This window comes from Stenella coeruleoalba (genome assembly GCF_951394435.1).
Source record: "Stenella coeruleoalba genome assembly, chromosome: 7".
NCBI classification, from domain to species: Eukaryota; Metazoa; Chordata; class Mammalia; order Artiodactyla; family Delphinidae; genus Stenella; species Stenella coeruleoalba.
The window spans coordinates 33744878-33885892 of NC_137153.1; the positions used below are offsets into that span (position 1 = coordinate 33744878).

Sequence of the window (141015 nt, forward strand, 5' to 3'; positions counted from 1 at the left end):
ACCAGCAAAATAGATGAACGCTTAGACTAAGAAAAAACAGAAAGAAAAATCATATTACTAAAATCAGAAATGAAAGAGGGGATATTACTGCCAATCTTAGAGAAGTAAAAAAGATTATAAAGGCATACTATGAACAATTGTACACCAACACATTGGATAACCTGGAAGAGATGGACCAATTCCTAGAAAGACACCAAACTGACTCAAGGAGAAATAGGAAATCTGAATAGACCCCTGACAAATAGAGAGATTGAATCAGTAATCAAACCCATCCACGTAGAAAAGCCCTGGACCTAATGGTTTCACTGGTGACTTCTACCAAAAATTTAAAGAATTAACACTAATTCCTCACAAACCCTTCAAAAATTAGAACATGAGGGAACAATTCCCATTTCATTCTGTGAGGCCAGAATTACTCTGATACCAAAACCAGAAAAAACTATCACAAGAAAACAGAACTACAGACCAACATCTCTTATGAATATACAGTCATCCTTCAGTATCCTTGGGGTATTAGTTCTAGGACACACTCCCTCCAGCCCCCCCACCCCCATGGATACCAAAATCTGAGGATGCTTCAGTCCTGTATATAAAATGGTATAGTATTTGTATATAACTTACACACATCCTTCTGTACACTTTAAATCATCTCTAGATTACTTATAATACCTTATACAGTGTAAAGGCTATGTAAATAGTTGCTGGTGCAGCAAATTCAAGTTTTGCTTTTCAGAATTTTCTGGAATTTTTTTCAAATATTTCCCATCCTCGTTTGTTTGAATCCACTGATTCAAACCCTAAGATATGGTGGGCCAACTATAGATTCAAAAAATCCTCAGTAAAAAACCTCATAAACAGAATCCAGCAGCACATTTAAAGGATTCTACACCATGACCAAGTTAGACCTATCATAGGAATGCAGGTTGGTTTAATATACAAAAATCAATCAATATACAGTCAATCCTCATTATTCATGGATGCCATATTTGCATATCCACTTGCTTGTTAAAATTTATGTGTAACTCCAAAATCAACACTTGCTGTGCTTTTGTGGTCATTCACAGAAATGTGCCGAGCAGCTGACATCTGAGTGGCCAACACAAATGTTCCCAGCTGAGGTCAAACAAGGGGACACTTTTCCTTCTTATTTCAGCTCTCATACTGTAAACTCCTTTTCGATGTCTATTTAATGCCACATTTTAAGCATTTTTGTGCTTTTTGTTGGTGATTTTACTGTTTAAAGTGGCCCCCAGAGTAGTGCTGAAGGGCTGACTGGTGTTTCTAAGTGCAAAAACACTACGATGTGTCTTGGGGAGAAAATATGTGTGTTATACGAACTTCATTCAGGCATGAGCTATGTTCTGGTGACTGAGAATTCATGAACGAATCAACAGTATAAATTAAATCAGGTGTCTTTAAACAAAAATACATATAAAAAAGACTATGTATGGATTGGTTGATGGAAAAGTGTCATATGAGACTAGTGGGATCCTAACCCTATATTTCTCTTAGGAACAGCAGTTCCGTATTTGCTGATTCGGTGTTTGAGTTGACTTTGTAGAACATAACCAACTGTAAGTAAGCAGAATTTTATGTCTTAGTTTATTCAGGCTGGTATGCAAAATACCATAGACTGGGTGGCTTCTAAAGAACAGATATTTGGAAATTTCTTATAGTTCTGGAGGCTGGGAAGTCCAAGATGAAGGCACAAGCAGATGTGGTGTCTGGTGAGGGCCTATTTCCTGCTTCAGAGACAGCTATCTTTCACTGTAACCTAACCTGGAGGAAGGGATGAGGAAGCTCTCTAGAGTATCTTGTATAAGAGCACTAATCCCATGAGGACACAGCCCTCATGACCTAATCACCTTCCAAAGGCCTCACCTCCAAGTACCATCATACTGGTTTCAACATATGAATTTCAGTCTACGGCATTTCAGTCTGAGGCATTTAGATGGGAAAGGAAGAAGTGAAACCATCTCTATTTGCAGATGATGTGGTTTTGTATGTAGAAAATTCTGAGAAGCCTACAGAAAATCTTTTAGAACCAATAAACACTATGTTTTTTGGGTTTTGTTTTTTTTTTACTGGAGTATAATTGCTTTACAATATTGTGTTAGTTTCTACTGTACAATGAAGTGAATCAGCTATATGTATACCTATATCCCCTCCATCTTCACCCCCCCTCCCACCCCCCCATCCCACCCATCTAGGTTGTCACAGAGCACTGAGTTGAGCTCCCTGTGCTATACAGCAAGTTCCCACTAGCTATCTATTTTACACATCATAGTATGTTTATGTCAAACCTAATCTCCCAATTCGTCCCACCCTCTCCTTCCACCCCTGTGTCCACATGTCCATTTTCTACATCTACATCTCTATTCCTGCCTTGCAAATATGTTCGTCTGTACCATTTTTCTAGATTCCACATATATGCATTAATATACAATATTTGTTTTTCTCTTTCTGGCTTACTTTACTCTGTATGACAGACTCTAGGTCCATTCACATCTCTACAAATGACCCAATTTTGTTCCTTTTTATGACTGAGTAATATTCCATTGTATATATGTACCACATCTTCTTTATCTATTTATCTGTTGTTGGACATTTAGGTTGTTTCCAGAATTAGAACTAAAGATTTTACAATTTGTATGGAAACTCAAAAGACCATGAATAGCCAAAACAATCTTGAGAAAGAAAAACGGAGCTGGAGGAATCAGACTCCATGACTTCAAACTATACTACAAAGCTACAGTAATCAACACAGTATAGTACTGGCACAGAGATAGAAATATAGATCAATGGAACAGGATAGAAAGCCCAGAGATAAACCCACACATATGGTCACCTAATTTATGACAAAGGAGGCAAGAACATACAATGGGGAAAGGACAGCCTCTTCAATAAGTGGTGCTGTGAAAATTGGACAGCTACATGTAAAAGAATGAAATAAGAACACTCCCTAACACCATACATAAAAATAAACTCAAAATGGATTAAAAACCTAAATATAAGACCGGACACTATAAAACTCTTAGAGGAAAACATAGGAAAAACACTCTTTGACATAAATCACAGCAAGATCTTTTTTGACCCACCTCCTAGAGTAATGAAAATAAAAATAAACAAATGGGACCTAATGAAACTTAAAAGCTTTTACGCAGCAAAGGAAACCATAAACAAGATGAAAAGGCAACCCTCAGAATGGGAGAAAATATTTGCAAATGAAACAACGGATAAAGGATTAATCTCCAAAATATACAAACAACTCATGCAGCTCAATATCAAAACAACAAACAACCCAATTAAAAAATGGGTAGAAAACCTAAACAGACATTTCACCAAAGAAGACATACAGATGGCCAAGAGGCACATGAAAAGATGCTCAACGTCACTAATTATTAGAGAAATGCAAATCAAAACACCATGGTTTTTTTAAATAAATTTATTTATTTTATTTATTTATTTTTGGCTTCATTGGGTCTTCGTTGCTGCATGCAGGCTTTCTCTAGTTTCGGTGAGTGGGGGCTACTTTTCGTTGCGGTGCGCGGGCTTCTCATTGCGGCGGCTGCTCTTGTTGCGGAGCACGGGCTTTAGGCACACGGGCTTCAATAGTTGTGGCACGTGGGCTCTAGAACGCAGGCTCAGCAGTTGTGGCGCATGGGCTTAGTTGCTCCACGGCATGTGGGATCTTCCTGGACCAGGGCTCGAACCCGTGTCCCCTGCATTGGCAGGCGGATTCTTAACCACTGCGCAACCAGGGAAGCCCTCACCATGGGTTTTTATACGTCCTTTTCAAAAAACAAGCTTGGTAAGATCCAGTCTTCAGAATGTCCAATGCCCTTACTCTTCTAGACTTTCCAGATATTTCTACAACTTAGAATTTATAGGTGTTCTAAAGGGAAGTTGACTGGGGGTCCCTGGGCCTTTAAGCTTGGGGTTAACCTTAGGACCTGCGGTGCTAAGGCCTTGGTTCTGTGATCCTATAGGGGATTGTGAGAGCATAGTCCCATTTGGGGGCGAACAGTCCCAACCAGGTGGAGTTAAATGCTAGGTCTGGGCACTTCATTAAAATCTGTGTTCAGAGAATTTTCACTTTTTGAAAAGGTAACATGACTCACACAGATATGAAGTGAGCACATACCAAAGATCTGATCTGAGAATCACAAAGACACTCCAGCCCTCTAGCTCAGGCACCGCCCCACCCTCCACTCCCCTGAAATTTCCCAATGGAAATGGTTCAGCAGCATATGTTTAGGCAGTAAGGGGAGCCCAAGTGAATGTACAGATAAGTGCAAAGCCATTTGTCCACGGGGCAAAAATCCATTGCCTTCCACCTGCAAGGTTCATTTTTATTTCTATGGAAAAGGATCGTTTGAATTATTATTAGTTGTCTCCTACATTCACAGTTTTCTACAGTCTTTCCATAGATTTTCCTCACACTTCATCAAAAAGATGAAATAGCATAGATTCTGAAGAAAAATTGTTTGGGGGCAGGAGGGATATTCATTATCCCAGCCCTTTTTGGCCATCTTTGTGACATTTTCAACATAAACGTGGTGTTGAACTGTGGGTTTGCATTTGGATTTTCCCCCTATTCTATGTTAAATCTAAAAACTTTATACAGACTTTGCCATGATTTAGATTATTTATAATGTTGCATCACAATTATGTATACCCTGATCAGCTGGTGCTAAGACATTTTATTCAGATGTGTTTACTATTGAAGAGGTGCTGCAGGGGTAGAGCTTTGCTGCTGTTGATTTTCACTGAGAAATCTCAGGGGTGCAGGGTTGGGGGTGCCTGAGCTGAAGGGCAGGGATGTCCTGCCCTTGGCACACGTTGGCAGGCTAGACCAGTGGCTGGCTGCTGTAGTTACAAATGGCCCTAGTTCATCTGTTTCACCAATCTTTCCTGGCTTGGCTATTGTTAAAAACAAACAAACAACAACAACAAAAACATTTAAAATAATTCAACAGGTATGAAATGAAGAGGAGGTGTGTATGAATTAAATGATTCTAGAGACCTCTTAAGAGTTCTGAGATCATTCATTCCACAAATTTTTTTTTAGACATATTCATGTTTATTTTGCTAAGCATTAATAAACATATCATAGCTTAGTATATACAATGAATGAGTCTGCGGGTGTACCTTGCATCTATCATCGTAGGATTTGGTTTTTGAGACAAGTACAAAGCACTTTAGAATAGATAACATCTATCTGATTCCTCCAAAGGGTTGGGTTAAGGAATTGGATTAATATTGATTTTTTTTTTTTTAAAGAAGATGTTGGTGGTAGGAGTTTATTAATTAATTAATTAATTTATGCTGTGTTGGGTCTTTGTTTCTGTGCGAGGGCTTTCTCTAGTTGTGGCAAGTGGGGGCCACTCTTCATCGCGGTGCGCGGGCCTCTCACTATCGCGGCCTCTCCCGTTGCGGAGCACAGGCTCCAGACGCGCAGGCTCAGTAGCTGTGGCTCACGGGCCTAGTTGCTCCGCGGCATGTGGGATCCTCCCAGACCAGGGCTCGAACCTGTGTCGCCTGAATTAGCAGGCAGATTCTCAACCACTGCGCCACCAGGGAAGCCCCAATATTGACTTTTTTTTTTTTTTTTTTTTTTTTGGTACGCGGGCCTCTCACTGTTGTGGCCTCTCCCGTTGCGGAGCGCAGGCTCTGGACGCGCAGGCTCAGTGTCCATGGCTCACGGGCCCAGCCGCTCCGCGGCATGTGGGATCTTCCCGGACCGGGGCACGAACCCGTGTGCCCTGCATCGGCAGGCGGACTCTCAACCACTGCGCCACCAGGGAAGCCCTGATTTTTTATATTAATAGACTTTACAAATTTTTGAGTGGCTGCTCTGAGCTCAGTGCTGTTCCGGACCCACTCTCCCCCAGAGAGCCTGTGGAAGCTTTGTAAACAGGCTCCAGGGTCACTCAGAAAAGCAGCCTTACCTCCTTGGGGGTGGGTTTTGTGCAGTTTCTGAGTTTCTGACAACCGAAAATTGGAGTGTTTTCACTTCGGGTTTACTCCTAGATGTATCTGAATGCGAGCTTAGTAATGTTAGGAGTGATGTGATGTGAGGCCACATACTTGCTCCAGGGTGCCTAGGATGTGCTGTGGTCTATTTAAATTCACTTCCAGGTTCAAAGGGGTTGTGATGGTGGCCTGGGGAGATGTTGTTAGGTGCCGTCCAGACAGTCCCAAGGACACCAGCTCCAAGGAGAGATGATATCGTTGTGGCACCAATAAGAGGCACTGTACTAAACCTTTGCCTGTGCTGCCTCTTTTAATCCTTCCAGTAACCAAAAGAGGTTGGTTCTTTTATTGTTCTTATGATATAGATGAGGAAATGGAGGTTCAGAGAGGGTAAGTATCTTGCCCAAGGACACACAGTCCCTAAGCGCTCCATCTTCCTGCCTCTCTAGATGAGATGTGGGCACAAAGAACAGTCAAGAGATAGTCACTGCTGTTGGGCATCCACCAGGGTGCCCCAGGGCTCAGACAACAAGGAGTCTTATCCAACATGTGGGTGGTGGGGCAGGAGGGTGTCCCTGAGGACAGGCCTCTGAGCTGGATGGGTGTGAAGGGTCGAGGAGACAAGGTGTGGCCCTCGACCTTACTTTAACTAGAACAGCTTTCCTCCTAAAGGCCGAACTAAATGCCCTGTTACTAGAAAAAAGAAAATGTGTTTCTGGTCCCAGAGAAGGCTGGAGCCATACTGAGGAGCCTTGAATGCCAGGACTTAAAGAAAAGTTGAAACACTACTACTGAGTTCCCAAGTACACTTCACCCATCTCCCCCTAATATAGACTCTTAATGACCATAGTACAATGATCAAAACAAGCAGATTTACCATAGAATGATATTATCAACCAAATGCCAGAACTTTTCTGAATGTTGCCAAACTGCTCACTGACATTTTTTCTTATTTTGGGATCCCACACTACATTCGTTATTTCTCCTGAATCTCCCCCAGGTTGTCATGATACCTGGGGCTTTCCTTGCCTTTCTGATCTGGATTAAAGATTAAACCGATCTCTGTTTTTACAGAATGTCCCTCAGTTTGAGCTTGTCCTCCATTTTCTCATGGTTGGAGTGAGATTATGCATTTTGGCAAAATATCACAGTCACGATGTTGTGTCCTTCTCAGTGCATCCTTTTAGGCTGTGTTCACACAGCCAACCCCAGTCCTCTCACTGGGATCTGACCTCCGAAGCCCGAGCCTCAGCTCCCAGCCCTCACCCACCCCCGGGCGGTGAGCAGACAAGCCTCTCAGGCTGGTGAGGTGAGTGCCGGTCGGCACCGATCCTCCGTGCGGGAATCACTCAGCTTTGCCCTCTCTGCAGCCCAGTTGCTGCGCTGTCCTCCGTGGCTCTGAAGCTTCCCCCCTCCTCCACCCGCAGTCTCCGCCCGCGAAGGGGCTTCTAGTGTGTGGAAACCTTTCCTCCTTCACAGCTCCCTCCCACTGGTGCAGGTCCCGTCCCTATTCTTTTGTCTCTGTTTTTTCTTTTTTCTTTTGCCCTACCCAGGTACATGGGGATTTTCTTGCCTTTTGGGAAGTCTGAGGTCTTCTCCCAGCATTCAGTAGGTGTTCTGTAGGAACTGTTCCACATGTAGATGTATTTTTGATGTATTTATGGGGAGGAAGGTGATCTCCATGTCTTACTCCTCTGCCATCTTGAAGGTCCCTTAGTGCATCCTATTAGGGCATCTGTGACTCAGCATATCCCTGGTTACATTAGCTTGATCACTTCGTTAAGTTGGTTAAATTTCTCTGCTGTAATGTTCCTCCCTTGCCTTCGTAGTTGATGAGTATATTGGGGGAGACGGTGCACATCCTGTTTCTCTTCACATTTTCCCCATTGCCTTTTGCCTCCACTGGGACATTTTGTCTACAGCATTTGTTCCTAGTGTTTGCCTGATGGAGATTCTCGTGTCCCTCTTCCCATCTCCATTTGTTGCTTGAAATTCTAGAAGGAAGATCTGTCTCTTCTCCTCAGTTTTTAGTATCAGTACAGATTCATGGATATTTATTTTATTCTGGGGGTTGAAATCTGACACCGTCATTAATTTTGTTGCTCGAATTATTCCAGCTTTGGCAAGTAGGAGCTCCTCCAGGTCAAGTCCTGAATTCTATTGACAAGCCCCATCTTGTTTGTTTGTTTGAGCTCAGGTGGTCTGCACTGGGCTGAGATGCACTGGGCTGCAGGGTGAAAGGCTGGCAGCTGGAGGCCAGGTGGGATTGGCTGCCCTCAGGTTCAAGCCCCCAGCCCCCCTGCAGGTACACATGGAATCTGAAGCTTGGGGACATCAGGGAAGGGTCTAAATGGGCTTCTTTGTCCACTGGTGCTCTTCTTGGCTAAGTGAAGGAAGTGTCCAAAATCGAGATTTGGAATATGCTGTTTTTTCCAAGGAAGAGTTGGTCCGGGTTTTAAACACTATATTCTTAGAGCATTAAACTTCCGTGGCTGAAGTTGCACTTGCCATTGTTTAAGTTCATGGTGAAAACATGTCAGCGGTGGTGGCAGAGGACCCCCAGCCCGGAGCAAACTCTGTGTGTTTCAGCAGCACAGACAGTAATGAGAGGATCAGAGACCTGGGACGCATCACCCAAGAGCTCGGAGCTGAGGCCAGAGCTGGGAAGGGAGCAGGAGGGCCTGGGGCAGCGAAGCACAGACCTGAACTTCAAAACTCCTGTGAAGGTGTGCATGTCGTTCCCACTGAGGCACTGTCTGGAGCAACGCAGAGTGTCCGTCTTTCCCATGTTATGGATGAGGCCTTAGCAAACATAACAGGCTTCCCTCATCTGGGCTGTGGTGGCCACCTCCATCCATCCATCCATCCTCAGGCCGCAGCACCGTGCTCCAGGGACCACTGTCACCAGATGGAATGTAAGGGCATCAAGGGGAGGGGGTCCAGGCTACCAGGTGTGGGGGCACTCCTGAAGTCACCTGGGGAAGGGCTTCTTACTTAGAGACCCTGGTGTCCCCAGGCTGATGGGTTGAGCAGCTGGGCCTGGGCCTCCCTGGGAGAGAGGGGCTCACCAGGTCCTGCCCACTGGGGACTGGCCAGCCTTAAGTCGTGTGGCCCAGGGCAGGAGGGGAGCCAGGCGCTGGCCTCCGGCAGCCGTGCTAGGAGGCTGGCTTCACATCAGGGCTGTTAGGATCAGATGGCACAGGACGTGTCTGTCCTGCTGCTTCTAGGTTTCCTGCGTCAGTTTGGCTTACCGCTTCCTTCCGAGCCTAAAACAGGCCTGGCGCAGTTTGTCTCCTAGTTTCGTAGTTACCATCCTTTAGAGAAGTCTGGGTTTGTTGTGGTGGAACCGAGAGATTGAGGAGAGCGCTATGGCACGTGGGGTGGGAGCACACATGTGCGTGTGTGTGGGTGTGTACATGTGTGTGGGTGTGCTTGTGGCTCCTGCTCACCTGCTGTCAGGGTAGGACCCAGGTGGGCCAGCCTTGGTGCCCCCGCCGAGGTTGGTGAGACCAGGAACTCAGGAAGGAGGGCTGAACTGTTGAGTCAGGAGGCGCTTACCGCTATCTCACCCAGAACTGCTCTTCCTGAGGCATTTTACACGCTTTGCCACGTCTTCATCTGTGAATGGAATTAATCATGCCCACCTCTCTGGGGGCAAATGATGATATCCTCATGTGAGGGCCTGACACGCACCAAGTGTTCAAAACGACTTATTCATTACGTATTCAGTATGTAAATATTTAGTAAACAGTTTTTATTTAATTTATATTTGATATACAGTAATAGTTTATTCAGAGTTCCTGTGTGTCTGGGTGGTTGATTCAGCATGTCCAAGCGAGGCTGATTTCTGGGCTGTCGGCCCGGCAGGTCTGACACACACCCGATGCTGAAGGTGTGCGTTATGCTAGCTCATCCCACTAGCACAGGAGTTTGGAATGCACTGGTGCCACCACCTGTTCTTTCTCCTCCAGGATCAGACCCATGGGGTGGGGGCTGGCAGGAGTGGGTACGAGACTGAGTCTGCTGAGTGATAGGAAGCTTTGATTTGTGCTTCTATGAAATGTCAAAAGCTTACAGGCAAACGCTGCAAAGAAAAGAAAGCATGTCAAGGGAAAATGCTTTCTGGGGACAAAGCATTTCTGCCCTTTATTCTCCTGGTTAGCAAAGGAGAAACATTCCATTGACGGGACAGCTGCTTGGATATTTTTAAACCCAGCAGATAAATGCTTGGAATTATGGTATTTCTGCCATTTTTTCTACATGCCACAGGAAAATCACACTGCTCAAACCTTACATAAAAGACACCATTTTTTGCTGAAGTTTTTTTTAACAAAAAAGTCAACCATGTGTCCAGGCCCCTTGGGAATGAGTTATCGGACGACATCTGGACGGGCTTGCATGAGGTCGGCCCTTCTTGGTGGGGTGGGGGGTTCCTCCCAGGGAAAGACTTGGGGTTGAACCCCAGAAATGTTGCAGGGCTGGCCCCCTTTGATATTTTAGATTGCAAAGAAGCCCTTCTCTGAGAGACATCTGGGTGCTAGCTTTGGGTGAAAAGACCTGGATTTGTATGATTAAATGAAGCCACCTGTGGAAAGCACGTCAAACATAATTCCTGCTCAGGAAACAGAGGAAATTCCCTTCTTTCCTGGTTTTTGTTTATTACGTAGTTTTCATCACAACAGCATGAGAAAAAAGACCATTTTTGTACAATCCACTGTTGCTTCGTCCCCTCCTCATTTGCAAAAGTTGGTTTTACAAAGTGGTAATTCAGTTTCTATGACTCTGCCTTTTTTCCCATACTGCTACACAACCCTCCTAATTATTTTAATGGCTACACAATTGTGCATCAGCACTTCAGGAGCAAATGAGCATTTAGTGAGACAATGGCATTTTTCCTAGCTCACAAGTCTGTGTTTTTATTTGTGGATATTCCGGGCACAGTAAAGACCACATTGGGACATTTGGAGCTGTCTCCAGGGGATGAGACAAGAAGAGCCGTGTTACCTCCTGTCCCTGACACTGCATGCATGTCACTCACATGTGAGCACACGTGTGTGTGCATGTCCCTCACTGACAGTGACAGTGGCCCCAGGAGGCTGGCATTCTGGGTCACAGGCATCATGGAATTGGAGCGAAGAATGCCTGCCACGCTGCCTGTCCTTTTCCAACATGAGAACTGAGAGCACACCAGAAACGTGGGACTGCAGGGAAGCCCAACCTGACAGACTTAGACTGTGGGCGTGTGATGAACCATGAGATCCAGAGGGTTTTAGGCCTCCATAGTCTGGACAGCAAGTGTTATCCTGACTTCAGAGTAATCTCTCCATCCATGTGAGCATGTAAAATGGGTCATTGTTCGTGGTGTTATGAAAGCAATTAAGGCTGGGTGCGTTCTGTGGTTCAGGGCTAGGGGAGAGAGAGGTGCCCATCAGAGAAGGAGAAATTGCTTGATTGCTAGTTTCCACCCATTTCCACCCTGTGTCGGGCTGAAGGGGCAGAGGGTGGAGAAGCAGCAGGAGAGAAGCTCTCCATCGCTCTCCACCAACTCAGCCCAGGGGAAGCAGCGCTGGCTGGGGCAGAAAGAATCACATGGCTATAGGAGAGTATTTACAAATAGGGGTACGTTTGCAATATACTGTGGGGTGAGGGAACCACTTTCTAAAACAAGATATTGTAGATTCTGGTTGGAAAATAAAAAAACACACGTAAACGCTGGCATGCTGGCATTAACTGGGTAATTGCTGTGAGCTGGGCCCTGCACTGAAGTGTGATGCATCAGCACCCCATGGAATCCTCCGGCAACTCTGGAGTGCGCCCCACTAGCAAGATCTCCGCTTTACAGATGAGAAGATGGGGTCACTGGTCAGACAAGGGGCGAGCTGAGACTTGAACCTGGGTTTCATCTGCACTCAGGGCATCTTTTTCCTTTAAAAGGTTTTCTCTTCATTGCACTTATTTATAATTTCATAAGTAACATATTAGCACATTCTCTTTGCAAGGCGTTGTAATGCTACTGCATGTGTATATGTATAGATAAATTCACAGGGTGAGAAGTGAAGACTTTGGGGTTTCAGACCCTCTGTGTCCTGCCAGGTCCCTCGCCAAGGGGACCTCAGTGGGCATTTGAAGGCCTTGGACATTGAATTACGAAGATATTTAGTGAGATCACAGGCATGGGGGGTGAAGGACAGACCTGGTGGGAAGCTGAGGCACAGCTGCTCAAGGCTTCAGGTACCAGGCCAGGAACGATGGCTGGCCTGGGCCGGGCTGCCTACTTCACGCCCACGCCCTATGTCTGCTCAGTGCTTGCTGGTCGTGGTTTCGGCACTTACAACAGTGTGTGACGTGGCCATTCAGTCCAGGCTTGTCACTTACAGAGGGAATGACCTCAGGGGGGCACTTATCTCCTTGGCTTCCTTGGCAGAAAACTCCGTGATAACAGTACTCATCTTACAGGTTTGCGACAGGAAATAAACAAGTCTGTGTCACATTCACAGACAGGGCTCAGGGGAGCTGACATGCCCTAAGGATCAAAGTTTCAGTTAGCTTCCCCCAAACTGACGGGTGCAGGCAAGTGTGAGGGTAAAATGTGAGGGTGGAGGTAAGCCTGAGTGTGGGACACACACACACACACACACACACACACACACACCCCCATGGTCTCCAAAGAACTCTTTAAGCAGATGCATATTCCCTGTATGCTTACCTAGGCATGTATTAAGTGTCCACACACTACAAAAGGGGGTTCATTGTGGTGATGAAACATTTTAAATGCCCTGTTGCCTCAGAACTTTCTAAAAAGTCTGCAAGAGGGAGGGTGGTGGTTCAGAACAAGAAACAAGGCTCCTCCCAACCTGCTGGGGCTCCCTCCTTAGCCCATGACTGTATGGACTCCCTGGCCCTACAGGTCCCACTAGCCTGTCGCCCACCCCCCCACACACCCTTCCTTGTTGCCATGGTGACAGTGGGCATCCCAGGCTGCGGGCTGCGGGCTGCACTCCCCTCACCCCTCCTGCTGGCTCTGGAGGAGCAGGCGGGCTTTGTCAGGGCTCAGCGTCTCCCTGCAGCTGCAAGACGGAGAAGAAAAGAGGCTGCCGTGGGTGCCACTGAGGCCCCTTGAGGGCCGAAACCGGCAGGCAGGGCCACTCCAGACCACCAGCCCCGAGTTTGTGGGGTCCCTGCCAGCCTCACCCTGGACTGACTGCCCACAGCACAGCGTGCCCAGAGGGAGGAGGCCAGCCCCACCCCAGTGTGGGAACCTGGGGCGGTGTCCTGCTTCTTGGTGATCTGCCTGGGGTCCCCTCCTGCAAGCTGTCCCAGGCAGGAGTGGCTGATGGCGCTGCACAGGCCTGTGGAGAACCCCTGGCTCTGCTTGTTTCCGTATTTCTTGGTTTTCCTCCTCAAGGGAAGGTGGTGAGTAGACGGGTGTCTGAAAAGGGGAGACTTTTTCTCGTTTCGGGTGGTGAAGTCCTAGGTGGGTCACTTCTCTGGGTTCCTTGGGTGCTCCTTCTTCTCCAGGGCTGTAGGGCTGGGGGATGGAACACTGCTGCCGCGTGACTTGAGGAGGGGGTCCCCCTGCATCTCAGCACACTGGGTCTAGGCTGATGACCCGGGCTGGCTTTGCTGAAGGGTCCCTGGCTCTTGAATGGAATTGTCCAGAATATTTGTTAAACAAATGCAGGATGTTGGATTCTGTAATGGGACGTGGTCTAATTCTGGATTTCCCTCAGTCTTCTCCTTTCTTTTTAAATGGATGGGAAAGGAATAGAGTGTGTGCTTTAGAAATACCACTTCCTGAGGTTGCCATGATAACAGGGACCCCATTTCAGATGTCAGGATTGTCTTTTAAAAAAACATAGATTTTATTTTTTTTAAGAGTTGTTTTATGTTCACAGCAAAATTGAGGGGAAGGTACAGAGATTTCTGATATACTCCCCTGCCCCTGCTCCCTGCCTCCCCCATTATCGTCATCCCCCACCAGAGTGGTGTATTTGTTACAACTGATGAACCTACACTGACACATCATAATCACCCAGAGTCCACAGTTTACATTAGGGTTCACTCTTGGTGTGTACATTCTATGGGCTTGGACAGATGTATCATAGCAGGTATCCACCTTTATAATATTGTACAGAGTAGTTTCACTGCTCTAAAAATCCTTTGTATTCCACTTATTCATCCCTCCTGCCTTAACCCCTGGCAAGTCCTGAACACCAGTAGTTTTTCTGAAATGTCACACAGTTGGAATCATACAGCATGTAGCCTTTTCAGATTGGCTTCTGTCACCTAGTAATATGCATTTTAGGTTCCACGGTTGTCTTCTTTTTATTTCTTACTTACTTACTTTCTTTTACATGAGGAAAACCAGCCGTTCAGATAAATGTGGGCAAGGGGACTTTTTCTTTAAAGAGGCTGTAAGGTGCTCATTCCCGGGTCCTTGGTGACCCCAGGCTGTCCCTGGCTCTTTGGTGATGTGTTTCCTGCTCTATATCTGTGAATCGGGACAGTGAGAACTTCTTTACTGTTGTTGTGGATTTCTAGGGTGACTGGGTTGAATCAGCTTGCTTGAATCAGCTTGAAGTGAAAAGAATGCTTATGTGTATTGTGTCTGTGCACACATGTACACAGACTCAATTCAAATGACAGCACACCCCAGCTCCAGATAGGTTGTTTACGAGAGGTTACATTGTGCAGAAAAGTTAAACATGTCTTGGCAGGCGTGACTTTTCCTTCCAGGCCCCTATGTCTAGCCAGTTGGTCAGCTGAAGGCCAGCTGGCTTTGGACGCAGGGTCTGCTCTGTGTAGGCAAGGGTCCAAGCCTAGTCGGATTGGGCTGGATCCTGACAGAGACCCCATGAAGAAGAGCTTGGGCTGGGCCTCAGTTTCCTCATCTGCACTTCAGGGGGTCTTGACAGCTGGTCCTCAGGCCCTTAGTGGCTCACTTGGTGACCTCAGCTGGGGCTGTGGGGGGCCTGGCCCTGCTCTAGGCACTGGGAACAGACCAGCTCACACAGGTCTGGGGGGCTCAGAGCAGGACACGTCTGCCTGCCAAGCGAGTTGGTGGGGGGGCACACAACCAGGTGATGGTGGCCCCTGCCACCGCATGACCTTAGGCTAGTGCTTCAGTTCCCCCAGCTGTCCAGTGGGGCTTGCTGTGTGTAGAAGGAGCTGAGGGGTACAATCTACGGCAGGTGGAGTCTGTCTGACTGAAGTACCTGCCAGGGCTGAGGGGACACCCAACCCAAGCTCCTGGGCTCCAGTTCTGCTTCAGTCCAGTAGCTTCGGGCCAGCTTTGGGGGTATCCACCTTCTCCAGGACACCCAGAGGAGGGGTTCCCCAGAACCAGGTTTGTAGTTCGGCCATAGCTGTCTACTCCCAGCCCACCCAGGGCCGCCAGATGTCTGCGTGGGCCAACTGTGTCCAGTGAGCGGTGAGGCACCAGTGTTTGCAGCAATCTTCCCGGGAAGAACCGAGAAGCCATCCCTTCTGAGCCAGCACCCTCCTCGTGTGCACTGCTGTGCCCTCGCCCTCTGTGTGCTGCCAAGGGGTGTGGTCCCCCCTGCCCTCCCTCTACTCTCCCTGAGAGGCTCTCAGCCATCCTCTGTCCCAGAGCCACAGGCAAGATCCCTGTTAGGGTTTGACTAACTGACCAACCAGCTACTACCCAACCACTAACCAGCTAGCTGACCTCCCTCCTTCTCATTTCTTTCCCTTTTCCTCCCTTCTTTCCCTCCCTCTTTCCCTCCCTCTCCCCCTCTTCCTCCCTCTCTCTCGTCCTCCCTTTCTCCCTTCCTTCCTTCCCATCTTGTTCCAGAAAGGATTTGGTTTAGCCTAAAGTATTCAGGATAAAGAGAAGCAGGTCCCTGCGGGGCTTCCCTGGTGGTGCAGTGGTTGAGAGTCCACCTGCCGATGCAGGGGACACGGGTTCGTGCCCTGGTCCGGGAAGATCCCACATGCCGCAGAGCGGCTGGGTCCGTGGGCCATGGCCGCTGAGCCTGCGCATCTGGAGCCTGTGCTCCGCAACGGCAGAGGCCACAACAGTGAGAGGCCCGCGTACTGAAAAAAAAAAAAAAGAGAGAGAGAAGCAGGTGAATACAGTGTAAAAGCTGGTTGTATTTGCAGACAGAACTTGTGTGTGTGGGGAGGGGGGCGGGCGCGTGAAGCCCCATGACCGAGTTCTGTGGGAGTTCTGGACTTGAGCCTAGCCATCTGAGAGCCCGGGTGTTGGAAGAAGGCAGGGGAGAGAGAAGGCTCTGTACCTGTGAGTTCAGTGTTGGCCAGTTTACTCCGAGCCTCCTCCCCACTTCCAGGTCAGGCCCTTGTGAGCTATCAGAGCTTGTGAACATTCTTCAGTCTAAAGAATGGAACCCAGAAACAGACCCAAGGAGCCCACTCAGAGGGGGTCTGAGGAGTGGGAGACCCTAAATGACCATCCTCCTGGCTGTCCCTCCCAGCACTCTGTCCCCTGTCCCCTGCAGGAACAAGGGAGAGGGGACACCGTGGGGGTGGACGACTCGCTCCCCCTTGGCCTGGCTGGGAGATAAAGGCTACGTTGAGCGTGTTTAGAGGGAATTCCAACTGGCTTTCTAGAGATCCACCTGGGGCTTTTAAAATGAAAAGTTACTAGTGATATATGCTTGAATGGATAAGTGAGGAAGGCCTGTGTTCTCCTAGTACATAATTTTGCATCTCAGAATATTTCACGTGGACTAAGCTGGATGAGGCTAGAATTTTTTGCTGAATGCATCTTACACTGAACTTATAGCATCCTAAAAGAAACTGCTGTCCCATGCAGATGTGGGGTTATATCTGTCGACTCCCATGTTCTTAACATCGTGTCTAAAGGACCCCTCATAGCTGGTGCTCAGGCTGCAAATTGGATAAAACCGCTGACCTCTGAGATGTAAGCTTCCTGGTCAACAGGCTGTGACTTTTCAGCGGCCTGTGCTGTTTCTCCGGCGTGGGTCCAGGAGAGTGTGGCTGTCGCTTTTTTGTCCTAGGTGATTGGTCAGGGAACCCTGGTGTAGGGGGGAGCCTGGCCTGTGTCCAACTGTGCATGTGCAGCGTTTGCAGGGAGTGTCTGCAGGAAACCATTGAAATGGTAACCTTGCTAAGGTCAGGAGCTGCTGCAGAGAAGGTCCCTCCTCCCTTCCCCATTCCCCACGTGTACGGGAGTCTAAGATCTTCCATGGCAAAGGGGGCATCTGTTCTCTATTCTCTCCATGATCCTTTGTCTTAAACCAAGTTCCAAAAAATTTTGTCTGCAAAATAAACTATGCTGCTTAAGAAATAATCAATTGCAGGGGGCTGGGCAGATGCTCCCAGCCTGCTATCGCTTCCTGACACTATCCCTCAGCTTTAGACCTCTGTTAAGGGACACTCAGGTCCTCTCCCCTTCCCCTCCCTTTCCCTCTCCCCATTCTCCCCTCCCTTCCCTCCTTTCTTACTAGGACAGTGGTGCTGTGAGTAGATTCCAGTTCTCTCTAGTTACCTTCTCCCAGAGTCTCCAGCACAGCAGTGCCCTGAAACAAAGCCCTCTAAATAAGCAGAGCTGTTGATTTCTGAATTGCCTTTGGTTAATCAGGAGCGGAGACTAAGGAGCTGAACAAGAAAGGAAGGGTCCAAGTGACTGTGCAAATGCCACCTGGCTAACTCTAATGTGGGTTGATCTTGAGCACACAGGGGAGACCCTGCACCTCTCTGGGCTCGGCCATGCTCTGGTTGAGGCTGTGCAGTTGCCAGAACAATGTTGGAATCACCCTGTATCCAGACACCTAGACCTGAAGAGTGGGGCAAAGCCACTCTTATTGTCTTACTCCTTCATATAGCTCTCTGTTTACACAGTGATATTTTTTTCTTACAGGATTAAAAAAAAAAATGTACTCTGGACACAGCACTTTCCTTTCAGTGTAGATCATCAGAGCTCTTTGTTAAAGATAAGAGGTTGCTTCCACTTCAGGCTTGAATGTCATTGCAGCCCACACCAGGGCCTCTCTGTAATTATCCTGTGCTGTCTGGAAAGCTCTTAAATGCCACTTCATCCAAGGGTTTGAGGCTGAGATTGCTTCTCCAGTGCAATGCCAAAGGCTCCTCTTGGCTGAGATGGCTAAGTTTCGTCTCAAATATTTTTAGAGCAGTTCTTTTTTTTTTTTAATAAGAAAGTAAAGCGAATGATGATTAATCAGCTCCTCACTGCCCACCCCGTAGCCCTGTGTTGGTGTGAAGGGGCTCTCCCACTGTCACCTGCCCAGGATGTGGCCTCACAGACTCCAGGTGCTGGTCTGTTCACCCTCCTAGCTGCCTGACTGCTGGTGAAGGTGGGTGACGTTCAAGGCAGTGCCCAATGTAGGAAATATTTTAGGCCTTTGAACAAAACACACTTTCAGTTTAGAGCAACATAGAAAACTTTTTGTAAAAACGTGTTTTCAGAAAGCAGAATTACACTCAGAGTCCCTTCTTTTGGGGTTTCTTGACCGCATTTTTCCTAAGAGAGATTTAGGACAGCTAAGTAGAAATTAAAATTTCCATACGTAAACAGACGTGGAGACAGCTGGCTCTGACTATGTAATAGCTGGAGGTTTGGAATATCAAAACAGCAATGGAGAAGCCTTTATTCTCTTATTTTTAAATAGGTTGGCTTTTCTCCCAATTGCAAATACAATGAATGTACTTCGTAGAAATTTAGATATTACCGAGAAGCATTAAGAGGAGAATGAAAATTCCCAGAAGCTCACCACCCAAAGATGGCGAGGTTTTTGTGGGTCTGGAAAGATTCCCATTTTCCTTTCCTGGGTCTTGTCTATTGATAAGTAGAATATTCATTAGGATTTGTCTTGGGGCCTGAAAGCTAAGTTGCCTCCCCATCCAAAACCTGTTGGAGTCTCATCCCAGCCTCCCGCCTGGCGAGTTTATCATTTCTGTGGCTCTCGCCTGCCTTGTGGAAAGGAGAATGACAGTACTGGACACTTTGTCCTATCCTTGGAGTCTGACAGGTGCCCCCAGTTCCTGCTGCATGTGTGCCCCATGTGACCAGTGAGTGGAAGGGGTACGGGCACAGGACTCACTTGTGCAAGTGTTTGTCTTTCTCTGTCCAAATGATTTCACATAGCATAATACCTTCAAAGTCCAACCATGTTATTGAAAATGGCAAGATTTCACCTTTTTTTATGGCTGAGTAACATTCCATTGTGTGTGTGTGTGCGTGTGTGTATGAAACATCTTCTTTATCCATTCATCTATCAATGGACACTTAGGTTGCTTCCATATCTTGGCTATTGTAGATAACACTGCAATAAACATAGGGGTGTTCAAATTAGTGTTTTTGTTTTCCTCAGAAAAATACTCAGAAGTAGAATTGCTGTACAATATGGTAGTTCTATATTTAATTTTTTGAGGGACCTCCATACTGTTTTCCACAGTGGCTGCACCAATTTATATTCTCACCAGCAGAGCATGAGGGTTCCCTTTTCTCCACATCCTCGCCAACACTTGTTGTTTGTTGTCTTTTTGATAACAGCCATTCTAACAGATGTGAGGTAATATCTCTTTGTGGTTTTGACTTGCATTTCCCTGATGATTAGTAATGTTGAGCATCTTTTCATGTGTCTGTTGACCATCTGTATGTCTTCTTTGGAAAAAATGTCTATTCGGGTCTTGTGCCCATTTTTTTTTTTTTAACATCTTTATTAAAGTATAATTGCTTTACAGTGTTGTGTTAGTTTCTTCTGCACAACAAAGTGAATCAGCTATATGCATACGTATATCCCCATATCCCCTCCCTCTTGCGTCTCCCTCCCACCCTCCTTATCCCACCCCTCTAGGTGGTCACAAAGCATGGAGCTAATCTCCCTGTGCCATGCAGCTGCTTCCCACTAGCTAGCTATTTTACATTTGGTAGTGTATATATATCACTGCTACTCTCTTACTTCGTCCCAGCTTACCTTTCCCCCTCCCCATGTCCTCAAGTCCATTCTCTACATCTGTGTCTTTATTCTTTTCCTGCTCCTAGGTTCATCAGAACCTTTTTTTTTTTTTTTTTAGATTCCATATATATGTGTTAGCGTACGGTATTTGTTGTCAGAATGACCATCATCAAAAAATCTACAAACAATAAATGCTGGAGAGGGTGTGGAGAAAAGGGAACCCTCTTGCACTGTTGCTGGGAATGTAAATTGGTACAGCCACTATGGAGAACAGTATGGAGGTTCCTTAAAAAACTAAAAATAGAACTACCATATGACCCAGCAATCCCACTACTGGGCATATACCCTGAGAAAACCATAATTCAAAAAGAGTCATGTATCACAATGTTCATTGCAGCACTATTTACAATAGCTAAGACATGGAAGCAACCTCAGTGTCTGCCTGTTTTTTAATTGGGTCGATGTTGAGTTGTATGAATTTTTTGTATATTTTGGATATTAACCCCTTATCAGATATATTGTTTGCAAATATCTTCTCTCATTCAGTAGGAGGCCTTTTCATTCTATTGATAGTTTCCTTCACTGTGCAAAAGTTTTTAATTTAATGCAGCTCCTTTTACTTATTTTTGCTTTTGTTTCTCTTGCTTGAGGAGATATATCCAATAAATATTGCTAAGACTGATGTCAAAGACGGTACAGTCTATGTTTTCTTCTAGGAATTTTATGGTTTCAGGTCTTACATTTAAGTCTTTAAACCATTTTGAGTTTATTTTAGTATATGGTGTGACATAGTTCAGTTTGATTCTTTTGCATGTATCTGTCCAGTTTTCCCAACACCATTCATTGAAGAGGCTATCTTTTCCCCATTGTATATTCTTACCTCCTTTGTCATAGATTAACTGATCATTTAATTGTGGGTTCATTTCTGGGCCCTCTATTCTGTTTCATTGATCTATGTGTCTGTTTTGGTGCCTGTAACATACTGTTTTGATTACTGTAGCTAGGTAGTGTAGTTTGAAGTCAGGGAGCTTGATAACTACAGCTCTGTTCTTCTTTCTCAAGGTTGTTTTGGCTATTCAGGGTATTTTGTGTTTCCATACAAACTTTAGAATTATTTGTTCTCATTCTGTGAAAAATGCCATTGGTATTTCGATAGGGATTGCAGTGAAAGTGTAGATTGCCTTGGGTAGAATGGTTATTTTAACAATATTAATTCTTCTAATCCATGAGCACAGTATACCTTTCCATTTGTTTGTGTTGTATTCAATTTCTTTCATCAATGTCTAGAGTTTTTTGAGTACAGGTCTTTTACCTCCTTGTTTAGATTTATTCTTAGATATTTTTATTCTTTTTAATGCAATTGTAAATGGAATTGTTTTCTTAATTTCTTTTTCTGATAGTTCATTGTGAATGTATAGAAATGCAACAGATTTCCATATATTAATTTTGTATCCAGCAAATTTACTGAATTCATTCATTAGTTCCCATAGGTTTTTGGTTGCATCTTTAGGATTTTTTATACAGTAAGTCCCCAACATGAAAACAAGTTCCATTCCAAGAATGCATTCATAACTCCAATTTGTTCGTAAGTCCAACAAAGTTAGCCTAGGTAACCAACTAACACAATCGGCTATATAGTACTGTACTTTGATAGGTTTATAATACTTTCCACACAAATAATACATAAAAAGCAAACAAAAAAAAACAAAGAGAACACTTTTTAATCATACAGTAACTGAAAAGTACAGTACAACAGCTGGCATACAGGGGCTGGCATCAAGTAAACAGGCAAGAAGAGTTACTGACTGGAGGAGGGAGAGGAGGTAGGAGATAGTAGAACTGAAAGACCATCAGCAATAGGAGAAAAAGAGCAAGCTGCAATTTCACTCACACCTAACATTGGTGGAATGCATGTTCTCATCTTTGAAAGTTCCCATCTTGAAGGTTCATATGTAGGGGACTTACTGTATATATCATGTTATCTGCAAACAGTGACATTTTTATGTCTTCCTTTCCAATTTGGATTCCTTTTGTTTCTTTTTCTTGTCTGATTGCTGTGGCTAGGACTTCCAATACTATGTTGAATAAAAGTGGTGAGAGTGGGCATCCTTGTCTTGTTCCTGATCTTAGAGTAAATGGTTTCAGTTTTTCACCAGTGAGTATGATGTAGATTCTTGGAATTTTCTTTGTAGACAATCATGTCATCTGTAAATATGGATGTTTTTATTCCTTCCATCCTGTTCTGTATGCATTTTAGTTCCTTGCCTTGCCTTATTGCACTGGCTAGAGAATCCACTACTCTGATGAATAAGAATGGTGAAAGCAGACATCCTTGCCTTGTTCTCATTCTTAAGGGAGGTTATGGGCTGTATTGTGTCCTGCAAAATTTATATGTTGAAATCCTAATCCTCAACACCTCAGAAAGTGACTATATTAGGAGATTGAGCCTTGAAAGAGGTAATTAAATTAAAATGAGGTCTTGCAGGTAGACCTTAATCCAATATGACTGGTGTCTTTATAAGAAGAAGAGATTAGGACATAGACACACACAGACAGAAGGAAGACCATGTAAGGACACAGAGAGAAGACTGTCATCTCCAAGCCATGGAGAAAAGCTTCAGGAGAAACCAGCCCTGCTGACACATGAATCTCAGACTTTAGCCTCTAGAATTTTGAGATAATAAATTTTTGTTGTTGTTTCTATGGAATTTTGTTATGGCAGTTCAAGCAAACTAATACCCACCCTCACCACAGAGCCCCAGATAAACCACACTTCAACTTCATAGACGAGTTCTACCTGTTCTTGAACTTCATCTAAATTAGTCTTTTGTGCTTGGCTTCTTTTGTGATGCATCCATATCACTGGTATATCAGTAATTCATTCCTTTTAATTCCATATTATGGCTATACCACACTTCACTTATTCATTCTCCAGTTGGTGGCCATTTGGGTTTTTTCCAGTTATGAATTATTATGAATAGGGCTGCTATAAACATTTGTGACCAGGTCTTTGTGTGGACAGATGTTTTCTTTTCTCTTGGGTAGACTCCCCTAGGAGTGGAATTGTTGGGTCACAGGGCAAATGTATGTTTAACTTCATAAGAAAATGCCAAGCAGTTTTCCAAAGCAGTTGTACAATTTTCTGCTTCCCCCAGCACTGTGTGAGTTTTGTTTGCTCAGCATTCTTGTCAACACTTAGTATTGTCAGTATTTTTCATTGTAGCCATTCTGGTAGGGCATGGTGATATCTCATTGTGAATTTAATTTGCATTTCCCTGATAAAGGTGATGCTGAGCACCTTCCCATGTGCTTTTTGCCCATTTAGATAACTTTTCTTAGTCAAGTGCTTCGTTAAGTCTTTTCCTCAAATTTATTTTTTTGTTAGATCATTTGTCTTTTTTCTTATTGATTTGTAGGGATTCTTTATATATTCTGGACACAAGTCCTTTGTCAGGTAGATGTATTACAAATATTTGCTTTCAGTCTGTGGCATGCATTTTCATTTTCTTAATGGGCACAGGTTTTTGATGAGCACAGGTTTTTCATGTTGATGAAGTTCAGTTCGTCAAGTTTTTCTTACATGGCTAGTGCCTTTTATAGCCTAAGAAATCTTTGCTTACCTTGAATGCATGAATGTTTTCAACTATTTATTTTTAGAACCTTTTTAGTTTTATTGTTCACAGTTAAGACTGTGATTCATTTCCAGTTATTTTTATGTGTGTGGTGTGAGTGGAGGGTCAAGGTTCATTTTTCCATGTAGATAACCACTTATTCCAGCTTGTTGAGAGGGTTTTCCTTTCCCATTGACAAGTGTTGGCACTTTCACTGAAAATCAACTTGATCATGTGAATGTGAGTCTATTTCTGGACTCTATTCTGTTCCATTGATCTATTTCTCTATCCCTATGCTAATATCACACTGTCTTGATTTTTTATTTAATTTAATCTTATTATTATAGTAATGATTTTACTTAATAAATTAAATCATTTTATATTTTATAGTAAGACTTGTGCTGTGGTAATCTATTGAACTGGTTCTCTATTGTTGGACATCCAGAACACCTCCAATTTTCCCCTATTACAAATATGACTGTACTGCATGTCCTTGCTCATCTGTGTGAACATGAAGGATTGACACCTGGAGCGGGCAGAGCTGTGTGGAAGGGGGTGACCTGTGTATTGTCATCCTTGTTTTGGTCGAGGCTCCAGACTGCCTCCCACAAGGTGGTGGGGGGTGGGGGAGTGGTGCACCTCAGGCACTACTCTGACCCTTTCCAAGCCAACCTCCAGTGTTTGGTGCCTGTGGAGTGCTATCTCATGTCTTGGCTCTGTGCTTTGTCATAGAGACAGCCATGAGAGGAAGTAGAATCTTTTTGTTTGTTTTAATTATCTTAGTCTTACAAAATGATTAAAATAAAATTAGGTTATATGGTTATATGGCTAAAAAAACAAAAAGCTACAAGAGAAGTCTCACTCCTACCCCTATCTTCATTCACCTCTTTCCTCTTGTTCTCTATAGATAACCATTTTAAACTGTTTTTAAACATTTTCAAACTTACAGAAAAATTGTAAGAATTGATTCACCAAGTGTCAATATTTCCCCATATTTGCTGTCTCTCTCTGTATACATAGGCAGACTTTTTTTGGTCAGAACCATTTGAAAAAAAAACCTTTCATAGCTCACGGATGGAACGTTTTGTGGCTAGGTACTTCCCATTGTGTCACTCAGGCTCTGGTCATCTCATTTTAGTGACTAGCTGCATCATCCTTTGAGGTCGCTTTGCCAGATCCCCCCATTGTGTAAATTTCCCTCTGCAGTTAGCAGGTGGCCATGTGATTTATTAGCAAGTCCTCTCTAGGTGGGTCTTTGTTGTTTCCAGACTTGCTCTTACCAGCCCCGATGCAGGGAACCACCTGGCACACTGTTGTTGTGTACCTGGGCAACACTGTGTGCCTGCAGAACTGATTTCCGGAGAGTTGAATTCAGGGCATATGTGTCCTTTCACCCTCCCATCCACCATGTGGAAGGAGCCTCTTCCCACAGCCTCACCTCCCCCCTCCTCCAGTCTTTGCCAATCTGACGGGGAGAAAATGTATCTCAGTGTGGCTGTAATCTGTAGTTCTCTCATTATGTGTGAGGCGTTTAAGAACCACTCACATTTCCTTTTCTATGATTATCTATTCCTGCCCTTTGCCCAGAGTTACTGGCTTCTGGATCATTCCACAGTTCCACTCACCACCCCCCACCCCCAACACCCTTATTTGGACTAAATGATGGAGAATGACTCATCTGATGGCAGATCAGCCATCTGAATCTTAAAAAAAAAAAACAGAAAAAAAAACTGAACCATTTTGGAATAAAACCAAATTTAGGTTTTGTCAGATTAACTCATCTAACTCCACATGTATAAGTCTGATAAACAGCAAACAAATTACTTTACATCTGGTAGCTGGTTTTATCATCCTTTTGTCCCTCATGCTGCCTCACTGATTGACACATGAGCCAGGAAGTTATTTAGAATGTGAAATGCCATAAGAGACAAGATTTTGTGAGAAAGCCTAACTTGCTCATGGCCTCGCAACAGGACTGTTCCATCTCATTAAAATATCCAGTACTGAATTTATAATCTCTTTATTATGGAGTAATTTTAGATATACAGACAAGCTGCAAAGATAATACAAGTTCCTATACCCTTCACCCAGCTTGCTCCAGCACGGGCATTTACAAAACCAGGTTCCATTTGTCAAGAAATTGGCATTGGTAGAATACCATAAACTGCAGTCTGTAGTCAGGTTTCACAGCATCCAATCTGGGGTACCATATTATATTTAGTGTATTGTATTTAAAAAAATTTTTTTTTAAGCTTTTATTTTTTAAGAGTAGTTTTTCTTTCACAGCAACGTTAAGAGGGAAAAGGGATATTCCCATATACCCCTTGTCCCTACACATACATAGCCTTCTCATTAACAACCCCCGCACCTCCCCCAGAGTGGTACCTTTGTTGCAATTGACTAACCTACATTGACAGGTCATAATCATGCAAAGTCCATAGTTTACATTAGGTTTCACTCTTGGAGTATATTGGATTTTAATGTTATACATGCCCAGAGTTCTACTAAATGATAGAAGAGAGAATTAGGTTCTCTTTGTATAAGTTTTTATACAAGGAAATAAAACACCTTGTCTTAATGTTTCTAATGTCTTGTCACGGCATATTGAATAAATGTTGGTTTTACCATTTTTCATCTTTCTATATTTATAGCAACAGTGAGAGATTTTCAATGTTCTGAAAAACATTTTTAAAGGTCCTGGAAAATGGCAGTTTTCCCCTTTGGTCAGGACCACTTTGCAGGCCATTTTCTTGGTTCCATACTGCTGTGCCGTGAGGACTGCCTGCTGCCTGGCCGGTGAGGAGGGATTTGTTGATGCCTGCTCTGGGTCATTGTGTTGGCACAGGATACGCCATCAGAGACACTGAAGTGGTGTTGGCGTGTGGTTTTTGCCTGATCCCCAAGGACACAGAGAGGACCGTGGGGCAGGGAGTGCATGCAGGGGCCAGCAGCAGTGCTGAGGGGCTCTGATGGGAGACCAGTGGGCTGACAGCTCTTGGAGGACCCAGAAGAGTGGCTGCTCCGTGTGTCTCCCAAGTTGCCCAGTACTGAAGCAGCAATTGCCCAACACCCTTGGTCCAGAGTGTCCACCTGATGGTTCACAAGAGTGTCCTGGGAGAGGTCGCTGGCACCTACAGTACTGAAGGACAGCAAGAGCTAGGTCATCTCAGATCAGCACAGGCAAGAAGACAGGGCTACCCCCAGCCCTGCCACTTCCTGGTGACAAGGAGACGGGAGGCTCTGTTCTCTGCTCTGCTTAGAGGATTTGATGGGATCTCTGAGCGTCCACTCAGAATGTACACAGGTGGGTTAGGCACCCCCTTTTCTAACAGGGGCTTTTCCATTGCTGGCGGCTATGAGTAAACTCTGAATTTGTCCCCATGGGAAAGAGTCTTAAACATCAGAGTCTCATACGGGGCTTAGATATGATCGCAAAGCTCAATGACACATACAGTATAGGTGAGAGGTAACTTTTGCCCAGAGCTAGTGCCTTTGCTGTCCCCTGGCCTCTGTGTCTGCAGGAAAACCTCAGTGAGGCCTGGCCACACATTTGATCCTGCACATTCTGGGGCCATCTGATGTCCACAGCCAGGGACACCCTTGCATGACCGGAGGATGCACCCTGGTGGTTGATCTTATTCTGAGCAGCATTTGGGGTGGGCCTGTGGGTGCCAAGTTACCCCACAAATCCAGCCCAGGCAGAGTCTTGCTCAGGCATGTGCTTACTAAATACCAGCCGGGAAAGAAGGGTCCTACCAGCAGACCAGAACCATGAAGGGGGACTGGTGGAGATACTCGAGGAAGGCTGTGACCCTGCTTCTGGGGCTGGGTTGATGGTGGTTGTTGGGAGATGCGGAGTGGGACAGAGAGAGAGAGGAATGGGGATGAGCTGGAACCTGCTAGCACTCCTGTTTGGGTCTCTCTCATCTAATCACAATGACTTCCAGAAAGGGAGGCACCGTTTCACTTTCATCTCCCCGATCATGGGCAAATTTCCCTTGTGACCAGCCCTAACTCAGGTCCCCAGGGAGAATGGGTTCTGGGGGACAAAGGTCCAGCTTAGCTCATCGACAGTCTGGGGTCCAGTCCTCTCCATCTGGTGGCTCCTGGCCTGACTTCCATGCATTTGCCTGGCAGATGGGGAAGAGGGAGCTGGAAGATTGCGTGGGCATTTTTTGAGAGGCCAGGCCTGAAGGGGGCATGTCGTTCCCATTGTCCAGTGTTGACAACATGGCCCACCATCAGCCGGGGAGGTCGGGAGTGATAAGATGTGGTCACTTCACTCTCCAGAAGAAAGTGGAGGCGGTACTGTCCTGTACTCCTCACACTCAAGGAAGTGCAAATAAGAAACAACCAGATGTGGCCATTTCATGTTCAATATTTTATACTATAAAAATACTCATTTTCGGGCTTCCCTGGTGGCGCAGTGGTTGGGAGTCCGCCTGCCGATGCAGGGGAGGTGGGTTCGTGCCCCGATCGGGAAGATCCCACATGCTGCGGAGCGGCTAGACCCCGTGAGCCATGGGCGCGGAGCCTGCGCATCCGGAGCCTGTGCTCCGCAACGGGAGAGGCCACAACAGTGAGAGGCCCGCGTACCACACACACACAAAAAATACTCATTTTGGATGACCTCTGTTCCTCAAGCTGGGACACAGCACTCTCGGAGTGAATGGAGAACCAGGGAGTTCAGGGTTGGGCAGGAAATTAATGTACAGATGTACAGAGAGACAAACAAATTTATAGAGACTCCATAAACCCTGGATTTAACCCCCAAGGCCTCTTTCTTCACGCTTTCCACTGTTCTTCGTACAGACCTGTTTGTTGAAGGGCACAACAGTAAAGTCAGGTAAGAATCACGGGATTGGAGATACATGAAACGTAGCTAACATTCAATTCACGAATCACTCGGTTTATTGCACACAATCAACACACAACAGAGCTTAGTCAAAGTAGGGAGAAAACAGGAAAGGGGGTAATGAACCACTCCAGGGACAAGTCCCGGAAGGAGGCATCTCAGCACCAGCAGCAGCTGGTGTCTTGACAACTGTGAGTGGAAAGTCGCTTCTGCTCCAACAGAGCCTCCGGCAGGTCCGTCTGGAACAGCTCTCAGCAGCGTGCAGGCGGGTCCTCCAGCAAAGAGCCTTTAAGTCATTTGGTTCAGTGGTCTCAACTTTTAAGAAGTCAGTAAGGTGTCATGGTTACACCCCAGGGAGTTTTGTCTCTATTAGTCACCCCTCTGTTCCCGAAATCTTTCCAAGGATGTTGCCAAACAAGCTCCTTATCTATATTGCACTCTCAGTGTATCACGCTCACAGTCCTGTATTGGACGTTTCAAAACAACCAGTATGGAAACTCACGTTCACCACTGTGACTCCATCTTGAATTACTTAATGTAGCTTAAATCTTATGCGTTTCACACAAGATGAGTAGGGATCATAACACAAAATAAATCGTATCACAAGACCTTCCTGGGTTCCGCGCCAGCCTGTCCCTTATTCCAGGAGACTGCCCCATACTCTCCTCTGTGAGGGCTGAGAGCTAGGCAGCAGCCCCACCTCGGGATGTGGGCTCTGCCCCATTCAATGTCCCCAAGACCAGTTTCTTATGGCTGGCCTGAGGCACTCTCCCTTTGGATCACCTCTTGAGTGAAATGAGTGAACATTCCCCCTGGTAGAAAGGTCTCTGCTCACCCGTTCTCTCCAGCCTTTGGTTCCACACAAGTCCCTTTCGGTGACTGCTTTCAGGGTTCTTCTGCCTGCCTCAGACCTAGGGCCGCCCCCAGGTCCTTGCCAGCTGTCCTGGTAGGTGGGCCTGGGGGTTTCTGGGGCAGAGCAGGGGCTGTAGGGGGAGCCCTCCTGATCAGTGTTGCCCCCTGTGCAGTGAGCTGCTTGGGGGAGGAGTGAGCATCCCCTTTGGAGGATGGACGGGCAGAGGGATGACGGTTTGGGGCACTTGGCCTTCCCCTGAAGAGCCTCTGATTTGTGAAGCTATTCAGGGCCATCGAGAGTGAATGACAGAATCTTCACCATTGTTACCAGGGAACCCTTCAAGGTTGAGGAAACAATTTGGACCATTGGGTCACTGATGAAATAATTGGATAGAGAAATAGGAATGTGTACCATTAATACCCTGTAGTCACCTCTTCACTTTGGGCTGATGCCCCCTGACCTTAAGGTGATGCCCATTTCCTGATGACCATATTATATCATTGCATAACAGATCTATCTATTATTGCATAACAAAATGCCCAAAACCTTAGTGGCTTAAAAAGACTGTAAACACTTACCAACTCAGTTTTGGTGGGTCAGCAATTTGGATACAGTTTATCTCTGGCTTGGGGTCTCTTGTGAGTCTGCAGTCTTACCCAGAGACTTGACTCTGGGTAATTCACTCCCTCATGGCAAGTTGGTGCTGGCTGTTGGCTGGGGGCCCAGCTCCTCCACACATGGGGCTCTCCTCAGAGATGCTTGAGCACTATCATGACATGGCAGCTGGCTCCCCCAGGGCAACTGACCCAGGAGAGAAAGGCAGAAGCTGCAATGTGATGGGTGACCTGGCCTCAGAAGTCACCCTCGATATTTCTGCAGTGTCCTATTGGCTGCATTACTGTGTCAACCCTATTCAAAGGGGGCGTGGCTGCAGAAGAGTGGGATCACCAGGAACCATCTTGGGAGCCGACTGCCACAAGCACACTTCTTGTTGGATGGTGTCACCTCCCAGTGGAGACCCCCATCTCAGGGTGAGAGGGTACTTCACCCCAGTTCTGCTTTTTGGCCAAGCCCCGCCACCACATGACCTTTGGGTCATTATACCTGGTCTGCTGCTGTGCTGCCAGGGTTCATCTCTGCTTTCTTAGGTCAGTTCTGTACAGCAGAGTCTGGGCTTGGGTCTCCATGTCCTGACGGAGTCCCCCTGCCACTCTCTTGTCTGAGGGATGTCAACAAGGGGAAGGGCTGTGCTGGAGGATGGTGGCAGGCACTGTCCTTCCCAGCCTGGGCTGGAAGCATTCCAGTGGTCAATCTGCCACAGGCCAGGCTCTCGTTCCTCACAAAAACTCCAACCACGCATCCTGTATTATCTCCATTTTATGAGAAGAATTGGAGCTCCGAGGGGCTCAGTGACGTGTGGAGGTCACACAACCTGTGAGCCAGGATGTGAAGCCAGGTGCCCCTGAAACACAGGCCACCCTGTCTTCTGTCACCTGCTGGCCAGGCTACTCTGAGTCCTCAGCAATGGCTGGGGGCCAGATGGAACTCATCCTCACCTTGGTCTTCAGATTCCTGGAGGGAGATGCACCTATGTATCCTAGAGCTGGGCCTGGGTCCAGGGTGGCCATACTCCTAGGGTCTGGCGCATGGTGGCTTTCACTGCAATTATTCATGGAGGTGAGTAAGAGCTCATCAGTGTCCTAGCTGTACAATTCTTCAGATCTTTGGTTGAAAGGAAGACTATCTGGAGGTGAAAGTGGGTAGCATGTCTCAGCCTACCCCCTCCCAAACAACGGGTAAATATTTAGTAGAACTGAGGGCGGAAGCATGTCCCTTCTCCAGCTGGTGTGGGCATCACTTAGGAACTCGTGGAGAAACATGGCTGTGTGCCCTGCCAAGGGAGGTCAGAGTGGGCTGGAGAAATTATCTCATTAACTGGCCCTTTCGATGGTTTCATTCGTTACACTCAACGTGATCCCTGTGTGTTAGGTACTGCCTCTGAGGGGGGCTCTATGGTGACACCCCTGCAACAGCAAGGAAACTAAGGCCCAGAGAAATTGCTTTGTTTTTTAAAAAGCATGTAAGCCTGGATGAAGAATCCATCAATTAAATTAAGTCAGAATTCGTGGTCTAAGTCTTGTAGGAATCCTGGAACTTTATATATTTACTTTCACCCTAGAAGTCATGGAGCCCTTCCTGTGGGTGCTGGTGGTGGGGGGGGGAACTGGATTGGGCTGGAGTATCCGTTGTGGAACAGGTCTCCTCAGGAAGTGGCGGGGGACTGGCTTCACCCCGGGAGCATCTTGAAATAATCTGTTTTCAGTGGGACCTCTCAATTTTCCCACCGTCTGTGGCCATTTTCACCGTTCCCACCAAAGAAGACCTGAAGAAGCCTCTGGGGGCCCATTGGGCCCTTTCTTTGATCTAGGGGCCACTGCCTGCGTGGTCTGGGGCCAGCCCCACCGCTCAGGCACTGAACCCACTGACGACCCCTCTCTGAGGGTCTGAACGACAGGTGCCTGGAGGTCTGCTTAGAAAAACCCACAGAGGCAGAGGCAGAATGGCTGCAGCCTCCACGCCCAGAACAACTCAGGGACACCCAAGCAGCCTCTTAAACTTTAAACCAACACAGGCCAGGATGGCCTGGGCCTTGGACAGCGTTCCAGCCGGTTTGGGCTGTATTTTTGCAAATAAGGCAGGGGGAGAACCAGTGAGCTTGGATGTGTGATAGTGCGGAAATGCAAATGCACTGTCGTTTAGTGACCCATATTGCGAAAACCAGCAAAAGGAAGTTGTGTTTTGCTGCTGTCTGAAGTCAGTCCTGGAGAGAAGTGTGTGTGCCGCAGAAGACAGGTGAGTGGTGCTGGCTTTGGGGTCTTCGCCAGCCCTGAGAGCCTGTGCTGGTCCCGTAAGGGGTACTTTCAGGGTCAGGGGAAGTTCAGAGCAGGACCCATTCGGGGTCGGATGTTTTCAAGGCAGGAAGCTGCCGTGGTGGCGCTGAGTGATGTCTTGTGTCCCTTTGTTTTCCTGTGGTGCCTCTGGCATGATTTGTAACAAGTCAGGTTATTGTGGGCATCATCGAACAGCAAACAAGCACACTTGCCAGGACAGTGTTGGGTGTCATCTGCAGTGGCTTAGACTCTAGCAAAGATGAACCTGAGGCCAGGGTCCCTGAGTAGGCTGGGCCTACGGAGGACAGATGAATGGTCCCAAACACGGTCCCTAGGGGGCTAGGCCTTTCCACATGGTGGGGCTCCAGAAGATTCCTCTGCAATCTGCATTTTAGGTACTGACAGACAGGGCCTGTCCATGATAGTGCTACTAGGAAGGAAGGCCAAGCCCATGAGGGCCTCCTCAGAATCCCACACTGTGCCCAGACAGTGCAGGGTGGTGGGCGGACCACCTGTGAGAGGCTCGCAGACTGGGGGAGGCTCATGGGCAGCCATGGGGTACCAGAGGCAGCTGTGTTTGTGCCCGTTGTACAGAGCGGACATGTTCTAGGGCGCGACTGCACCCAGAGCACTTGGCTCCCAGGATCCTCTGGGGTTTGTAGTGTGGGAGTCCCTGTGGTTGCTGACCACCAGCCCATTTACAGCTTCTTGCAGTCGGTGAGGTGCTGTGGGGTCCCCTTGGGAGGTGGCAAGTTGGGCCTGGGGTTCTCTGAGACCCCACTGGAGAGGGGAAACTGAGCATGGGGCAGCAGGTGGCTGGTGCCCTGCTGGTGTTCGTGGCCAACTGGGACGTTTGGCTTGCAGCCCCTCCCCCAGCTTGTGACTTTGGGCAGATGCTTCGACCAGTTAGCTTTCCTGTATGTGAACTGGGGTCTGAGTGGTGCCGGGCTCTGGAGGTGAGCACAGCCCCCTGGAGGCTGGATGTGCTTGGGGCAGCTCTGCTATTATTTGGATTAGTCCTCAGACAAAGCCCAGGGTGACCTCGCTCCGCCGTTCTTTCAGGAGAGGAAGCTGAAGGTCACAGAGAAACTGAGGCCCACCGTTTGCCCTAGACCATGGACTGCAAGACGCCAAGCCGGGCAAACTCAAACCTTTGGAGCCTGACAGCTTGACTGGCAAGTGGCCCTGGGGCTGGGTGGGGCCGGGTGCGGAGGGGGAGGAAGTGGTTTGTCTCCAGCTGGTTGGGTGCAGGAGGCCAGAGGCCCTGGTTCCGCTCCTCGGGCTGATGTCTGTCTCCGCACAAAAACCAGCACCTCCAAATATGCAGTGCCTCGCAAAGCTGGACAAGACTGTGTGCTCTGCACACACAGAAGCCTGGACTGTGGTAGGTCTGTTGGGGTTAAAGCTGAGATGTGGTAGTGAGGCCCCAGAGGAAGGGTGAGACTTTGCTGCCCGGAGTCCCTTGAGAACCTAGGGTGACGGGTGTCCCTGGACCCAGAACAGTGACCATGGAAGAGTTGCTGATCCAGTGCCAGGAGCACCTGCCTTGCTGCCTCATTGCCACCTTCTGCAGATGGGCTCTGATGACCCCACTGACAGATGAGGAAACAGGTCCATGAAAAAGTGGGTGAACATAGGGGTAAAAATGTAACCTTGGGGCAGTATTAACCATAGCCGAGATGTGAAATCCAAACCTGGATGGGGTGTCACTCACTTGCATGACCCCCTGGCTACCCACAGCTATGAGATCCATCCTGGCTCCAACAACCAGGTCCCATCCCCTCCCTTTCTGGGCTCACCCACCTAGGCACACTGTCAGCTCTTCAGATGGCCTGGCTGACTCTTATTTGCGTTGTGCTCTTCCCTCTGTCTGATGGTATCTGATGCTGTTCCCTCTGTCTGGGACACTGGTCTCTCTGCCTCAGATACTGTTCTTTCTGTCTGAGATAATGTTCCCTCTGCCTGAGATGCTGTTGCCTCTTCCTGGGACACTGTTCCCTCTGTCTGAGACTCTATTCCCTCTGTCTGGGATGCTGTTTCCCCTGTTGGGACATTGTTTCCTCTGTCTGAGATGCTGTTCCCTCTGTCTGCAATGCTGTTCCCTCTGTCTGAGGCTCTGTTCCCTCTGCCTGAGAGGCTGTTTCCTCTGCCTAGGATGCTGTTTCCTCTGTCTGTAATGCTGTTCCGTCTGTCTGGGATACTGTCCCCTCTGTCTGAGCCCCCATGTGTGATGACTGGTCACCTAGGTCCCCAGTGAAGTGGATGGTGGCTGTCCTTACACATCAGCTCTGGGGGTTTTGGTGGGGCCCACTTGGAGCCCCTCGGTGCCCAGGACACAGAGCTCTTGCTGGTGCAGGTGTGTGGCTTTAGGAAGGTGAATCCATTGTCTGGGTGTCCCTTTCGCTGTAATTACCTAACAGGGTCACTGTGAAGTTAGATGAGACGACTGTGGGGCTGTCGAGTGATGGACTGTAGGAGGTGGGATTTGACCTTCTGTAATATTGATTTGCATTTTATATTTTCAAAATTTGGACTCAGCCAGAGGACATTTTTGTATGGTTATGTAAACGTACATATTAGAAGGGAAATAAGACTGCTTGCGATGCCGATTCAAATTCATCTATTCACTTCCTCACCGAACATGCTTACTGAGTCCTGCTGTTTGCCAGGTGGGGCCATGTGAAGGAGGTGAGATTTCCATCTGTGTGGGCTGCAGCCAGTGGGGAGTGGAGGTGGGAGGTGTGGGTGAGCCTGGAGGAGTAGCGGGGATGGAGGAGGGGCGGCCTCATCTGGGGAAGGCCTGTCACAGAGCAGGGAGTGAGTTCAGGGAGCTGCGCCAGGCTGTTCCTCTAGAGGGAGCACCTTGCAAAGGCCCCTGAGGTGGCTCAGTGTGGAAGGAGCGGCAGAGTTACATCTGTGCTCAAGGATTTCAGTGTCAATCGGAAGCTGTTGGAAAGTTCTTATCTGTTTTGTTTTATTACTTTTTTAAATAAAAATTTCAAACATAATCAAAAGTAGAGAGAAGTATGTAGTGAGCCCAGGGTGCCCAATGGAGGAGGTCAGAATGGAACAAGGAGCCCCCCTTGCCCCACCCCAAGTGTGGGCCTGGAGGTCTTGGGTACTGCAGAGATCAACTTTTTTCCCCCAAAGCTTTATTACAAAACATTTCAAACATACAGCAAAGCTCCAAGAATTTTACAATGTCCCCTCCTGAGATTCTATTTGCTTTATCACACATCTACCTGCCTATGCAAGGAAGGATTTATTTTTTATTTCAAAGGTTGTGACTTTATTTTTATAGTTGCTTTTAATGTATGGTAATGTACAGTGTCTGTAGTGTTTATATTTATACTCCTTCTAGATGAAAGTAAAAACAGAAACAAAATATGAAACAGAAATAAGTATAGAAAATTTAAAAATAGGAAATAAGAAAAATATTAAGTAAATACATATGTAAAAAGATTAAGTAGAAACACTGCAGGGACTTCCCTGGTAGTCCAGGGGTTAAGACTCCATGCTGCTAACGCAGGCAGTATGGGTTGGATCCCTGGTCAGGGAACTAAGATTCCACATGCTACGCAGCGTAGCCAAAAAAAAAAAAGAAAGAAACAGTGCAGTGGTCTGTTTCCCAGGCACAACCAATCTGCGCACAATGCAGCCCTGCATGTAACCCCTCTTGTCATAGCTCCTTACACTGCACCCAGTGCGTTCCCTGAGTTTCTGTCCATCCAGCTCGGGGCACACGTCATCACTACTGGGCTCATTGTGTGATTTCACACAACTCCTACGGCAGCTGAGCAGGCCCTGTGACAGGGGACCTGGGAGCTTCAGGCGATGCTAATGGCTGAAGGCCATCACCCTGGTGAGGTGTCCTGCCCATGTTTGTCATTTAGGGCCACTAAAAATGTATGACATGGCCAGTTGAGGGTAGAGTGTTGTGCACTGCCTCAAGCTTTAAGAACCTTTGCAGGACTGTTGTTGGGTCCAATTTTACAGACAAGGAAACTGAGGTTTGGGGAAGTTGAGCTTATCTCTGGTTACCGGGTCAATAAGTGGTAGAAACTGATCACTCTGGATGCAGGGCCTCAGGCCCACTGTGCTGCTGCCTCCCTGGATCCACGCAGGAGGGCCAAAGATGCATCGTGCAATCCATGGGGGCTGTCATGCCCCCACAGGCCCAAGAAGATGGCCTGGGGTCAGAGCAGGGAGGAGTCCAGGCAGGGCCTCCATAGCTGGAGTTGGCTGACCCTCCCTGGTGGGCAGGGGGCTCTAGCCCTCCCACCTCCCTCCCAGTGAGGCACCTGTGGTCTCAGGAGTGTAATCAACTGGGAAATCATCCTGCATTTTCCCCACAATCATGTATTGAGCCTCTAATAATGATACCCATGTTCTGTGCTGGGCCATGAGCCGTCTCTGAGCCTCACCTTGTCAGGTGGGGGACCAAAAGACGGTCTGGAGGCCGAGGTCAGAGCCGGAGCCACGCAGAGCGTGGGCCACAGTCCAACCATCCAACCACCCCCCAGGTCTGTTCGAGGCCCTGCCCTGGGGGCCATGTTTCCTGAGGAGTAGCGTGGGCAGTACAGGGTGACGATGCATCAGCAGCGGGGTGAGAGGTTTACAGGCAGCTCTTGCTCAGGGCCAGGCCTCGCCACAACCGCACGTCACTGTGGGCCTCGAGGCTTCCGGGTGGGTGAGTGGAGAAAAAGCCTGGGTTTGAGGCCCAGGATGACAGGAATGCAGGGCAGGGAGTAAGTTTTCAGTGCTTTTGAATCACTGTCACTTTGACCCTAATTTACAGAACTTTCTATGCAAACCTTTCTGAAATGCATTCCTTTTTTTAAAAGCTTTTTTATTTTTTACTGTGGTAAAATACACATAACATAAAATTTACTATTTTAACCACTTTTAGGTGTACAGTCCAGTGGCATTAAGTACATTCACGTTGTTATGCACCATTGTCACCATGCATCTCCAGAACTTTTTTATCATTCAAAAATGAAAATCTATTCCATTCAATACTAACTCCCCATTCCCAGTCTCAGCTCCACCATTCTACTTTCTGTCTCTATGATTTGCCCCCTCCAGGTACCTCACACAAGCGGAATCTTAATATTTATCCTTTTGTGTCTGGGTTGTTTCACTCAGCACTTCCTCGAGGTTCATTCATGTTGAAGTAGGCTTCCACCTTTTGGCCACTGTGAAAAATGCTGCTCTGAACCTTTGTTCACATGTGAACAGGGGGCAAACATCTGTTCGAGTCTCTGCTTTCAGTTCTTCTGGGAGAAATGCGTTCTTGAGGACATAAGGGATTCATGTTGGAATTTGGTGTTGAAACAAATGCAGCTTCTCTAAGAAAAGCTGCAGCACACCTAGGAGCGTTAGGACCCCCACCTACCTCACACCCCTGCTGTCCAGCCCGCAGGCCCCTGCCCACTCACCAGTATCCCAGTACTAGAACGGACAGGTAACTTTTGCTTCTTTTTTGTTTTTCCATAATATCTAGGTTTTCTTTAAAAAAAAAAAATGACCCATCACTCATGAGGTTTAAAAAAATAACAGTAACTTTTTAAAGTGATGGTGTGAACTGTTTGGGGAACATCTGATCAGGGCGTCCCAGCAAGCTGGGATGGTGCTGTGCTGATCCGTTTCCTTTCCTCCCCACTCTGCTGGCCCTATCCCGCCCCGAGGTCCCATTGACCCCAGCGAATTTTGAAGCATGTGGCACCCCACAGTACCTGTGTCCATCTCTGTGTTCTCAGCACACAGGATGGAGAACGCAGACTGTACCAGCTGCAGCCAGAGCGCTTCCAGGGCTGAGGCCCCAAGGCAAGTATTGCGCTTCTGGATCCTGACACTGGAGTGCAGGCACCCCTGGGTCCCTGGGCAGCTTTGCTGACATGTCATTGATTGTTACATTTGGCATGGCCAGCGCAGCCAGACCTTTGTCACTGCTAATACAGCCTTGTGGGTTTCTGCAGCCTTGTCTCCCAGCCTGCAACCTGTGTGCAGGTGTGTGCAGCACAGCAGTTTCTGGTATTGCCCTATGGTGCTTCCAGTATTGTTTGAATTCCCTCCTTCACGTAACCAACCACCTGGACATGGTAGGGTAAAGAGCAACCCCACCAAGGATTGTCATCTCTCATGATTCTGGGGCTCGTGGGGTGCATTCCCATGGCTCTCACTCAGGGTTTCTCTGGGACTGTCGCCAGTGAGGGCTGGAACTGTTTCAAAGTCTTCTTCTCAGGCTCACACATCTGATGGCTGCTGCCAGCTGTCAGCTGGGGCCCCACGTGCCGGGGCCACTAAGCCATGTCAGTGACAAGACAGCCGAGGTCTCTGCCCACGTGGGGCCTCCAGGGTACCAGGTGACAGGCAGCAAGTGAGATGGGCATAATGGTGGTTTTAGTGGGGGTTCCTATACTGTTTCCAAGGTGGGGACGTCCAGCGGCAGGTGAAGCGGACTTGTGGCCCATCGGTAAGACTATCCCTGCCCATCTCAGGCAGCTACCAAGTGGCTCAGAGACTCTAGGGCAGACACCACTGCATTCATGCCACCCCATCCAACTGGCTACTGTGGATGGAGTCACTTAACGGGCCACAATGCACTGGAGAGTGGGGCACATTTAATTTCTCTGTACTTCTCCAGTCCCCACACCTCCCCCAGTCCCAGGTTTGGGGCCTTTGATGCTAGGTGGTGGCAGCCTCGGGTGTCAGGGGCCCTGGGTCCTGAGTTCGGCAGCAGGCTCAACTCACCTAGGGTGGGCTCCCTCAGCTCAGGGCTTCTAAAGGGAGAGCTGAGTGGCTGGGAAGACAGAAATGACAAATGCTCCTTGGCTCCTCCGTGATTACACGTCCCTGGCCTTGGGCATGTCAGAATGAGCCCGGATCCCAGTCCAGGGGGTTCAGAGCAGCATGTCTGGGGGACCCAGCTCCTGGGTGCTGATTACCCCAGGCCAGCATGGCCAGGGTCAGCCTTGGCGTCCTTGTCTGAAACATGGAATGTCACCCACCTTGGTGATTGTGACTGAGCAAGGGTACAAAAGCATTCAGCACATCTCCTGGCACATGGGGTGTGTGGGTGTGTATGTATAATTGGATATATGTTTATATGTATTTGTGTATGTGTGCATGTGCATATGTGTATACACGTGTGGAGGCATGTGTGTGTTTATATGTGTGTATGTTGGGCACCTTTGAACATGTGTTTCCTTTCCCCCAACCCTACCTTAGCCCCCGGCTCCTCTGAGCAGTGTGGAAGGGAGGCTGGAACTGGACTGGCCTGCCCTGCACTCACGTTGGCCTTGGACAGGCAGCAGGGAGACCAGTCCTGAGGTAAGCGAGGCTGTGGGCTGTATCCTGTGGCTTCCCAAATCAGATCAGAGGGTCATCTGATCTTTAGGAAGGTTGCTCTGCAACGAGGACCTTCCTCCACCACGTACTCTGCTCCCTGGAGGATGTCTTTATGCTGAGCCCTGGGCTTCCCAGTCTGGCCGAGCATGGTTCAGCTGCCCTTGCACTAAAACCCTTGGAAGATAAGATGGTCATGGCTAAAGGGCCTCCAGAGGAAAGGCACACTTCCTCCCTTTGAAGGGCATCCAGGCAGGCCAGTCTCCCCAGCCTCTGGGCCTGCCACACCCCTCACCACCCTCCTCTACATGATTCATTGTCCCTTCTGTAACAAGGAAAATGACACTTGGTGAGTGTCAGCAACTCACCAAGTTTGCACAGCTCAGAGGTATCACCTTCCACAGGGTATAATCAACATACAATTAACTGCATATGTTTAAAATGTACAATTTGACGTTTCAACATACACATATACACCTGTGAAAGTGTCGCCACTGCCAAGATGATGAGCATAGCTGTCACCCCTTGAAGGCTTCTCTGTGTTCCGTTGCAACCCCCACACCACACCTACCCCTCCTTCCAGGCAACATCCCTGTCTGCTTTCTGGCAGCACCTGTTAGTGTACATTTCCTAGAATTCTATGTAAATGAGAAAAAAGTAGGTGCCTTTTCTTTTGTCTGTCTTCTTTCACCTGGCAACGATTATTTCTGGATTCATCCATGTTGTTCAGAAGTATTCTCTTTTCCCCTCAATGGTTGAAAGATTTGTGTAGAATTGGTATCAATTTTGGTCATTATTTTTCTCAAATATTTTTCAAGCTCACTCTTTTTTTGAGACTCCACATATATATTCTGGTTACACAGATATTATGCTGCTTAAAGTTTTTCCACATCTCACAATTCATTCTCGCTCTTTCATTTTAGATAGCTTCTATTGTCTCTCTAAACTCACTAATTTTTCTTCTACAATATCTAATCTGCCATCAATCCCTTCCAGTGGGTCTGATCACACACTGTGTGGTTTTCATCTCTGCAAGTTAGATTTGCATCTTTTTTTTATTCTTCATGTTTCTACTGACCTTTTAAATATAATGCGGGTAACTGCTGCTGCCTTAATGACCTTGTCTTGTCTGGTAATTCTAACATCTGTAACATATGTGGTTCAATTTCAACTCACTGCCTTTTTCTCCTCACTCTGGGTTGTGTATTCCTGCCCTCTGTGTCTGGTAATTTTTGGTTGGATGCCAGACACTATAAATCTCACCTTACTGGATGCTGAATATGTTTGTGCTCTTATAATTGTCCTTAGGCATTGTTTAGGGAGGCAGTTAAGTCATTTGTAAACAGATGGACTTTCCTGTTAAAATTCATCAGTATTTGTTAGGTGGGACCTGAGCAGAGCTCACCATGGGGCTAATTATGCCCCACACTGAGGCAAGACCCTTCCAAGTTCTCTAACTCCCTGTGGATCTTGGGGTTTCCAGTCTAGCTGGTGGAAACAGGCATATTCCCTGCCCTGTGTGAGCACCAGGTAATGTTCCCTCTGACCCTCTCAAGTAGATCTTTCTCCAGCATTGCAGTTTCCTCACACATGCACTGAGCCATCTCCGAGGGCCCTTGTCAGCTCTCTGCGCTCTCTCTGTGCAGCTCTCTCTCTAGTGCTCTATCCTCTGACCTCCAGCTGCCTTCGTATTCCTGGACTCCCAGCTCTGTCTCCTTACTCAGGGGTCTACCTGAGATCCCCTTCTCTGGGCAGGAAGCTGGGGTGAGAGAGGGATCACTGCACTTGTGCCCACCTCTCAGGAGCACCGCGCTTTGCTGCCTGGTGTAAGGTGTCTGTCAACTGTTGTTTCGTATGTTTTATCCATGATTTGGTTGTTTCCAGTGAGAGAGTATCTCCAGTTTCTGTTATTCCATCTTGACCAGAAGCAGGAATCCCTGAGGTGTGATTGCAGCAGGCTCCACCTGGCACCAGATGACTGCACTGGACACACCAAAGCTGAGCGTGGCCTGCATTCCATCTGGCGTATTTTGACTGCTGTGTCATGTCTGATTTCCAGAAACTGGAGTTTATCACCTGTGCTATGAGAAAAATGTAGCAAAACATGCATTTTCTGTTTAGAAATCTTGATATTTCTCCCCATTAAGCTCTTTAAGAATGTGGCAGTAGCCAATACTAAATGTGCGCCCCGCACTTGTTTTGGTGTCACTTAAAGAAAGGTCCAGGGCTTCCCTGGTGGTGCAGTGGTTGAGAGTCCGCCTGCCGATGCAGGGGACGCGGGTTCGTGCCCCAGTCCGGGAAGATCCCACATGCCGCGGAGCGGCTGGGCCCGTGAGCCATGGCCGCTGAGCATACGCATCTGGAGCCTGTGCTCCGCAACGGGAGAGGCCACAGCAGTGAGAGGCCCGCGTACCACAAAAAAAAAAAAGGTCCACTCAGAAGAAATCTGACTGCACTGGAAGGCAAGAGCGTAGGAGACTATCACAGAGGCTGGAGTTGGTGCTTGACTCCTGGGGCCTCGCCAGCCCTCAAGGCCACGCACGCACAGAGGTGGTTCACGCTTCTCTTCTGAGCACACTCTGACCAGAGGCCCTTCTGCTGCATGGGTGGCCGAGGGTCAGGCTTCAGGACACCTTTTTGGTTGTGTGTGTTGCAGGGAGGGGAAACTGCACCTCCACTGATGGTTCTTTATTTTGTTTAGCAAGGGAGGAAGGGAATGTGTGAAGAAGCCACTGGCAGCAGAGCTGAGTGAGTGCCTGTGTCTGGGAGGGCACGTGTAGATGCCAGCCAGCTCTCCTCAGACACAGTGGGCACTGCACACTCAAGGGGACCCTTTCTCCCTGAGTCACTGCATGACTGGGGACAAGCTCAGTTCTGGTCCCAGTTTTAAGCCAGGGCCTAGAAGCTGCTGCACGGGGGCCAGGGACTCAGCCATGCTCCATCCACCCGCAGACCTCTATGACCTGCCCGGGGGTCTCCTGCACTGGGTGGTGGCATGAAGATGCCCTTCCATGTTCTCCCTTGAGCACTGGGTCTGTCATCCATGCTGCTCCAAGTGCCAGCGGAGAAGGTGGTTTTCATTCTCCTTTCACGTTTTTTTTTAGAACCTCTTGAACTGCTCCACTTCAAAACTGCTGGGCAAGAAAAAGATTTTCAGCAAATCCCCCCAGCCCTCCAACCCTGTGCAAGGCCTGGGCTGGCCCACACAAAGGACCCGGAACACAGCCAGCAGGGAGCCTGGCACCCACCCTTCCACCTCAGTGTCCTTGCGGAGTCTGACAGCCTCAGGTAACCCACCTATTGCCCAGGAATAAGTGACTGCCGCTCCTGGTCCCTGACCTCCTCTGCAGCTCCACTGGGGGTTCAAGTGGAAGATTTGGGGGAACGTCAATCTCCTCCCAGTCTAGTCTCACCTTTGACCCTCTCTGCACCCAGACTGACACTTGAAGGTGCCTTTCCTCCACGAAGGTTTCCAGAAGAGGCACCATGTGAGGGCATGAAGTAGCTCCAGTGCTTAGCAGGAAGAGGAATTGGGAACCAAGATCCAGCCTCCTCAGCCTCCAGGTCTCTGGAAAATGACAGGTCACCTGTCAGACAGAATATCGACAGTAATATTGAGGGAGGGTCTCGATGGGGATCCTGCCTCACCTCAGAGCTACGTGGTAGGATAGAGTGCCACGGATGCCCAAGCACAGTACAGACCAGATTCACTGTGCTCACGGTGGTTATTGCTGTTCGTTTACACACATATTCTGAATTCACTGAGGGGCAGGTAGCTTCACGCTACAGAATTCATTCCTCCCTCTCCTTTTTTTCTTTCACTCTCTCTTTTTTCTTTCCTTCCTTCTTTCCTCCCTTCTTTCCTTCCTTCCTTCCTTCTTTCTCTCTTTCTTTCTTTCTCTCTCTCTTTCTTTCTCACTCTTTCCCTCCCTCCTTCCCTCTCTCTCTTCCTTCTTTTTTTAATGAAGAAATTTATTTTTAGAATAAAATGCTTTCCACTTGCCATTGCCCCAAAGCCTGCCTAGTCAGGACCCAGCTGAGGCTGACCAGGGTGTTCACTTCACACTCAGCCCCAGCCCCCCTCCTCCATGTTGATTTTCTCCAGAGGGCCCCACCTGGGGGCTAGTCCATGGCCCAGCTGGCATTGACTATGCTCATTTCTCCCTGACAGGAAGACCCCGGCCAGCGCCTCACAGAGCTCAGAGAACTCAACTTTGAGGATGGAGCCAGGAGGGGTGTCCTCAATGCCCCCAGCCCCCATTGCCACCCGGGGGGAGCCAGATGCTGGGCCTAGCAGCTCCTCCCTGGAGCATCCAAGCACAGACCCGGGGAAGCTCCGAGCGCTCCCTGTTGGGCCTGGAGCCCACTGTGGTGACCCTGCCTCCGGGAGCCCTGGCAGCCAGGCCTCTGCGGGGGACGTGGGCTCTGTGAGTGAGCCCAGCAGCGGCACTAAGATCCCTAACCGGGACAGCGGGATAGACAGCCCCTCCTGCAGCGTGGTCGGCGAGCACTTCTCCTGCGAGGACGGCAGCGAGGCGGGCCCAGGCCCCACCATCAAAGGGCTGCACCTGGAGACAGCCCCAGGTGGCAAGGCCCCACGGGAGGAGGCCGATAGCGATATGGGCGAGGGCAGCAGTGAGGAGCCAGAACCCGAGAATAGCCCCTTGAGGGCTGACGCGGATCCAGCCAAGGTAGGCCACCTTCCCGTCCCAGGCGTCAGGGGCTGCAGAGCTCTCCTCTGAGGGTATTTGAGGTTTACAGTGCCATCACCCAGGCCTGGTGCCAGTAGCAGGGTGTACATTCAGACACCATGCTCAGAGAAGCCCCTGCTATGGGTTGATGGGCAGGCTCTGGGGAAGGACCACACAGGCAGGGATCTCCCTGACATATCAGACAATGATCTCACTCCCAAGCCTTAGTTCTATGGCCCCACGGTGGCACAGGGACCCCACCCCAGGGTGGCTGTGGCGGTCCAACTTAGCGGAAACAGTGCTGCCACCACTTTTTGCCAGTGCTTGCTGCCTGCCTTGCAGAGCCCCCGTGAGGAAGACAGCATGCTTGTCACCTTATTTTATGAATGGGGAAACCCCAGGGTTTCCCATGGTGTGTGGCAGAGGCAGGAAGGGAGCCCAGGCACGCGAGGGGAGCCCCGTGCAGATGGCTCCGGGAAGCAGGTGTGCCCGCCCGTGGGGGCTCGGCCTTGCAAGAAAGCTCATCTGTGTCCCTTTAGCATTTTGGGCTCTGGGCTCTACACTGGGACTTGTGGGGACATGGAAGTAAAGCCGACAGCCCCGGCTTAGAGAGACCACCTGTGCATGGGAGGAGAACAGCGTAGGTAAGCTGCGAGTGACTGGGTCCCAAGACAAGCACAAGTGGCATTTGGCCAGGGTCGGACCTGCTGGCTCCTGGTAGAGATGGTATGGACTAACATGGCCGCATCAAGAGGCAGGCTTCGTGGGCAAAGGGCAGCCACAGGCCTGCACTGTCGAAAGCCAAATTCTCAGCGAGTGGGCTGGGGGCATGTTTTAAGCTAAGTTTTATTATTATTCAGGAATGGTGAAGCCCACAAATCAGGAGATGACTGCCATTTAAAGACAGTTTATTACTCATAGTTCCCGAGAGGAGGGGGCACACCACACCATGGGGAACCAGAGGGAAAAGCACCAGGGTAGGGCAGGAGGCAGAGGGAGTGGAAATTGTGAGCAAGAGTCTTTTTTTAATCATGTAATGATTTTATTCTTTTAATTGAAGTATAGTTGATGTACAAATACTATATAAGTTACAGTAGAGTCTTTATTGTGGTTTCTGAGGAAAGGGATGGGTGAGACAGGGTAAGCAGGCTTAAGATTGGCCAGTTTGAATAATTTCAGTGGGTTCTGTGCACAGGGGCTGTCCCTGGATAGCTCGCGTAATTAGGGCAGGGGAATAGGGGAAAGCAAGTATAAAGAAGGTGGTTGGGTGTGGGCTCTGGATGGGCTGGTTTGCACTTGAAAGACATTCTTGCCAGCGAATCCTTTACATCTCTAGGAATCCGCGAACCCCTGGGAGGGAGAGTCCCTCCAGGGTCAACAAGGCCCCAAAGTTTTGGTATCAGGATAATGCTGGTCTCATGGAATGAGTTAGGAAGTGTTCCTTATTCTTTAATTTTCTGGGAAAAATTTGAGAACAATTGGTATTAATTTCCCAGTGAAGCTATCTGTTTCTGGGCTTTTCTTTGTTGGGAAGACTTTTATTGCTTATTGAACCTCCTTACTTGTTATCGGTCTGTGCAAATTTTCTATTTCTTCGCGACTCAGTCTTGGTAGGTTGTGTGTTTCTAGGAATTTATCTATTTCTTTTAGCTTATCCAATTGTTGGCATTTAATTGTTCAGAGCCGTCTCTTCTGATCCCTTGTATTCAACTGTAGTATCAGTTGTAATATTTCCTCTTTCATTTTATTTATTTGAGTTCTCTCTCATTTTTTTGGTAAGTCTAGCTAAAGGTTTGTTAATTTTGTTTATCTTTTCAAAAAACAACTTAGTTTTGTTGGTTTTTTCCCATTGTTTTTCTACCCTCTGTTTCATTTACCTCTGTTCTAATCTCTATTATTGACTCCTGTTTAAGTGCGTATTGTCTAATTTCTACAAATCTGTGGATTTTCCAGTTTTCTCTGTGCTGTTGATTTCTAGTTTCATTCTGTTGTGATTGGAAAAGATATTTTATATGATTTCAGTCTTCTTGAATTTGTTAATACTTGTTTTGTGGCCTAACACGTGGTTTGACCTGGAGAACGCTCTGTGTGCACTTGAGAAGAATGTATGTTCTGCCGTTGTTATATGGAGTGTTCTGCATATGTTTGTTAGGTTCATTTGTTCTACAGTATTATTCAAATCCCCTGCTTCCTTATTGATGTTTTGCATGTCCTATCCAGTATTGAAAGTAGAGTACTGACATCTCCTACTATTCTTCTGTTGTTATCTGTTTCTTGCTTCAATTCTGCCAAAGTTTGCTTCATATATTTAGGAGCTCTGAGGTTTGATGAATAAATATTTATAACTGTTATATCTTCTTGGTGAATTGGTCCTTTTAACATTATATAATGTCTTTCTTTGTATTGTGTAATGGTTTTTTTATTTAAAGTTCATTTGTCTGGGGCTTCCCTGGTGGCGCAGTGGTTGACAGTCCGCCTGCCGATGCAGGGGACACGGGTTCGTGCCCCGGTCCGAGAAGATCCCACATGCACGGAGCGGCTAGGCCTGTGAGTCATGGCTGCTGAGCCTGTGCGTCTGGAGCCTGTGCTCTGCAATGGGAGAGGCCACAACAGTGAGAGGCCCGCGTACCGCAAAAAAAAAAAAAAAAACGGTCATAAAGTCCATTTGTCTGATGTAAATATGGCCACTCATGATCTCTTTTGTTTACCATTTTCATGAAATATCTTTTTCCATCTTTCACTTTCAGCCTATGTATGTCCTTAAATCTAAAGTGAGTTTCTTGTGGGTAGCATATAATTGGATTTTATTTTTAACCTGTTCAATCAATCCATGTCTTTTGATTGGGGAGTTTAATTCATTTACATTTAAAGTAATTACTGGTAGGGAAGGACTTACTATTGCCTTTTTCATTGTTTTCTGTATGTTTTGTAGCTTTTTTGTCCCTCTCTTACTGCTTTCCTTTTTTAAGTTTAATTGATTTTTTTGTAATAATATGTTTTGCGTCCCTTCTCATTGCCTCTTGTGTATATTCTATATATTTTTTCTATTGCAATTACATAAAATAGTTATAGTATTTTATTTTTTTAAAGATCTTCCATCTGCTTTTTATTTTTTATTGGGGTATAATTGCTTTACAATGTTATGTTGGTTTCTGCTGTACAACAAAGTAAATTAGCTATATGTATACATATATCCCCTCCCTCTTGCACCTCTCTCCCACCCACCCCCATCCCACGCATCTAGGTCATCACAGAGCACTGAGCAGAGCTCCCTGTGCTATACCACATGTTTCCACTAGCTATCTATTTTATACATGGTAGTGTATTTATGTCAAACCTAATCTCCCAATTCATCCCACCCTCCCCTTCCCCTCCCCCATGTCCACACGTCCATTCTCTACACCTGTATCTCTATTCCTGCCCTGCAAATAGGTTCATCTGTACCATTTTTCTAGATTCCACGTATATGCGGTAATATTTGATATTAGTTTTTCTCTTTCTGACTTACTCCACTATGTATGACAGACTCTAGGTCCATCCACATCTCTACAAATGACCCAATTTGTTCTTTTTTATGGCTAATATTCCATTGTATAAATATGCCACATCTTCTTTATCCATTCTTCTGTCGAAGGACATTTAGGCTGTTTCCATGTCCTGGCTATTGTAAATAGTGCCGCAATGAACATTGGGGTACATGTGTCTTTTTGAACTATGGTTTTCTCAGGGTATAAGCCCAGTAGTGGGATTGCTGGGTCATACGGTAATTCTATTTTTAGTTTTCTAAGGACACTCCATTCTATTCCCCACAGTGGAGGTATCAATTTACATTCCCACCAACAGGGCAAGAGGGCTCCCTTTTCTCCACACCCTCTCCAGCATTTAGTTTTTGTGACTTTTTGCTGATGGCCATTCTGACTGGTGTGAGGTAATACCTCATTGTAGTTTTGATTTGCATTTTTCTAATAATTAGTGATGTTGAGCATCTTTTCATCTGTATAACATTTTATTTTAAGCTGAACAAGACTTAATTTCAATGATACACAAAAACTGTACTCCTTTACAGCTCCCCCTCCCAGACACTCTATGTTATTGATGTCACAAATTATGTATTTATATATATAGTATGCACTTTCACATAGATTTATAGTTTTTAAATGTTTTTGTCAAAATTATGATAGTACAGGTTACTATATTTGTTCATGCATTTACCTTTATTGAAGAACCTTATATTTTTATACAGCTTCATGTTGCTATCTACCAAAATTATGATAGTACAGGTTACTGTACTGCCAAAATTATGATAGTACAGGTTACTATATTTGTTCATGCATTTACCTTTATTGAAGAACCTTATATTTTTGTACAGCTTCATGTTGCTATCTACCATCTTTTCACAACTTGAAGGACTTACTTTAGCATTTCTTGTATGGCAGGTCTAGTGGTAATGAACTCTTTATCTTCTGTTTATTTGGGGAAGTCTTAATTTCTTCTTCATTTAAAAATTTTTTATTATTTTTTATTTTATTTTATGAATTGGAGTATAGTTGCTTTACAACATTGTGTTAGTTTATGCTGTACAGCAAAGTGAATCAGCTATATAGATACATATATCCCCTCTTTTTTGGATTTCCTTCTCATTTAGGTCACCACAGAGCACTGAGTAGAGTTCCTTGAGCTATACAGTAGGTTCTCATTAGTTATCTATTTTATACATAATATCAATAGTGTTTATATGTTAATCACAGTCTCCCAGTTCATCCCATCCCCTCCTTCCCCCTTGGAATCCATACGTTTGTTCTGTACATCTGTGTCTCTATTTCTGCTTTGTAAATAAGATCGTCTATACCAATTTTTTCAGATTCCACATACATGCATTAATATACGATACTTGTTTTTCTCTTTCTGACTTACTTCGCTCCGTATGACAGTCCCTAGGTCCATCCATGTCTCTACAAATGACCCAATTTTGCTCCTTTTTATGGCTGAGTAATATTCCATTGCACCACATCTTCTTTATCCATTCATCTGTCCATGGACATTTAGGTTGCTTCCATGTCCTGGCTATTGTAAATAGTGCTGCAATGAACATTGGGGAGCATGTATCTTTTTGAATTATGGTTTTCTCTGGGTATGTGCCCAGTAGTGGGATTGCTAGGTCATATGGTAGTTCTATTTTTAGTTTTTAAAGGAATCTCCATACTGTTCTCCATACTGGCTGCATCAATTTACATTGCCACCAACAGTGCAAGAGGGTTCCCTTTTCTCCACACCCTCTCCAGCATTTATTGTCTGTAGTTTTTTTATTCTTCTTCTTTTTGGCTGCTTTGGATCTTCGTTGCTGTGCACAGGCTTTCTCTAGTTGCGGCAAGCAGGGGCTACTCTTCATTGAGGTGTGTGGGCTTCTCACTGTGGTGGCTTCTCTTGCTGTGGAGCATGGACTCTAAGTGCACAGGCTTCAGTAGTTGTGGCTCACGGGCTCTAGAGTGCAGGTTCAGTAGTTGTGGTGCACGGGCTTAGTTGCTCTGTGGCACATGGGATCTTCCTGGACCGGGGCTCGAACCCATGTCCCCTGCATTGGCAGGTGGATTCTTAACCACTGCCCTACCAAGGAAGTCCTATTATTTGTAGATTTTTTGATGATAGCCATTCTGAGCAGTGTGAGGTGATACCTCATTGTACTTTTGACTTGCATTTTTCTAATAATTAGTGATGTTGAGCATCCTTTCATGTGTTTGTTGGCCATCTGTATATCTTCTTTGGAGAAATGTCTATTTAGATCTTCCACCCGTTTTTGGACTGGGTTGTTTGCTTTTTTGATATTGAGCTGCATGAGCTGCTTGTATATTTTGGAGATCCATCCTTTGTCAGTTGCTTCATTTGCAGATATTTTCTCCCATTCTGAGGGTTGTCTTTTCGTCTTGTTTATGGTTTCCTTTGCTGTGCAAAAGGTTTAAGTTTCATTAGGTCCCATTTGTCTATTTTTGTTTTTGTTCTCATTACTCTAGGACATGGGTCAAAAAAGGTCTTGCTGCAATTTATGTCAAAGAGTGTTCTTCTTATGTTTTCCTCCAAGAGTTTTATACAGTCTGGCCTTACATTTAGGTCTTTAATCCATTTTGAGTTTATTTTTGTGTATGTTAGGGAGTGTTCTAATTTCATTCTTTTACATGTAGCTGTCCAGTTTTCCCAGCATCACTTATTGAAGAGGCTATCTTTGCTCCATTGTATATTCTGGCCCCCTTTGTCATAGATTAGGTGACCATAGGTGCATGGGTTTATCTCTGGGCTTTTGACCCTGTTCCATTGATCTATATTTCTGTTTTTGTGCCAGTACCATCTGTTTTGATTACTGTAGCTTTGTAGTATAGTCTGAAGTCAGGGAGCCTGATTCCTTCAGCTCCAATTTTGTTTCTCAAGATTGCTTTTTCTATTTGAGGTCTTTTGGGTTTCCAAACAAATTGTAAAATTTGTGAAAAATGCCCTTGGTAATTTGATAGGGATTGCATTGAATCTGTAGATTGCTTTGGGTAGTATAGTCATTTTCACAGTGTGGATTCTTTCAATCCGAGAACATGGTATATCTCTCCATCTTTTTGTGTCATCTTTGATTTCTTTCACCAGTATCTTATCGTTTTCTATGTACAGGTCTTTTACCTCCTTAGGTAGGTTTTTTCCTAGGTATTTTATTCTTTTTGTTGCAATGATAAATGGGATTGTTTCCTTAGTTTCTCTTTCTGATCTTTCATTGTTAGTGTATAGGAATGCAAGAGATTTCTGTGAATTAATTTTGTATCCTGCAACTTTATCAAATTCATTGATTAGGTCTAGTAATTTTCTGGTGGCATCTTTAAGATTTTCTGTGTATAGTATCATGTCATCTGCAAACAGTGACAGTTTTACTTCTTCTTTACCAATTGGGATTCCTTTTATTTCTTTTTCTTCTCTGATTGCCATGGCTAGGACTTCCAAAACTATGTTAAATAATAGTAGTGAGAGTGCACAACCTTGTCTTGTTCCTGATTTTTGAGGAAATGGTTTCAGTTTTTCACCATTGAGAATGATGTTGGTTGTAGGTTTGTCATATATGGCCTTTTTTATGTTGAGGTAGGTTCCCTCTATGCCCACTTTCTGGAGAGTTTTTCTCATAAATGGGTGTTGAATTTTGTCAAAAGCTTTTTCTGCATCTGTTGAGGTGATCATATGGTTTTTATTCTTCAATTTGTTAATATGTATATCACATTAATTGATTTGTGTATATTGAAGAATCCTTGCATCCCTGGGATAAATCCCATTTGATCATGGTGTATGATCTTTTTAATGTGTTGTTAGATTCGGTTTGCTAGTATTTAGTTGAGGATTTTTGCATGTATGTTTGTCAGTGATATTGGCCTGTAATTTTCTTTTTTTTGTGATATGTTTATTTGGTTTTGGTATCATCTTCTTCATTTTTGAAAGATGGCTTTGCTGGATACATATTCTTGGTTGACAGTTTTATTTTTCTTTCAGCACTTTAAATATATCATCCCATTCTTCCCACCCCACCCCCCTTTTTTTTTATTATAATGTGTCCCAGTGTGGTTCTTTGGATTTATCCCATTTGGAGTTATGTGAGCTTCTTGAATTCATATATCCATTTCTTTCCTCATATTTGGGACATTTTCAGCCACTAATTCTTCAAGTATGCTGTACTTGACTCCCAAAATGCATATATTGGTCCCTTGGGTAGTATCCCATAAGTTTCTTAGGCTCTCTTTGCTTTCTTCATTGTTTTTTCTTTTTGCTTCTCTGATTTATGATTTCAAATGACCTAGCTTGAACTTTTCAGTCTAGTTATTGCAATTTTCAGTTCTAGAGTTTCTGTTTGGCTCTTTTTTTTTAAATAGTTTGTATCTCTTTATTGATATTCTGTTCATGCATCACTTTCCTGATTTCACTTAGTTGTCTGTGTTCTTTTTTAGTTCATTGAGCATCTATATGACAGGTATTTAATATTTTTTACAGGCAGCTCATAGGGCTATGTTTCTTTAGGTTTGGTTTCTGGAATTTTATTTTATTCCTTTAATCACACTGTGTTTCCCTGTTTCTTTGTAATTTTTTGCTGGAATTTGGGCATCTGAAAAACAACCATCTCTCCAGTCTTTGCATGCTGGCTTTGTGCAGGGAAAACCTTAGCCAATCAGGCTGGAATTTCTAAGACCTATTAAAATTTTTCTGATCTCTTGCTCCCCTGGCATCTGCCTGCAGAACATCAGCTCTAACATGCTGCTTGCCTGTTTTCAAACTCTGGCGCTGGTCATGACAGCATTACAAATCAGGCAAGACAGAAACCAGTCCCTCAGGCAGCTTCCAGATGAGCCAAAATTTTGGATGCACAGTTCACTCCTTTGTTTCCATCCTGAGGGAGGAGCCCTAGTTGGGGGGAGGGGCGGTTCTTCCCAGTTGTGCTGTGCTATGCTGCATGGGGGAGGAACACAAAAGGGTGTTCCAAACATGCCAATTTTCATTCTCTATTTGATAGAATCTCTTCTTAGTTTTACAATGCCTTGGAAACTGTAGCTTCTCAGCTGGTCTCTAAAGTTTCCACAGAGGTATTCTTGTTTGTATATTGTTAACTCATGTGTGGGGGAAGGAGGGCCTATAACTTTCTTTTTTTTTTTTTAATATATTTTCTTGAAGTATAGTTTATTTACAATGCTGTGTTAATTTCTACTGCACAGCAAAGTGATTCAGTTATATATATACATATATATATTTTTTAAAATATTCTTTTCCATTATGGTTTATCACAAGATATTGAATATAGTTCCCTGTGCTATACACTAGGACCTTGTTGTTTATCCATTCTATATATAGTAGTTTGCATTTGCTTATCCCAAACTCCCAATTCATCCCTTCCCCCTCCTTTGGCAACCACAGGTCTGTTCTCTATGTCTGTGAGTCTGTTTCTGTTTCATAGATAAGTTCATTTGTGTCATATTTTAGATTCCACATATAAGTGATATCATATGGTCTTTCTCTGTCTGGCTTACTTCACTTAGTGTGATAATCTCTAGCCCATGTTGCTACAAATGGCATTATTTCATTCTTTTTAATGGCTGAGTAATATTCCATTGTATATATGTACCGCATCTTCATTATCCATTAATCTTTTGATGGACATTTAGGTTGTTTCCATGTCTTGGCTATTGTAAATAGTGCTGCAATGAACATTGGGGTGCATGTATCTTTTTGAATTATAGTTTTGTCTGAACGTATGCCCAGGAGTGGGATTGCAAAATCATATAGCAACTCTATTTTTAGTTTTTTGAGGGACCTCCATAGTGGCTGCACAAATTTACATTCCCAGTGTAGAAGGTTTCCCTTTTCTCCACACCCTCTCTAGCATTTCTTATTTGTAGACTTTCTAATGATGGCCATTCTGACCAGTGTGAGGTGGTACCTCATTATAGTTTTGATTTGTATTTCTCTAATAATTAGCAATGTGGAGCATCTTTTCATGTGCCTGTTGGGAGGGCCTGTAGCTTTCTAATCTGCCACCTTGCTGATGTCACTCCACGATATATTTTGATGTGGCTATTGCAGCTCCTTTGTAGTTAAAGCCCTGGGAAGATAGAGTTCTCTCTGGGCTGCAGAAGGTTTGGGGGGGGGTTGGTAGAAACTATTATGTCTTCCCCAGAAACCTCCCTGGAAATTCCATCTGCGAGAACTGAGCCCCACATCCCAGTCCCAGCAGCCTCCCCTGGTCATCCCTGGCATACAGCGGGTAGCCTTTGTCATATCATGCCTCCCCAAAACTCATCTTCCCTAGGTGAGCTATGGCTCTTCTCTTCACAGTGCGCTGAGCCCCAGAAGCTGCTCCACATTGCCCAGGAGCTGCTGCATACTGAGGAGACCTACGTGAAGCGTCTACACCTGCTAGACCAGGTAGCCCTCCTGGCTTGGGCCTGCCTTTGTCCACTTCCAGAGTTTCAGTGGACAGTTTCAGAGGCAAACTTTCTCTCTTAGCATTGGCTAGGGCTTGCAGTTGGAGTATGACTGACATGAATACTAAAACTTGGACAAATTTAAGTCTCCTCCAGAAAGTCTTAGTTTTTGCTTTCAGAACTTGTGGCTTTGGGGCAATTGTCTCATCCAGTCACTTTGGGGTTTTTTTCTTCTTGGCAGTTAAATTATCTGAGCATGTAAATGGCCTCTGGACATCTTTCTGCATAAATAGTTGGGAAAGTGGGTGGCACTCTCCCTGTCCACCTGGCAACGTAGGGTTTATGAGCACAGGAAGTAAAACTGCAACAGAAACTGGGTTTTGACAGGTGCTTCTTCTGTTTGTAGCTCACAAAGCAAAGAAAGGAAATCAGGACCATCCACTTCCCTTGATGGGCAGATGGAAGAAAGATGGCCTGTCCCCATCTAGAGGGGACTGTCCCTGCCTCACCCCCAATTCTTAGCCATAAGTAAGCTTGCTTTAAGACCATAAGGTTCTTTGAGCCAGTTTGATGAAGTGGAAGGTTCACTAAGAAAACATAAGGCAATGGCAGCCTCTCTTGAGCTCCCATACCTGCAGCAGAAGCATGATCGTAACCATCTGCAGTGACCCACACTCAGCGACCACTGCATGGGCTTCTCCGTGCCCAGGTTTTCTGCACCCGACTGATGGAAGCAGGGATCCCTTCGGAAGTCACCACAGGCATCTTCTCTAACATCTCCTCCATCTATTGCTTCCACGGGAAGTTCCTCCTTCCTGAGCTGCAGACACGGATCACGAATGAGTGGTAAGTGCAGCTCATGGTGCCTGGGAAGTGTAGGGGCTGGCATCTCCCAGGGAGTTTGGCTCCAATGCCCTTGGTGGTTGAGGGTCATGGTGACACTATTGCAGTGGTTTTGTTGAATACTCTCTGCCAAGCAGCCTCTAAATCTGGGGTTTGTATGCCCAAAAGCCAGGAGATACCTGGGGAGCCTGTCTCATAGCGCCCTGGGCTCTCTTTCGGTAGGGTCCTGGGCCAACCCTGACCCCAAGCCCTCTCAGTGTCTTAGCTTCTTCATCTGCAAATTAAAAGGACTTTAATACCTGCTCAGGGCTTTGTGGAATTTAAATGAGGTTTGCCATCTGCAAACACCAGTGAATAGACAGTGCTTATTGGTTTATTTTCCCTCCTAGTGTATATTGCACCTCTGCTTTAAAAAATGAGATGTTTTTCTTCCTCAGCAGTGTCTCCAGAGGGCTGTCCCTCTGTCCCTCTGCCGCTTCTGTTCATTTGTAGCAGAGGGACTGCCCAACTGTAAGAAATGATAATAAAACATTACAGGCATGGCCCCCAGCTTGCCATTCTCCATATTATGTGCTTCCCCCTCTGTTCCGGGTGCTGCTGCAGCTTTGCTTTGGGGTCTCTGCTGTCTCCCCTCTTCACTGGCCTGGCTTGAGCCAGTGTGTGGTTCTGTGGTAAGAGAAGAGGCCATTTCCAAGCTGCAGCCAGGCCAGGGAGAACACAGAGGCCAGGGGGCTTGATTGGGGGTTGTCCCTGCACCTGCAAGGCTCAGCAGGGGTCCAGGGCAATTCGTAAATATTTAGAAAGACATGCTCCACCTGAAGAGCAGGTTATACTGTGTCCAAGGCCATGAGGTTAAAGCTCAGGGCTAGATTGGCTTTCTGGCTGATGCAGTGCACACCTGCTAGATATAAGTTTTCTCCTCAAGGCCCTGGAGAGACTGTCAGCACACAGACACCCCTTGTATAATAAGGGTGCGAGAGTCCAGCAGCTTGCCCATCCGTCTTCACAGGTGGTGGGCCTTTGAGTGCATGTTCCTAGTAATGCTGCAGAGGATGACTTTATGCATATGCCTTTTTTTCTTCTTTTTGATTATTTCTTTAGGATAAATCCCCCACAGTTCTAAGGTCAAAGGTTATTAATATATTTTCTGCTCCTTGAAATTTATTTCCAAATCCCTGTCCGAACCATTCATTATTACACAGTGCTGCTTTCCCATGACATTGCCAGAGTTAGATTGCCCCATTTCATTGTTCCTAATCTTCGCTCATATAGAAGAAGTATAATGGGGTTTCCTTGATTCTTTTTGATAACTGTGGCTCATCATTAAAGAGATTCCATTATTACTAACAACTCCTGGTTTTGAGCAATCGTTCTATGACTGCATGGTTGAAGTACTTTACATGATCCTCTAGGTAACACACTATTTTCCATCCCATGTGATACAGGGAAGGAAAATAAGGCTTAGGGAAGGTGACCAGTTTGCCCACCATCACACAGAGCTGGGAGTCAGGCCATTGTCCCATAGCTCCCTGGTGAAGTCCCTGTCTCACCCTGGCACTTCAGTGGGGCTGTTTGCCTGACGATCTCACTCACTCTCCCACAAAGGGACACAAACCCCCGGCTTGGAGACATCCTGCAGAAGCTGGCCCCATTCCTCAAGATGTATGGTGAATATGTCAAGAACTTTGACCGGGCCGTGGAGCTGGTGAGCACCTGGACCCAGCGCTCACCGGTATTTAAGGACATTGTCCAAGGCATTCAGGTAGGGCGGTCCCACCTCTGCTTCACGGGCACAGTGCTGGCTTTGTGTTTCAACATGGAGAAAATCAGTAAAATTGTGGGATGTGTCCAGATGCTCTATTGATGCTTTGATCCTTAAAATAACTTCCAGGGACAAATCATCATTCTCATTTCATGGGTGAGGAAATCGTGGCTCAAAAAGTTTGTGCGGGGCTTCCCTGGTGGTGCAGTGGTTGAGAGTCCGCCTGCCGATTCAGGGGACACGGGTTCGTGCCCCGGTCAGGGAAGATCCCACATGCCGCGGAGCGGCTAGGCCCGTGAGCCATGGCCGCTGAGCCTGCGCGTCTGGAGCCTGTGCTCCGCAACAGGAGAGACCACAACAGTGAGAGGCTCACGTACCGCAAAAAAAAAAAAAAAAAGTTTGTGTGATCTATGTCATCAGAAACTATTATTCAATAGGACCTGGATCCAAACATGCTGGTCTCCCTCCACAGCATCTCTCAATGGCTAGTGGAAGCACTTAGGAAAATGTTGCATTGATCTTTTCTTTCTCTTTTTCTGCAAACAGCCTGTTCACACCTCTAGTTGCTGTTGTCTACTGCCATGTTGGTCTTTTTCTTACTGATTCATGAGGTTTTTATATGTTAAGAATGTCAGCTGTTAACTGTCAAATGTGTTGCAAATTATTTTTCTCCATTGATGTTTTATTTTTTAACTTTATGTATGATTTTGTTTTCCATACAAAATTTTGGGGTTTTAATTAGCCACATTCACCAATTTTAAATAAAGTAATTCTTTAAAAAATATTTCAAGTATGTGCCACATGCACATACATGCATACATGTGCACACGTAATACATAGGCACATGTGCACATGTGTACATACATGTGTTCACACATGCATACGTGCACCTACATTCCTCACTGTACCCTGAAGGGTTAATGGGCACAGAGTCCCTCTGTGCTGAGGGTTTGGAGGCCAGGCTCGGATTTGGGGTGGCCCCTTGATAACTTTCTGTGTTTTCCCCAGATCCCACTGTAATCAGGTCACCCATGATTTCTCAGCGTAGGGTCCTAGATCCCCCTGCATGTCTCAGCATCCCTGTCCCTCCCCAGAGAGGATAGCTCTGATACTATCAGAGTGTTTCCTTCTCCCCTTTTGCCTGCACTCCTTGCACGCTCACCCCTCCCAGCTGTTCCCACAGAACAGCCTCCAATGAGGATGTGTATAGAAAGGCCAGCGCTGGGTCTAGAGCAGGCCTGCCTGGGGTCCAGCTCCTTACTCCATCCTTCAACCTCTCCAAACTTCAGTTTCCTCTGCTGTAAGATGTGGTCTGCAGTCAGTTGGGTACAGTACTCCAGGCAGCCTCCTAGGGGATCCACATGTGTGTCCATGGGTGCCCCACACTGCCTCTATCTCCCCCACAGAAGCAGGAGATGTGCGGAAACCTGACGCTGCAGCACCATATGCTGGAGCCCGTGCAGAGGGTCCCCCGCTATGAGCTGCTGCTCAAGGACTATCTGAAGAGGCTCCCAGAGGATGCCCCAGACTGGAAGGATGCAGAGAGTGAGCCAAGCCGGCCACAGGCTGAGGGGCTCCTGGGCAGTGGGAGCTGGGGCCCCTGCTGAAAACCCACATTGAGAGAGACAGAGAGTCAGGGACAGAAAGAGAGAGACAAAGAGATAGAGAGAGACAGAGACAGAGAGACGGAGAGAGCTCCAAGTGACCCCTAAACAAGGAGGTGACTGAGAGTCTGAGTGTAAGGGAAAACCGCCCCTGCCCCCATTGCAGTGCGAGGGGTGGATGATGGTTCTGTGGAGGGGGCTGCTAAGTGTTGGCAGAGCTTAGCCCTCACGGAGGACCTTATGAGGCTGGCAAGGCTGCTCCTGGTGCATGGGGAGCAGCTGGCAGGCAGCATGGGGCAAGGTCTGCACAGGGGAGTGGCATGCCAGCCCCAGCGGACCCCCAGCAAATGGGATGCATCTGCAGGGTCACACCTCCACACCCAGGGCCAGGTCTCATGAGCAGCCTGGTACAACCGTGAGAAAGGGCAGGAGCAGGGCAGAACCTGACACTAAGCCTCGTGGGGCGAGGAGCCACCAGGCGCCCTGCAGCTTGACTCTGTCTTCTTCCTGCAGGGTCCTTGGAGCTCATCTCCACAGCTGCCAACCACTCCAACGCTGCCATTCGGAAAATGGTGAGTGTGGGCGACCCTGGAAGATGCCCAAGGGACCAGTAGTTTGGGGCAGGGAGGGCACAGGGTGGGCCAGGTACTGTCAGCATGCATACTCACCCACCTGTCCCCCAGGAAGACAGAGACTCCACTGAGAGCCAGACAGGCCTGTCCCTTACTAGCTTGGTGATTGCTGGTAAGTTATATAGCGCTCCATGCCTCAGTTTCCCCATCTGTAAAATGAGGTCACTGACAGAATCTGTCTCATTGGGCTGTTGTGGGGATTAAATCACTCTACGTGAAGTGCTCAGAACAGGACCTGGCATAACTTAGTGTTAGCTCTTGGCGTTAGCATCATTCATTTGTTCGTTCATTCACTCACTGAAGCTCTGTCAGCTGGGGCTGCTCTAACAAAGTATTGTAGACTGGACAGCTTAAACAGCAGACATTCACTCTCACCGTTCCGGAGGCTGGAAGTTCAAGACCAAGGTGCTGGCGGATTTGGTTCCTGGCTTGTAGACAGCCACCTTCTCGCTGTGCCCTCACATGGCAAAAAAAGAGAGCAAGCTCTCTGGTGTCTCTCTTAATAGGGCTCTAATCTCATCATGCCCCACCCCTCCCCCACCCCATGACCATGACCTCATCTAAACTTAATCACCTACCAAAGGCCCCACCTCCAAATACAGCCTGAAGGTGGAGGAGATGGTGTCCTCTTGTTGATCTAACGCCCCCAAGTAATAGGCTCTGCCGATGGGGAGGCCTCCTAGCCCATACCAATGCCTTTTGACCCAGTGGGCCCTGTCTTCAGAGGCCCTTGTTTGGCCTGCACACTGCCTGGACATGGTGTAAGAATTTCTAAATCCTTGCCCAGAATTAGAGATCAGGTCATTTCACAGGAGAATCCAAATTCCTGGCTTTACTGGAAAACTCTGAAAACCCCAGGCCCACACTAAAACCTGGGACGAGGCGAGGTGCCCCCTAAGTGGGCCGGCTCTCCAGGCCGCCACAGTCCCTACCCAGCCCTGGTTGCCTCAGTCCTGAGACCTATTCACTTTCACATGGGCACTGCTGTTGTTTGAGAGGAAAAAGAAAGTGAAATATTTCTTTGACCCCACATCTCTCAAAAAGGAGAAATGAGAGACGGGCCGCCTGTTTTGGGGCAGCTCTTGCTATGTGTGGTCCACGTCCTGTGTCCTCATTACCTGCCTGTCCCCGGGATTGGGTCTGGAGCCCCCAGACCAGATGCGCCTGAGGTCAGGCCCACAGTGGGGCACCCATGGCAACCTAAACAGGTGACATTTCACTCTAGATACTTTTTATCTAATCTCCCCTTTTCTTCCTCCCCAAGACTAAATCTAATGGAGGAGAAAGAGCTGCTTCATGGAACTCTGTGGTCATGAGCTCACACAGAGCCCATGGAGGAGCCCCCACGGGCCTACATCTCTGAGGGGCTTGGGGTGGACTCCTGTCCCACAATAGCATGTCCACTGTGTGGCAGTTCTCGCTCCAAGTCTGGTGAGGCCTCTGTGACCGGCAGGGGGCTCTGGTCAGGTGTGGGGGAAGGCTTATCAATGTGGGCTCATGGGACCCTCTTCATGCTTCCACCTGTCCATCCCTAATCCCCTCAACCTGGACCAACCCCCCAACCTCCCCACCTCCAATCTCCCTGGTCTCCGGTCCGTACTTCTCTACTAAGAGCTTTCTATGGGTTGCTTATTTTGTCACTCCCTGTCCAGAAGCCTCCTGGCCTGCCACTGCCTCACAGGTACACACATTAGCTCTCCTACATGTCCACTGCACGCCCAGCCCCCAGTACACACAAGGCCCTTTGGCCCTGCCTAGCCTGCTCTTCCTCACTCTCCGTGCTGGCTCCCCCTCCTGCTCCCATGCCCACATCTACCACCTGTTTCCATACCAGAGGCAGAAGAGCTACCAAACCAGCCTGCTTCCAGGGAGTGCAGGCTAAGATTGGTCAGGTCCAAGGGCAGTGGTGCTGTAGCATGGTGGATCCATGCTCCTTGTTGCTGGGTTAAGGTTCCTGTGGGCTCAGCTCTGCCTTTTGCTGAGTTCACTCCTTCACTCTTGGCTCAAGCCCCTGGTCAGGGCCTATGGCCTCTTGGCCCAGAGCTGGAGCAATGAGCTGCCTACCCTCTCCCCTCACACCACAAGGGTGGGGGTTGGCCATATGACCACACAACCAGTCTCGAGAACAGAGGGCGATGACCTGCGGGTAGGCAGAGGTCTGGTCTCATCATGGCCCTGGGCCATCTGAGGGTGGAGCAGGAAACCAGGTAAGGCTACCACAAGAAGGGATGACTGTCCAGGGCAAAAGCTGCAGCTGCCCAACGTATCTCCTCTGACCCAATGCCCTTCACTGTGGAGGCTAAGAGAGCCAGTCCCAGTTCTCTAGCTGAAACATCTCCAGCAACTCACTTGATTTTTCTGTGCCTCAGTTTCTCTGTCTATAGATTGAGGATAGTAATGGCATCTGCCTCTTAAGGCCGGTGCTAGAATTAAATTAATTAATACCCACATTGTGTTTAGAACAGGGTGTGGCACATAGCAGTGGTGCTAACTGTTGTTATTATTTATTACTCTCTGCAAGTTGAACCTCTGTTCTACAAGGCCCGTGTTTTCCCTCCCACCGTTGTCAGCAGGATCGTGGTCCCTCCTTGGTTCTGGACCACACTTGCAGGGCAGGGTTCCACACACCTCTGGGTCCCCAGCCCTGGCAGGCCTCCAATCCCTGTGGTTGTGCAGCTGCCTGAGCCCCGTGTCTCTCTCAGGAGAAAATGCACAAGCTCTTGGAGGTATACGAGAGACTAGGTGGGGAGGAGGACATCGTCAACCCTGCGAACGAGCTGATCAAGGAGGGCCACATCCAGAAGCTATCAGCCAAGAATGGCACGACCCAGGACCGCCACCTCTTCCTGGTGAGCCCCCAACCGGTCACACCCAGCCCTGCCCAGTCCTGCCCAGCCCAGCTGCAGAACCACGCCCCTGCCACGCCACACCCAGCCCAGCGGCAGAGCCTGGGCCTACCCAGCCACTCAGCCACACCCTCACCCAACCCAGGCCCAATCAGTTGCAGAGCCCCGCCCCACCACTAAGCCGCTCCCCCAGTCCAACCCCCAGCATGCCCTCACCACTCCCACATTCAGCCCAGCCCCGCCTAGCCCTGCCCACTCTTGCCAGAGCCACGCCCCACCTCCTCCTTGGGGTGCTCCTCTGTGGAGTCAAACGCCCCTCACCCCATACGTGCCCGTCACTATCGCAGTTCAACAGCATGATCCTTTACTGCGTGCCCAAACTGCGGCTCATGGGCCAGAAGTTCAGTGTCCGGGAGAAGATGGACATTTCCGACCTCCAGGTGGGTGAGCCCCTCCCACCGATCTGTTCCCCTGAGAAAGCACAGAGCAGGTGTAGGGACACAGCGCTTTAGCCACCAAAGTACTCACTGCTGTGCAACTGGTTGCCTGACTACTTCTCTGAGCCTTACTTCTATCCTGACCCAGGTATGGGGGAACATCTCTGAGGGCGCCTTGGCCTAGCATCCTGGGCTGAATGGGCAGGATCCCCTGTCCCTCCACTTGGGTACCGGCCAGTGCGCTGCCGGCTTCATGTTGGCAGGATGAAGGGCAATGCCAGGACCTGGGCCATCTCCTGTCCCCTGTGAAGTTAGCCCTAAGGGCCCCACTTACAGACTCTAAGGGAAACTTGGGGTGAATGCAGATGGGGTGCCCATCCTGCCTGTTCCCTGGTCCTTGGTCCATGCTCTCTCCACTCCTGCACCAATTTGGAGCCCAGATGAGGTTCTGCAGGCACTTGTACCCAAGGTCCAGATGACCTGTTGTCCCTGCTGTCCCTATTCCTTGCGTCCATTGATGTCTCGTGCTGTGGGGCTGCTGGAGCTGGAGTCAGTCCCCCTCTTCTGTGGGAGAGTGCTTTGAATTAACGGGAACTCCAAAAATACTGGCTAAATCAAAGTATTTCTTTATTCTAAAAAGTGAAGGGTTGCATTAGTGATGCAAAAAAAATCCCTTCTGACAGTGGCCAGCCTGTGGGCCACATCTACTCCCAAGGGCTGTGGGAGTAGAGTGTTGAGGGGATGAGGGAAGGCTCCCTGTTGCAGACACCTGCAGATAGAAGGTACCTGCCCATGGGGCCTCAGAAACCCCGGCAGAGTAGTGGAGATCCTCCTGGCTCTTCTCCTAAGATTCCCATCCCTGTGTCGGGAGTGCCTGTGGGTACCTTTGTGGGGAAAGGCACTGGGGCTGACTTCCTGGGAAGCCCTGAGAGCAGGCAGATTTGGCCGGCACAGTTCCAAGAACAGTGAATGAGTGGTCCCAGCCCTGCCTGAGCAGGTCGGTGGTCCACCCTCCACGATGGACTGACTCACGGAGTGGCCCGCAGCAACCATGACCCTAAGCTGAGCACTCCCCTGCAGACTCACTGGGTCACCTCTGCCCCCCCTTCTCAGGGAAAGACCTCCAAGTCTGAGAGTGTGAGTCCACAGTTCAGGACCCGCTAAAAGTGACCTACTGTTTTTGTTTTGTCCTTTGTTGTATGCCTTCAGGTGCAGGATGTCGTCAAGTCAAATGCAGCCTACACATTCATCATAACTGGAAAGAAAAGGTCCCTGGAGCTACAAACTCGGTAGGTTTCAGCTGCCTTGGTGTCTGCTGCTGTGTGAATATGTTTGACCTGAAATTTTAGCAGATGGCTTCCTTTTCTAAACTGCATAAACTTTCGATGTGTTTGTGTTCATTTTACTCGCTTATCTGTGGTTTAAAATGTAACAGTACTAAGGGGAAGTCAATGAAAATTAAGCCTCTGCCCACCCCCTGTTCCCCACCCCCAGCAGACATTCTTAACCATCTCTGAAGTATCCTTCCGGAATTTCTGTCCCCATACATATGTATCTATTTTTAATTTTATTTATTTATTTTTAAAAATAAATTTATTTATTTATTTTTGGCTGTGCTGGGTCTTTGTTGCTGTGCGCAGGCTTTCTCTAGTTGCAGCGAGCAAGGGCTACTCTTCGTTGTGGTGCGCAGGCTTCTCATTGCGGTGGCTTCTCTTGTTGCAGAGCACGGGCTCTAGGGCGCATGGGCTTCAGTAGTTGTGGCACGCGGGCTCTAGAATGCAGGCTCAGTAGTTGTGGCGCGTGGGCTTAGCTGCTCCACGGCATGTGGGATCTTCCCAGACCAGGGCTCGAACCCTTGTCTCCTGCATTGGCAGGTGGATTGTTAACCACTGTGCCACCAGGGAAGCCCTGTATCTATTTTTTAAAGCACAGATGACCATTTTCTATCTAGTCTGTTCTGCATCTTGCTTTTTTCATTTAATTTATCAGAAATCATCCCATATATGAGCACCATTTTCTAAAGCAGCATAATTTTCCAGTATGATCGTTGGCTGGTTCCCATTGACGGGCACCTAGGTCCTCTGGGGTCTTGCTGTCGCAAATGGTGCTGCAAGCAGTGTCCATGAACCAAGTTTTGTACATATGTGTCGTTACGTCCATCTGGTAGATTCCTGAAGTAAAATTGCTGGCCAAAGGGTAGCATGTCCACTTTACATTTTGGTGGCTGTTGTCACACTACCCTGTAAGATGGTGCATGACTTGTGGCGGGGCTTGGGAGAGCCCATCTCTCACTTCCGCCAATGACGTGAGATCTTTGCAATGACCCATTGTGGCCCACCGAAGTGTTGGTTTACATCCACTGCAGAGGGCTCTGCATACCAAGCTTACCACATCTAGCCACATCTGACTTCATCTGGCCACACCTGACCCTACCTGCACCCACAAGGCCACACTTAACTCCACCTGGCCACAATTGACCTCGCCTGACTGCACCTGGTGATACTGGCCACAGTGTTCCAGAGCCTTTGGGGCCACTCTCCCAAGCCGTGAGTTGCACTTCCAGGCAGTGAGCAGCACAGGCATGTACTTCAGGGCTGAGAGGAATCAGGTGGTTTAGAGTCAGTATCCAAGACTAAATGAATAAAATACTCTTTTGGCTTTTATAGGACAGAAGAGGAAAAGAAAGAATGGATTCAGGTGAAGCTCCTAAAGTTTTAAAGTAACCCAATGACCAAATTCTTGAGTGGTATGGCCATTTCATGTTGGAGCAAGGGATGGGATGGCCCCGTGTCCCCCCCAGGTAGTACCCACCCATCTATCCACCTTGAAGTGATGGGGTGACCAAGTTTATAAGCACCTTCAGACTCCACAAACCTTTGAATCCATTCTCTTATTTGGGGCTCCCCAGTAAACAAATAAACATAAAGGCCTGGAGGTGGACATGCAGGGAGGTGCCCTCACCCTGGGGAGGATCTCCACTGTCTGGCAGCTCCAAGGTAGGTCCGTGTTGTCCTTTCTCTCCGTGGCTGGCAGGAGAGGTGGGTCTTGCAGGACGAGCAGCTTGACTTCCAGAACGGAGCCTGTGCTTCCAAAGACAGGCCAGGCAGTGTCCTGGGGCAGCCAGAGCAGGCTCAGCTCAGAACCAGCCATGGTAGGGACACAGGTCAGGAGGGCCACGTCAGAGCGGAGGCCAAGGCAGTGACTGGGGTTGGCAGACCACCACCAGGCCAAACGCTAACCATTAGTGATGGTTAGCCACCATTCGTGGCTCCCAAAATTCATAAGACAGAAATCTGAGTGAGAAGAGAAAAAGGAAATTCAAACAGATATTAGATGGGAATGCTGTTGCAGGAATGGAAACGTGGCCTCGAATCCATATAAACTGTTCCAAGAGCATCTGCCCTTGGCTTGAAGAACTGCATGTGGGGTGGCACTGGGAGCCATGGAGATTGGAGTGGGGACCCGGTCAGTCACTGATCACATCCCTGAGCCTTGTTTCCTCATCTCAGAGGACATGTGAGGCTGTTGGTCAGGGGAGAACGCAATGACCACGGGACCCTTGTCCTCACCCTCCTGGAATGCTCTCTGAGGGCCCTTGTTCTCTGTGGTTTTGTTTCAGGTCATTGAGGCCACCATTGAGAAGCACAAGCAGAACAGCCAGACTTTCAAGGCCTTCAGTGGCTCCTTCGGCCAGGATGAGGATTCCTCTCTCACTCCAGACCCGCCTGTGAGTGCCAGTGTCCCTGGGGCAACCCAGGCCCTTTGCACAAGGACTGGTGCTTGGGGGGGAAGCTGGTCCCCATGCTCTCCTCATGCCCACCTTTATTGGGCATCCATGTGGGGACGCCTGTACCTTATAGCTGGGATGGTCAGTGCTTGGACAGGAGGGAGGGAAGGACAGGCCTGGATACAGCTGCTACATGAGGCATTGTCCTATCACATGCACCTAGGGGCTGTGATCTTGTCAGCAGGGGTAGCTTGCTCCCCATGCGAAGCTGTCCCCAGGCCTGGGGGGAGCCAGGAAGCAGGATCCCCCCCCAGGGCCAGATGGGTCCACCCTAGGCCTTGGCCATCCCCTCTGTCTAGGTACAACCAAACATGACTTCACAGTGAGGGTCCCTCACTCCATGCCTCAGGGACATCCCTGAAGCTAAGAGATACCCAGCCCAGCCTGGTTGAGCAGCCCTGAGTCCCAGACACCAGGCCGGGGTGGCCCTCCCTGTGGTCTCACTGGTCTGTGGGCCACAGGCCACCTCATTATCCATTTAATATTTCCATCAAATCTCCATTTTGTCTGCTTTCTGGACTATTTTAGAAGAAAACTTTGTGCTGTCCCCGGGCAGGGAAAGTACTGTCCCCTACCTTGAAAAGAGGTGACCTGGAAACAGAACCCCCCACCCCACCCCATACCTGCCGTTAAAGTTGGTGCAGAGACAGAGCCTGACCGTGGAAGGCAGGGCACCGAGCTCTCCACAGATGCCTGAGGACAGCTAGAGGCCAGGGCCACCTCACATGGTGTGATGCAGCTGGTTAGGCCTGGTGGGCCTCAAGGAGGTTCATACCTGCCCACCGCCCTCCACCCCAGCTGGGAAATGATAACTCTTCTGAGATGCCTTCAGGCCAGGGAGGACAGATTCCCAAAGTCATAGCAAACACCAGGCCCCGACAGTCTTCCTCCTGACCCTGTGACCAGACAGAAGGAATGGTGGCATTCCAGCACTGCCTTGGATGTCAGCCTGTGGCCACAGACCTCTGCTCATGCCAGCTGTCTTGTCCCCTCCAGATGGTGAGCGCCAACCCAGAGGTGCCTGCAGCGGTAGCCACTGGTGGAGGGGGTGCTGCAGGGGTGAGTGACCCCCCCCAGCTTTGACAGGGGCGGGAGGTGGAAGTTGGGGTCAGACCAGGGTGACCTGAGGGTGAGGGTTTAGCCTCCCCCTTCCATGTGACCTGGGTCCTCACAGTGATGGCCTCTGGGGCCTGTTGGTGGAGGGCTGGGGCAAGCCCGCTGGGACCCAAATGTCCATTTCCTTGGGTGGGTGAAGGTTACACAGCTGAGTTCTTCTGAAGACTTGTGCTCTTTACCACAGGTAAAGTATGCCTGGATGAAATGTGGATCAAGGCGGTACCTGGCCCTCAGGAGGCTCAGTCAATGTGGGCGGAGAAGGCGTGGTCCAGGGTCAGATAGCCTGTGTGCATGTCCCCACCCCGACAGGGCCAGGCCCCGGGACTATGCCGGAGTCCCTCCTGCTCTGTCAGTTTGGGAGATTAGTAACAGGGTAAATATGTGCGCCTCGCATGCAGTGAGTATCCAGTACAGGGAAGCATCATTATTAACCACTGGGCCTAATAGTCGTGAAGTCTGATGACAGTTATAAGCCTAGACTACCAAGGAGGTGCTGTACCCTGCATCCTGAGAGGGGATTCTCCTGGGCATCTTCGCTTTGCCCTATCCCTCAGTTTTCCGGGCTCAGAAGGAATGAGTGGAGGCCTGAGCCCCAGCCTGACCCCTAACAGGGGCTTTGCTCCTAAAGCGGAACTTCTTCCATGGGTAGGTTGGTCCAGCCCCCACATTCTCTCCACTGGGCCTGCCTCTCCTTCCCTCCCCCTGACTTCTCTTTCTCACGTCCCTCATCTGGGCCAGCACTCCCTTGGTGGCAGGTGCTCCCCAGTTGGACAGCAAAGTCTGCCTGAATTTCGCACCAACTTGCAGAGCTCCTTCTTTTCTGGCTACGAGGGCCACCCTGCTGGTCATCACAGCCATTCTGGGTTGGCACCTGTTAGGGTCAACCCATTTTAGGAACAGGAAACGGGCTTGATAGGTGAGGAGACCTGGCCTTTGCCTCAAAGGCCTTGTGGTGGGACTTGACTTTCCTGGGACAGCAGCAGAGGGAGGGACGGATGTCTAGCTCCTCACGGGGAGTAAATGTCCCTGTACTGGCTTAGATTTTTAGTAAGAAAACTAGTCCCCTCCTCCCACACAATCCATGCTGCTGGGTAGCATTGGGCCCCAGCTGAGGCCCCAGAACAGGTGTGCCCAGATGCTCCAGTCCCCTGCTCTGTTACAAGAGCAGAAGCTTTGCCAGGTCACCACACGACCCCTGACCCGATGTGTCTCTGACTGCCAGGCACTGGGAAAACCTTGAGGAGTTTTTGGGCTCCCATGGAGGGATGGAGCATTTCTAGGGCATGATGGGCTTCAGGGACCAAGTGAGAGGAGGGAACCCCCTTATTTGAGTGCTACTGCTGCCACAGGGTGGCACTGCGAGAGCCAGAGGGAGCCTGTGCTAATTTGTTTGAACTCAGTCAGGAAATCTGAAAGCAGCATTACCAGCAGGGGAGAGATGGTCTTGTCACAGCCCCTCAAACTCCCTGAGGGGCTTCCTGCATTGTGGCTCTGTCTGGCCCTGCCTTCCTTTCAGCCCACCCTCCCCCACCATGCCCTGGCCTACCTCACCTGGCCATGTCCCAGGGCCTTTGCACCTGCTATCCCCTCTGTGCAGAATGCCTCAATTATGCCTGCTGTGCCCCAAGGCCTCATCTGTGAAGCCCTCGCAGCTGACCCCAGAGTCACTGACAAGTGTTTCTCACATGAAGCAACCCACCATCAGCTTTCTGAATCACCAAACTGTGCGTGTGAGGCTGGCAGTGTGCTATTGGGCTCCTTTCTGGAACGTCTAGGAACATCATGAAAAGCAGCTTGCACACTCAAGCTTCATCTGTGTAACTAACTGCCCAGAGAAGAATGACACATGGGGCCTCTTCAGCTTTCCAATCAGCTCCAGGGTCCCTTGGCCAGGGTCTCTGACAACCTCCATGATGGCCCTTTGCATGAAGCACTGCTTCTCCCTGTCTCTGCAGGGGAGCTGAGCTGGACCCCCTGCAGGGCCCTCTGCTATCCGACCCTTGGCCTGGGGCATGCCGGAAGGCATCAAGGTTGCCGTGAGCAACCCCCACTCTTTGTAGGGTGAGTCCACGGGCAGGCCTTAGTCCGTGGATGCGGGGTAAAGTAGAAGTGGCTGTGGGCTGTGTGGTCAGGGAGACAGGGCTGAGGAAGATCCAGTGCCCAGGCAGAGACAGAGGAGCAGGAGGTGGGGCTGGCACACACGACGGGCAGTGCCCATCGGAGAATGTTCTAGCTGGAAGGGACCTGAAGGTCCCATGTTTAATGTTTTAACACGTGGAGTGGGTCCTGACATGAGGCCTTGGGCAACTCCTCCCCCTCTGCCCTCACCTTCCCTTGGGTGGGGAGAAGAGAGAGAGGAGCTGTGTCAGGTGTCTGTTGGCCACTCGGGTGCCCCTCCGATTAGTTGCCCAACTCCTTTGACAGGTGAAAAGGTAGCTGAGAGCCCCTGAGGCTCAGGGCCTCAGCGCGGTCCAGGGGTCTGCCCAGGCCAGGCTGCAGACTTGCTGCGCATCGATGGCGACGCCCAGCCAGTGGATATGCGGGCCACCCCACCTTCTTCTACACAGGGGCTCAGCCTTCCAAGGGCTCTGCAGCACCATTGACTTGCCAAATGCTTGGGATCACAATTCAAGTTCAGGTCTCCTTGTCCCAGTCCCTTTATCCACCCCAAGCCAGGCCCAGGCCCTACAACAGACAAACGCTCGTCAGCAACAGACTTGCAGCTCCGGCCCCAGCACACATGGCCCGGCCATGGTTTTTCTCATTTGTGTTTCTGATGAGCACAGGTTTTGGTGGACCCAGGAGGGCAGCTCCGTGAAGCTCCTGCCATACAGGGCGAGTCCGAGATGTGCTCAGTGGATATTTGTGGAAAGTACCCCAAAGTGGGTTTTAATTCTGGCACTAGAAAGAGTGATCTTTGCTACAACATGCCAGATGTAAGCTTTTGGAGAGGAAATGTAAACTCACTCTTGGTGTGCTCATTTGATTTCCTGGTGTTGTCCTCAGACACACAGTTCCCACTAGGCCCTCTTTCCTAAGAAAAGCTAAACCCAAACCAGGAAGTTTTGCAAGGGAGTCTTGCAGAATACAAAGACTTCCCCATTCTGCAAAAGTTGCGTCTCTCTTCACGGAAGCACAGAACTGTCAAGGCCTCCCTGGGCTCCAGAGCCACCATGGCAACATATGGACCCTTCCACGATGTCGTGAAAGGCCCCATCCCTGCCACCCGTCATTCAGCATGCACAAACTTAGTGCCGCCCTTCCACCCCAAGCCCAGGACAGGGCTGCCTGTGAAGGGCAGAGGGCCTGGGCTGCACCCACCACAGGGCCAGGCCTAAGACCCAGGCCTATGTCCACACCCTTTAGGACTGATGATAACTGTGGCTCCATCTTCTGAGGCTGGTTGGCAGGGCCACTGTTTGGGACCCAATTCTTCCCTGAATTTTCCTCCTGCTTCCCTGCTTTGTAAGTGAATCTGCTGAAGAGAAGACGTTGAGTAAAACAGGCCCTCGGCACAGACCTCCCACGCCCACACTTGCGCATTTGGAGCGCTTTGGGTGAAGTCGCTTGGCTGTTACTAGGGAAGCCACGGTGCCACACCTCCCTGGTTAGACTTGGCCCAGGCCTTTCCAATGTCTCCACATCCAAAAAGAAAATCTGAGCCCCTCCCTTTGGTTGACTTATTCTATAGCCTCATCCAAAAAGGAAGTATGGTTGGCCAGGAAGACCTGTCCTCAACGATGCAGGTGGGCTCACCTCAGCCACCTGGTCACCAGCCCTTGGTGTCGGGAACTGCCTGGGGGAGCCGCATCAAGCATGGGCCATGGTGGCTTACGGTCTTCAGCACCGAGGAAGCTGGTACCCAGCCAAGAAAGCTGGTAGTCAGACCCTGTCTGATCACCGAACTGCAGCCTAAAAAAAGGAAGCCAGGATGGGTCGCTCTTCCAAGCCCCAGCCCCAAGATGCCCGGCTCTAGGAACTGTCCTCTGGTCCCTCTGGCCAGGACGGGGTCCCTGCTGACCTTCAGCACCTGAGCTCTTGGCCACATACCCCTGACCCGCTACAGCCTCTCCTCCATCTTGTGGGCAGCCCTGACCCTCAGGGATGCCCCAGTAGCCCCCATGGCCTCCCTGTGTTCTCAGCAGTTGTGCAGCGCTGTTCGCAGGGTCTGGAGAGCCCAGGTTCTGCAGCACATGTAAGTGCTTGAAGGCAAGACGCAGATCCAGCCACCTGCCACTGACCACTCCCACCTCCAGTGCCCTTGGTGTCCTCACCTGGAAACAGGCATGGCAGGGTCACCATGAAGGTTGGTAGAGGGCTGAGGCTCCTGGGCCACAGCAGACCCAGGGATGGCCCCTCCTCTCTCTTCTCATGTCTGAACCCCAGCAGTCCTGAGAGATGGTCTCAAGGGAAGGAGCCCTGAGTGGGGCAGACAGATGTGCCTCAGGGCTAGAGTGTGGCTGGCAGCCAAGGCCGGGTGACAGGGGTGGCCTCCAGTAAGGCATGTGGCTGTGGGGAGCGTCAGTATTGCTTGTCGGGTCTGTGCCACCCATTTTCCACCCACAGGGCTCTGTGGTCCTGAGCTGCATGGAATAAACTGAGAGGGGGCCCAAGGTTTTCTTACACCCAGTGTCCATGGGGTCAGGGGTCATGAGATGGAGGAGGAGGGTGATGGGGTCTTGGGCAGAGCAAGCGTCCCTATCACCCTCAGAGGCACCAGCTGGTCCCAGGGCTCCTCGTACCAGGGGTCCAGCACTGGCCTCACAGTGGTGGGGCCCGCAGTGGGGTCTATGAGCAGAGGCAGCAGAGCTTGGAAGCATAGGCCAGAATTAGCGTGCTCAGGCTACTTAACAAAGTGCCACAGACACTTATTCTCTAACAGTTCTGAAGGCTGGAAGTCCAGGATCAAGGTGTTGGTAGGGCTGGTTTCTCCTGAGGCCTGTCAACTTAAAGAAAAACACTCAACTTAGAGTTGGATTTAAGTTTTACTCAGGATCTTACTGAGGACTATAGCCTGGGAGACAGCTCTGAGGAACTGCTTGTAAGAGGGAGGGGAGGAGCCAGTATATGTACGAATTTTTTGGCTAGGAAATACATGTAGTCAAGCATACATTTTGGTAAAAGATTCCTGCTATATCACAAAGAACAGATATCTTAAGTTAATACTTTTAAGTGATTTTCTCTGCATGGGAAGATGCAAGAATCTGGGGTCACTGAAATTCTTTCTGAGATGTGCCTCTCTATCTTGGGGCCTGTTTCTCCAACACACAGAATGCCTCATCTTGTTTTTTTCATCCTGAATTCCCTCCCGGGTGCACTGTCGTGGGTGACTGCAGTGGGTGCATCTTAACCCTTATATAACTGGATGATGAGTGGCACTCTTTGTTCTTTTTTTGTTCACAGACCTCTCTCCTTGGCATGTAGATAGCCATCTTCTCCCTGTGTCCTCACATAGTCTTGCCTCTGTGTGTGACCATGTCCTAATCTCCTCTTCTTATAAGGACACCAGTTATATTGGATTAAGCCCCACCCTAGTGACCTCATTTTACCTTAATCACCTCTTTAAAGGCCCTCTCTCCAAATACAGTCACCGTCTGAGGTGCTGGGGGTTAGAACTGCAAGCTATGACTTTTGGGGGACACAATTCAGCCCGTAACAGCCTCCAATGCCCAAGCCCCTCCCTCTGTCTCCCTCACCCCCAACCAGTGCATCTCTTTCTCCTTAAACTTGCAGAGTTTATATTAAACATATTTTTAGCTTATTTTGTTCAAATTTTTATTAGGGAAGCTTTGGACACACACAAGTAGAACTAACAGACAGCGAGACCCCCACACCAGCCTGGAGCAACTTCAGCTTTGTGCTGTTCCTGTTTTATCTGTCTTTCCACCCCTATCCTCACCCCACCCCCACATACTCTTCCTTCTTCTGGAATATTTTAAAACAAATCTCAGACGTCATTTTATTCTGCTCAGAAACACTAATGTTAAACTTATTTTAAGTGTTTCTCTTTTAAACAGAAAAAGTGTCTCTGGGCCTCAGTTTCCCCATCTGTGCAAGGGAGAGGTTGAGACAAGCACTTCCAGTAGCCATTCTAGTTCTGACATCCTGGGGAATTTGATACATATCTGTGACATTTCTTAAAATCTTAAGTTTGTGGTGAATTGACTGTGTTTTCTGCTGGGACCCCAGCGCCCCCTACCCACACAGAGAGGAAATGCTAAGGGGCTGGGACGGGGCATTTCCTGAGAGCCATGGTAACATAAGGGCGATCAGCAAAACCAGTCAGGATTCTTGTGCTGTGACGGGGTTCAGGGCCAGGGGCGGTTCCTCACCCCACTTTACAGATGAGGAAACCAAGCTTGGAGAGGAGAAGTGACTCGTGCAGGGTCTCATGGCTGATGAGGGGCAGGGCAAGGGCCTGGGAGCTGTCCCCCAAATTGCACCACTCCTAATCATATGGGGAAACCTAATCAGACAGCGCTACTGAGCCCCCACGCCAGCCTCACCCTGCATGGTCGGTGCCCACTCCCACCTTCACTCCCTCCTGCCTCCTGCTCACCTCCCAAGCCCTTGCATCTGGTGGGGCTGGGGTCCTGGACACGACTGATGTCACTATGGCCAGGGGTAGGCAGTCAGAGTGGACCACATAGGTTCCCTCACTCAGCTCTCAAACCGCTGTCCACAGTGCAGAGGGAACACAGTCCTCAATGGGAATGTGAGGCAGGAGGTGGGGGGGTTAGGGGGGCTGGTCAGTGAGTGGCTGGTTTGCTTTTCTACGTGTCTATTGGTTTTCTTCCTCTTTCACAAGCTGTTCTCGGTGAACACTTGAGAAAATCCAGATAAGAGAGTCAGATAAGAGTTACTCTACCCCAAACAGCCAATAAGATCATCAGGTGTGCTTCCTTCCAGTCTTTTTTTCATGCACGTACTCTTTTTGGTATAAACATTATACGCTACTGTACATTATTTTGCAACTTGCTTGTTTCCCTTAGCAATATAACTTGACACCTTTAAACAGTCTTCCAACATGTCGCCTTGACATCTACCTCCCGTGTATGATTTATATACCTGTTCCTTAGTTTTAGACTGCATTAGATTTTTTAAAATTTGTAAATATGTTTAACTAAAAAAGGAATAAATACTTTTTTAAAAAAAAAGTGAAGTGATAGAATAAAATGAAAACCTCTCTCCCACCGCTGCCTGCCACTCTCCAATTCCTCTTTGCTCCAAGGAGTTTGATGTGGTTCTTGTAAAACTTTTTGAGAAATCTTACACAAAACAGCTTGTTTAAACGTAAAAGAAAACAAACAAACAAACAAAAAAGAAGTAAAAGCATTTTATAGTGTGTTCTTGTGACTAGTCTTAAAGATCTTCTAACCTCTCTGAACACACACCATGTTTCATGACTTCCCGTTGTCTTGCTGAAAGGACTCATCACTGCCCTCTTTTGTGGGAAATTCAGGCAGCATCGGAGGAGATAGAGAAGGGAGTCCAGCCCCTGACCCTGCTCCCACCCCTGGAGAGTGCTCTCACACGTGTTGGGCGGGCAACTGCACACCTCTGAGTGCCTGGCATGGAGCAGGGACCATGCTCTGGGGTCCAATAAAGGGCAGAGCATGGAAGCAAGGGCCACCTGGCTGGATGCTGGGTGCAGACACCCCAGTCCTTGGCGTCTGGGCTCCTGTGCAGAGCAGCCACCGTTTCCCCCAGTGTGGGTTCCGGTGGTTATCTTTGCAGACACGCAAAGTCACTGACCTCCGTGGTGGGACAAGTCATTCCAAGCATAGAGTTCCTGTTCCCCTTGGGATCTCACCCCGTGTGACAGCAGGGCAGCTTCTGGGGAGTGAGGCTGGGCAGGGGGCCATGGCCAGTGTGGCTCCTGCTTAATTCCCTTCTGCACGTCTGGCTTTCTTGCCCTGCATGTGCGTTGCCTGTGTATCGCACAGCTGCCACTCCACATGCGCTGGGAAGCTGACTGCAGCCGTTTGCCTCCCACAGCTTGAGCCCAGGAGAGGGTCCTCTAAGATCAGACGTGACAAGGAGAAGCAGGGCTGCAGCAGCTGCGGCGAGACCTTCAACTCCATCACCAAAAGGAAGCGCCACTGCAAGCTGTGTGGGGCGGTGAGTCCAGGTGGAAGGAGGCCAGCTGCTGGGACCTCCATGTGCTTAGTTCCTCCTCCAAATCTTCTTTCCATGCACACAGACCCCTGGATCCTGGAACTTCTGAGCAAGAAGGCAGGCTCTGGAGGCCCAGCAGGGGCCAGACTTGGGGTCTCTGCCCTGTGGACAAGGCTCCCGACTCCCATGTCTCACAGACAAGCCCTTCCCCTCCACATGCCGTTACACCTCTCCTTCCAGCCTCCTTCTGGATAGTCTTCTGTCCCTGGGCATTGGGGTCACAGGTGCCCTTGTCTTGCAGGTCATCTGTGGGAAGTGCTCCGAGTTCAAGGCTGAGAACGGCAGGCAGAGCCGTGTCTGCGGAGAGTGTTTCCTGACCCAGCCGGTGGCCCCCTCGAGCCCCAGCCTCGAGGAGCCCTTGGAGCCCAAGCAGAGCACAGAGGTGGGTGGGCTGGGTGAGCCTTCCAGACACAAGACCCCAGAAGCCTTGACAGACTGTGCTCCTAGTGCTGTCGCCTTCCCTGGGACCAGGACTGGTAGGGCTCAGTTGGGTCCATAGGCCACTGAGAGCAGCTAGCAGCTGAATGCCAAATATCACGTGTGTGCGTGTTGGGCTCTTAGGATCCAGTCATGGCCGAGAGCTTGGGAACCGTTTGCACTCAGGAGTTAGATGGTGCATTAGTCAGCTCAGGCTGTATAACAAATACCACAGGATGGACAGCTTAAACAACAGAAACTTATTTCTTCCTAGTCCTGGAGGATGTGAATGTGTGTGGTGTGTGTGATGTTACGTGTGAGAGGTGTGTGTGTGTACAGGGAAATCATCAACAGCCGCCACATTCTGGTTCCCTGCTGTTCCATTTTTTCCTACCTTATCTTTATTTCTGTCCTGACCCTTCTTGTGGTCTCACTGCCTAGAAAGTCCAGCCCAATCCCAAGTGGCCTTGCAGTGACCCTGGGGAAGCTCAGGCTGGCCCAGGCCTTGTCCAGTCTGTCTCCCCCTCCTCTCTCCCCCCAGAGCTTCAGCCTTGGTGCTTCCTGGGGAGTGGCTCTTACAAGGGAGACTCCACCTGACTTGTCCTCTGTGTCCCCAGAAGCCAGCCACTGTGGACCCCCCGCCCAGCCTGCTCTGTGGCCCCCTGCTGGTGTCGGATGGCGGCACAGCCTGGAGCAAGGTGTGGGCTGCCATCTCTGAGTCGGACTCCCTGGAGTTGGTGCTGCACCTTCGAGGAGGCAGCCAGGTGTGTCCTCTGTCCGCTGGGCCACACTGGGGGTGGGGGTCCACCCTGCTCTGGCAGCCCACAGCCTCAAGCCCGCGGCGCCCAGATAGGCCTGGGCCATGCAGCCTGGGCCCAACCCCACGTGGTGGGTGGCTCATGTGACCCTAGGGTCTCAGTTTCCCCGGCTGTCCAGAATCACCCTTCTGCTGCCCACTTGTGGGAGATGGTATTTAGTGATGCCAGGACTCCAGAGGCCGGGGTGCTGACGCTCCTCTCCTTTCCTGCAGGATGGCCAGCTGCTGCATGCCATCCCCCTCTCTGGCTGCAGGGTGAGTGTGCCAGAGCCCACAGAGAGGCTGGATGCTGGACACATGTGGCAGCTGCAGCAGGCCCAGCAGTCTTTGTACCTGAGTGCCCCGTCCGCCGAGCTGCAGCAGCAGTGGTTGGAGGCCCTGAGCTCAGCAGCCCACGGGCACCCGGCCCAGGCCAGCCCAGGGGCCCAGCAGCCCCAGGCCCCAGCTGCCCCATGAGCTGAGTCTCTGCCGTGTCTCCTAGCTGTACAGCCACCGTGGCAGGGCCTGTACTCATCTGAGAGGTGGCATCAGGCCACATGCAGGCATGAAGGGAGCCTGGATTGCTGAGGGACCAACAGGCCACATAGCACTTGGCCCTGGAGGGTTCCTCCACGTCAGAGAGGAGAAAAATGAGGCCCAAACTGGGGCAGCCAATTGCCCAGGGTCACCCAGCCCGTCCCTCAAAGACCTGGGCCTCTGCCTGCAGGCCCAGCAGTGTGGCCCAGAGCGGGGCGTGGGGTGACTGTCAAGAAAACTCCATCTGAGTGGGCAGTGAGGGGTCATCTGCGCCAGAAGACAGAAGGAGCTCATGGGTGGTGCCCAGGACACCTGGTGGATGTCTGCAGTCATGCCACCCCTCCTGATGGTTGCCCACCCATCTATACCATCTACATCCGTGTGAGCTGAACCATACTGGCCCCCCGGACTCCACCTCTCTCCTCTTTCCTCTCCCGGGGACTGGGCACACCCTGTGCCACCTCGTAGCTCGCCACCCCATTTGGAGATGCCCAAGGGAGCGAGTGGTGGGTTCCTGAATAGCCATGCTGCGAAACTACAGGGGGACCACACAGGCGTCGTGATCTGTGGCCTGAGATTTGTGCCTGCCTCCCCTGGTCGGTGGTGGACAGTGCTTATCTACATAAATAAATGCTGGCAGCCAACAGGTGGACACAGCCTTGGGGCAGGGTCTCCCCACAGTGGGCCTGGTTGGCTGGAGAATGAGGGTAACAGATGGGCACAGCCGGTAATGACGCCCTGGACCCCAATCCAGGCCTGCAGGGTGCAAGTAACACCCCTGTGGTTGCCCCAGGATGCAGCGGCATTAGACAGCGGGGCCTCAGACAAGGTACCATGCCTGGAGACCTGCTCTGTGTCCCTGGTCATGCTAGTGAGGTAGACAGGGCCATTTGCCCCGGTAGCAAGTGGAGCCAGACTTAGATACAGGATCGTGGGAGTGCTGGCTACTCACAAAGATGTCGGGAAGGTCTATTTGCACCAGAGCCCCGAGGGCCTTGAAGGAGAGCAGAGGGACCTAGGAACTGATGACTGAGGGGTGTCCAGTCCCTTGGGACCCCCATCCCTCTAACGTCCGCAAGGCACCCTGCGGGGATGCCTGTCACTGCCCAGCCATGGGCAGACTTGCAGGGCACATACCTGTGGGCTGAGAGGGTCATTGTGGGAGCCAGAAATGGATGACTGGTCATGGGTGAGGCAGGGGTGGGGCCCAGGCAAGGAGTGACAGGGCACAGGGGAGGTGCTCAGGGCACAGGTGAGCTGGGACCCAGGTGAAGTGGGCAGGGCCCAGGTGAGGTGGTCAGGGTCCAGGTGAAGTAGGACAGGACACGGGTAAAGTAGAGACCCAGGTGAGGTGGGCAGGGCACAGGTGAGCTTAGGTGTGAGTCAGCGCTGTCTCCCACATACCCACCCTGCTATGCTTGGATGCTGCTGCAGCTGTATACCTGCTGCATACCTGGGCCTCAATGCTGCACCTGTGAGAGCTCACCACCTGCAGTGGGTGTTCTGAAGCTGCTTGATACCGGCAACTTGCCCACTGGGAAGGGGAGGCCAGGCCCTTCCAACTGTGCTCTTACTCAAGAAAATACAGCAAAGTCCCTGCCCATGGAGCCAAGGCAGGGACAGCAGATGTCAGAGGCGTTGAAGGGACCTGGATCCCAGCCGGCCTCTTCCCGCTGGTCCTGCCCCTTCTCCCTCGGAGCTCTGCTCTCTGCCTCATGCACTGACTGAGCATGGGCCTAGTGGGGCTCCTTCTCAGGGTCAACTCTGTAATACTCCAGTCTCACCTAAACCCCAGGATGTTCCCACTTGACAGTTGAGGAAACAGTCACAGAAAGGATGCCCCCAAGAGTCCCACAGTTCCAGACCTAGTGGGCAGCTGGAATTGACCTGCTGGACATGGTGCCACTCTGCTGGGGTCTGAGGGGGCAAGACTGGGCCCCCCATCCAGGGTCCTCACCCGCAGCCCCCACTGTGGGTTCCCGCCCAGGGTCCCCGTGGCCGGTTCCCAGTGAGCTCTCTGTGCCCCAGGGCAGACCTGAGCCCTATCCTCTCCCAGCCAACAGCATGGGGGGCCCGGCACGCAAGCTTCCACAGTAATTTCAGGAGGGTCCTGTCCTCAGTCAGCACATCGGAAGGCTGGCGAGGTGGGCATTCTGTCCCTAGCAGCTCGGGGTACACCAGGACATTATATTCCATCACAGTCCATATGTCCTGGGGCCAGCTACAAGGGTGAAAACAGGAGGCGTCCCAAAGGCTGTGGCTGCAGCAGGACCCGGAAAAATGTCCTCGCTGTCCATTTTGGACAGTGCTGGGCCCTGAGAACACAGAGGAAAGGAAATCCCTCTGTTTGGAGTGGCTATTCCCACTGAGACATTGAGAAGGTGTGCAGCCACAGGGGAGGAACAGAAGCAGGGAAGGGGAGTGGGCATGGCAGGGGGTGTGGCAGGAGTTCCCTAGGAGCCCCACTCCCAGCCAGGACACCCTGGGGGAGGGGTTGCAGGAAGGGTGCCTAAGTTGAGTGCAGGGCCACCAAGGCCTGGAGGAGCCAGTGACACACAGCAAGGAGCAGAGGGAGCATGGGGGAGACAAGGCCTGGTCATGGGGTCTCCACGGGGTCTCATTTGGTGATGCTCCAGGAGGCAAGAGCCACGGGGCAGGCTTGGGGGTCTTAACAGATCCAGTTGGCTGCGATGGGGGCAACCAGGGCAGAGCTGGAGACAGGGCCTTGTGTCTCCAGCAAGTCTCAACACAGACCCCCATGACGGGCATGCTGGAGGCCAGCAGGCATGGTGATATAGGGGAGCCTCTGCCAGCTGTCCCCACGCAGGCATGGACCTGTGTGGCCAGAGCTTCCAGCTTTTCAGGAGATGAAAGAAACTCAGGTGTTCGTGTGAAATATCCTGATAAATGTTAATAACTATTGTGGAGTCTGAAGTCATGGGGTGGGTGGCCGGTGCATGGCCCCAGAAGGCAGGTCTGTCCCCAGGGACCCTTCCGGCTGGGGCATCTGGCCTGGTCCTCTGGATGCCCCAGTAAGGACTTGAGAAGCAGGCTGCCTGCCTGGAGTCTCCACACCATGTGTTTGGGTGACCCTTGGGCCTGGGCTTCTTCCTACCTGCACATTGCCCACCTCTGTCTACCTTCATCTTGCTCCCATAGCCTGAGGCCTGGGCACTCTGCACTGCCCACACACAGAGGGTGGAGGCTGGACACACACTGGCTTTCAGCCTCTCCACTGACCTTCCTTTTCTGTCCCTCCTCCTCCTCCTCCCCAAGTCCAGCCCCCAACCCTGCAGGACAGGAGGCCATCCCTTGAACAGAGGGAGAAGGGAGGCCAGTGGGCGGAGCAGGAGGTGGGCCCTGGGGCCTCTGGGGTCCTAAAGAATGCCAGACGGGGCAGGAAAAGGGTCTGAAGTACCCAACTGTCACAGGAGTCAAAGGCCTGAGCTGAGGGTCTTCTGTGCCCCCAGGGGCTGCTCCTCTTCAGCCTGGGGAACACACATTCCCCACTAGGCCCAGGGGGGATGCTGGCCGTGTCCCTCACAGTCCTGGGAAGAGGAAGGAGCCAACATACACAAGGGTTTGCTGCAGCCAGGCACCCAGCCCAGCCATTCGCTGAAAATAATGACAACTCAGGGTGTCTTAGTAGCAGTGAAACTAAGCCCCAGGGAGGGAAATACACTTGCCCAAGGTCACACAGTGAGTTAGGGACCCAGCCAGGAGTCACTCATTCACTCTTTGTCCATTTCTTCATGCAGCAGGCACTGCTGGCATACCTCCTGTGTGCCGGCCACTTGGATTTCTGGGACTCAGGGGTTGGACTCAGGCCCTGTAGCCTCTGGCCCTGTCACACTTCCAGCCTCATTTTCTCCTGTCCGGCGCCCCCGCACTGCTCCTTTCGCACCCCAGGTCACCAGGCTCCAGCCACTGGACCTTCAGAACACACCAGTCTCCTTCCCATCTCAGGGACTTTGCACATGCTGTTCTGTCTGTCTGGGGTTTCTTCCTGCAGGACTTTGCAAGAGTCTGCTCCGTGAACCTCAACAAAGAGCCCTTGCCCCAGTCTTTCTACTTTTTGTTGGGGTATTTGCTCTCTTGTTTAACCTTTGTCTCCTCATCTAGAACAGAAGTTCTGAGAGCAGAATGAAGTACCTACAATAGTGCCTGGCACAGAGTATGTGCTCAGTTAATATTTGCCAACAGCTTGGGTGAAAGCTCAGAGACTTTGTTCTTGCCATGCAGCCCCAGAGCACTTTGGGTCTGGAATCTTCTTTTAACAGATGGGGAAATCGAGGCTCAGAGAGAGACAGAGGCTGTCTGAGATCATAAAGGCCCAGTGCTCTCCTGCCTCCTCTGAGGTCCCCAGGTCTCCAGGACATACAGCCAATTCCTCCTCAGATGTCTGGTCCCGTTGCAGAAACCAGCACACAAGACCCAAAGGGGCTGCCATGCCCCAGGAAATCAGCAGAGGGGCATTTGGACCCAGGTGGGTCCGCCGTACACCTGTGCCCATCCGTCACCACCCTCCAAGGGGACAGCGGACCACTGTGCACATGGAAGGGGCAGGATCAGCCCCTGAAGTCCCTGCTTACCCTAAACCTCAGAGCCCAGGCCTTGGGGGGCTCTAGCCCTCATACCCCAGATGCTCAAAGGGCCTCCCCACCTCCTGGGGTCTGACAGGGCCCTAGAATCCAAGCCCCTGTGAGCAGCTAGTCCAGGTGCTTGGCATCTAGGAAAGAGGGTGGGCTCGCCTCCCCAAGAGCCACTGCAATGTTTCTACAGACGAGCTCTCTCTGAATGATCCTTCTGGGAGGCCCAGCTGGCAACAGAGGGTGGCTGCACTATGGACCCCCCACCGCCCATTCCTTTCAGTCACCTCCCCCTCCTCGCGGGGTCTCCAAGGGGCTCTTCGTGGTCCCAGAGGGCTCCAGGTGGTCACAAGGTGTTCCAGGTGGTCTTGAGGGCCCCAGGTGGTCCTGAGGGGTTCCAGGTGTTTCTAAGGGCCCCAGGGATCCTTAAAGGTCTCCGGTTTGTCTCAGGGGGCCCCGGATGGTCGCCAGGGGCTCCAGATGGTCCTTGTGAGGCTCCAGGTGTCCCCTGGGGGCTCCAGGTATTCCTAAGTCCTCCAAGTGATCTGAGGAGCTCCAGATGGTCCCAAGGCAACCAGCTGTGACAAGAGGCCAGGCTGCTCCCTGGTCACATACCCTCCCACACCCACCACTGCCCCCCATTTACAAGAGAGAAAACAGAGAGAAAAAGGGCCAGAGAAATAACTGGGGCTAGGGCAGGCCATGGGGGAGCAGCCAGGTTCCCACCCTACATTCTGCACATTCCGTCCTAGAAAGCTGGCCTCCCCCGCCCTCCTGGCCACAAGGCCCACCAGGCCTGGTCTTGCTGACCCAACAAATTTCTGGGCTTGGTGCCCTGCTCACAGGTGCAAAGCTCTGATGGAGGTCCTTGCAGCCCCAGGAAGCCATTGTCCCATGGCACCCGCACCATCTCCCTCAAAGCCCAGGTGTGCTCAAGCCGCTGTCTGCTGGGCCTCAGTGGCCCCCCCACTGATGGGAGCATACCAGGGATCCCTGAGGATAGTGGCACACCCACATTGCTCTCTCAGCCTTGTCTTACCTTCCTGATGGCCCCTCTGTGCTGTCCCCAAACTGGACTTGGTCCTCTCTGACCAGCAGGATGGCAAATACCAGGTAGTGCCTAGGGAATTTCCTGCCAAGGAGAAGAGCTGGTGGCTTGGGTGGGCCATCTGGCCCCAAGATCCTAGAAAGTGAAGGTTACAGGGGAAGGATTCCAGCTAGCCCTCCTGTGGCACAGGCTCACTGACCAGCTCTCCCGCTCCCTCTGCTGGGGTTGGTCCAAGATGGCCATGTGACCTAAGATAGTCCCCCGCTTGAGGGTGGAGGGGGCCATCCTGGAATGGGATGGAAGGGCCTCCCGGGGAGCCCAAACCAGGATGGGAGAACAGAGGCAGGAAGAAACCCACCTCTGACTTCACCTGAAGCAGCCATGAGAGAATACAGTTCTTTTGGAGTCTGATTTCTTCTATGGCCCTGCCCCACCCCGCAGACCCCATCTGCAGGGACCAGCCTGCACCCTCCAAAAAGTCCTGCCTTGACCCTCTCTCCCCAGCAGAATCCAGGCTGGCAGTATCCCTGAGAGGGACAAAAATCTTCCATTTCCTGCCAGGGCCAGGCCTGCCCCGGGAGCCTGGTCCTAAGCACTCCAGTTCTGCCCGCTCACAATGCACATGCCACCATCCCATGAATCTCCATCTTGGAGAGGGAGCTCCACTTCCTTGTGCTCTATCAGAACTCAGAAAGCACATTATAGCCCCCCAGAACGACATCTGCCCCCAAGGGGCACTGGAAAACTGACAAAAGAGTAGCCCATCCACTGCAAGGAAAAATATTGGGGTCATTCCCAAAGCACCCCGCTTCCCAGAAGTAGGGAGTGGCCATTCCCTGTGTGTGGTCCTAAACCCAGAGCCCTACGGCATTCTCTCCTCTGTGCTCCCGAAACCTCAGAGGAAAGGGCCATTATCTTCACTCCACTCACAGAGGGGGACATTGTAGCTCAGCACCAGGAGTTATGTCTTAAATGGGTTGCCAGTAGCTCACAGGGTGGGGGCGGGCATGTCTTAGGTGGGTCCCCATTGGCTCACAGCAGGGGGCCCTGTGTCTTCGGTAGTTTTTTCCCAGTAGCAGATCCTGCTACACGGATTGAATGCAAGGAGTTTATTTGGGAGGCAACACAGGAAGAATAGGAGGGGAATGGAGAATAAGCAGAGAAGGGAAAAAGCCCACACAAGTTGGCGTCCTGGGTTGAATGGTATCCCCCACCCTAAATCTATGTCCACCTGGACCCTCAGACTGTGATTTTATTTGCAAATAAGTTCTTTGCCGATGTAGTTAGTTAAGATGAGAATAGAGTGGGCTCTAAGTCCTATGACTGGTGTCCTTATAAGAAGAGGAGGGGACACACGGGGAAGGCCTTGTGATGATGGAGGCAGAGATGGGCACGCTGCAGCTATGAACCAAGGAACACCTAAGTTCACCCAGAGTGGCCAGCAGCTGGAAGACGCATGGAAGGATCCTTTCCTAGAGCTTCCGGAGGGTGCACAGCCCTGACAACATCTTGATTTCAGGGCCCTGGCCTCCAAAACTTTGAAAGGATAAATTTCTGTTGTTTTAACCCACTAAATTTGGAAATGTGTACAACAGCTCTAGAAAACTAACACAGATTTTGTACCAGGAAGGGAGATGCTTCTATAACAGATACCTAAAAATGTGGCTGTGGAATTGGGTAATGTATACATGCTGGAAGAGTTTTGAGGCACATGATAGAAAATGCCTAGATTTCCTTGAAGAGATTGTTGGTAGAAATATGGACAATAAAGGCAATTCTGGGGAGACAGAGGTTAAAATGAAGTGAGGACTCCTGGGCATATAGCTGGAGAAAACCATAATTTGAAAAGATACATGCACCTCAATGTTCATTGCAGCACTATTTACAATAGCCAAGACATGGAAGCAACCTACATGCCCATCGACAGATGAATGGATAAAGAAGATGTGATCTATACACACACACACACACACACACACACACACACACACAATGGAATATTAGTCAGCCATAAAAAAGAACGAAATAATGCCATTTGCAGCAACATGAATGGACCTAGAGATTGTCATACTGAGTGAAATAAGTCAGACAGAGAAAGACAAATATCATATGTTAATGCTTATATGTGGAATCTAGAAAAAATGATACAAATGAACCTATATACAAAACAGAAATAGACCTACAGACATAGAAAACAAATTTATGGTTACCAAAGGGGAAAGTGGGAGAGAGGGATAAATGAGGAGTTTGGGGTTAACATATACACACTACTATATATAAAATAGATAAACAAAAAGGACCTACTGTATAGCACAGGGAATTATACTCAATATTTTGTAGTAACCTATAAGGGAAAATAATCTGAAAAAAATAGATATATACGTATGTATAATTGAATCACTTTGCTGTATACCTGAAACTAATGCAACATTGTAAATCAACTATACGTCAATTAAAAAAAAAAAAAGAACCTCCAAAAAAGAAAAGAAAGAAGTGAGGAGAATGTAGAGAAAGTTTCTATTGTCTCAGAGAATACATGTATGGTCATGAACATAATGTTGGTATTAAGTATGAACATGAAAGGTGCTTCTGGTGAGGTCTCAGATGGAAATGAAGAGTCAATTATTGGAAACCGGAGGACAGGCCATAAAGCAGCAGAAACTTGGTTGAATTGTATTCTAGGGTTGAGTGGAAAGTAGAAATTGTAAGGAATGAACTTGGATATTTAGCTGAGGAAATTTCTAAGCAAAATATGAATGATATGGCCTGGTTTCTCCTTGCTGCTTGTAGTAAAATCTGAGAGGAAAGATATAAATTGCAGAAGGAACTGTTAAGCAAAAGGAACCAGCACTTGATGATTTGGGAAGTCCTCAGCCTGTTAAAATTAGGAAATTCACTGTTCAGAAAGTGTGGTCTAAAGACAGCACCAAAGATGTTGTGGGAGAACCTAGTGTTGAAGAGATTACATCTGTGACTTGCGGGTATACTCCACCATCCCAGCGGAATGCAGGAAGAGAGATGGGGCTATTCAGGAAAGATCTGTGGAGCCTCTTACCTGATGGTGTAGCTCCCTGTGAATTACGCAGAAGACCAACAAGGCTTTTGAGACTGTTACATTAGTGGAAACTCTGCCAGTCTAGATTGAGAGGCCCAGAGATGAAATGAAGTGAAGAAAGAATGGCTTGGAGGGCAGAGCCATGAATGCAGAGGCAGAGACCAGAGAAGGTGGGATGCGGCTGCTGCCAAAGCGCCAGAGAGCAGGGCCACCTTCATGCACCCAAAGGACAGAGCATCAAGCCACAAAGTATTATTTGCCGGCCTTGAAATCTACTGGAATGTGCATGCTGGGCTTCAGACTTGCTTTGGACCAGTGACTCCTTCGTTCCTTCCTTTTTCTCCCTTTAGGAATGGGTTAAGACTTTGGGAGATGTTGGGATGGGGTGGATATATTTTGAAAGTGGGACCAAAGTGACTTTTGAGGGGGTCAAAGGGTAGATTATGATGGGTTAAATGGTGTCCCCCACCAAAATTCATGTTGACCTGGAATGTCAGAATGTGACCAAGACAGAAGGTCTTTGCAGATGTAATTAGTTAAGATGAGGTCCTACTGCATTAGGGTGGTCCCTAAATCCAATCACTGGTGTCCTTATAAGAAGAGGGAAAGACTTGCTAAATATTTCTCTATTATTTTGGAGGTATAATATTTCCAGATTATTTTTTCAAGACAGAAGCAGGAAAATTGCAAAATAATTTAATGATTTACTTAACTGATTTATTGGTGTATAATTAATGCACAATAAACTACATATATTTAAGGTGTGTACTATAAAAAAAGAAAAAGAAAAAAAAGAAGAGGAAAAGGACACACAGAAATGTGATGGTGGAGGCGGAATTGCAGTGGTGCAGCTACAAGCGAAGGAAGGCCAAAGATTCCTTCGTTGTTTTAAGCTTCCTGATTTGTGATACTTTGTTGTAGTGGCCCCAGGACACTGATACACAGAGTGTGGCATCAAGCAACTTAGGTCTGGAGGCAACTGAAGTTTGGTTGTAGGGGAAGCCTGTGTGCCACTCACCCTGTCCCAGCAGAGACCCCAGGATGACGCCAGGGTCGTTTAGACCTGCCGTGATGAGGTGAGGTGAAACACTTGCCACGCGAAATCGTAAGGCATCTCAGTGCAATGGTGTTAGGGAGGACTTGAGTAGGGTTGGGGCTCATGTAAGGCAATTTTGAAGAGGTTCAGAGAAGCAGAGCTGGACTGGATGCTGTTAGGAAGTGGGGCTTGTTCTATGTTTGAGTATCAATAAGTTTTATTAGAAAGCATAAGGAATGAAGGGAAGCACGAGTTGTAACTGGTAACAAAGCAGCAGCCACTTATATCACCAGGATAGGTACAGTTGATTGTTTCTTTGTCTCAGAGTGACCTTGTCTGATGTTGATGTTCTGTGACCGTTTATGTTCAACAGGAGAGCCCCAGGGCCCGGCTTTCTCACTGTATAGAACCAGTGCCTCAGAGCTAACCTGCCTGAGGGGCCAGGGGGCTGGGAGCACACTGCACCATGTAGGGCCACACAGGGAAGCACCAGGTTTGCTCAGGAGGCAGAGGGAGAGGGGGACATGTGGTGAGAGCCTTTACTGTGGTTTCCATAGGAAGGAACGAGTGAGCAACGTGAGCAGGCTTAGGATTGGCCAGTTTGAATCATTTTAGTGGACCAGGGCACAGAGGCTAGCTGTCTGGTACCTGGCCCTGGGGTGACTAGGGCGGGTGGACACTGGTCTGGAGTGTGAGGTGCTTGTGGCGTTGGCTCTGGATGTGTTGGTTTGCATATGAAAGATGTGCTCATGGCAACTGCTTTACTCTCTCTAGGACTCGGAGGCCATCCCTCCAGGGTCAGCCTGGCCTGTGTCAAAGCATCAGAACATAGAAAATAAAAGACATGACTAACACAAGACCCCAGAGGGAGACTCAGGCAGCTGGGAGTTGGGCCTAGGGCCCTGAGTGAGCTTAGCAGAGGAGACATGGTGGGCACAGGCAGCATCTGTCACAGACGACCTGCCCAAAGTCACCACAGCAGTGCCAGGGTTTGAGCTTAAGGTCACTGATGCCAAATTCCACAATCTGATCCGCAGCTCAGTTTGGTGAGTGGAGAGAAAGGAACAGCAGGAGTTTGCCCAAGGTGTCACCAACATTTTCTACCTGGACCATCTCTCGTTCTCAGATTCCTCAAACAGTTAGTGACACCTGCCCTGTGCTCAGCCTGTGCTGGGCTCTGGGGCCAAGGAGATGAACAAGGTGTGGTTCCTGCACTCCAGGTACAATCTCTCTATTGGGTGGGAGAGAAGGAGTCGCAAGCCTATGGTCTGCCTCAAGCCAGCCTGGGTAGGCAAGGAGTCCTTCCTGGAAGCAGTGGCACCTGAGTGAATTGTGGAAGCACGAGGAGAGCCACAGGGCTGGGTAGACTGCAAGGAAAGTCAGCTTAACTGAGGGCTTTATTCCTGGGCCCTGTGGACCCAAGAGATCACAGAGGTCAGCAGCATGGGGCACAGAGCGAGGCAGGAGCAGGTATTTGATGACTGGATGGAATAAGAGAGGGAGTCAAGGAAGAGCTGGGCAGGGACCTTTTAACCTAATCACCTTTTGAGTCTGGTTTTAAGAGGTGGTGGCCATCAGCAAGGGAAGGCAGGACCTCTGCACTCACAGTCCTCTGAAGGCTGAAGGGGCATGTTCCCCACAGAGGGTCACAGTGTTCAGTTGACAGACTGTCTGCTGCACAGGGGCCCCGGTGAGCGCAGAGATACAAAGAGATCCAGCCCGTGCAGCACCCTCAGCGTCTTGGCCTTCACCAGATGGGCTAGCCTTGGCCTCCCCCGGCACTCCTTGAGCCTCTCAAAGGAGCTGAGAACAAGGTGGTCTCCAGGAGGACCGGGACCATGGGGGTACAGAGGACAGGGGAGAAAAGAGTACAGCAATATCCAAGATCTACATGAGCTTGGAACCACCTGGGCCGAGCTGGGTCTCGATGGGAAGGAAGACTCCTGGGCACAATAATCAGGACTCCACACGTGGGTACATGAGAGATGACCTTGTCTCTGGTTATAGGCTCTGACCGCCTGCCCTCAGATAGCATCGTTACAGCCCAAGGCCAGACGAATAGAGTGTACATTCCTCTGAACAGTTCAGAAAATGTGGACAATCATCAAAAACACACACATTACTTGTATCCCCTGTCAGCACTTAACACCATGCACTAGTGTCCTCCAGTCCTCCTGTGTTTGCATCTGCTTGTGCGTGTTTTATCAGAACTCAGTAAGGTCACACCTGCTTTTGGGGTCTGAATCTGATCTAAGCTCTCTAATTTGGAATGGCCTGCTAGTGTGCAGGTGCACATCAGACACCCAAGAAGAGTCTGGCCTAGTGCTTGTGGCCCTCAAATTTGCTGAGGATCCTCTCTATGAAAGGTGAGGTCTGTCTCTACTCGTTGGACCTGAGCTCCATGGCTGCTTGATGAATAGAATCCGATAGAAGTGACATTCCAGGCCAAGGCCTGGATAAACAGGCAGTTTCCACTCCCTGTCTTAAGGAATGCTTGCTCCTAGAAGACAGCATCATGCCATGAGGAAGCTACAGCAGCCCTGTGGAGAGGTGCCAATGCTCTGGGATGCCTTTCCAGTAGAGTCTCACCGTGGATCAGAGCCAAGGTGCTGAGCCCTGCCTGGACTGCAGATTCATGAGCAGAAATGACTGTTGCTGTTGTAAACGGTATCTGTGGTTATGCAGCCACAGGTTCCTGGAACCCTGGCTCATCGAGTGCCTCTGCCTGGCACAGCGATTGGTCCAGGGATGAACCCATGGTCCAGTGCATCTCTGGGACGAGGTGTTGGGATGCTGAAAGAGTTGCTCCCCTGTTCTGGGATCCTGAGCTTCAAGGACTTCCCTCTGAACTCTGAAGCTGCCAGCAGCCATCTCCTCTGGGTTGACGCTGGGTTTCTATCCTTTGCAGCTGACTAAAGCAGCTACTTAGCAAATGTGTGACTCACAGGCCTGAGCCTCAGTTTCTCACCTGTAAAATGGGGACAGCAAAGCGCTCCTGATGATTACTGGAAAAGCACAGCTGTCAGCACAGGGAGTGAGGAGGTGAGAGCAGGTATACAGCCTGTAGGACTCAGAGCAGCCCCTTCCTGCTCTCTGCTGTCCTGACCCTCCTACTAGCCCTGACTATGGGGCTCACATACTTGGACTTGCACTGTACATCTCATCCTTCCTTTGGTCCTGGTATGAGGAGTGCTAACATGCCCATCTTGGGAAAACTGAGAGGCACAGAGAGCCAGAATGTCAGGCCCCAGAGGCTGGGCCTTGGGGATGAGCTGTGTTGCTAGGGACAGACCCTTTCCCCAGGCCTCAGACTCCCCATCTGTGAAATGGGAGCCCTCCAAGCACCTGTCCCAGGCCAGGTCTCTCCAATCTGTCCATGCGGATGGCCTTGGCCAGCCTTCCAGGCCTTGTGAGACACCACCCCCTAGGAGGCCCAGGGGATGCCTTCCCACAAGGCATGTGCCAGGCTGCAAGCCTGGGCCTCTGAGGTGCCCTTGAGCCACAGCCTCGGCAGGTGTGGCTTGGGAGGAGGTGGGAAGGAGACAGGAGCCCAGAGAGGGAGCAGGGCTTACCCAAAGTCAACCAGCAGGCTGCAGAAGTAGCTAAAATGCCCTGAGCCTGAGGGGCTGATGAGGGCCGAGAGGCCACAGGGTCTGTGTTAGGCAGGGGGAGGCAGGCTCTCATACTTCTGTGACTGGGGACTCAGGCTCCCGCCAAGCTGGCTGCGCAGGTGCATGGCATCAAAGAAGCTTAACTGGCTCATAACCACTAAGCCTCTGGATTGCCCTGGACCCGCCTATGTAGTTCTTACCCCAGGCTTACCTAGGAAAACTTCTGGCTGTGAAAACATACCCCTGCCCCGACCCGGCAGGGGCGGGGGCACAGCCAAACCCTATCATTATGAGTGAGCCCTCAGACCACAGTCATGAGGCATCCTCCTAGCTGGCAAATGGCCTTAGATAGGACAGTTCCACTTCTCTGAGCCTCAGCTTCCCCATCTGCTAATGAGGGGCCAGTCCATATCTGTACTGACAGGTAGAATTCAGAACTGTCCTGTGAATGTGTGTTATCATTTACATGTATCCCACCCTTAAAATCTTTATGAGTTTCCTGCTTTCTGGTGAGAGAATAGATTCGTGCTTATTGTAAACGATTCAGACAACTCAGAGAAGAGTCAAGAGGCAGGAAAAACTGACCCATAGTCTGGCTGCCCAGAGGTGGAGGAGGAGCCCTGGAAGCAGCCCATCAGCCTTTGCCCCTCCTGTGCCCCCTGTGTCCTGGCTGCTGAGCAGGCCTGGCATTCAGGAGGGCCTGGTCCTATGTGTTCTGTGAATCCACCACCTGCTTTTGCCCCCCTAGGAAAGCGTATAGCCCATAGGCCTGCCTCCTTCCAGCTTCCTTGCTACATGTCTCCAAGCCATCACTGTGAACCTGTGGGTGGTGGCTTGATGTCACCTAGGGTGATTCACCTGTCTCCCTCCTGAAAGCCAAGGAAAGCCTCACTTGTACAGACCTAGGGCCAGGGAGGACATCCCAGTGGTCAGAGCCTGGGCCCTGGTGGGGAGTGGGTTTCCAGCCAGGGGTTCCCTACAGAAGAGGACCAGCTCTTGCTTTCCTGTGGAGCAGCCAGAGGACTAGTGTGTGTGGAGGATGCCAAACAGCCTGGCAGAAAATATTTTGGGGAAAATTCCCTCCCCAAATACCCAGCTCTTTGGAGCTACAAGTTTAGATTACTTTTTAAAATAATCGCTCTTAATTTAAAAACATAATTTTTTTAAAAAAGAGGCAAAGCCCATGAGACCACCCTGCTTCCCTGACTCTTGTTTTGGGATGGAATTTTCTGGATTTGGTCCTTTATGAGAGGTTTTTAGGATAAAAATCTTATTTTTATATTGAGTGGTGGAAAAAATGAGGAACATTTAAAGAAAAACAAAAAGCATTTTACATTTCTAAAGTGATTATCCAATGTGAGGGAAACACACCAATGACCAACGCCTCCCCCCCCACCCCGCCACCATGGCCTGTGGATGCTGTGTCAGGACAATTAAGTTGAGGAAGGCTCTCTGGGACAGGCTAAGCCTTGAGGGAAGAGGAGACCCCCAAGCCAGATCTTCATCATCCCCTCAAAGTCCCTGGTAGCATGTGTGTAAGCCCATTTTATAGAGCAGAACACCAAGACCTAGAGCTTCCAGACCCCTCCCCCTTCACGAACCTCCCTGGTTCCTTCCTGCCAGTTCATTTATTCAACAAATGTTTGTTTGTGCTCCCAGATACCAACGCAGATGGGGAAGAGGTAATGCGGTAGGGGCTGGACCCCCAAATGCAGAGAGGCCAAGGCTTCGGTCAGTTCCTCAAGTGTCTCTGCTAGTGCGTCTTGCCTCTTCGCCATTGCCTCCACCAGGGAGCCCTATGTCCTGTCTGCTTCACAGGCCTGAGGTCATGCAGCATGGAATGGCTTTGTCCAGGAAGGGCATTAGGGAGGGCTCCCTTGAGTAGGTGGCCAAGGCCTGAGGGCCAGGAGACACCAGCCTGGCATAGCACAGGCACTGCTCCCAGTCTGGGCCAGGACTTGGAGAGCTGCGGGGCAGATAGGGATGGCAGCAAGTCCAAACACTGGCAGGGCCTGTGTAACCCAGCTTTCAGGAGATGCTCCATCCTTGACCATGTCACAGTCTCCCTCACCTTGGGAGGGTGGCAGGATCTTTTCTATCCCTCAGATGAGAATACTAACGCTCAGGCACGGGATGCTTGTCAGAACCACGATCCCTGACATGGATGGGGGGCGAGGTGGCGGCCCAAGCGGTCTGAGTCTGTGGTAGACTAGTGCCTTCGCCTCCCCGGCCTCAGTTTCCCTCCCTACCCACGGTAGGTGTTGCTGGTGCTCTCCAGGAGCACGCTGTTCCAAGAAGTCCCAGAAAAGGTAGATGGGGTGGTCCAGATCAAGGTTCATAATGACTGAGGTTCCACCTCCAGAACCAAACCCAGTGCCTACCACTGCTTCTGAAGATGTCTTTGACACAAGTGGGTGTTCTGAGGTAGAACGAGGTGTAGAGTTTCCTGTAGCGTGTGACAGAAGTCTCAGGCCACCACCAGTTCCCTAACGGTACAAACGGAGGCCAGCGCCCCATGCTTGAATACCCAGAACGTGTAACCATGCCACAGATGGCCAAGAAAACATGTTGTCTCGTTCTTGTTATGTTATAGGCTGTTATGGGCTGAAATTTGCCCTCCCCAAAATTCAAGTGATTAAGTCCTAACCCCCAGTACCTCAGAACATGACCTTATTTTGAAATAGGGTCTTTATAGAGGCAATCAAGTTAAAGTGAGGTCATTAGGGTGGCCCTATTCCAATAGGACTGGCGTTCCTATAAAAAGGGGAAATTTGGACACAGAGACAGATATGCACAAAGGGACAAAACAGCTGTATGAAAATTGCCAAGAAACTATCAGAAGCTGGGGAGAGGCATGGAGAAGACCCTTTCTAGTGCCTTCAGGGGGAGCATAGCCCTGCTAGCACCTTGATCTCAGACTTCTGACCTCCAGAACCCTGAGATTACACATTTTTGTAGTCCTAAAGTACCAGTCTGTGGTACCTCGTTACAGCAGCCCCAGGATGCATACACATACCAGGCCTGGGCCAGCGTGTGGTGTTGTAGGCAGCCCGCAGGCAGCTTCCACCAGCTCTATCCTGTAGTTTCAAGGGCGACACCAGACCTCCCCTCCCAGCCCTGCTCATGCACCTATACAGGCAGCTGTCCTGGGTACAGTGGTGTGCACAAAAGACCAGAGCCAATGAGAAGGTCACAAGACCCCAGAGGTGGGCACGGGGCCATGTGGTAGGGAATTCTGGGGTCCCATGTCCCTGAGTGTGGTCTGAAGGGGGCAGATCACAGTGGGCCCTGTGGATTCACCCGGCTTCCTGATGTGGCAGATGGGACATACATGCTTGGTTCACATCAAGGGAAATGAAGAAAGTCATTATGTGTGACCCACAAGTCTGAAGTGGGAATTAGATATTATGGGTTGAAACAACTCTGACCCAGGAAAGGGCAGGGCCCTTATGTATCACACTGAACATCAGCTTCTACCAGGCTACGAAAGCAAAGGTGGGGAGGGGCTGGCCTGCTGGAACCCTGCTCTATTGTCCCACAAGACACCTACCTCTTCGCTGCCACCTGCCAGGCACTCCAGAGCCAGGCCTGTCCAGCTGGGCCACCTCACAGACTTGCAGGGGTGAGCACACTGGACTTCTGGCTATACCTCAAGCTTCCAAAGAATTAAGATCTCAAGGCCTTGCATCAGTTGTTCTCTCTGTCACTAACCGCCTAATGGTGGACCCCTGGATTTATCTTGGTATTCACTCCTAGTCTAATGTTTGATCCCTGGGTCTTTCTTGGTTTGTACTGCTAGTCTAATAGTGGATCCTTGTGTCTAGGTTGGTTTCCACTATTTAGCCCATTGTTGGATCCCTGGATCTATCTTGGTCTCTACTACCTAGTCCAATGGAGGGTCCCAGGGTCTACCTTGGTCTCCATTCCTAGTCGAATGATGCATTCCTGGATCTATCTTAGCCTGCCTGCACTCCTAATCTAATGGTGGATCCCTGTGTCTATATCGGTCTCCACTACTTAGTAATGGAGGATCCCTGGGTCTACCTATGCTAATGGTGCACCCCTGGATCTATCATGGTCTCCACTACCTAGTCTAATGGAGGATCCCTGTATCTATCTTGGTCTGTACTCAAATGTTGGATCCATGTGTCTCTCTTGTTCTCCACTACCTATTCTGAGGATGGATTCCTGGATTTATCTTGGTCTGCACTCCTAGTCTAATGATGGAGCCATATGTCTATCTTGGTCACCACTACCTAGTCTAATGGTGGATAAACTCAGTGATCCACCATTAATCTAGAAGTGCAGACCAAGACAGACCCAGGGAGTCTCCATTATACTAGGTAGTGGAGATCAAGATAGATCCAGGGATCCACCATTAGAATAGATAGTGTAGACCAAGATAGACATAAGGATCCATTATTAGACTAGGATTGCAAACGAAGATAGACCCAGGAATCCTCCACTTACGTTCCCTCAGCTCTACCGGGCTGGTCATCTGATCAGGAGCTGCCCTGAGATGCCCTGGCCGGGGAGTGGGGGGGAGGGGGGGCGTCTATTGAGTCTGTTGTCTGAGAGCTCCCTCAGTGGTTGCCTGGGCCTGGGCGGGGTGCTGCGCCTGGGCTGGGTGGGGTCCTAGGAAGAGGAAGGGGCGGGCCGCAGCTCTGAGCCTAGCCAGGGGCCCCTTCAGAGGGAGCTGGGTAGGAGGAGCAAGGAGAGGGCAGGCCCTCCGGGTGTGTAAGGCCAGGGCCAGACCCTGGAGGTCTGAATCCTGACCCCCACGACTCGGAGGTCCCTCACTAGGACCTACAATATCGACACCCACCACAGAGGGCCTAACCCACAGTGACGCAGATGGGGTTCACATGTGCTACTCACCGAGAACACCTGGTCTGTGGGGGGCCCTGGTGGTCGGAGGCGCAGGGGCAGAGGTTAACACCTACGCAAAGCCCTGGAGCGAGACTTCCCGCTCTGCTGGCTTCGCCCCTCGGGGATTTGGGTTCCTGCGGGGTCGGCCCCGCCCTCAACCCTGGATGGGCGTGACCGGGCGGCCCCGCCCCCGCTGGCCCCTGTGCGGCAGGCTGGCCGAACGCCGCGGAGCGCGCAGGGATGCGCGAGGAGGCTACGACCCTCAGCCGCAGGGCGAGGCCTGGGGGGCGCATGGGGGACGCCACGCCCGCCCCGGGGAACTGCACAGGTGAGGGCCGAGGCCGCAGACCTCGAGCGGGGCTCTGCGCCCATTTCTCAGACGGGGAAGCTGAGGCGCGGGGGGCACAGCCCTGCGCGGGGGCGGTGGGTGCGGCACTGCCGCGGTGAGGCGCACAGTCGGAGGACAAACCTCCCCGACGCTCTCCGTCCGCCCAGCAGGCGCCCCAGCGGAGCCGAAGCCCAGCGGCAAGCGGCCAGAAACCAGGCGGCGGCGTCCAGCTGCCCGCCAACCCAGGTGCGCGCCTTTTCCCAGTGGGGGCCGCCTCAGTGCGGGGGATGTCGGTGTGACGGACGTGGGGAAATCGAAACTGGCCTCACCTAGGGAGGTGTTCTGGATCCTCAGCTAGCTCCCCAGCCCCACTTCACAGGCGGGGAAACTGAACCTGGGAGAGGGGAGTGACTGCTCAAGGTCCCGCTGCAGCCGAGCCTGTGGTGAGGCTCCGGGGTCTCCGGAAGGAGGGGTGGGCTGGCTGTTATCTTCAATGTTTGATTTCGAGATTGTTTTGTAGGGGGTTCACCTTCCTGCCTTGCTCGGATAGGGGGATTGCAGCTGAAGCCCCGGATTCGAATGTCGGCCTTGCTCCATGAATGCGTCTAAAATCTAACCCTTTTAGAAACAAAGATAAAGCCGGACCTTGAGCCGCAGATGTTCCTGGAGACTCACTTTAGGGCACACTGTCTGCTCCCCTTTAAACCTCAGGGTCTTTGCACACCTGTGCCCCAGGCCAGGCGCTGAATTGCACAAGTGGAAGCTGGGCCTGAAAGAGCAGGCTGGCACAGGTCTCACACACACACACACACACACACACACACACACCCCCGGGATGCAGCCAGTCATGCTTAAAACAGTGACACCTGCCACCTTGGGGGGAATGCTGGCTTCCTCTCAGATGGGGAAACAGGCCCAGGGAAGTAAGTCACAAAGCAGAGGCATGTGGCTTGGTGGTGTGGAAGCTAAGACCTGATACTGCCCCTGGTGTGGTGGGGTCGGTTTATTTTCTTTGACTCCCTCGGGCAGCCTGATGCCCAATCCTGAATTTGGTGTTTTGCCCCGTGTGTGAAGAGGACAATGTGTGTGCAAGTTGTGCAGCACTGCCTGGGGAGGTGAGTGTCCACTGTGAGGTGGAGGGACTTGCCCAAGGTCAGCCAAGGACAGGGAAGGGGAGGCCCTGACTACATACAAAAGGCTGTTTGCAGAGGACTCTCCTGGGGGAAAGAGGGTCTCAGAATCCAGTTCCTGCCCTCTGGCCTGCCAAGCCTGGCCCCAGCCCTACTTCTGACCGGCTGCTCTTCAGCCTCCTCCCAGATGTGAGCCCTGTGGGTCCCAGCCTGTGAGTCCTTCCCAGGAACTTAGGGTTGGACCCCCCCACACACAATGACCTGCGGTGCGTCTCTGTATCTCTGTGCCTCAGTTTCTCCATGTGCTAAGTGGTGGGCCCTGTATACCTGCCCCAGGCTTGTGGACAGGCCAGGGGGAGCCAGGGAGGGCCCAGTGCACCCACCCTTGCATGGTTCTGCTCCAAGGTAATGCTGACTCATCCACTCCTCTGCCCCATGGCCCCAGTCTCTTGGGCTCTGAAATGTGCACCCACCTCTCCTTGTGGGGCAGTGAAGTGATGGGTGTGGGGGTCTTTAGAGACAGTTTGGCACTGTGTAAAACACAGCAATGGGGTGGGTGTTTTTCCTGCAGTCTGTAAAATGGGCACATTATTCTGCTTTTCCTAGAGGAGGTATGAGAGTCCAGTCAGACACAGAGTCCTAGGATTCTCCCCTCATCTCCCGTGCACGATGACCGGGGAGAGGCAGGTGGGGGAAGGCCGGCTCAGAGCAAGGCCTTAAATTTTTATGGCCTTGCTCTGAATGGCTGACTGGGAGGCCACCCTCCCACTGCCCTTAGGCCCCTGGCCTGTCCCTGGCCCTGTTCCCAGGGCAGCTCCAGCACTCCCTGATGGAGGAGATTGTCCAGGAACACGGCCCTGCCAGAGGAAGACCAGTGGCCAGAGGTGACCCTCCCCCATGCCCCTGAAACGGGGCAGCAGGAGGACTGCTGGGTGGGTGAGGACGTGCTCTGTGGACAGCCTCTTCGCTTCACTCCTGCCGCCCAGCCACTGGGCCAGCCCTGGGCCCATTTCATGGAGGAGACCAAAGCCCAGAGAGTGTAGGTGGGAATCTAAATGTGGCTTATGTGCCCCTAAGGCCCAGCTCTGGCCTCCCACCATGGTACAGGCAGAGCTGCTGGATGAACGAGGCTCCTTGGAGCCTCGATGTTCTCCCCTGAGAGATTTGGGGGGAATGGGGAAGTGCGCTCTTCCTGGTTTGGTTTGGAATTTACCTGGTTATGTTCTGGAGGAGAATATATATTCTGGGTGTGTGAGCTGACCTGCTGTCAGGGAAGTGCCTGGGAGACCCGGGTCTCCCAAGGGCCAGGCTTGCAGTAGCTCTGAACCCTGCACCTGCCTCAGGACACACGACCTGGGCATGGGCCTTCTGCATGTGGCTGTCCCCACTGCTGCGGTCTTGGGGGGTCCCACTCTCCATAGAGTACCTCTGTACACGTCACTCTTTAGTTTCTCTTTGAGAAATTCCTCCTGCGGTTTCCTCTTTCCACTTGGGGAAACTGAGACTCAGAACTGAGACTCAGAAGCGACTTTCTACTCCCACAGGGACCCAGGCCCATAGTGGGCTGGTCCAGTGGCCTGCTTCCCCCCATCTCCCCACTGTACCTATTGTCCACAGTCACAGCCAGCATAAAAGGTAACTTATTTACCTGGTCTCAGCGGGTGAGGTCAGGGTTTGGGGGCCATGTTGGCTCCAGAAAGGAGGATGGGAGGGATGGTCCTGTGGTCCAAGGTTCCAGATAAAAGATTAACAAGCAAGGATTGTTCTCACCCACACTTTCCAGGCAGGCTGGGGGAGGCATGGGCTGGGAGGACAGGCTGTCTAGGTCAGGCCATGCACCCCCTGTGTGTTAGAGGTGGGAGAGAGCATTGCCTGGGGCTGGGAAGTGAGCTGGGAGTGTTGGGCGAACACTGATGGGCAGGTCTGCCTCTCTACTGTCCAGTGAGCCTATAGGGTTTGCTTTTGTTTTGTATCTTGCTTGCATCAAATCCATTCCCTTTGTTTTTTCTGTTGTTTTTCCTCTCCTCTGAGATTTATTTGTACATAGTAAAAAAGATAGTATCATGCAGGGTGCAGAGAAAAAAAATGCACCAGAGGTTGAGGGGTGCAGGGGTCCAGCCAAAGGAAGGCTGGGGAAGTGTAGCATCCAGTGTCTGAGGCGGGCCGCAAGTGGACGGGGCCAGGCAACAGGGCTGGAAGGAAAGGATAGCTGGGGTGGTCCCCTTTGGGGACCAGTCCTAGGAAGGGTATACAGGGGTAACTGGGTGTCTGTGAGGGTTTTCAGCAGGGTATGGAGGGGGTAGGATTTGCCTCTTAGACACCAAGTGTGGGGAGGGACTGTTGGGGGCCCAGCTAGGGGGTGCAGGGGTCTCCAGGCTGTGGAGGGTGCAGTGAGGAGTGTGAGCAGAGGCTGAGTTTGCTGTGGTTAGGGGATGTGGTCTCTGGAGCCAGCTGGTGGTTTCATGGAATACCCTTAGAAGATGGGTAGACTGAAGCCCTTGTAGTCCCTTGATGCTGTGCCACCTTCCTGCCCCATCTGGGCTACGTGTCACAAGTCCTGTAGAAAGGTCTGGTGGGGGCCCTGCCAGTGTACACCTGGGGCCTTCAAAAGTCTGTGGGCCTCAGTTTCCTCATCTGGAAAATGGGCCCAGCCCAAAGTGTTTGCTGGCCTTCCAGGCCCAGAGAAGGGATGCAGGCCATCCTGTTGGAGTCTGGCGGGTGGCGGGTAGGGGTGGCAGGTGCAGGTATCCTGGGTGCTGTGGACTTGGGGTGGGGGGTAGGATGAGGTATTGAGCCTCCTCCTAGGCGGCGTTCCTGAGCTCCCAGGCACAGGCTTAAGGTCTCCACCAGGTGGTCCCACTGCTGTCACCCCGGGGGGCAGGTCACCCTATTTTGCAGGCTGGGAAGATGAGTCTGAGCAAGGCAAGGACCAGGTCCAGGAACTGAGGCTAGAGGTGGTGGAGCAGAGTCAGACTTGGTGGAGAGGGGCTGGGTGGGGTTTGGGTTCCTAGCAGACCAGGCCCACTTGGCTTCTCTGCCTTCTCTCTGAGCCTGGTTGGGCTCTTGGATTACTGGGGGTTGAGCTCCTTGCCTCCCAGGTAGGGGAAAGGTCACTGCAAGGAGGGGGCCATGGGCAAGGCTCATCCTCCCTCTACCCTTCCTTACCAGAGTTATTTCCTCTGACCTTTCATTTTCATTTTTAAAAGAAGAACCGTTCAAACAATACACTTATGCTAGGAGCAGGGGCTCCCTGCCTCTGATGGGCGTGAGACCCCTGTATTGGCTGGCTGGAAACGCAGAGTACGAGGCCTGGGGAGAGAGGCCATGACTGCATTTAAAGCCCTCCATTCCGAGTCCATGGCCTGTCCCCGGCCATGCAGAGTGCATAGTTAATGGGGCAGCGGCATTTTCGTTGGGCCTGTGCTTCAAATTTTCTTGTACCTTTCCCTTAAGTCTTCAGTTTGATGCACACCATGCAGGCATCTGCAGGTCAGTCTTGTTTCCTTTCTGTGGTGTCACCTCTCACCCTCCCACCTTGATGAGGCTCCAGGAGACAGGACAGGCTCTGGGCCTCTTGGGGTGAGGGGTTAGTTCTGTCTTTTAAGACGTGTGACCCCCTTGGGTGGTGAAATAGCCTGCAGTGCTGTGTCACGATGGGCACCCTTAACCATAGCGGAACCCAGCAGCAGCACAGGATGTGGCTGTTGACAGGCGAGCCCTTTCCCTACGACAGTGGTGGTTTCCTGGCTGGAGCCGGAGCTGCACATCATCTCAGTCAGCCCCTGTCCTGCCCTCTGCAGCATTTACAGGTGGGTCAGAGGACCAGACTGGTGACCCGGTTACCCAGCTGGTTAAGTGTGGTTTACACCCAGACATGTTTGGCTGCAGAACCAGCCTGCTGCCTCTGTTTCTGGAGCTTTTTCTCCTGTCTGTGACTCTCCATGCCAGGGCCATTAGGTAATGCAGGGTCTAGGCTGTGCTCTGGTTAGGGAGCTGGACAGCCACCCCTCATGGCTTGGCAGGCCAGCTGGGGCATATCAGGCAGTCAGCAGTGACGCTTGAGGCGTTCTCCCCACACTTAAAATTTTTTCAAACATACCACAGAGTTGAAAGAATTTATAACCACACACCCCCCAGCTCTAGCCTAGCCATAACTTTTCAGTAGGCCTGCTTCATCATATCTCTTGCCATCTCTTCGTCCCTCCCTCAAGGCATCTTACTTTTTTGATAAAGTCCTAGTTGCATCTTTAAAAGATGAATACAAGTTTATCCCTTCCTCCTTTCATTCGCCAGGCACTGGTGCAGGTGCTGGGCAGACAAGTGTCCACAAAGCTCTCACCCTTGCTGATCCCCCCACAGGGGCCTCCCTTCTCTGAGGGCCATATGGGGCCCGGGAGAAAGAAGATGCTTAGCCATGGAAGAATGGAGAAGTAGCAGCTCTAAATTGGGGACTGGGAAGTGTTGGTTGCCCGGTGACCCTGGGGAAGGGGCCACGTGGCTGGCCCGTGGCTGCCCTGCTGTGTCTACCCAGTTCCAAAACCCCAGTCCGCTTCCCTGGCTGGAAGAACAGCACATGTCCAAGTCCACGGATCCTGAAAAAGAAAAGAGGTTCTTCCTGGGGGAGTGTTGATCACAGCTTTCAACTGTTAGTTTGTTCATTCATTCATTCATGCATGCATTCATTCATTCCTGCTTTGGCACCTATGGAGACAAAGCGTGGTGATTAATTAAGGGCCTATACTCTGGAATCAAAGTTGGCATCCCTCTGTACTACTGAGTACTAGGGGACCCAAGACCAGTGAGGGTAATCAGGAAATGTCCGATTGGAGGCTCAGGGTGGGTGCGGTGTCCTCCTTGCCCTGTCTCCCTGGGGCTCCCAGTTCAGGCTCCCCACCCCTTCCTGCCTGCAAGCACCTGCCTGTCCTCTGCTACAGGGCAGGACAGCCTCTCAGGTCCTCCCTGCTGTGCCCTCTGCCCCAGGGGTTATGCACCCCTTTCCCCACACCCTCACCAACCTGGTGGCCTGGTCTTTGTGATCTTGACCAAGCTAAGAAGCCAAAAGTAATAACTTAGGTTTCAAATCTGCGTTGCTTTAATTGAAATAAATATTTCCCCTGAATTTTTTTTTTTTTTTTTTTACTGTCTGTCATTCTTTTAATGATGTTTCAGAACAAAGAAAATGTCACGCAGTTATGTGGGGTTTTTGTTTTAGTATAGGGCACAAGAAACATTAATGAACAGAAAATATTTTTACAGCCCCAAAATAGATCACTTAAAATATTTGCCAAGTTCATTCTTATGGGATTCATGTAGTTTTGTACTTAATATAACAGTTTACAGAGATGAAAAATTAAAATAGAGCTTTTTTATTAGAAAGACAATAGTACATAATTTAGCCCTTACTAAAGGTATTCAAGAAGAAAGTGGAGATATTTTTATTTCCAGGTTATTGTCACATACAAGTCTCTATTCTCTACTTCTCCATTCTCTTTGCATCACTCTAGTGCGCCTGTCTCCTGACAATGCTCTGTGCATTTTCCCTCCTCTGTGTCTATCTGTGCCATGGCTTCTGGTGTCATTTCTTCTGTCCCACTCTTCACTGGGACTTCGCCGTGGCCGTCTTCTTATTTCTCTTGGCTTGTAACCACCATGACTTCTGCTTCGGCTTCTCCTACTCCTCTCATCCCTGCTCTGGCTCCTGCTGCCTCTCTCATTTCTTCCAGATCCTCTCTCCTCTGGACTCTGGTTATGGCTTCTGGGCTTTCTGTCAGAATCAGAATGCCTCCATTTGCTCTTCTCCCCAGAACTCTCTTGTTTTAAAAACCTAGGCTTTTCCTTGTTACTGTGACTGCTAGAACGTTCTTCATCAAGTTTTCTCTTCTTAGACTTGTCCGTCTCTCCAGAACCACTGTTGTAATTCCCTGAATGCTTGTTTTTCTTTCTTTTCTTCTTCTGTTTTTTTTTCTTTTTTTGGTGTTACGCGGGCCTCTCACTGTTGTGGCCTCTCCCGTTGCAGAGCACAGGCTCCGGACGCGCAGTCTCAGCGGCCATGGCTCACGGGCCCAGCCGCTCCGCGGCGTGTGGGATCTTCCCAGATTGAGGAATGAACCCGTGTTCCCTGCATCAGCAGGCGGGACTGTCAACCACTGTGCCAGGAGGGAAGCCCTCTGTATTTTTTTTTTTTCCTTTGTTGTCACTCTCACTGCTGCTTTCTGAAGTGCCACCAGAGGAGGAAGAGGAAGAGGAGGAGGATTTGTTTTTATGTTTTTTGTGTTTACTTCTGCTCTTCTGAAGCTTTTTCTCTTTTCTGCCTTTTCTCTTTTTCTTTTCTTTTCTTCTCAAGTCGATCCAATTTCCTGAGAAGTTTCTGTTTTTGTTTGGTTGTGAGTGACTTTAAAAATTCGACTTCTGGATCTTCTTCACCCTCACTTGCAACATATTCCTGTGATGGATCATTTGCGGTCAAGTTTCTCCCCAGTACGTTTCGTTTCAGTGCAAACCCACTGTTTCTCATCTCCGCTTAACTCCGAGGGGTGCATCGATGGTCCTGAGCCATCAGTGGGAACTGAACTTGCATTAATTCCAGAAGGACCAAACAAAGGACATTCTCGATCTGTATTGACATGACCCCATTTGTGACATTTAATGCACCTCACATTTCGAACCTGAATACCAAAGGGCTGATCTCTGATGTTCATGTCATCTTTGGCATATTTTTCTCGTGGGGCCCCTTTTTGCCATTCAAATTTGTATTCGGTCTCTCCTGTTTCTTCTTTCTCTTTGTTTTCTTTTTTAGCCCCTGGTGGAGCCTCATACATGAAATTAAGGCCATTCTTCACACATTCATCTTCCATAAGCAATCTATTATCATATGATTCTTGTCCTTTAAGATATTGTTGCATTAATTCTTCTTGTTTCTTCTTATCATATGATGTTTTCTGTTCTGCCATCCATACTTTTTTGATGTTGGATTTGGAGGCAGGATGAAAGTCCTTCTTGCACATGAAATTGGCGAAGGATTTTCCCATTTTGGAGCCTGAGCTGGGGAAGGCAGCCGCTAGATCTCTCCCCTGAATTTTTTAACAGCTTTATTGAGGTATAATTCATGTGCCATACAATTCACACCTTTAAATTGTACATTTAAAGTGTACAATTTGATGTATAGTCACAATTTTTAGTATATTCACAGATATGTGCAACCATCACCACACTCAATTTTAGGACATTTTCATCACCCCAAAAGGAAGCCCTGCATCCCTTAGACCCTTCGAGGTCACCTCCCAACTCCCCCTCTCCCTGATCTGCTTTCTGTCTCTGGATTTGCCTATTGTAGACATTTCATATGAGTGGAATCATACAATATGTGGTTTTCTGGTAGCTGGCTTCATTCACTGAGCATAGTGTTTTGAAGGTTCATCCATGTAGCATGTCAGTTCTTCACTCCTTTTTATTTCCAGAAATATTCCATTGTATGGGTGGACCATATCTTATTTATCCATTTATCAGTTGATGGACATTTAGGTGGGTTCTACTTTTTGGCTATTATGAATATTGTTGCTGTGAACATTTGTGTACAAATTTTCATGTAGATGTGTTTTCCTTTCCCTTGGGTATATTGCTAGGAGGGGCATTGCTGCATCATTTGGAAATACTCTGCGAAACTGTTGGAGAAACTGCAAAGCGGCTGCCCCATTTACATTCCCAGCTGCAGTGTGTGAGGGCTCCAGTTTCTCCACATTCTTGGTACACCAGTTATCATCTGTTTTGGTTTTTTTTTTAATGTGTCTTTTTCATGGCGGATGTGAAAAAGTACCTCCCTGTGCATTTAATTTGCATTTCCCTGAAGCTAATGATGTTGAGCATCTTTTCATGTGCTTATTGGTGGCCATTGGTATATCTTTAGAGAAATGTCTGTTCATATCTTTTGCCCATTTATAAATTGGGTTGTCTTTTTATAATTCAGTATAATAATTTATACATTCTAAGTACAGTCCCTTATCCGATAGATGATTTGTAGATATTTTCTCCCACTCTGTAGGTTGTCTTTTCACTTTCTTGATAGTATCCTTTGAAGCACAAATTTTTTCATTTTAATGGAGTCCAGTTTATCTGTTTCTTTTGTTTTTTGTCTTTTGGTATCATTGAGAAACCATTGCCTAATCCAAGGTCAGGAAGATTTACTTCTATGTTTTCTTCTAAGGGTTTTTTTTAATAGTTTTATCTGTTATATTGAGGTCTTTGACTCATTTTAAGTTAATTTTGGTATATGATGTAAGGAGAGCTCCAACTTTCTTCTCTTGCATGTAAGTATTGTTTTCCTGGCACCAATTGTTGAAAAACTATTCTCTTCCCATTCAGTTGTCTTGGCACCCTTGTTGAAAATCAGTTGATTGTAAATATGAGTTTATTTCTGGAGTCTAAAGCCTTGCATTGGACTATATGTCTCTCTTTATGCCAGTGCCGCTGTCGTCATCACTGTAGCTTTGTGGTAGAATTTGAAATAAGGAAGTACGAGTCCTCCAACTTTGTTCTTCTTTCTCAAGATTGCTGTTTGGGCTATTCTAGGTCTTTTTGCATTTCCTTATGAACTGTAGGATCAGCTTATAAATTTCTTCAAAGGTAGCAGCTAGGATCTGTTAGGGGTCATGTTGAATCTGTAGATGAGCAGAGGAGCGTTGCCATCTTAAACCATGTTAAGTCTTCTGACCCATGAGTACGTGATGTATTTCCATTTATTTAGGTCTTCTTTAATTTCTCTCAACAATGCTTTGTAGTTTTCAGAGTTTAAGTTTTGCACTTCTTTTGTTAAATTTATTCCTAAGTAATTTATTCTTTTTGATGCTCTTGTAAATGGAATTGTCTTATTAATTGCATTTTTAGTTTGCTCATTGCCACTGTACTGAAATAACAATGGATTTTTGTGTGTTGATCTTGTATCCTGCCAACTCGCTGCACTCATTTATTAGTTCCTGTAGATTTTTAGCAGATTCCTAGGGATTTTCTCGATACAGGATCATGTCATTTAATAGAGAAGTTTTGCTGCTTCCTTTCTGATGCGGATGCTGTTTAATTTTCTTAATTAATTGCTCTGCCCCCTGGTTTGGGGCTATTTCCATATTTTTCTTTTCTAACTTAACCATTTTTTGTGTTGTGATTTTTGTCATGTCTTACGTAAGTGCTGTTTATGTAGGAAAGATGCTCTGTTACATGTATGTTGCAAATACCCACACTCCCTTGTTCTGCTGTTAATTAGGAATCTTAAGCTCTGCGTCAGTCCTGTCTGCGGGTGCCCTCTCTATCTCTGGGTGTTGAGCAGGTCAGCCACCACTCCAGGCTTGGTTGCTCATGTTAAAATGACGATAATAACAATTTCTTCCCTGCTGTCCTCTGCAGATGATTGAGTGCTGCGTGAGGTCAGGAACTGGGGTCCTTCTTAACCAGATGTTTCTATCGGACCTGCGTTGCCGTTGTTAGTGTGACACTAATGATGGACATCTGCAGACAGGGAAGCCTGAATCCTCCCAGATGTGCAGTTTACATGGCAGCCGTGGCCCAGCACACTTCCACCCCACCACCCTCAGCGTGTCATCCAGCCTTGCTCTGCGTCAGTTTCCCCATCTGTGAGATGGAGGTGGATGGTCTTCCTCATATGGCTGAAATACAGTGAAGTATCCATGAGGTGCCCAGCGTTGTCTGTGCTGTTCGAATGTCAGCCCCCCATCTCTGCTAGGTACACAAACCACAAGGACCACCCAGGCTCACACCCCTCCCCCCAGCATTTCAGCCTGGTGAGGCACCCCCCAGGTTCTTGGTAGGGCAGAGCTGGGGGGGCTTGGCCAATCTCAGCCAAACGCTGTCCCTCAGTGTCACCGCCCACAGCGAGGGTCCAGGAGCCTTAGCCTCCAAGGGCAGAATGCAAGACTGAGGCTGAAGCCTGGCTCTGCCACTGCCCTGTTAACACCCTCACCCTAAGTGGGGTAGGGCCAATGGGGCCATGCAAGGGGTGGCTCGACCTCATTGAGCCTCAGTTTCCCCTCTGGGCAGGGCTGGCTGTGCACAGACATGTGAAGCACTATCACGGGGTGTGTGAGTGCATGTGTGTGGCCCTCCTGAGTGACAGCTGCTGCCCTTGGGCAGTTCCGGGTGTCCTCTGTCCCCACAGCCTATGTGAAATGGGGTACCATGCATTCCACAGTGCATCCCCCTCATGGGTGCTTCCAGGTGGATGTGGATTTTGGAGGACTCTCCAGCCCACTACAGATATTCTGGGTATATATTTTGAAAACAGAGCCCACACAGTTTGCTGGTGAATTGGTTGTGGATTGAGAAAAAGAGTCCAGGTAGGTTCCAAGTTTGGGGGCTGGAACAAGTAAAGGATGGAGGGCATAGTGGCTAACATCAAAGTTAGAATGGGGCAGGCCAAGTGATGAGCAGGTTGGCCAGTGCAGGAGCTTGGCTGGATGTGGCAGGCCGAGTGGGCTTTTGGACATCGGTGCCTGGTGCCCAGGGGACAGTCCTAGCTGGAGGTATCCCGTGGAGGACAGGGGAAGGGTTGTCTTGGGTTGGTGTGGAATAATGGGGTCCTTAGCCTGGGCAGTGCCAGCCTCTGTCCGAATCCCCACCACTGCTCCCACCTAGGCCTCGGATGTGTGGAGGGAGTTGGACACAGACGCTGCCTCTGGTCAGTCTCCCTTTTGTCTGAGACTCACTGCTTTATACACTAGTAGTATACAGTGCTAAAAATCAGAAAGTTCCAGAAAAGCAGGAGGAAGAGCCTCTTGCACTCAGGCACCAGGAGGTGTGCTCCAGAACATCGGTAGCAGCTTCATTCCGTATTCTTGAACACCGGAAACAACTCACACACCCATCAGCAGGAACAGGGAAGCAAACAAGGGCATCCATACAACGGGACTCAGCTCCACCATAAATATGGACAGCTGCCAACACACGCAGCACGGCACCTCTCCCGTCATTGTGCTAAGCAAGGGAAGCCAGACACAAGGGACACGTGATGTATCTGTCACACGCGTGTGTTGAGACGGTAGGCCCAGAGCCTCCTTGTGTGGTTCCACATCTCTACCCTACAACATAGGAGCTGTGTGACTTCAGGAAGTGATTAAACCACCCTGTACCTCAGTTTGCTTTCCTGTCAAGTGGGGAGGTATTTTGTGGATTGATGAGTTAATGCACGTACAGCGTTTGGAACAGCGTCCAGCACAGTAAATTCTACGTGCCAGCTGTTGGCATTGTTACAATTTTATTAAAATGCTTGTGATTCCCACGTTATCCAGAGTGCCTCTGTGTCCTTATATAAGGACATCATTGTAACACTTTAGGATAGCATTGCTGGCATTCATGTCAGATGTACTTTGATTAACTGTACTGATCCCCACAGCTGGAGATGTGGGTGTAGACAAACATCCTGGTATAGAAATCCTGGCAGCAGATGCATAACTACTTCTTTGGCTAAATTCTCAGATGTATACACAGCATAAAGCTCTTAATACACTTTACCAGACTCTGTCCAGAAAGGTTTGGATCTGTGCCCCCACCAGCAAGTCTGAGGGGAGTGGCTCCCAGGCCCTTGCTAACTTCACACATGTTTTTTTTTTTTTCTCCTTTTTGCCAAGTGGAGGAGTGAAAGATTAGCTCTCATTTGAATTAGTGTTTCTTCAGTTACTATGAGGGCAAGCATTTTTTCATGTCTGTTGGCTACTTGTATCTCGTGATTTACTTGTTCACACACCAGTCCATTCTGCTTTACTTGGATGTTCAGCTTTTATTGACGTGTAAGATCTCTTTATAAATTAAGGGTGTTGAACCTTTGCCCTATGTTTTCCAAATACCTCTTCCTAATTTTTTCATCTGAGTTTGTTTGTTTTTCAGTTATTAGAGAGTAACAAAAGTTTTTGTGTTTTACTTTTAATGAAACCACATCTGTTGATCTCTCTCCTTTTTTTCCCCCTTGATTCTGCCTTTTGAGCTGCACTTGGGTAATAATTGTCCTTTTGCTTTTATTGTCTTTAGATGTGTGTTTCTTTTATCAACACCATGGTCTTCAGAGCATCTAGATTTCACTTAATGTAGGGGTTAGTTCCACTTCTGTTCCCAAGCCACTAGTCACACGGACGCCACTTCCAATTGTCTGGGTGGCTGTGTGACCTTCTCCAGAGCATCGTGTGGTCATTGGGTCAATGATGCCTGTCCCAGGTGAGGGCTCCTGCCAAGCCCCTGCCCTCCAGGGTGAGGTCCTCACTCTGTCTCTCCTCTCTTCTCTCCTAGGCATGTGTGTGCAAGTGCAGCCACCCCTGCAGGGCACCTTCCAAGTACTTCGTGGGAACGGTACTTCTGTGGGGACTGTCATCGTGTTCCACTGCCCCTCGGGCCACCAGATGGTGGGGTCTGGCCTCCTCACCTGTGTCTGGAAGGGGAGCATTGCTGAGTGGTCTTCAGAGACCCCCATGTGCAAGAGTGAGGCCCATTCCCTGTGAGCCGCACCCAGCTCAGCAGCGACCCCTGGTGGGGGGTTGCTGATTTTGTCACATGGATGGTGTGGGTGTCCACAGAGAAAGTTCCATGGGCGTCTGTGTAGGGTCCTGTTCCCAGTGCTGGTGGTCCCTTGGGGCTCCATGTCAGCAGTGTAGACTCAAATCCTAGCAGCTGCTCCAAATTCTAGCTCTGCCACTGACTCGGCCTGTCATCTCCAAGAGGTTACTTGTGCTGTCTGAGCTAGTACTTCATCTGTTAAGCAGAAAACTACGTTCTTTCAAACACACATGCAGCAAACATTAATAGGATGTTTCGTGCGCCAAGAATTCTAGAACTGGGGAATAGGATTGCTTGGCCATGGGGCCCCAGTCTGGGGGAGGAGATGGTTTTCTAGTTGTATTTGTTATACAGGATGTTAAAGGATAATACCCAGCACAGCATTTTCCAAAGTGAGGATACATATATTGTGTTAATGTGTATTGTGCATTGAAAAGGGCTCTATAGTCAATATAATTTGGAAAAGCCCGGGTTAATAGACTGCAGGACTTCTCAGAGCCTTTAAAATACTCATGTGGTGGTTGAATCTCTGAGAAGGAGAGTGTCTGTTAGGATTAGACTCCAAGAGATAGAAAACCCAAGATAATGGGGGCTATGAGAGCTTTCTCTTGCCCATGGCCCTCAGGATGGGCAGTCCTAGCCTTGTATGGTACCCCACGGTGGGGACCCAAGTCCTTCCCATGTTATGGCTCTGTTAGGCATGATCTCAACTGCATGATCCAGGCAGTTGTTACAGGATGAGTTGCAGGGCAAGGAAGGCTCTTAGAAGTTGTCCCACACTCCTCCACCCTGTTCACCACTGGCCAGAGTATGGTCATGTGACCACATGTAGCTGCAAGGGAAGCTGTGAGATGTAGTCTTCAGTCTGGACGGCCAGTGTCCAGCTAGGGCTGGGGGACTAGGGACTGGGGAGCGTGATCAGTGTCCACTACAGGGGAGAGTATGCAGTGTTGTTCAAATTAGCATCCTGGGCCTTGATTCCCAAGAACATCATTTAGAACCTGATAGAAGTAGTTCTTGGTACATAGCTAGTTCTTGGTCACACAGCTGATAATGTGCCAAAGGCCCTTTGACCCCAAACACTGGCATTTTTCTTGCTTTTGCACCTTCCTGGAAAGTGACCCGAGAAAGCACCTAGGCCCCCGTAGGTTTTTACCCACTTGAGGCATTGTGAAAATAGACTGTGTGTTGTCTGCTGTCCTCTGGTCTCAGGGGCCCAGTCTGCAGTGGGTGGGAGCCAAGGGGACTATCATCACTGAACTCGCTGTCAGAGCTTCCCCCAGTGTGCCGGCAAAAACTCCTACACACCCTCCAAAACCCTGCTCAAACACCCCCTTCCTGGGGGGCAATCTTGCCTGATAGCCCCACTCCCTACAACAATTTGCACAGACCTTCACCTCAGCTGCCAGCGCCTCCCTGCCTCCCCCATGGAACAGGGCTCCCTGAGGGCAGGCTGGGCCCAAGAGCTGGACTTGTCTCACTCGCAGCTGTGCCTCCCTATGAAACCTTCGGCTTCAAGGTGGCCGTGATCTCCTCCATCGTCAGCTGTGCCGTCATCATGCTCATGTCCATGGCCTTCCTCACCTGCTGCCTCATGAAGTGTGTGAAGAGGAGTGAGCAGCGGCGATCCAACAGGTACAGTGACCTGGCACTGCCGCAGGGCACCTGCAAGTCACTCCGAGACTCCTGGGCGTGTCAGGGAGCGGGGCTGCTGGGATCTTGGCATCTTGCTGTTCACAGAGCATTGAGGCCGTGGAGGGCACATGGCTCACTCGCTTGGTCTTCCATAAGACAGGTGACAGGTACACAGGGGATTGTCTCATTCTGCAGACTGTGCACACACGCAGTATATGCTCTGCTCTGTGTGGACATGAAGGGCTGACTACACGACGGTTAACTAGGGCCTGCAGGTGGAGTCTGGCCCACCTCTACTTTCCTTCACGGAAACCTATCCTTTTATTCTTTTTGCTATTTTTAAAATTGTGGTAAAATATTTACAATATAAAAGTTACCATTTTAACCATCTTTAAGTGCACAATTCAGGATCATTAGTTACACTCACAGTGTTGTGCCACCATCAGCTTGATTCATCTCAAGAACTTTCCACTGCCTGTCTTTGTAGGTATAGTTTTCCTGACATTTACTCATCATCCATGACTGCTCTCTCCCTACAGCAGCAGAGCTGAGTAATTGCTCAGGAACTGTATGGCCCTAAAGTACTATCGGCCTTGCAGAGGCTTGCAGGTGGTGTCCTGGACACACGTGCACCTGAATGTCCTTCCCCCATCTCTCTCCAGGGCGGCCCAGCTGTGGTTCCAGCTGAGAGACGAGGACTTAGAGACAGTACAGGCCGCCTGCCTCGGCCTCAAGGGCCTCAACAACAAACGCAGCATCAGTGGCGAGTCCAGGATCCAGCCCATCCAGGCTCACGACAACCACAGCTTCACCACGTGGGCATGGGCAGAGCAACGGGGCGGTGGGGCAGTGGTGAGGGCAGGGAGGCCCCAGCATGCTGCGAGCTCAGGCTCACCAGGGCCTCAACTCCCATCCCTAAGACAGGGGCTGATGGTCCTTCTAGTACCCGTGTCTGACCCTGCACCCTAGTGCCTAAAGTTGCCCTCCACCCTGTTTCTTTATCTTGTCACCCCTTGTCTAGAGAAGGAAGCTTCTGGACACGAGTATTACCCTTCAGCAGGACCCACGGTGCCCTGTCAGCTTGGTCTCTCCTCCCATCTCCCTCCCTGCTCCTCTGTCTCTCAGTTTCTATCTCTTCTTGTCTCTCTTTAAAAACACACACACACACTTTTTATGAACCAATACAAGGACATTTCTTACATACTTCCTTTTGACTCAAGGAGTCTAATCTTGGCTGAACACGGACTGCAGATAGAACATCTCCCAGGGTTGTTGCTAGCTTTGAGTGAGCACCCTCTGACCCCAGGATCCCAGGGCTGCCTGGTTTCTGGGCTCCTTAAATGGGGCAGGATATTTGTCTTGGGCGGCATTGCCTTTTGCAGACTCTAGGCCAGTGGTCACCTACAGACACCGTGTTCTGGACTGTCTTGACATTCCCTCATGACTGCACTCGGGCAGCGTTTCTCACGTGGGTGCCCCATGGGCGGTGCTGGTATGAATCACAGGTATGGGTCAGGCTGTCGCCCTGCAGGCACGAGGACTGGGCGCTCTTGACTGAGATGAGTCCGTTGTCAGGAGATGAAGAAGGGACCCTGCTAAGGGTCACTCTGCTGCCCCCATGACGTCTGACCTGTGGCCTTAGCATCCAGGGATGTTCCAGCCAGAATTGGTTTGGGCCCTGAGGTTTACAGAATAATGATTTTAATTCTGTTGCGATTCTGTTATTCCCTGTATGAGGAATGAAAATGAGTTCTGTTTTTTCCTTCCTTTCCTTCTCATTTTGTTTTGTTGTTTTTGTATCACTCTGAGCTCATAGGTAATCTTTTCTCAAACTTTATTATGGGGAAATTTCACGAATACACGAAGCAGAGAGAATAGTGTAACGGGTTTCTTGTCCCCGTCTGCTAACCTCAGGGGTCACCGTTCCCCTGCGTCATCTGGACCTATGCTTCCTATGGGCTCCAGTCCTTTCTTGGTTGGAGCTCTGTTGTGCTGCGTCCTGATCATGCCCTTTATTCTCCAAGTGCCTCCTCTCTGCACAGATGTTCTGGCCCATTTAGTGCTTTCTCTGCCCCGCCCTGGCGTCGCAGAGGCAGTCTGCTCATTTCCTCAGCCTGTCCCCACAGGAACCTCCCAGGGAACCAAGTGCTTGCCCCTGGCCTGACGCCTCACTGTGTGACAACTGCTCATGCCTCGTTTTCCTCCCTTGTACAGTGAGGATTATGGCAGGGCTCACTTCCTGGCCCTGTTGAGGTGATACAAGTCAATGGCCTTGACTGGGCCCAGAGTACAGATTCAGTGAGTGCCAGCCATTGTTGTTAATTCTGCTCTTGATCCTGGTGTGCACGTGAGGAAACTGAGGCGCTGGAGGTGGTGGCCTTGTGCAGGCGTGGCGAGGGTCTGTCTGGTCCCATGTCCACACTCAATGTACCGGGCCTAGCTGACTCCTGGAGTGGCGAGGCCTGTGGGAAGGAATTGGTTTCCTACCTCCTTCCCTTGAGCTTTTGACACACATTAGGCCTAGGTCATGATGGCCATGGCAGAAATGCCGCCTTGCGCCCTTTCCACCTGCCTTGACTTGTCATTGTGTTGCCATGGTGGTCTGAGGCCCCTGGAGCTATGCTCCAGATACTTCACCTGCTGTGCTCAGGTTTGGGTAAATGCTTGTGCTTAGAGCTGTTTTTCTTTTTTGAGATGACATTTTGGGGCAATCCTAGGAACAGACTGTTTAGGCCAAGTAGTCCGAATATTTTTATTACCAAATTCTTTCTCCAGGAACCTGGCGCTAGTTGAGCCATTTTTACACCTATACTGTCACTGAGTGTTAATGATTTGTTTTCCATCGCTTACTTAGCAGGGGTGAGTTACATAGGTGGTTTTCATCAGCATTTCTTTAACATTGAGAAAGAGTGTTTTCTCCATACCTTTGCTTAGCAGTTGCATTGCTGGTTTTAGTCACTTTCACTTTGCTCTGCTGAATCTCCTGCTGATGTCTTTTCTCATAAATAGTGGAAGCTCTGTGTACATTATGGAAGAGACCCTTACCTGTCAGTTGGCTGCAAGCACTTTCCTTTTTGTTTCAGTTGCGTTGGGGTTGTCTTGCTAGTGCACATCCTTTTCATATAGTCACGTTTCCTTGGCAGGTTTGGAATTTTCTGCATTGCCCGCTGCCCTGTGGCACCCTCTCCCCATTATACACCTGTGACACACTGTCTTGTGTCTCAATTGGGAAACCCCAATGGAATAGGGGAAGGAATTGCTGCCTCTCAGGATGTGCCATCCTAGGCAAGGCCCAGATACCCCAGGTCTCCCACTGATTGGTGGTGAAATCGTCTTTAGTAAGGTGAGGTTTGCCCCTTGACCTTACTTTTATTTCATAAACACTTCCCAGCACTCACATTATGCCAGGCACTGTTCTTAGCTTTTCCAAATATTACCTGTTCTAACCATGGGAGTGGGCACTATTTTTATCCCATTTTAAGAAACTTGTCTAGAATCACGTAACTACTAAGCATGAAGCTAGGTTTGAACTCAGGCTCTGTGGCTCCAAAGTCCATGGACTTGCTCACTAAGCTGACTTTCCTCTCCACTAATTAATTGATTCATTCACATATTCATTGAACCAACAGATAATTTAAGTCCTACTACTGCCTAGAGCTTTTCTGAGAACTAGGTGTGGGTGGCAACATAGATCTGGGAAGGCTTCCTGGAAGAAGTGATGCCTGAGGTGAACAGATTAGGAGAGCCTATACTGGGGGGGAAGGAGAGAGACAGCATCTTAAGGGGAGGAAGCAGCCAGGCAGCCTCAGGAAGTAAAGTCCAGTGTAAACGGGAGATGGGAGCAGGGCCAGGTGGACAATGGTGGGGCCAGGGTTTTCTCAGCCTGGAGAATGGGTGGGTTTGTGGCTTGGGGGCTAGGGGAGGCCACTAGGGAACTGAAGATATGGAAGGTGGGAGATCTGGTCCCAGACTCAGAGGAGAGCCTGGCAAGTGCGAGGGTGTCCTCCAGAATGTTCCTGGGGGCCCAGTGTCCCTTCTCTGCCTAGGGCATCCTGGTGCATATAGTTTACACACACTCTGAATAAGCTCCCTTCCTCTACAAAGCCCCAGGAAGCCCCTTCCCACCCTTGGAAGGTGGGTGTGATGCTCCTTGAGTCATCCCCCTTGTATGAGTGAGGGGCCTGAGGCCCAGGGAGGGGCACCGATGGAGGGGCCTCCTTGGGTGCAAGGCAAGAGGAAACGGGGGCCCTCATCTAGGGGCAGCAATCTATCCCAGGCCTGCTGAAGATCAGGGCCAGGGTACCCTGCATGGTGGCAGAGTTGGGGTTAAATGGGGCCCCCGCTCTGCCCCCAGGCTCACACCTCCTCTTCCTGCAGAGACCTTGGCGAGGGGACCAGAGAGCTGGCCAGCATGGCCCGAGGCATTGACAAGGACCCCTGGACCCCCAGTGGTCCCACCAGCTCACCACGTGCCCAGGTGATGGTGCATACAGCGAACCCAGGGCAGATGCTGCCTGCCTCCAGGCCAACCGTGGGAATGCTCAGACAGCCTGCAGCCTATGTCCCGGGGTGACTAAGGTGGAGGCCAGAGCCCACAGTGGGAGGGCCAGGCTGACCCCACCAGCCGGCCACTGCATCTCAACATGTGTCCAGCTCAAGACTGGTCAGTGAAATCAGCTTCCGGGTTTAGGGATTCCCTCAGGGCACTGAGCTGGGGACCCTATTTGGGGGGTGTCTGTCCCAGGGGAGCCCAGCTGTAGTGGTTTTTATAGATAGGCTTCCTTGAAACCACTGCTGAGGTTCGCAGAACCAGCTGCAGCCTCCCTCTAGTCAGGTTCCTTTGAAGAGACCGGGGGACATTTTAAGCACGTCTAGTTTTGCATAGCAGAGTGGGAAGGTGGCAGCAGGTTTCTCAACAATTACAGCTGGCTGCTTTGTATCTATAAGCAGGGACCCAGCTGGGGTGCTGCATCTATTATCTGTAAAGTTGTGGTAAGGGGTATGAAATAAACAATACTTTGAAAAACAGCAAGGGTAAAAATCACTGTCTCAATTTTCAGTCCCTGCATAATGAAAACCTCAAGTGTAGTAGCATAAAACTATAGTTCCTTCTTATTACAGCTCGGGGTTCCAGGTTTGCCAGGCTCTACTGGGCAGTGCTCACTGGGGCTTCTCCCATGTGGTTGTGGGCAGCTGGTGGCACGCACTGGGTCATATCCAAGGCTGGCTGGGTTGCTGCCAGATGTCAGCCGAGACCTCATGGGGTGGTGGCCGCCTCAAGTGGCCTGGACCTCCTCACATCATGGCATTCCACAGTGAGAGTCCCGAGTGCAAATCTTACCTGTCAGGGCCTCAGAAGTCACCCTGGGTCACTACTGCTGCATTCCATTGAACGAGGGGAGGCAGCTGGACTCCACTTCTCTCCTGGGCCAGTTGAAATCTGACTTCCAGCCTTCTGAGATTTGGGGTGTGATCTCTGGCCATTGAGAAACCTCACTGATGTTTGCCCTCTGAACTTTCCTGCTTCCTGGAGGCCCTGCAGCCACGTTGGGGCCATGAGGGGTGGAGCCTGACAAAGAAGAGCTGGTGGTCCTCGGGAGCCTGTGCTACCCTGAAGCCACGTTTGTCATGGTTTCCATCACTAACAAATACATCTTGATACAGGCCACACAGGACAGTCCATCTGTCCTCTGATTCACTTGGGAAGCCCCCAGCAGGGGGCGCTTGGGTGGTTTCACATTTTCAGCTGCCACACTGGTACCAACATCCTTTCTGTTCTGGGATACTTTTCCATCAGGTGGGTTCCAGAGTGGAACTGTGAGGCCAGAGGGAGTGTGTGGTGCTCCGGTCGGTGGTGGGGAGGTCACGTGTGCGGACACTGGGTGGGTAAGCTCAGACCCAGCCCTCAACCAGACAATGCAGCATTCACGCTGTGGGGGTCCCTGGTAGACTCAGGCCCTCTCCAGCTTTTCTGGGAGTGGCAAGCAGTGGCCCTCAACTATATGCCTCCAAGGGGCCTGTGGGCTCAACTTTATGGGGCCAGGCAGGGGTGGAAGGTTCACCCCGATCCTGCAGGGTGTGATCTTGATGCGTGTGGATGCTGTCAGAAACCGCTAGGCTCCTTACGGGGCTTCAGCAACACTGGGCAAGATTCTGAGTTCCTGTCATAAGTGCTAACTCCACCAGGCCCTCTCCATGCCCTTATCAGAATGAGGTGATGGGAGGCTTGCCATGAGGGTTTGGGGGTGCCTTCAACAGGAGGTGTGTGTTTTGTCCCAGGTACCTAACCTTGGGCTACTGGAGCAGAGGACAGGAGGATTGGGGTGAAGTGGTGCAAAGGGGATGGCCCCATCCTGCTCCAACTCCCAATAGCTGAGAGTTACAGGGATAGGTGTCCAGATGGCCACAAGGTGCTACAGGGGCAGGAAGGAAGGGACATGGTGCCCAGCTGGAAAGGGTGCAGGCTGGACATCAAAGCCATTGCTCAGGAGAGCTGTGGGGCATGAGGCCTCTGTGGTGCAGCATGCTGGGCCCTGACCCCATCTATACCATGGCCAGGAGTCTCAGCTGGACTGGGAGACATGCCTGCCAAGGAGCAGGAAGAGAGCTACGTTCTCTCACAGGCATTTCAGAGCAGAGGGACTTCACTCAGCACCAGAGGAGAAGGGGGAGGGGGAGCCAGCCCCAAATCTCCCCTAAAACCAATTCTAGCTTGTACTAGGAAGAGAGAGGAGTGAACACCTTTTCTTGCTGTTTCTCAAAATGCCAAGCTTACCCCCACCGATGGGCCTTAGCACCTGCTGTGCCCCCTCCCTTGCAGGCCACATGACTCACTCCCACACTTGCCTTCTTAGCTCAAGAAACATTAACCACTGTTGTTATATCATTCAGGATAGGCAAGACTGTGCTGCCGAAACAAACAACTTCTGTTTCAGTCAGCTCAGGCAGCTGTAACAAATAGCACAGGCTGGGCAATGTAAACAATAGAGATTTATATCACAGTTCTGGAGGCTGGAAGTCCTAGATCAAAGTGCTGGCTGATTTGTTTTCTGGTGAGGGCTGTCTTACTGGCTTGCAGATGGCCACCTTCTTGCTATGTCCTCACATGGTCTTGGAGCATGTACAGAGAGAGGGAGAGGGAAAGAGTGCTCTCTGGTGTCTCTTCTTAGGAGGACACTAATCCTATGGGATCAGAACCCCACCCTTAGGACCTCATTTTACTCTAACTACCTCCTTAAATGCCCATCTCCGAATATAGCCAACACTGGAAGTTAGGGCTTCCAGTCCATAGCAACCCCCTAAGTCTCAGGGGCTCAGACAACATCATTTATTCCTTGTTCACATTGTGTGTCCAGTTCAATCAGCAGGGGCTCTGCTCAGTGGAGTCGTAGTGCCTCACCGGTGGAGCAGCCCCTTTCCAACTTGCACCTCCACAGTCTCCAGGAAGGGGAAGGGATGCTGGAGCCTCTTCGACCAGCAATGCAATCCTCTGGCCTGGAGGGGACACACCTCACTTCTGTGCAAGACACATCAACAAGACTGACCTCAGGGGCCAGGAGAGTGACTCTCCTGAGTGTGCAGAAGGAGAGGGAACAGGCAGGTGAGAACAACACCAGGACTACCATATCATCCCGCATCAGCTCTTTCACATACAGTGCTGGCGAGTCCCATGGTTTTCAAATGCTATGACAGCTAATTTATCAGAGAAATACCAATCAGACCTAAATATTGGAACAGTGCCATTCTTGCCCCCAGAAGTAGCTGTGCGGAATCAGCCTAAGATGTCACAAGGGAGACTTCATTACCCAGCAGTTGGGGCACAGCATTTGGGAAAAAATTGTACCTCATGTGTCATTTCCTCAACAATGTGGTTACCTATGTGTCCCATTTATCCACTGCTGGATAGTGAGTCATCCCAACACTCAGTGGCTTTAAACTGTGGCCACCATGTTGTCATCTCTCCTGGTTCTGTGGGTTCTTGCGGACATGCCTCCCCCACAGCTGCAGTTAGCAGAGTCCAGGGCTGGAATCTTCTAGAGGCGACCACTCACACAGCTAATAGTTGAAACTAGTTGTTTGGGACCTCAGCTGGGGCTCTAGGTGGAAACACCACATGTAGCCTGAGTATTCTTCAAGCGTGGTGGCTGGGATTGAAGGGTAGATATCCCAGAAACAGGAAGTAGGGGCTGTTGGTTTCCTATGGCCTGGGCCCAGACTATTGCCATGCAGTCCAGGATTTAGATATGCTCACACTTCTTGAAGTCAGTGTGCCAGAGAAGAACTCTCCATTCTACCTCTCTCCCTCGCCTTCCCCTGGCCCAAAACCCCAGCCCCACTTTCTCTCAGATCCCATAACCAATCCTGCAGCAGTTCTTTTGGTTCAGCCTCCAAATTCAACCGCAACACACCCCATCTCCAACCTCCACAACCACCACTCTGGTTCTAGCCTCCTCCTCTCACCTGAACCATTCCAGTAGTCTCCTCCTGGTTGCCCCTTGGTCTCCCTTCCTCCATTCAAGCCCCATCCTCCTGGCCCCAGAGTCAGTTCCCATACAGCTACCAGAGGGTTACTTTTATTTTTTTTAATTGTGGTAAAAAATACATAACATAAAATTTCCTATCTTAGCCTTTTTTTTTTTTTTTTTTTTTTTGAGGTACGCGGGCCTCTTACTGCTGTGGCCTCTCCCGTTGCGGAGCACAGGCTCCGGACGCGCAGGCTCAGCGGCCATGGCTCCCGGGCCCAGCCTGCTCCACGGCATGTGGGAACTTCCCAGACCAGGGCACGAACCCGTGTCCCCTGCATCGGCAAGCGGACTCTCAACCACTGCGCCACCAGGGAAGCCCCTATCTTAGCCATTTTTAAGTGTAAAGTTCAGTGGCATTAAGCACATTCACGTTGTTGTGCTACTATCACCACCATCCACACCCAGAACTTTTTCATCTTCCCAAACAGAAACTCTGTTCCCATTAAACACTAACTCCTCCACCCCTCCCTCAACCCTTGGCACCCGCCTTTGACTACTCTAGGTACCCCATATAAGTGGAATCACATATTATTTGTCCTTTTGTGACTAGCTTATTTTGAGGTAGGAGGTAGACAGCCCCTGGGCTGAGCAGCTGGGGTTTGTCAAGTGGAGTAAACTGGAGCTTTGTTTTCCTTGACACTCCAAGGACAAAGTTAATGGCAGGAGCTGGGCTCTGCTGAGTAAAGAGATAAGATAACCACAAGTATCACTCCTGAGGGCAAGGAAACCTCCCCAACTGCACGTGCACAGGAAGGCTCCTTGGGGGTTAAAAAGGGAGGGGGCGTTATCCAATAATAGGTGTTGTCAAACCTTCCTTTAGCCTTTGCGCTGGAATCCATCTTGGCAAAAAGATGTGCATGCATATCAGGAAGGTCCCCAAGGTCAGATGTGGTAAAAGAAGCGAGATAATTGGCCAGAGGAGAACAAAGACCCAGAAGAACTGCCCCCATATAAATGATTTAACCACCTCTTTACTTTGCTCCTCCTCATTAGGGGGGATGCCCACCCCCTTTTTCTCCAGGTGTGTATTTCTGCTTTGCTTCTGTCTAAATAAACTGCTTCTGTGTCAGCAGACACATCACTGCTGTCTCTCTGAGAACAATTTCATTCAGTCTTTTGTGTTCTGAGTGAAACCAAGAAGTACCCTGTGGGGCTCCTGGGCACAGAAGCCTTTTTGTCCCCCATTTCTTGTAGGCAAGACCCCAGCCTCCATTACCTTTCCTGAGTTCCAAAGGGCAGATTCAAACAGTTGCTAATCAAAGAAGGAGCAGCCAAGAAACCAACTGAGGCAAGATTAGACCAGAGAAACCCAACAAGATTAAGGAGTTCTAGGGCTTCCCTGGTGGCGCAGTGGTTGAGGGTCCGCCTGCCGATGCAGGGGACACGGGTTCGTGCCCCGGTCTGGGAAGATCCCACATGCAGCGGAGCGGCTGGGCCCGTGAGCCATGGCCGCTGAGCCTGCGCATCCGGAACCTGTGCTCCGCAACGGGAGAGGCCACAACAGTGAGAGGCCCACGTACCGCAAAAAAAAAAAAAAAAAAAAGATTAAGGAGATCTACCACCTGAGATGAGATTAAAGGAGTGCAAGCCCTGCACACACCCTAATCTTGTCCAGCAACCCCACCCTTTAACTATTACTATAAAACCCTTCATCAAATCCTCCCGGGTTGGGACACATAGCTTTTTGAGGCAGGAGCCCCTTTGTCCCTCTTTGCCTGGCAAAGCAATAAAGCTATTCTTTTCTACTTCACCCAAAACTCTGTCTCCGAGATTCGATTCAGCACTGGTGCAGAGAGGCCAAGCTTTCGGCATCATGAGCACCCAATTTCCAGTGTGGTAGGGTGTTTCCCCACACATCCAACAAGCAATTCTCCAGACACTGAAACAAGAGGGAAGGGGGCAGGGCACAACCTTTGAAAGAATGACATAGCTCGAGGACATGACAAACTGAATAGAACCAAATGGGTCCAAGATGATGGTTAAGTCGACTTCCACTAGACCTTGAGCCTCAGTATATGCTCACTGTAACACATCAGCAAGCTAAATGACACATCCACAGGTGCCATGACAGTTCCAAGATCGACCATAAGGATCAAAAAGTGGGCAGTGGCCCAATTCCTGGAAATCCCCACCCTTCCCCAAAATAGCTGGAATACTCCTCCCACTCATTAGCCTATGAAATTACCCACCCCTATAAAAACTGAGAGCCCCATACCCTGGTGCCTTTCTCACCTTCTGAGATGGCCCACACTCTGTGGAGTATGTTTCTCTCTAAATAAATCTACTTCTTACCTAATACTTTGTCTCTCACTGAATTCTTTCTGCCATGAGATATCAAGAACCTGAGCTTCATTAAGTCCTGAAACCAGGTGTGTGATATTGGTTGGAAGACTGAGGGTTTTGGCCGGGTTAGAGCCCCAGCCACGTGGGTTCAAGTCCCAATCTGAGGTGCATGGTTTCAACACCAGCTGGGTTTTCTACAATTCAACTCAGTTCTGACATTATCTACCCAGAGATAGCATCAGATTCCACAGGTTAAGGGCTGTCCCACAAGACTGCCCCCCCCTTTCAGATGCCAATCACAAATCCTGGCTGTCACCTGTGCTTCAGACCAATTGGCTATAGTTCAGAGGTTCCAATGACCTCCTCCTTGGGTTCACTTAATTTGCTAGAGTAACAGAACTCAGAGAAACATTTTACTTACTAGTTTACCAGTTTATTATAAAAGGACATAACTCAGGAACAGCCAGTTGGAAAAGATGCATAGGGCAAGGTATGAGGAAAGTGGTGTGGAGCTTCTGTCCCCTCTCTGGATGCACTACTCTTCCCACACCTCCATGAGTTCACCAACATGGAAGCTCTCTAGACCCCATCCTTTTGGGGTTTTTAGGAGGCTTCATTACGTAGGCAAGATTGATTAAATCATTGGCCATTGGTTATTGATTCTACCTCTAGCCCCTCTGCCAGTCCAGGTAAGGGGGTGGGACTGAAAGTTCCAACCCTCTAATCACAATATTAGTTCCCCTGGCCATCAACCTTCATCCTCAGGTGACCTAGGGACTTTCCAAAAGTTGCCTCATTAACATAACAAAAGACACATTTTTCTCTCTTATTGAAACCAAGCAGGACCCTGTGGGGCTCCTGGGCATAAAAGTCCTTCTATGCCCCCCACTTCTTGCTTACAGGAAATAGGCTTCATTCAGCCTCCATGACCTTCCCTGAGTTCCAAAGGGCAGGTTCAAACAGTTGCTAATCAGGGAAAGGAGGGGATGTGGAGACAAGGGAGGAGCAGTCAAGAAACAGTGGTCCTGGTTCCCCTCTAGGGATATACATAACAATATCTTTGAGCTGCTTTACAGGTACTGAAACCCCCATCACGTGGGAGAAGTTAACTGTATGCTGCCCACAAGCAGGTAGACCCCAGGCCGGTTAGAACCAGAAGGTTGATGATGCTGACTCCCAACTGCCTCACCACCAACCAATTGGAAGAATGTCCACAAGATGATCACACTCTCCTCTTTGAACCATTACTATAAAACTCACTATCCCCTCCAGGTTGGGACACAGTTTTGAGGGCATTAGCCTGCTGTGGCCCCGTTTTCGTGGCAAAACAATAAAGCTATTCTTTTCCTTTTTTTTTAACATCTTTATTGGAGTATAATTGCTTTACAATGGTGTGTTAGTTGCTGCTGTATAACAAAGTGAATCAGCTATACGTATACATGTATCCCCATATCCCCTCCCTCTTGTGTCTCCCTCCCATTCTCCCTATCCCACCCCTCTAGGTGGTCACAAAGCACTGAGCTAATCTCCCTTTGCTATGCGGCTGCTTCCCACTAGCTATTTTATATTTGGTAGTGTATATATGTCCATGCCACTCTCTCACTTCGTCCCAGCTTACCCTTCCCCCTCCCCGTGTCTTCAAGTCCATTCTCTACGTCTGCGTCTTTATTCCTGTCCTGCCCCTAGGTTCTTCAGAAGCATTTTTTTTTTTTAGATTCCATATGTATGTGTTAGCATACGGTATTTGTTTTTCTCTTTCTGACTAACTTCACTCTGTATGACAGACTCTAGGTGCATCTACCTCACTACAAACTACTCAATTTCATTTCTTTTTATGGCTGAGCAATATTCCATTGTATATATGTGGCACATCTTCTTTATCCATTCATCTGTCGATGGACACTTAGGTTGCTTCCATGTCCTGGCTATTGTAAATAGTGCTGCAATGAACATTGTGGTACATGTATTTTTTGAATTATGGTTTTCTCAGGGTATATGCCCCGTAGTGGGATTGCTGGGTCGTATGGTAGTTCTATTTTTAGTTTTTTAAGGAACCTCCATACTGTTCTCCATAGTGGCTGTATCAATTTACATTCCCACCAACAAGCTATTCTTTTCTAATTCACCCAAAACTCTGTTTCTGCGATTCAATTCGGTACCAGGGTACAGAGACCGAATTTTGGCTACCTTACCACTTAGGAAATATTAAGCATTTTAGAAACTGTGCTAGAAACTGGAATGAAGACCAAGTATATATTTCTCATTATAAATTGTAATATCACACTTAGGATAATGTATTTAAGGTTCATCCATGTTGTAGCATGTGTCAGAAGTTCCTTCCTTTCTAAGGCTGGATAGTATTCCATTTTATGTATATGCCACATTTGGTTATCTATCTATCCCTCGATGGACACTTGGGTTGCTTCCACCTTTTGGCTACAGTGAATAATGCTGCTTTGAACAGGGGTGTGCAAACATCTCTTTGAGACCCTGCTTTCAATACTTTTGTGTGTACAGGGGGTTATTTTTAGAACATATAAATCACAGCAGATCTCCATTCCCCGACCCCGCCTCCCCAGCTCATAACCCTCATGTTGTCAGCTCCCAGCTGCCTGGCCTCTATTACCCTGTGTGACCTGCCTGTCACCACCTGACCTCACCCTTCTGCTCGAAACAATAATCATCATTTATTATCTCTCACAGTTTCAGGTGAGGCTTGGCAGGGTGGCTGTGTCTCTGGATCTCTCTTGAGGCTGCTGTCAGATGTTGGACAGGCTTTCTGCTGAAGGCTTGACTGGAGCCAGGGACTCCCTCATGGCAAGTTGATGCTGGCTGTTGGCTGGGGGTCCAGCTCCTCCCTATACTCCTCAGCACTGCTTGGGCATCCTCATGACATGGTAGCTTGCTCCCCCAGAGACAGTGATCCAGGAGAGAAAGGCAGGAACCACAGTCCCCTTTACGACCCAGCCAAAGAAGTCACACACCATCACCTCTGCCACATTTCACCAGTCACAAAGACTGGCCTGATTTGCTGCGGAGGAGACTGCACAGGGGTGTGACCCAGTATGTTGCAGCAGCTCTTTTGCCCCTTTTCCATTTGTTCACCCCTGTTTTCCTCAGACCTTAATCAGAAAGATGAGCTCACTAGGCAACATGTAACACAGCTCCTGAGTTTTGCTTTACTGGATGTACACAATGCCTAGTCTAATGGGTTCATTCCTGGATTAAAAGGAGTAAGGATGAAGAATTATGTAGTTAAAGAATGACTGACTCTCTACCTCTATCTTACCCTTGGTACATTTGCAAGGCAGACCACATGGGCAAAGGAACATCCAGTTCTAGGGGGACCATGTGAGCAAGACAGCATCCAAAGGATCAGAAGCCAGCAGGTCTGCACGCAATGGAAAAATGACGATGAATCTGACCTCTTACATTAATGATTCACTGAGATCGTTTCCCCTTTTTCCCTTTAAAAGTTGTCATGGCTGAGCAGAATCTTTGGAATTGGGCTCCAGACAAGAGTTCACCTTCTCTCCAGATTGCTGGCTTTTCAGAATAAAGCACCTTTTCTTTCTATCGACACTTGGTCCTCAGTTATTGACTTTTGAGCAGTGAGCAGCCAAACCTGAGTTCTGTAACAATGTGAGGGGCCACCTTGGAGGCTGGTAGCCTCCCCAGGCAGCCTCTAGCCTCCTGCTCTTCACAACACTCAGCACCTGCACTCAGATGTGTTTTGCTGCTATTGATGGAAGCTCCATGGGATCAGGGCTCCTCTGCTCTCCCAGTGACAATCTACCTCTTCGTTGGGCTCATGGTGGGTGTTTAGGAGATATTTACTAAATAAATTAATGATTGAATGAATGAATTGTGGCCCTTGGCCATATGAGAATGCCCTTGCACCTCCGCAGTGTTCAGGCCCTTTATCACCCACCCCAACCCTTCGCATGATCAGCTCTACCCAGGCAGGCTGCTTCTCAGCCCACAGGCACCCTGCATTCCTCCTGCCTCTGGCCTGTGCTTGCCGCTTTATTCAGCTCATCTAGTTAGGCTCTAAGTGCATTTACAGAGCACCTGCTGTAAGTCTGGCACTGTGACCAAAGTAGATGTGGCCCTGCCTTTGGGAGCTGACATTCTAGTAGGGAGATGGGCAGCAGGAAGTGCCTGGGGGGACAGGATGGGGAGCCTGTGGTGGTGCCCTGTGGTGAGGTGTTCTCACGGCTTGGCCCACAGAAGGTCTGATCAGGATCTTGGATTTGTGCCAGTTGTACCCATGGAACACGATGTTCTTATTATGAATGAAACTGAGCAGCTCCTTAGGCATTTCTTCTTTCTCTGAGTATATGAATGTTGACTGCTTTCTTTCTGATTTCTAGGAGCTCTTTATTAATTAGGGAGATGAGCTGCTAACATGTCCCAGTTTCTTGTTTGCTTTTTGACTTTGCCTACATGTTGGAGGGGAGGGCAGTCCTGAGGAGATCAGGCAAGTGGCAAGTGCAGACACCACGTGGGAAGAGCTCTCCCTGCCTGATTTAAACTTGTATTTACTTTCTGATCACATAAAGCATGCCAAGATTACAAAATTCTACGGAAGCAAAAGTCAGAAGTGAAAGCAGTGGGGGTGGGGGTGAGGGTCAGGGCCAGTGCATCCCGGATGTTAAGGGACAGGTGGGGAGCAACGTCAGTTCGCACCAGTAAGTCCACACAGGGAGATGTTTCGCTCTGCATGTGAGACCCACAGTATTCAGCAGATTGGGGAGGGTCCCCAGGAGGCCCGCCCTCCCACCTCAGATGGCCCAACTTCCTGAGTGTTCACTTTCGATCCGAATCGTGCAGTGGCAGTGGGGCAGTGGGCAAGGAGGGAGACATTGCACACAGTCCCCGCCCCATCTGGGGAGGGGAGTGCCCAGGGCCCACCCATTGACTCTTTGAGCGTCTGCTGCCACTCACAGGGTGGGGATCCCCTGCCCTAGCTTGCCTGGCATGCACATCCCGAGGGGCACAGGGCCTGTCTGCCAGGGAGTGGGGTCCCTCTAGCAAATCCTGCACTTCGGAGGCCCTGTCATTGCTGAACAGGGGCAAGGTCCAGAAATCTGCTGCTCTGAGCCTCAGTTTCCCTATCTGTCCCTTGGTGGGAGTGGCATGGAATGTTGGCCACCCAGGAAGGAGTCTGGCCTAGGAGCCCCCCTTCCTCACTGTGTCCTCTGTCCATCTAGACCCCACACTTATGCCACTGACATTACTCCTAGAGAGTGAAAGGAACTAAGAGAAGTAAATGCTAGGAGCTGTTGACTTTTAAAGAACACACAGCCTGAAAGTTGCCAGTTATGTTTTATTCAGGGACCCTAGTGAGGACTATAGCCCTGGAGACAGCCTCTTAGGTAGCTCTGTTCTGTGAATGAAAAATGTTGCCTGCTGTATCAGTAAACATAAAAGGATGTTGCAGTGGGCTTCCCTGGTGGCGCAGTGGTTGAGAGTCCTCCTGCTGATGCAGCGGACACGGGTTCGTGCCCCGGTCCGGGAAGATCCCACAAGCCGCGGAGCGGCTGGGCCCGTGAGCCATGGCCGCTGAGCCTGCGCGTCCAGAGCCTGTGCTCTGCAACGGGAGACGCCACAACAGTGAGAGGCCCGCGTACCACACACACACAAAAAAGGATGTTGCAGTCATCAGCCGCTACCACTGCCCCCTATGGAGAGCGCTGAGGGAACTCAGGATGCAGACAAACGGACTGCCCCTTACTCCCCAAACCCTCAGCCACTGCAGCCAATCCCAGCAGTGCACCGTCAGGGGACTCAGGATGGGAAAGAAAAGGATACTGGCCATAGATAGGTAAGGTGCACATCAAAGGGATGATTTCGATGAGCCCAGACTCTTGCATCTTCCCATACAAAGAAAAGCACTAAATTCATCAACTTGAGATACCTGGTTTTCTTTAACAAACAGTAATCTTTTTTTTTAACATAAATTTTATTTATTTATTTATTTTTGGGCTGCTGCGCACGGGTTTTCTCTAGTTGCTGTGAGTGGGGTCTATTCATTGCGGTCCACAGGCTTCTCATTGCACTGGCTTCTCGTTGCCGAGCACAGGCTCTAGGTGCAGGGGTTTCAGTAGCTGTGGCGTGCGGGCTTCAGTAGTTGTGGTGTGCGGGCTCAGTAGTATGGACTCTAGAGAGCAGGCTCAGTAGTTGTGGTGCACAGGCTTAGTTGCTCCGCTACATGTGGGATCTTCCCGGACCAGGGCTCGAACCTGTGTCCCTGAATTGGCAGGCGGATTCTTAACCACAGCTCCACCAGGGAAGTCTTATACAGTAATCTTTTGATGTCCCAACTACCTGGTCCTTGTTGCAAAACTCCTATATATCCTGGCGCCTCCCTTACCTATTTGGAGCAGTCCCTCAGAGCTATCTGAGAGGCTACCTCCCAGGCTTGAAATCCTCAGAAAGTCTACCAAATAAAACATAATTCTCAACTTTTAGGTTGTGCACTTTTTCCAGTTGACAGGAGCCAGGATACACAAGAGTTTTTGCTGAAGAAAAAAAACACAAAGAAACCCCAAAAAACCCATGTAGTTGAATATCAAAAGATTACTAATCACAAAAACAGACATGTCAAGCTAATGATCTTAGTGCTTTTCTGTTTGGGAAGATACAAGAATCTGAGCTTATTGAAATTATTCCTCAGATATGCATCTCATCTATCTGGGTCCTGTATCCTGTTTTTCTCCGTCCTGAATTCCCCCCAAGGGGGGTGCTGCAGTGCCTAATGGCTTAATAGTGGGTAACATTTATGTTTACTGGGATGTCACAGGCAACACTTTTGGTCTGCAGAGTCATGACCCAGCATGAGGGATGCAGAGTAATGGGGGAGGGGGTGTGAGGCCAGTTCCACTGGTGGGCAGGAGGCCCCCTCCAGGAGGGCGCCCGTGGGACCTCGAGCAGGCCTGGACTTCCCCTAGTGCACCCCCAGGTCATGCTATACAGCCCTCCTGCCCCAGGTTGGCACTGCCCGTGTTGTCCCACGGACTGGGGTAGGACCCGGCTGGGCTTTTCCGGTAAGGCGGGCCAGACTCACTTTCAGTGTTCGGAGCGGGGATGGTTCCCGTGGTGACCACCACGAGTCGGTCCAAGAGTTTTGGGGTTTCCATCCGACAGCTGCACCCATCCTCCAGTTCCTTCATGGGGTGGGGGGTCGGCGCACGGGCACGGTGGACTGTGCCCGGAAGCGCTCATCCAGGTCCGGACCCTGGCCGCCCCGTGAGGCCAAGACTGAACGGGTCCAAAGCGGGTAAAGGCCAGGACGGAGAACATAGGGTGTAAAGGAGGCTGCGCCAGAGACCCGGGTGAGGCTCGGGTGAGGGGCGGGACTCAGAGTTGCGCGGCGATGTAGGTGGCGCCGGAGGGGCGGGGCTTAGAATGGGGGCGGCATTTAGAGTGGTCGCGGCGACGCCATCGACGCAGGCGGGGGCGGGGCCTCGTGGAAAAGGGCAGGGCTCAGGGATCTGGTGGTGACGTAGCCCAGGACAGCGGCGGCGGAACTCAGTGAGAGGTGGAGCTGAGAGTTCCGCTTGCGGGCGGGAGCTAGGCTCAAGGTTTAAGGCTTCTGGAGGCCCAGTAACTGATGAGGACCGGGCTCAGCGAGGGGCGGGGCTCAAGAACTGTGGCAGCAACAGAGCTACTGTCCGCGAGGGTGGGGGCTCAGTGAGGGCGGGGTTTAGAGCTCTCGCAGTGACAAAGCCGATGCCCCGGGCGCTCGGAAGGCCGGGCCCAGTGAGGGGAGGGGCTAAGGGCTCGGCAGCGTTCGTAGCCCACGCGTCCGGAAACGGCGCTCGAGTGAGGGATGTGGATTTAGAGCCCTCGAGGCGACGCAGCCGACGCTACGGACTGGGCCTATCGGCAAGGGGCGGGCTCAGTGAGGGCGGGGTTAGGGCTTAGCCGCGACGATGCCGGGGGCGGGGCTCACAGGGAAAGAGCGGGCGGTCGTCACAGGGGTCGACGGGCAGCGGCCGGACAGCCAGGCTGACTGACGGCGGCAGGGGGACTGGCCGGGTCAGCTGGGTGCACGGCGTGCCGCCGCCATGACAGGTGAGAGCGGTCCGGGGTCGTGCCTGCCATACAGGGACGGGCGCGCGGCCATGGTGGCCCATAGGGTCCGGGTGTCCCGATGCCACACCGGGGGCCGCTCCTCGCGGCGGCGAGTGACCTTGCCCGTGACTAAGTGTCCTGTCGACGAGACGACGGTAGGCCGGCTCGCGGCCCGGGGCCGGGTTCTTGGGGGGCGAGGCCACTCCGGGTCCTGGAGGGTTCTTGGGGGCGGGGGCCATGGACAAGCCCTGGAGAGTTCTGTTGGGCAAGGCCACGTCATGCCCTGGAGGCTTCTGAGCGTTGGGGGCCCCACCTTGGAGGGGTCTGGACGGCGAGGCCAGGTGAGGCCCTAGAGGGTTCTGGGGGACAGAGGCTGGTCCTGGGATGGTTCTGAGGCCAGGTCAGGCCATGGAAGAAGGTTCTAGTGGGTGGGGGCCACGTCGTGGGTGGTTCCGGGAGGGCAGCGGCCAGTGCACGTCTGTAGGTGGGTAGATGCTGCATGGGCGGGTGGGGGAGGTAGGGTTGAGGCCTGACAGTGGGAGGTGAAAATAAAAATGATTCTACTGTGCTTCTATCAGGAAATATAGACACTCCGTCCTCACAGCTACCTGAGAAGAATGCCCAACAGGTGGTGCATACCTGGGCAGTGTGTGGTACCCATGGGACTCTGTGGTGCCTCCCAGGCTGCACCCCTTGCCCAGCGACAGGCCCAGGGGAATTGTGGATACCGACTCGGTCCCCGAAGGCTTTGTGCTCCATACTGAACTGCCCCAGTCCCTCCTTCTTTTCCCTGGATGGGTTCTCCAGCCCAGTCATCCGCCAAGGACCTCTCTGGAGTGGGGACCTGCCCACCACCTTCCTGACCCTAACTGAGCAGGGTGACCCTTCCCTATGGACCTTTCCCTGTAGGAGAAGCTCCATGAGAGAGACAGGCTGGTGACAGAGCCCATGACAGCATGGTCAGGCTGCTTCATGAGGTAGAAGTTACCTAGGGGTGGCCCATGGGGCCAGGAAGGCCCCAGAAGTCCCTGTTCTCTCCCCAGAACTCACTGGAGTTCCAGCCTGAGTCCTGCACACAAATAGGATTTCATGGGCAGGAACCTGGTGATTTCCAGGACACCAGTGTCCCAGCCTTAGCCAGAAGAGACCCCAGCTGCTGTGCATTCCCGTCATCTCTCTGAATTCTTTTTATCTGTGGCTGCTGTTTCTGAGTAGAGTTGACCCTTTGAGGTTTCAAATGTGAGGATCCATTTATATGTGGACTTTTTTCGATACATACTATAGTACTACATGACCTCAGGTTGGCTGAATCCTTGGATGCAAAATTATGGATATGGAGGGCTGACTGTAAAGTAATGTGTGGATTTTCGACTGCTCAGGGAGCTGCGCCCCCAACCGCTGCATTGTTCCAGGGTCTGTTGTACCTATTGTGCACCTGGTCTTGCATCAGGTGCTTCCCATTGAGAACCGCTGTATGGGGAAAAGTGGAATATCTCTATGTGTGGATGAGGAAATAAAGTGTCAGGTTGGGCAGGTGCCCCAGACTGCTAGGGCAGTCAGTGGCAGAGCCAGGACTAGACCCTGCCCAGGCCCATCAATCCCCTTTCTCCCTGCCATCTCTGTGTCCTGGGCCTCTAGAGACCTCTTCCCTCAGAGCCCTTCATTTTTGGTATGGGGAACTGGGGCCCAGAGAGCACAGGCCTGGGAGGGTCAAATGGGCAGGCTTGCAAGGCTGCGGGCCTCAAGTTCTGGCTCACTGTCTCCATGCACCAACAGGAAACTGTCTTGTGTTGGTTCTGGGGCCTCTACAAAGGGTTGCAGAGGGAGTGTGTGGGGCCTGATGCGTCTGCTCAGGGCCAGCACTGGCCGAGTGTCACTGCAGCAATTGCTGTTGCTGCAGAACCAGTCCCTGCCTTGTGGTGTGCTGGGGAGTGTGCCATCTCAACTCCATGCCTGAGGCCAGGTTGGGCACTGGGACAGGAGGGGATTCTGGGAGATTCAATTTGGGAGGGGAGGTTGCGGTCCAAGCATCTGGACTTTGGTTTGGGTGGGGCGGCAGGGGAGCTCAGGAAGGTCTCTTGGCGGGAGGGCAGTCAGCGTGAGTTAGCCAGGCGGAAACCACAGGGACAGGTATTCTTGTGCCAAGGGCGGGAATCCTGGGCAGTACACTGCAGTTGGGGGTTGCTGTGCAGGAATGGCTCAGGGGCCTGGGAGGCCCGGTGAGGGCAAGTGAGGCCAGCTCCCACAGGGCCTCTATTGCCAAGCCAGGCTAACAGGTTGGTGGGTGGGCGGCGGTGTCCATGGTTGTGGTGCTGCCAGGAGGGCAAGATGATGGGGGAGGTAGGGCTTAGCAGAGGTTGCTGGTGAAGGTCTGGTGAATTTTATGCCAGAGCATTCCTCTTCCTTTGTCCTGTAAAAACTGTCTGGGACTGTTTATCAGCACTTGGGACCAAAGTGGTTTCCTTTCTTGTGCTTTCTCATGCCTCTGAATGGCTGCTTGGGTGTGGTTGGTGTGCACAGCGCACAGCAGAGCCCAGAGCTTTGGCCCCCAGGCTATTCCATCGTGCCTGGCAGCTGCAGGCAATGGAGGCCCCACCTGGCTAGCAGCCTGCAGGGTAGGAGGAGCCACTGCAAGATGCTGGCCAGCATCCACTGACAGCCCTTGCCCTTGAGCCTTGGACCTACGTCCATTCATTCCCAAACTCTTTAGTGAGTGCTTAGTGTGTGCTGGCACTATGCACACGTGCACACACTGGTAGTGCTGGGCAAGACAGCCTATGGCTTGGCCAGGAACAGACATGATGCAGCTAATTGCATAGTTAATTAGTAGGTTGATTAGAGAGGCAGAAAATTTAGATGTCAAGAATTGGCCCCAACACTGTGCTGTGCCTGGGTCCTGACCTCGATACATCACTCCCTAGCTGGTTGAGGTCTTAGGCAGGTCTTAGATAAGCCTACTCGTTGTGCTTCAGTTTCTTCTTCTGAAAATAGGGGTGGTAGTCATGCTTGTGTAGCAGAGCTGATGGAAGAATGACGATTATCTGTATGCCTAGAGCCCACAGAATGCCCAAGCTTGGGGCACACTCCATGAACTATGGCCAATATTAACTTTTTAATCAGAGAGGTTGTAGGTGCTGAAGCCAGGTGGCCAGGAGGGTCCGGCCGTGTGGTGGTGGCAGGTCTCTCTGCATTCCTTGTCCATGGCTTCTTCACCAAGTTGGAGCTGCTGACAAGTCCATTTTCAAGGTTGACTTTCAGAGGCTCGGAGAATCAGAAGATAGAAATTCATATTCTGGGGGAGAAAAGACCATCCAGGAGGAGGAGAGAGAAAGACAGTCTGTTGAGTTGGCCCCATGGAAGAAATCAGGGAAGGGGCCCCACTTGTTCCGCCTCAATGACCCTATTTTAAAAAGATCAACATTATTGAGGTAGTATTTACTTACAAATACACTCATTTTTAATGAATAATTATATAAGTTTGACTAATGAATGCACCCATGGAACAACCAGCCCAGGCCTAATCAAGACAGAACATTTCTATCACTCTAGAAAGTTCCTTCATGCTCCTTTCCAGGGAACCCCACCCAATCCAAGAATTCATCTGCTTTCTGTGACTCTCATTTTCCTTCTTTAAAATTCAGCTACGGAATTTCCAAATAGGATTTCTTTTTAATTAATAGATTTTATTTTTAAAACATATTTAGTTTTTAGAAAATTGAGCAGATAGCACAGAGGGTCCCCACACCCCATTTCCTGTATTATTAACATCTTGCATTTGTGTGGTATGTTTGTTGCACTTAATGAACCAATATTGATAGAATATTAATAACTTCAGGTATTACTAACTAAAGTTCTTATGTTGTATATTACATGAGTTTTGAAGAATTCATAATGTCCTGTGTCCACCGTTACAGTATCATACAAGTAGTTTTACCTGGCTAAAAATCTGTGCTCTACATATTTATCCCTCCCTCTTCCCTAACCCTTGGCAACCACTGATCTTCTGACTGTTCTCCACAGTTTTGCATTTTCTGGAATATCATATACTTGGGATCATATAGTATATAGCCTTTTCAAATTGGCTTCTTTAACCTTTAGCAAAATGCATTTAAGTTTCCTCCATGTCTTTTTGTGACTTCATAGGTCTTTTTGTGACTTCATAGGTCCTTTTATCACTGAATTATATTCCATTGTAACTTACTAAACTGAACCACAGTTTAACATATTATCCATTCACCTTTATATGTATGTATGTGGTAAAATATACAGAACATAAAATTTACCATTTTAACCATTTCAGTGGCATTACATACATGCACGATGTTGTGAAGCTGTCACCACTATGCATTTCCAGAACGTTTCATCATCCCAAAGAGAAACTCTGTGCCCATTAAACAATAACTCCCCTTTCTCCCCTACCCTCAGCTTCTGATAATCACTATTCTACTTTCTGTCTTTAGAATTTGCTTATTCTAGATAGTTCATGTAAGTGGAATCATACAACGTTTGTCCTCTTGTGTCTGACTTATTTCACTTAGCATAATGTTTTCACAGTCATCCATGTTGTCAAATCCATGTACTAAAATTCTGTCCCTTTTACGGTTGTATAATATTCCATTGTATATATACCACATTTTGTCTCTCTATTCATCTGTCTGTGGACACTTGGGTTGTTTTTACCTTTTGGCTTTTGTGAATAATGCTAGTCTGAACTTGGTGTGCACATACCTGTTTGAGTCTCTGCTTTCAGTTCTTTTGAGGAATGAAATTGCTGAAGTATTTGTTTAACTTTTTGAGGAATAGCTATACTGTTTTCCATGGTGGCCATACCATTTTACATGCCCACCAGTAATGCATGAGAGTTCCAATTTCTCCTCATCCTCATATTCATATTCCCTCTCTCTCCATGTATTTATTTTACCTTAATGTGTATGAAGTGGTATCTCATTGTAGTTTGATTTGCATTTCCCTAATGACTAGTGTTGTTGAGCATCTTTTCATATGCTTAGTAGTCATTTGTACATCTTCTTTGGAGAAATATCTCTGCAAGTCTTTTGCTCATTTTTGTATTGGTTACTTTATAGGATTTTTTGTTGTTGCGTTATAGGAGTTCTTTTTATCTCCTCTCTCTGTATATATTAATGCCTAATCAGATACATGCTTTGCAAATACTTCTCCCATTCTGTGGGTTGTCTTCACTCTTTTTTTTCCCACTCAAAGTAGGGTTTATTTCTGGACTTTCTAGTCTATTACATTGTTCTATATGTCTGTCCTTATGTTGGTACCACAGTTTTGATTCTTGTAGCTTTGTGGTAAATTTTGAAATCAGGAAGTATGAGTCATCCACCTTCTTTCCTTTTACAGGATAGTTTTGGCCATAAAAGTCCTTTGAGATTCCATTTGAATTTTAGGATGAAAAACAAAAAACATTTATTGGGGTTTGGATAGGGATTACACTGAATTCCTAGATCACTTTGGGTAGTATTGTCATCCTCACAATATTAAATCTTCCAACCCATGAACATGGGATGTGTCTTTCCATTTATTTGTGTCTTTTAAAATTTCTTTCAGCAATGTTTTGTAGATTCAGTGTCCAAGTCTTCCACATCCTTGGGTAAATTTATTTCTAAGTATTTTATTCCTTTTTTTAAGTTTTTAAATTGACATATAGTTAATTTGCAGTGTGTGTTAGTTTCAAGTGTACAGCAAAGTGATTTAGTTATACATATGTACATACATACATACATATATATATGTGTATATATATATATATATTTTTTTTTTTTTTTTTGCCATACGCGGGCCTCACTGCTGTGGCGTCTCCCGTTGCGGAGCACAGGCTCCGGACGCGCAGGCTCAGCGGCCATGGCTCACGGGCCCAGCCGCTCCGCGGCACATGGGATCCTCCCGCACCGGGGCACGAACCTGTGTCCCCTGCTTCGGCAGGCGTCCTCTCAAGCACTGCGCCACCAGGGAAGCCCCCTACATATATATTTTTTCAGATTCTTTTACGTTATTCGTTGTTACACGATATTGAGTATAGTTTCCTGTGCTATGCAGTGGGTCCTTGTTGTTTATCTGTTTTATATTTGGTAGTGTGTATATGTTAATCCCAGACTCCTAATTTATCTCCCCCATTCCCTTTGCTAACCACAAGTTTTCTATGTCTGTGAGTCTATTTCTGTGTTGTAAATAAGCTCATTTGTGTCATTTTTTTAGATTCCACATATAACTGTGATATCATATGGTATTTGTCTTTCTCTGACTTACTTCACTTAATATGATAATTTCTAGGTCCAACCATATTGCTGCAAATGGCATTATTTCATTCTTTTTATGGTTGAGTAATATTGTATTGTGTATGTATATATACCACATCTTCTTTATTCATTCATCTGTCAGTGGACATTTAGCTTGCTTCCATGTCTTGGCTTTTGTAAATAGTGCTGCTATGAACATTGGGTTGCAAACTAGAGTTTTCTCCAGATACATGCTCAGGAGTAGGATTGCAGGATCATGTGGTAACTTTATTTTTAGAGTTTGAGAAGGGTTGGTATTAGTTCTTTAAATGTTTGGTAGAATTCACCAGTGAAGCCATCTGATTCTGGGCTTTTATTTGTTGAGACCATTTTAACTACTGATTGAATCTCCTTATTAGTAATAAGTCCTTTCAGATTTTCTGTTTCTTCATCATTCAGCTTCGGTAGATTGTGTGTTTTTAGGAATTTGTCCATTTTATCTAGGTTGTCCAATTTGTTGGTATAAATGTCCACAGTATTCTTTTATAATCCTTTTTATTTCTGTAAAATTCATAGTAATATTTCTGATATTAGTAATTTGAATCTCCTCTCTTTTTTTCTTTGTTAATCTAGCTAAAGGTTTGCCAATTTTGTTGATTTTTCTGGAACCAACTTTTGGTTTTGTTTTTCTATTGTTTTTCTATTCATTTATCTTCACTCTAATCTTTATCATTTCCATCCTTCTACGAGCTTTGGGTTTAGTCTACTTTTCCTTTTCTAGTTCCTTAAGATGTAACATTAGGTTATTGATTTGAGATCTTCTATTTTAGTATGTACATTTATAGCTGTAAATTTTCCTCTCAGTACTGCTTTCACTGCATCCCTTAAATTTCGGTATGCTGTATTTTTATTTTCATTTTTCTCAAGGTATTTTATGATTTCTCTTGTGATTTTCTCTTTGATGCATTTGTTGTTTAATGTCCACATAATTGTGAATTTTCCAGTTTTCCTACTGTTATTGATTTCTAGCTTTATTCCATGTGATCAGAAAAGATCCTTTTATTATGTCAACCCTTTAAAATATATTAAGACACATTTTGTGGTTAACTGTGTTTTGTGGTCTGTTTTGGGTAATGTTCCCTGTGCACTTGAGAAGAGTGTATATTCTGCTACTGTTGGGTGGAGTGTTGTGTCTATGTCTGTTAGGTATCATTAGTTTATGGGGCTGTTCACATCCTCTATTGCCTTATTGATATTCTGTCTGGTTATTCTATTATTGAAAGTGGTCTGTTGAAGTCTCCAGCTATTATCATAAAGCTTTCTAGTTCTCCCTTCAATTCTGCCAATGTTTGCTTTAAATATTTTGGGGCTCTGATATTTGGTACATGTATGTTCTAACTTCTTGGTGATTGATTACTTTATTAATATATAATGTACTTCTTTGTCTCATAACAGCTTTTGCCTTAAAGTCTGTTTTTTCTCATATTAGTATAGCAATGTAAATTCTCTTTTGGTTACTATTTGTATGGAATATCTTGTTCCATTCTTTCACCTTCAACCTTTTTCTGTCTTTAGACCTAAAGTGAGTCTTTTGAATATGGTATATAGTTAAATCATGTTTTTTAAATCCTGAGAGGAAAAAAATTCTGTTTCTCTTCTACTCTTACATACAACGCTTATATTTCTCAATACTTCTGACACTTCTGGTTATGGAATGTGTGGGTTTTTCCCCCTACCAAGCAATTTTCCAGTTCTTTGGTGGACACCAACTGGGAGTCCTATAATTTAATTCAATTCTGACACCATCTATCCAGAGATAGTGTCAGATCCCATGGGTTAACTTTAGGCTCAGTCCCACGAGATTGCCCCCACTTGAGATGCCAATAATGAATCCAGGTTGTCACCTGTGCTTCTAACTGACTGGCTATAAATCAGAGTTCCCATGACCCTCTCCTTGTGACCCTATTTGCTAGAATAGTTCACAGAACTCAGGAAAACACTATTTCCAGTTTGTTACAAAGGGTATTTCAAGGATACAAATGAGCATCCGGATGGAAAAGATGCATAGGGCAAAGCATGTGAGAAGCAAAGCATGGAAGCTCCATGCTCCTCCCAGACAGGCCATCCTCTCAGCACCTCCACATATTCAGTAACTTAGAGTGCTCCAAACCCCATTTTTGGGGGGTTTTATGCAGGCTTCCTTAGGTAGGAATGACTTATTAAATCATTGACTACTGGTGATTGATTGAACCTCCAGCCCCTCTCCCCTCCCCAGACATTGCAGGGGGAAGTGAGATGGGGAGGACTAAAAGTTCCACCCCTCGAATTACGTGGTCGGTTCCACTCGTAATCAGCTCCCACCCTGTGGTTATTTAGGGGCTTTCCCAAAATCACCTCATTAATACAAAGTCAGATGAGGTTGGAAGGGGCTTGTTATGAGTAACAAAAGATATCCTTCCACCTTCACAGCTCTCATCACTTAGGAAATTACTTGGGTTTTAGAAACTGTGTGCCAGGAATTGGGACAAAGATCAAATATATATTTCTTATTATAAATCATGATACTACAAATCCACTTTGCTAATCTAAGTCTTTTGATTAGAGAGTATAATCCATTTACATTTAAAGTAATTACCGATAAGGGATAACTTGTTTCTGCCTTTTTGCTATTTGTTTTCTGTATGTCTCATAGCTTTTTTTCCTTCATTTCTTCCCGTCTTTTGTGTTGATTTTCTGTAGTAACACATTTTGATTTCCTTTTGTGTGTATTCTATGGACATTTTCTTTGTGGTTACCATGAGGATTATACATAATACCCTAAAGTTACAGCTATCTAATTTGAATTGATACCAACTTAACCTCAGTCACATACAAAAACTCTCCTCCTATACAGCTCTGCCTACCCCCATCCCCTGGGTCCACCAGGAAACAGGACAAGCTGCCACAGGTAGGTAAGGTGGTGCACTTGTTCAGGCAGCTAGTGCTGCAGGAACTTGGGACCCTCCCTCAGAGATTCAGAGATTTCTTTGTCAACTACCCACCAACCTCTCCACACCCCTTGCCTTTAAAGACTTGTCATTCTAAGGGACATTCTTAATGGGAAAGATAGTGCAACAGTGATGCTTTAATGGTGACTCTGAAAGAAAAAACAAAAGAAAAGGCATTCCCCAGCCTCCTGGGCAGCAAGCATGCTGGTCTGCTGTTGGTGTCAGCTTCTCAAGGCCTTGCAGATACACTGTGTCTGGTGGCCATGCCAGCACAGGCCACTCCAAACAACAACAGCGATTGTAGGAGCTTTGATATTGGGCCTTCTCCAGGCTGCCTGTGCCCTTCCTCGGGCCTGGCTATTTCCAGAGGGCACTGAGGGGGCCCAACAGACAGCAGATTCTTCGCCCTTCTGAGTTTTTTTGCAATAAGCTCTCAGGCATAAAAGATAGGAGCCAGAGGCTCTGCTCTGCTTTTGAGCAGTCTGAACCTTTATCACTGCACCCACCCACCCCACTTTCTGGCAAGGGTGTTGGCGTGACATGGGGGAACTCTGGGCTGTTCGTGAGCTGGGATATCAGCAGTTGTCCAGATGCTTACAGCTGGTACACCTCTCGGTGGGCATGGGGACCTTGCTGCGAGGGGTCCCTGCCATGGCTGCATCATGGTGTGTGGGTCTCGCCACCCCCTTTTTGGGCTGAGCTGGCTCATTCCCTCTGTGTTGTATGCTTCTGTTTCAGAGCAGACCTACTGTGACCGCCTGGTCCAGGACATGCCTTTCCTCACAGGCCTTGGGCGCCTGAGTGAGCAGCAGGTGGACAGGATTATCCTCCAGCTGAACCGCTACTACCCCCAGATACTCAGCAACAAGGATGCAGAAAAGGTGCCAAGGAACCTGAGGCTGCTTTCCCATCCCTTTCCTCTCTGGGCTGGGAGAAGCGGGGGGCAGGACAGCTTGGAGGTGAAAACCTGTCTCCTTAGGGTGACCTTGGGCCCAGAACATCAGCTCTTTGAGCCCTAGTCTCTTTATATGTCATCAGGCCTTCTGGCCCCTTCCAGAATGCTGGGAGGATCACAGGAGACATGTGATAACATGCCACAACATGAGACAAACCTGGGAGGGGGAACAAGGGGAGTGCTGGGGTGGGAGGGGATTAGGGATACCAGACAGGCCCTACCCAGTGCCATAGGGCTCTTCACTCTGAATCTTCCAAAAGTTCAAAGTGGGCAAACGTTTTGGGTGTAATCTGGCCCATCCTATTCAGGGACACTGGGTGAGAGTGGGTGCTCCTTGCTCGCCCCACCCACTTCTCTGGCTCCCCCATGGGGCTGGGGGTGGGTGCTAGAGACCAGCCGAGGCTTTGGGGTGCAGGACCTGCCTCCCATCTGGGTGACTGAGCGAGCTCTTCTCCTCTTGGACCTGAGCTTCCTGCCTTGGCACAGGGTAACAGTTTCACGTGCAGAACTATTTGGAGGGTTGGGGTCTCTCCTAGGGACAGGTGAGATTGATCCTCAACAGAACTAGAATCAACACGGACCCTGCTACTGGCCCAGATGCTTCTTAAGTTACAGAAGTAGTACAGTGAGTTAAAAAGTAGGGGCTCAAATTTATATCTTGTAATTAAAAGTCGAATACACATTCATTGTAAAAAAACAATTTGAAAAGCTCATATGTTTACATGAGAAAAAGGAAACTCCTCCACACACAAAACTACAGTTCCTTTCCTCATAGGTACCCATGGCTTCTGCTGCACATCTGCCTTTGCTTTGCAGTTTCTGTACCTTTGTGGTTTGACTCTAGTTCCTTGTAGCATGGTACACCACCACCAGGTGGCAGCACCGAGCCATGGCCTCCAGGTTCTGGGGGTCAATGCCAAGTACCCTGTCCATTGACCTTTACAACCACATATTTTTCAGTCAACCACATCAAAAAAGCCACCTTTTTTTCTCCTTAACCCTTGATTTATTTTTTAAAACTTGAATCACATTCCTGTAGAGTGTAAACTAGAAATTATCATTACCTCAGAGAT

At 49.4% G+C, this 141015-nt stretch overlaps 4 protein-coding genes and 1 pseudogene across 18 annotated transcripts in view; 3 read left to right on the forward strand and 2 right to left on the reverse strand.

Annotated features, from left to right (window-relative positions):
* Nucleotides 1-42473: 42473 nt before the first annotated feature.
* Nucleotides 42474-78000, forward strand: FGD3 (FYVE, RhoGEF and PH domain containing 3). Of its 4 annotated transcripts, XM_079926498.1 has the most exons (18): nucleotides 42637-42743; nucleotides 42891-43019; nucleotides 43627-44146; nucleotides 53984-54073; nucleotides 54782-54918; nucleotides 56521-56677; nucleotides 58084-58222; nucleotides 58795-58853; nucleotides 61616-61762; nucleotides 62107-62199; nucleotides 63406-63485; nucleotides 64863-64893; nucleotides 65816-65923; nucleotides 66980-67042; nucleotides 75098-75220; nucleotides 75519-75659; nucleotides 76312-76458; nucleotides 76725-78000. In XM_079926498.1, exons 3-18 carry the CDS (start codon nucleotides 43676-43678, stop codon nucleotides 76965-76967), a joined length of 2229 nt encoding a protein of 742 aa, XP_079782624.1. In that variant the 5' UTR covers nucleotides 42637-42743; nucleotides 42891-43019; nucleotides 43627-43675; the 3' UTR covers nucleotides 76968-78000. The 4 variants fall into 4 exon arrangements, with proteins under 4 accessions (XP_079782621.1, XP_079782622.1, XP_079782623.1 ...); XM_079926495.1 differs by lacking the exon at nucleotides 42891-43019 and having other exon boundaries at nucleotides 42474-42743; XM_079926496.1 differs by lacking the exon at nucleotides 42891-43019 and having other exon boundaries at nucleotides 42474-42743; nucleotides 76315-76458.
* Nucleotides 78001-95413: 17413 nt separating this feature from the next.
* On the forward strand, nucleotides 95414-116236 carry SUSD3 (sushi domain containing 3). Of its 3 annotated transcripts, none has more exons than XM_079925941.1 (5): nucleotides 95414-95563; nucleotides 108976-109035; nucleotides 110727-110874; nucleotides 111537-111689; nucleotides 115252-116236. In XM_079925941.1, exons 1-5 carry the CDS (start codon nucleotides 95476-95478, stop codon nucleotides 115445-115447), a joined length of 645 nt encoding a protein of 214 aa, XP_079782067.1. In that variant the 5' UTR covers nucleotides 95414-95475; the 3' UTR covers nucleotides 115448-116236. The 3 variants fall into 3 exon arrangements, with proteins under 3 accessions (XP_079782067.1, XP_079782065.1, XP_079782066.1); XM_079925939.1 differs by having other exon boundaries at nucleotides 108976-109164; nucleotides 115252-116148; XM_079925940.1 differs by lacking the exon at nucleotides 95414-95563 and adding an exon at nucleotides 95581-95809 and having other exon boundaries at nucleotides 108976-109164; nucleotides 115252-116155.
* LOC307189549 (corepressor interacting with RBPJ 1-like) lies at nucleotides 102106-102666 on the reverse strand (annotated as a pseudogene). Its single transcript has one exon. The product of its transcript is annotated as a corepressor interacting with RBPJ 1-like (transcript).
* Nucleotides 102519-103752, reverse strand: LOC307189288 (corepressor interacting with RBPJ 1-like). The gene is given in 3 exon segments (XM_079927264.1): nucleotides 102519-103020; nucleotides 103022-103214; nucleotides 103216-103752. Coding segments are annotated over 3 exon segments (903 nt in total). The 5' UTR covers nucleotides 103722-103752; the 3' UTR covers nucleotides 102519-102816.
* A 13023-nt stretch (nucleotides 116237-129259) lies between the features above and the next one.
* CARD19 (caspase recruitment domain family member 19) overlaps nucleotides 129260-141015 on the forward strand; it is a 14369-nt gene continuing 2613 nt past the window's right edge. The window contains exons 1-2 of one of the 9 annotated variants that reach the window (XM_079927316.1): nucleotides 129260-129761; nucleotides 139726-139946. In XM_079927316.1, the coding sequence (XP_079783442.1) occupies nucleotides 129755-129761; nucleotides 139726-139946 (228 nt within the window). In that variant the 5' untranslated portion in view covers nucleotides 129260-129754. Of the gene's footprint in view, nucleotides 129762-136145; nucleotides 138948-139725; nucleotides 139947-141015 lie in introns of those variants that run through there. The other 8 variants (XM_079927318.1, XM_079927322.1, XM_079927319.1 and 5 more) reach the window with 8 other exon arrangements.

Bases quoted from the DNA above. Each gene is read 5' to 3' on its own strand.
- FGD3 (XM_079926495.1), top strand. From the start codon at position 42,499: ATGCTGCTCCAAGTGCCAGCGGAGAAGGTGGTTTTCATTCTCCTTTCA. The intron at 44,147-53,983 runs GTAGGCCACCTT...TTCTCTTCACAG, and splicing joins CTGACGCGGATCCAGCCAAG to TGCGCTGAGCCCCAGAAGCT. The intron at 54,919-56,520 runs GTAAGTGCAGCT...TCTCCCACAAAG, and splicing joins ACACGGATCACGAATGAGTG to GGACACAAACCCCCGGCTTG.
- SUSD3 (XM_079925939.1), top strand. From the start codon at position 95,476: ATGCGCGAGGAGGCTACGACCCTCAGCCGCAGGGCGAGGCCTGGGGGG. The intron at 110,875-111,536 runs GTACAGTGACCT...ATCTCTCTCCAG, and splicing joins GAGCAGCGGCGATCCAACAG to GGCGGCCCAGCTGTGGTTCC. The intron at 111,690-115,251 runs GTGGGCATGGGC...CTCTTCCTGCAG, and splicing joins GACAACCACAGCTTCACCAC to AGACCTTGGCGAGGGGACCA.